This window comes from Carya illinoinensis, chromosome 1, assembly GCF_018687715.1.
Source record: "Carya illinoinensis cultivar Pawnee chromosome 1, C.illinoinensisPawnee_v1, whole genome shotgun sequence".
NCBI lineage: Eukaryota > Viridiplantae > Streptophyta > Magnoliopsida > Fagales > Juglandaceae > Carya > Carya illinoinensis.
In genome coordinates this window covers 55,876,716-56,019,416 of record NC_056752.1, presented here as the reverse complement: position 1 = coordinate 56,019,416, position 142,701 = coordinate 55,876,716, and the positions used below count along the sequence as shown (strand labels likewise).

General features: G+C 34.9%; 14 protein-coding genes, 2 long non-coding RNA genes, 1 other non-coding gene and 4 pseudogenes across 22 annotated transcripts; 16 read left to right on the top strand and 5 right to left on the bottom strand.

Moving 5' to 3' along the window:
- Positions 1-1,532: 1,532 nt before the first annotated feature.
- On the top strand, positions 1,533-2,830 carry LOC122290998. The gene has a single exon (XM_043098656.1). The coding sequence runs from the start codon at positions 1,696-1,698 to the stop codon at positions 2,362-2,364; it is 669 nt and encodes a 222-aa protein (XP_042954590.1). The 5' UTR covers positions 1,533-1,695; the 3' UTR covers positions 2,365-2,830.
- Positions 2,831-4,978: 2,148 nt separating this feature from the next.
- Positions 4,979-5,051, bottom strand: TRNAK-CUU. The gene has a single exon. It is a non-coding gene; the product is annotated as a tRNA-Lys (tRNA).
- Positions 5,052-5,122: 71 nt separating this feature from the next.
- On the top strand, positions 5,123-8,784 carry LOC122290979 (dolichyl-phosphate beta-glucosyltransferase-like). 4 transcript variants are annotated; one of them, XR_006236571.1, is made up of 11 exons: positions 5,140-5,277; positions 5,410-5,458; positions 6,277-6,383; positions 6,466-6,511; positions 7,109-7,243; positions 7,380-7,469; positions 7,537-7,737; positions 7,846-7,929; positions 8,069-8,133; positions 8,290-8,588; positions 8,754-8,784. XR_006236571.1 is itself a non-coding variant. In XM_043098647.1 (10 exons), the coding sequence occupies exons 1-10, from the start codon at positions 5,165-5,167 to the stop codon at positions 8,474-8,476; spliced, it is 1,008 nt and encodes a 335-aa protein (XP_042954581.1). In that variant the 5' UTR covers positions 5,123-5,164; the 3' UTR covers positions 8,477-8,778. The 4 variants fall into 4 exon arrangements, 3 of the variants coding, with proteins under 3 accessions (XP_042954581.1, XP_042954579.1, XP_042954572.1); XM_043098647.1 differs by having other exon boundaries at positions 5,123-5,277; positions 7,606-7,737; positions 8,290-8,778; XM_043098645.1 differs by having other exon boundaries at positions 5,123-5,277; positions 7,543-7,737; positions 8,290-8,778.
- Positions 8,785-9,132: 348 nt separating this feature from the next.
- On the top strand, positions 9,133-11,149 carry LOC122290993 (epsin-2-like). The gene is made up of 4 exons (XM_043098650.1): positions 9,133-9,875; positions 10,020-10,142; positions 10,248-10,409; positions 10,505-11,149. The coding sequence occupies exons 1-4, from the start codon at positions 9,769-9,771 to the stop codon at positions 10,947-10,949; spliced, it is 837 nt and encodes a 278-aa protein (XP_042954584.1). The 5' UTR covers positions 9,133-9,768; the 3' UTR covers positions 10,950-11,149.
- Positions 11,150-11,262: 113 nt separating this feature from the next.
- LOC122290965 (actin-97-like) lies at positions 11,263-14,457 on the bottom strand. Of its 3 annotated transcripts, none has more exons than XM_043098632.1 (5): positions 14,215-14,457; positions 13,186-13,258; positions 12,659-13,052; positions 11,642-12,255; positions 11,263-11,528 (listed from the first exon to the last, which is right to left on the bottom strand). In XM_043098632.1, exons 2-5 carry the CDS (start codon positions 13,243-13,245, stop codon positions 11,463-11,465), a joined length of 1,134 nt encoding a protein of 377 aa, XP_042954566.1. In that variant the 5' UTR covers positions 13,246-13,258; positions 14,215-14,457; the 3' UTR covers positions 11,263-11,462. The 3 variants fall into 3 exon arrangements, with proteins under 3 accessions (XP_042954566.1, XP_042954560.1, XP_042954562.1); XM_043098626.1 differs by having other exon boundaries at positions 13,186-13,274; positions 14,215-14,456; XM_043098628.1 differs by having other exon boundaries at positions 13,186-13,255; positions 14,215-14,455.
- Positions 14,458-16,980: 2,523 nt separating this feature from the next.
- On the bottom strand, positions 16,981-20,527 carry LOC122290958 (very-long-chain enoyl-CoA reductase-like). The gene is made up of 4 exons (XM_043098622.1): positions 20,216-20,527; positions 19,883-19,922; positions 18,020-18,774; positions 16,981-17,307 (listed from the first exon to the last, which is right to left on the bottom strand). Exons 1-4 carry the CDS (start codon positions 20,282-20,284, stop codon positions 17,239-17,241), a joined length of 933 nt encoding a protein of 310 aa, XP_042954556.1. The 5' UTR covers positions 20,285-20,527; the 3' UTR covers positions 16,981-17,238.
- A 10,866-nt stretch (positions 20,528-31,393) lies between these two features.
- LOC122290951 lies at positions 31,394-33,564 on the top strand. The gene is made up of 2 exons (XM_043098614.1): positions 31,394-31,847; positions 32,263-33,564. The coding sequence occupies exon 2, from the start codon at positions 32,273-32,275 to the stop codon at positions 33,044-33,046; it is 774 nt and encodes a 257-aa protein (XP_042954548.1). The 5' UTR covers positions 31,394-31,847; positions 32,263-32,272; the 3' UTR covers positions 33,047-33,564.
- A 308-nt stretch (positions 33,565-33,872) lies between these two features.
- On the bottom strand, positions 33,873-35,324 carry LOC122290943 (KIN17-like protein). Its single transcript, XM_043098608.1, has one exon. It carries the CDS (start codon positions 35,189-35,191, stop codon positions 34,022-34,024), a length of 1,170 nt encoding a protein of 389 aa, XP_042954542.1. The 5' UTR covers positions 35,192-35,324; the 3' UTR covers positions 33,873-34,021.
- A 2,390-nt stretch (positions 35,325-37,714) lies between these two features.
- Positions 37,715-40,862, top strand: LOC122290931 (heat shock cognate 70 kDa protein-like). Its single transcript, XM_043098598.1, has 2 exons — positions 37,715-38,067; positions 38,945-40,862. The coding sequence occupies exons 1-2, from the start codon at positions 37,851-37,853 to the stop codon at positions 40,591-40,593; spliced, it is 1,866 nt and encodes a 621-aa protein (XP_042954532.1). The 5' UTR covers positions 37,715-37,850; the 3' UTR covers positions 40,594-40,862.
- Positions 40,863-57,794: 16,932 nt separating this feature from the next.
- LOC122290937 (heat shock cognate 70 kDa protein-like) lies at positions 57,795-60,775 on the top strand. Its single transcript, XM_043098603.1, has 2 exons — positions 57,795-58,112; positions 58,839-60,775. The coding sequence occupies exons 1-2, from the start codon at positions 57,896-57,898 to the stop codon at positions 60,485-60,487; spliced, it is 1,866 nt and encodes a 621-aa protein (XP_042954537.1). The 5' UTR covers positions 57,795-57,895; the 3' UTR covers positions 60,488-60,775.
- Positions 60,776-70,146: 9,371 nt separating this feature from the next.
- Positions 70,147-78,243, top strand: LOC122290913 (annotated as a pseudogene).
- A 2,484-nt stretch (positions 78,244-80,727) lies between these two features.
- LOC122290909 lies at positions 80,728-83,308 on the top strand (annotated as a pseudogene).
- A 102-nt stretch (positions 83,309-83,410) lies between these two features.
- On the bottom strand, positions 83,411-84,281 carry LOC122290918. The gene is made up of 2 exons (XR_006236569.1): positions 83,973-84,281; positions 83,411-83,694 (listed from the first exon to the last, which is right to left on the bottom strand). It is a non-coding gene; the product is annotated as an uncharacterized LOC122290918 (long non-coding RNA).
- Positions 84,282-95,738: 11,457 nt separating this feature from the next.
- On the top strand, positions 95,739-98,724 carry LOC122290891 (heat shock cognate 70 kDa protein-like). Its single transcript, XM_043098575.1, has 2 exons — positions 95,739-96,036; positions 96,796-98,724. Exons 1-2 carry the CDS (start codon positions 95,820-95,822, stop codon positions 98,439-98,441), a joined length of 1,863 nt encoding a protein of 620 aa, XP_042954509.1. The 5' UTR covers positions 95,739-95,819; the 3' UTR covers positions 98,442-98,724.
- Positions 98,725-100,896: 2,172 nt separating this feature from the next.
- On the top strand, positions 100,897-103,830 carry LOC122290899 (heat shock cognate 70 kDa protein-like). Its single transcript, XM_043098582.1, has 2 exons — positions 100,897-101,275; positions 101,993-103,830. Exons 1-2 carry the CDS (start codon positions 101,059-101,061, stop codon positions 103,630-103,632), a joined length of 1,857 nt encoding a protein of 618 aa, XP_042954516.1. The 5' UTR covers positions 100,897-101,058; the 3' UTR covers positions 103,633-103,830.
- Positions 103,831-104,925: 1,095 nt separating this feature from the next.
- Positions 104,926-109,209, top strand: LOC122301278 (protein FAR1-RELATED SEQUENCE 5-like). The gene is made up of 6 exons (XM_043112508.1): positions 104,926-105,411; positions 106,410-106,469; positions 106,564-106,708; positions 106,790-108,891; positions 108,978-109,112; positions 109,201-109,209. Exons 2-6 carry the CDS (start codon positions 106,419-106,421, stop codon positions 109,207-109,209), a joined length of 2,442 nt encoding a protein of 813 aa, XP_042968442.1. The 5' UTR covers positions 104,926-105,411; positions 106,410-106,418.
- Positions 109,210-109,234: 25 nt separating this feature from the next.
- On the top strand, positions 109,235-109,961 carry LOC122290925. The gene is made up of 2 exons (XR_006236570.1): positions 109,235-109,286; positions 109,856-109,961. It is a non-coding gene; the product is annotated as an uncharacterized LOC122290925 (long non-coding RNA).
- Positions 109,962-110,613: 652 nt separating this feature from the next.
- Positions 110,614-114,734, top strand: LOC122301269 (annotated as a pseudogene).
- An 8,435-nt stretch (positions 114,735-123,169) lies between these two features.
- Positions 123,170-126,205, top strand: LOC122290883 (heat shock cognate 70 kDa protein-like). Its single transcript, XM_043098568.1, has 2 exons — positions 123,170-123,545; positions 124,281-126,205. Exons 1-2 carry the CDS (start codon positions 123,329-123,331, stop codon positions 125,927-125,929), a joined length of 1,866 nt encoding a protein of 621 aa, XP_042954502.1. The 5' UTR covers positions 123,170-123,328; the 3' UTR covers positions 125,930-126,205.
- Positions 126,206-130,592: 4,387 nt separating this feature from the next.
- On the top strand, positions 130,593-132,543 carry LOC122290844 (annotated as a pseudogene).
- Positions 132,544-137,744: 5,201 nt separating this feature from the next.
- Positions 137,745-140,644, top strand: LOC122301260 (heat shock 70 kDa protein 4-like). Its single transcript, XM_043112485.1, has 4 exons — positions 137,745-137,923; positions 138,576-138,695; positions 138,927-139,806; positions 140,570-140,644. Exons 1-4 carry the CDS (start codon positions 137,745-137,747, stop codon positions 140,642-140,644), a joined length of 1,254 nt encoding a protein of 417 aa, XP_042968419.1.
- The last annotated feature ends 2,057 nt before the right edge of the window (positions 140,645-142,701 follow it).

The window sequence follows — 142,701 nt, the reverse complement described above, 5'->3', positions numbered from 1 at the left end:
TAACCGACAAACTTATAAATATAAGATTTAGGTCTGAACAATCTCACAGTTTTTGAAAGCATTATTAATGGTAAAACTTAAAAGAAAAGTAAAGAAAACTCTTGATCATCAAGTGCATATATACGGTCGCTTTCACCTGTAAAAGTCACACTATATATATATAATTGGAATCTGAGAATTCACTTTGCGACTATATATATATTATATGTTGATCTCTTTTTTATTTTATCTCTAATTATTTGTTCAACATGTGCAACGAAATTCTCTCGACCTTTATCGCTTTATTCTAAAAGTAATGATAAATAAAAGCAAAATAAATATTTCAAGGACACAAAACCGGCTAGCCAGAAGTTTTTTGCTCGATAGGCCCATTCAAGTGGCCCCTCTTGCTAGAATGATTGCTTTTGGTTGGTCTTCTCAGGACCTCTGAAACTTCTTGCCCATGGAATGATTAAAGGCAATGGCGCCTTTGGAAGGAAACAACTGTGCTGAGGAGACTTTTGGGTTGTCTATCGAATGAGGTAAGCCAGCCTTATCTCTCCCCTCTGTTACACGAGAAAGAAGTACCAAAGGCAACAACTTCTTGTTGGACGTTCCTCTCTTTGTAGGTTACATTTATTATTTTTTATTTTTTAAACATCTTATTCTAAACACCTTCCACCAAACGGCCTGTAACGAGTACATGAATGAGGTCAATCCCAGCCATTCATTAAGACGGATCAAATTATATAAGCATGATATATGTACAGTCTAAATCCTATATTTTTTTTCTTCTTGGCATGCTTGGTTGCTTGACTTTGTAAGAACATATCTATATATGTTGCTATACGCAAATGGGTTCAATCTAGGTGACTGAAATATTGCACTGGTGTATGCCGTCCAATGCAAGGACTTTAAAAAATGGCCTTAATTATGATTGCGGGAAACAGGATACTTCTTGATTACATCAATTTCCTATATATGGGATACCATAATGTGGTCCCAAATCCTCACTTAGTGTGCATTATGCCATATTGAGAGGGCAATCATCATTTTCGAGTTCAAAATCATCTAACTGCACATGTAATGCTTATTTACTTTGTTCTGTATCAGCTTTGAATAGTTTCTACCATTGGCTTTGGAAATGATCAGTTGGGTGTAACCAAACAAAAGTGACAGTGAACATATTGCAAAATCTCTGCGATGTCCAATGATCAACTCTATGGATGGTTGTGATCAGGCAAAACTTTGTATCAATGGAACACCCGGCACATCCATGGTGACTGCGTGTTTTTGCATTTTTTTGATCAGGTGCAAGACAAGGGTGATACATAAACCGATTGACCGATGGAAGGAGAAGAATTTTTTTTTCGGAAGAAAAAGGGAGTGTACTCAAGAACACCAACTTAGCTACGCCCACTTTTAAAATAGGATGTCGCTAGCTCATAAGAACCATATACATTTTGACAACATGACAAGCTAGATAAACTTAATAAAAAAAGGAATAGAACAAGAAAATCAATATTATGTGAAGTGGTTGTCAATTACGTACCCCTCTATCTCTCTCTCTCTCTCTCTCTCTCTCTCTCTCTCTCTCTCACAAAAGAAGACAGAAAAAGAAAAACCCCTGCATTTGTATTCCATCAAAAGCTTTAGATTGGTTTGTTCCGATACACAAACAAAACCCACCACCAAAACCCCCCCAACAGATAGACCATGGAACAAAAAGAAAAGAAGAACAAGAAGCAAAAGCACCAGCACCCAAATGACCAAACCACAAAGCCAAACTCAGATTTCTCTTTCAAGCCGAGCTCCGACGTAAAGGGTCTCCGGTTCGGCGGCCAGTTCATTGTGAAATCGTTCACGATCCGGCGGGCTAGGCCTCTTGAACTTCTACAGCTCCTTTCTTTTTCACCAACCCACCCCAAACCCAACAACAACAATAAACTCCCTTTTCCTTCAACCACTGCTTTCTTGCCCACAAACTTCACGATCTTGGCACACCATGCCTGGCACACCCTCACACTAGGTCTCGGCACCAAGAAATCCAAAGTACTTCTATTCGTCTTCGAATCGGAGATCATGAAGACGGCTACAGACCGTGTTTGGCCATCGGAGATACCGCTCGGACAAGTGAACAAGAGGCTTATCAGGGGCTTGACCGGGTGCGAGATGGCTAGGTTTAAGTTCAGAAAAGGTTGCATAACGTTTTATGTGTATGCGGTTCGGCAAGTGGGCTGCTTCGGGTTCTCATGCGCCGATGATCTAAGGACGATATTACAGTCTGTGGTTGCGCTTAAGGATTTTCTGGACCACACTGCCATGCTCGCCATGCCCAACCAAAGAAGCATCAGCTATGCGCCTCCTGTGGCCATGGCTCACTAGGCATTTTTTTTTTCAAAATTTTTCTAAATCCATCATCGCCGCCGTCATCATCTTCTTCTTCTTCTCCACGTCTTTATCATCAGCAACATCATCATCTGCGTCATATTATTCTAGCCTTTTTTTTTTTTTCCTAAAATCTGGTGACTTCTTTTGGAATTTTTCTTACTATGATTATGACGGGGAATTGGTTCATTTATTAGAGATCTTGTAATAGCTTGCACTTCTTATTTTTCTCTTTAAGATCAAAGAAACTGCATTTTAATATGAATAAATGCTACTTTGATCTATTCTAGCGAATTAACTAGAGTCTCTTGTATGTTAATATATCTGTTCATTTGCAGTGTGGCACATGTTACTGACCTGTTCTGAGTCTGAAGTGGAGGTAAGTGACAGATCCAGGCGTGGACTCTATTATTATATTCTTTTCTTGAATTACAGTCGTATAAATATATATAGTTATTTTTCTGACCCTTTCCTTAGAGAAAATCAATGATTATTTATTAGCATATTTTCTCTTAATTTCTGCTTGATAATCAAATATTCTATTTTTCAATAGTCTTCCATTTTTCTCTATGAAACAATAACACATAGCTATATATATCAAAACCCAAAAGCAACTTGAGTAACATATACTCAAAAACTTTTCAATATCCGGGATCTTGGTGCACTAGATTCGATCCGTCCAGTTGCCATAGACGTAAGTGTTAATCTATCATATTTGTATCAACAACATAACATCATGATAAACCCCTTGGCAATATTGAATTGCTTGATTAGTGTACTGTTTTATAAGCGTGAGAGATATGTTTACCATCTGATGACGAAGTTGACAGTAAAAACTGAACATTCCAATTGCATATGAATACATGAAAGAAATCTTTGCACTGCTGGTATCTCGCAATTTCAGGTCCATCCAAATCTCCTTCCCCCCGGCAGTAATGCTCTCTTGTAACTTGTGCTGAGATGTATAGCCCGTGAACTCAAACGTCGAAGCTCCACATGCATCCCGGTAATTGGTTTAGAACACGTGCATGCCCTGATGTTATTAATTTAATTGCTCATTATATAAAGCCAAGTTTCTCGAAAAGTTAAAAAAATACTTTCCGGTTAATATGTGAACTCAAATACCCTATGCTCTATAATGGATGATGCATGCCATGATGTGTGATGCATGGATGGATGCGATGATAATGATTATAATGGTCGTCAGAATTGTGAGGGAAAAGGCTGTTTGAAATGATGGAAAAAGCAGAAAATGGAATGAGGTGAAGGGCCAGCTTCTCCACCCCAGGAATTATGGTCTACAAAAGTGAGGGAAAAGTAAAACTGTTCTTTTTATTGTTCCCACCTCTGTCGTGGTCTTAATCATGCCACGAGATGGCCCCATTCCACCCACTTTTTTTTTTTTTCTTTTTTTCTCACAGGAATCTTGCTCATCTCTGCCATTCTGCGGTAGCTTGAATAAATCAGCTTTAAAGGAAGTCATGTACAGTTGCATTTACAGGAATAACATACTATACAACTCGGAATTAATATACATTCATGCATGCACGGCACAAAAAGGTTATATATATAATAAGAAGTTTCCATTGATTGTGGATTTTAATTCAATAGAATGCAGGGTTTTAGAGTTAAAGCCATCGATCATATATTTACTGATCTTTGATTTTTACAACGATTTGCGCGCGCACTTCCTCAACTCATCATGTATAGATCATTAGAAATCATATATATGGAATATGGTAAAGGGTGAGTGTTTATATTATAGGCTTTGAATGTTTTTCCAGACAAGATCAAGTACATTAATGGGTGGTGGTGGTGATGATAGTGAACACAGTATATATAGATCAATTCCTTGAACTTTTGATGGAGAGTTAAAATAAAAAAATGTTGGATCTTACAAAATTAATCAAGCCTTTTCTTGTATAATCTAAACTGTTGTAGTAGATATGTACGTAGGTGGAACTTGTATATATAGAGTTCAAAGGAAAATAATAAGAAATGACAGAATATCAAAATCGGAGAGATCGAGAAGTGAGTTATTGTGGTCATCTGGATAATTCTTTCTTTAGATTTGTCGGTCCTAATTAATTATGATCAGGTCAATTAACATGTAATGTTCTTTATTTCTTTTTTAATCTTTGGCAAGACCCTAGCTCTCATCTTATTATAAATTTATAATGTCATGCAATATATATAACTCCTTACGTAATTTTTTGAGTTATTATATTTATATTAAGGCTGTGTAGAACATCCTGTCCTTTAGATGATAAGATTTTAAAATTTATTTATTTTACTAAATATATTATACATATGTACTAGATTTGAGAATAATTTTTTTTTTTTTAATTTGTTTAGTCCAAAACAACCTGATAACTACTACGACGAAACGTACTGCACGTAGAATGATAATAATAATAACACCTAAAACCTACTGTTTCAAATTAAAGTAACACGTTAATTTTACACAAAGCAATCTCTGCTTTGCATCGCATCATCACAATGAAGACAGATCATACAGGAATTAATTATACGTTATAAACAGCTTTTCAATTACGACAAATCGAGAGACATGTTAACCAAAACTGAAATAATTGAGAATTTAATTCAAAAACGCCCACCGTGGGGCTCGAACCCACGACCACAAGGTTAAGAGCCTTGCGCTCTACCGACTGAGCTAGACGGGCCAATTTATTTGTGATTCAGGTTCAATATTATTTCTAGTGTTTACCCATGGCCTAAACATTACGTGGGAGGAGTACCAATACCTGCCCAATGCGCAGGCCGACTCTGCAAACGAATGGGGTTTCTATGGTCGTTGGTGGCGCTCTTCGTCGCCCCCATTCTGGTCGCTGTTTTTGGCTTACTTTCTGCTACCCTTTTTGAAGCTTATCGGAGAAGAATCAACAATACGTACGTCCCGATCCTCCACCAAAACCTCAGAAGTTTTCTCGCACTTTCGAAATCCATTCCTTTCCTGCTCAACCTTTTCTAAATCATGTTTTATTCATTTTCTTTTCATTTTGTTATATCATTTTTTGTTAGGCATGTAGAATCTCCCGCAGTCTTCGAGGTCCCCAATTCGTCAAAACAGGTAAATCTACATTGCAAGATGCTTACATATTTATGTGCGTGCATATGTTTTGATGTTTCGGCCCTATGTGAAATTCTCTAAATTTCCTTACCAGTTGTTTTGTGGTTTTTAATTCGTTCGTGTCTTGCATAAGTTCCAAAATTTATGGAAACAAAAATGTAGCAAATTTAATTGCGTGGTTTATGTCTACAATTGAATCTAGTCGAGCAAAAAGTTACTAGGGCAAACCTGGAATAGAAAGGTCGCTCGGTTCTATCAGAGTCTCTGACTCTCTATCACTGTTTACACGTGCTTGTTAACTCAAGCAGAGATTGTTCAGTATGTTATATTTCTATATTTTGCTAGTAAAATGGCCTAGATAACGCGCCCTATTTACAGAAGATTACAGTTTCTCATTTGGCCTTAGGTCTTTTTAAATGAGATACCATCACTGATTCACCTCAGAAAAAATAATAGCGATAAATTTCTAGCCAACTCTGCTTATGATAGGATCATGTTTCCGTCCTGACCTTATGAAAGTCTTGGGATCAATGATTTTAAGAACAAAATAGTATTGTGAGAAATGTATAGACTTCATAAGTTCTGCTAAGAATTATAAGATCCTCTGGGTCTTTTTATTTATATAATGTAGTTTTGAAGCATTACTTGGAAAGTTTATTTATAACGTTCTTTTAACTTATAAAAAAAAAAAAAAAAAGAACTTGGCAAGTTGATTCACTTTATGAGATCATTTTGGTAGCAATTTTTTTCTGGATAATTATAACTGACATCTGTAGTGGTTTTTGGTGATTCTGACTTTTCTGGATGGACTGTTTCAGGTTCCTTGCACCCATATTTCCGATCCATCAGAGAAGTATATATCTTTGATAATCCCTGCATACAATGAAGAGCTTAGGCTTCCTGGAGCTCTGGAGGAAACTATGAAGTAATTAATTAATTTCTGTTAATGGCCACTGCTAAGAGAGTTACATATTGTGTTATAGTCATTTTATATTTTTACTTTGTAGTTATCTTCAACAAAGAGCGGCAAAGGATGAGTCATTTTCTTATGAGGTATCGTTTTGATCATTTTGTTTGCTGGATCTTTTGAATTAGTTAGCATGGTCATGAGGGATGATCATATTGTCATTGCTACCTTGAGATGTATCTGGCGTTGTGTTGATTTTTTTTTTTTATTGTCAATGAAACTCAACTTGGTATGTTTTTATTTCTATCTCTTTAACGCAAGTATAACAAATAGTAATGAGGGTTCTACTGTACAAGCAGATGGTAGATTAAGTTCTTTTTGGAGCACAACAATATTTCTACAAAAAATGAGATGTTTGGCTTCATCATTAATGCATTGAAGTTACACTCGTCTTGTTCCTAGCTACTAGGTACTTCCTTCTGTTTGCTTGTGTTCTCGTTTTCATTAGAAGAGAATCCTTGTCCAGATCAGTAGTCCTGCTTCTTAATTTACACAACGTTTTGTTTTTTGTTTTTGTTTTTTTTTTTTTTTTGTAAAATGAGAGTAGAGGAAGAAATATTTCTTGTAGTTTCTCTGGCTGTTCGTTATTATTAGGAATAGAGTTTTGCTATCCTTCTAGAAAAGTATGTCAGATATATATTATCTATCATTCCTTAAATTTCGAATGGATGGGGCTTCAACAGGTGGTGATTATTGATGATGGAAGTGTTGATGGGACAAAAAGAGTAGCTCTTGACTTTGTAAGGAAATACACTATAGACAAAGTGAGGCTTATCCTTCTTGGTAGAAATCATGGCAAGGGAGAAGCAATTAGAAAAGTGAGTCCAACTCCAACCACTCACTTATGAAGTCACTTATGAAGATGTACTGATGTTTTAAGGGTTCCATCTCTTCTCCCTTGTGTGTGATGACAATTGATTGAAGCTCTGTCTCTGTGAAAGCATTGTAAAACAGGGAATGCTTCATTCACGTGGTGAACTGCTTCTAATGCTGGATGCGGATGGAGCAACCAAGGTTAATGACCTTGAAAAACTTGAAAATGAGGTTTGTATCATCCATAATTTTGTGCTGTCACTTTTTTGCAAGTATTCAAGCTATTTAAAAAACTCAGTTCAAGGTCTATGGAGATGTTGACCAAGCTTCTGCAAATTATCTGATGTTATGCGGCTATGCCTACCAGATCCATGCTTTTGCCAGAAAGGAGTGTCACGATGGAGATTTAGCAGCTAGCAATTCAAGTTTTAGGATATCTGATATCCCAATTGCCGCATTTGGTTCTCGTGCTCATCTTGAGGAGAAGGCTCTGGCTACAGTTTAGTGTTGCTAATACTGCTTGCTTCTTTACATGTTCTATGACTCTTCTCTTGCCAAGTTTGTTTTATAAATCACATCTTTGAACCATTTCACTTATGTGTCACAGAGGAAATGGTACCGGAACTTTTTGATGATGGGTTTCCATCTTGTGGTGCTCTTAACTGCTGGTCCTGGAATTCGTGACACACAGGTATATCTGCTTTATTTTATTTTTCCTTTTTGCATTTATCTGTCCTCCAGTTTCATACCAGTATAAAAGTCCAAGACTTCATTTATGCTGTTATTCAACGAAAGCTTTAATCTTTAATCTGACATGAACTGTATCACAGTGTGGTTTTAAGATGTTTACTAGGGCTGCTGCAAGGAAGCTTTTCAAAAACATCCGTTTGAAGAGGTAGTTGCATTCATATGCAATTTTGTTCTTGGAATTTTGCATTGAGATCATGCTCACTATAGCTTACTCATTTATAGAATAGAGGATGTATTAACTTCCATGTTATTTTTCGGATTTTTGTTGCAGGAATTGATTTTTAACATGGATTTGATGCAGGTGGTGTTTTGATGTCGAGTTAGTGTTTCTATGCAAGTGGTTTGGTATCCCAATGATTGAGATATCTGTGAACTGGTCAGAAATTCCTGGGTCCAAGGTGAATCCATTGAGCATACCAAATATGCTTTGGGAGCTTGCACTCATGTCTGTGGGGTATCGGACCCATATGTGGACAACTTCTACTTGAGCCTTCATCTTAGAGTTTCATCTTGAAAAAGTAATGTGGTCTTTCCAGAGGCTCTCGATCTTCCAGTACAATACCTGAGAAAGAAAAGTGTCAGACCTGATTAGGCCGTGGGGTATAGATCTTTTCTTTCAAGAACATTTGCCATGGGAATATTTTATGCAAACCATGATCTTCCCTTACGGTTTCAATTTGTGAAATTATTTGGTGGTTTCTCCCCCTTCTATTCTACCTTCATACATTTTCCTGACAAAATTCGGATTGTGATGTCGTTTTCCAGAAATAAGAGATTGAATTGAGCAGTACATTTACTCCCCGCCGCTAATGACATTGACTGCAATGTAGAGTACATGTTGGTAGGCAGCCCAAGCCTGTGGTCCTAACAGACGAACACCATTCGTTCTCTTTTGTAAATACAATGTCTTTGGAAGTTTGGTTTGGGAACAGTACTTTTAGCATGCAGAGCGGAAGTTATTCTTTTATTGTTGGAAAGTGGCTTGGCTCCGCAATGATATTGCGACTGGTGATTGGATATTTTTCGAAGGTAGTTATGGTCGAGTGACTCGAGTCTAGCAGCGCTATTTGCGGCCAAACAGACTGTAGGGGCTCATTTCTGAAGAATGATATATTCTTAACCCTGGAGCTGGAGAATATTATCCGCTGATCAGTGTTTGTCGGCAATGTACAAAACCAGAAGTCCAGAATGTTTTCCCATAACTCGTTTAACTTTAGATATTACCTCTCACCTAGGTGGTTGGTGCCACAACTACCAAGGTTGCCTTCCCAATCCCCGATGTGACCGTACAAAAGCTCGAGAAAATGTTGTGAACGTATAAAGTCGACCTAATTTAACCTATTCTTTTTAGACACAGATATGGGGTTGCACCATGCCGGTACCTTTATGGTCAGAATTGCAGTAATTCGATCAAAACTTGTGTTTTCGAACTCGGTGCTTTTACAAAGGTTTTTATTCGGAAAGTGGACAAACCAAACTTCACGTAGGAGTTCCCATGTCAATGGTCACTATCTTTTCCATCGTGTGATTACAATTCATGGCCAACAATTGTCATTTGTTGCAGTAAACAATACAATGGACTAATGGAGTGGTTGCACTTCTTACGTAGTTGATAAGGCTTCCAAAAGAACCTGACGTGAGCTTTTTTATCTTCATAATTCCCTTAACTCTGAAGCTTGTTGAATAGCCTATAAGAAACAAAAAACTAAAAAAGGAAAAGGAAAATGAAGAGAAACGGAAGCTTGATGAATTTTCCCACTGTACAAGGAACAACGGCAACATGAATAGTGATTTTTTTCATGAATTCAAGAGGCAAGCTTCCTTATTCCTTACAGAGAAGATAAAAACTGCCCGGTTGGCGCTTTCCTACGTTACACCTGCTGAACTGTAAGTTTCTTTTTGGTCTTTAAGTTGATCGTTTTTCGATAGATTACTCTACCTTTAAGCTGTTCTTCATATATTTATTTGTACGGGACTCTAGACTTGTTTTTGCGTTTTTGATATGGGTCCATGGGGGATGAAAACTAATAGAATGACCGAAGAAGCGACAATTGGAAATGCATGGCCACCGGACACACGTACCATGAGAGTAATATCCATGGCTGCCTTTGAAGTTGATGACTTTTGGAGAATTACGGAGATTCTTCACAAGAGGTCTCTCTAATTTATTATTTGTCACGGTTGATTGACCCTTGTGTTATTGTTTACCTGAACTATGGCGTTGTAAGATATTGTTGTTCTCTTTTGTTGCGAATTCAGGTTCTTGAAATTTGATAGAAAGAATTGGCGACTTTCTTATAATGCTCTAATTCTATTGGAATACCTTCTAACCCATGGACCTCTCAGTGTTGCCAAAGAGTTTCAACGCGATAAAGATGTTATTAAGGAGATGGCAAGTTTTCAATACGTGGACGAGAGAGGGTTGGCATACATAAATAAAATCTCTCTATTCCTTTACTATTTATGATCCAATACTTCGCCTCTTCCTTTCACTTTTCCCTCCTTTTAACATGCAGATTCAACTGGGGCTTGAGTGTAAAAAACTTATCTGAAAAGGTATTGAAGCTTATTGAAAGCGAAACATTGCACAAGGAAGAGAGGGCTAGAGCTTTCAAGCTAACGCATAGGATTGAACGGTTTGGGAGCTTCGGTCACCGGTCCTCTTCAGGAGATGCAACCTTGGAAGACTCGTCTTTTAAAACGTATGGGAGATGTAATTCTAACTATAATGATCATCAACGTCACGAAATTGGGTATCTGACCTCAAGCAAAAGTTTCTCAATCGAGGAAGGGACTAGAAGAGCAAAAGGTACTCTAAAATATATCAACTCGGTGCTGAGAAAGCGAGAAAATGATGCAGAGTCCCGGCCAGGTATTGGAGATGGATATACCATAGAAGATCATCCACTTTGTTGCAACGAAGATCAGACTATAGTACCTCTGCTGTCAGCAGATGAATGAGAGAGAACACGGATGAATGTCAGCCAGACGAAGAGAGAGCCCTCTCTTCTTACTTCTAATCAGCAGCTCTTTTAGGAGTCGTCTTTTTTATTCTTGGCGAGAACATATACACGTTAGAATAACGAAAATGTTGCCAAAATCCTCTTCAAGAAAAAAAGAAAGTCTTTCAATATTTGGGGAAAAAATGAATTTTCCGACATATTCCAGGTTCAAAATTAAAATTTCAAGCATAATTAATCGAAATTTTAAAGACAATTTTGAAAAAGCGTAAAACTTCAACAAGAGCAACCCAGATAGCGGTAATAATATGAAATGCAAGTGTCAAAAGCTTCTCAAAATATATATTAGTGAAATAAATGGACCAATATTTTAAACCAACTCCTCTGGCCTTCTCAAAAAGTCATCACTCCAACATAAGAAATTACGTCAAAGGATAACATAGCAAGAGTGAAAGTTCTTTCTGAGAAATGTAGCAGTAGCTTTGTTTCTTCAAAGGTACTATCCTCAAACATTTTAGAAGCATTTCCTATGCACAATTGATGGCCCGGACTCATCATACTCTGCCTTTGCGATCCACATCTACACTCAAGGGATGAGCAACATCCTCCCATCAGTAGTCAACAATATATATATACATGTATGTATGCATATACAACAACTAACCAGGTTAAAATACATATGTGAACGCATACCTGCTGGAAGGTGCTGAGCGATGCCAAAATGGATCCTCCAATCCAGACACTATACTTCCTCTCAGGCGGAGCCACAACCTTGATTTTCATACTGCTTGGGGCTAGTGCAGAGATTTCCTTGCTCATTCTATCAGCAATGCCAGGGAACATGGTTGAACCACCCGAGAGGACAATGTTGCCATACAGGTCCTTCCGGATATCAACATCACACTTCATGATGGAGTTATATGTGGTCTCGTGGATACCCGCTGCTTCCATCCCAATCATTGATGGTTGGAATAGAACCTCAGGGCATCGGAAACGCTCAGCACCAATAGTGATGACCTGCCCATCTGGCAACTCATAGCTCTTCTCAACTGAAGAGCTGCTCTTGGAAGTCTCTAGCTCCTGTTCATAATCAAGCGCAATATAAGCAAGCTTTTCCTTCATGTCCCTCACAATTTCGCGCTCTGCTGTGGTGGTGAAAGAATACCCACGCTCAGTGAGGATTTTCATCAAATTATCTGTGAGGTCTCGGCCTGCCAGGTCCAGACGAAGGATGGCATGGGGTAGGGCATACCCCTCATATATGGGGACCGTATGGCTGACACCATCACCAGAGTCTAGCACAATACCTGAAAGATAAAAGGCAAAATCCATCAAGAAAGAAGAAGAGAGAGGTGCGGCATAATACTTTCTGACTGCATTGCCATTTTAGAGGTAGAGACAGAGAAACTAATAGTTTTAGAACCAAAGAGCCAGAAGCCTTGGTAACACTACCTGGCCCCTAGCCTGGTGGAGACATGGCGAGACAGCATTGTCAAGATTCAGGTTTCACTAATACCGACTGTTACAATGACCAATGGAACAGTGGCAACCGTTTGCAACATTTTTCTTTTTAGATGCAATAAGGATAGCATAACACATGCAGTTTTGTTTTAAAAGACTCCACGTTAGTCTCAATGAGGTATTCCAATTAGATCCATTACTTTTTTTGATAAGTTAGATCCATTACTAAATGGTGATGAGACTGCATACCAGTTGTACGGCCACTTGCATACAAGGAAAGAACAGCTTGGATAGCTACATACATAGCAGGAGTGTTAAAGGTCTCAAACATTATTTGTGTCATCTTCTCACGATTGGCTTTCGGATTAAGAGGAGCCTCAGTTAGGAGAACTGGATGCTCTTCAGGGGCAACACGAAGCTCATTGTAGAAGGTGTGATGCCAAATCTTTTCCATGTCATCCCAGTTGCTCACAATACCATGCTCAATTGGGTACTTGAGGGTCAAAATGCCACGCTTGGATTGAGCTTCATCACCAACATAGGCATCTTTCTGGCCCATTCCAACCATCACACCAGTGTGACGAGGGCGACCTACAATGCTAGGGAACACAGCTCGTGGAGCATCATCTCCAGCAAATCCAGCCTAAGACATAATATCACAGTCAGTTCTCTAAGACACCGCAACAATTGAGAAGTAGCTCAACTAAGCAGTCAATAACAGGTATGTATAAAAAGAAATATGGCAAAATCCACAACACAGAGTACTCAATTAATACCTTAACCATTCCAGTCCCATTGTCGCACACGAGTGGCTGAATGTCCTCCGCATCTGCCATCTTCTACTACCTGCTGGACAAGCTACAATCTGTCAGGGAACAAAAAAAGCACAATAAGAAACCTATGATGGAATTTCCCTTCTTTACAACATAGAATGTTTTATATAGGTAAAAGAGACACCACTGACACGATGATTGAAGAACAAAAGTCCGCTCAGGTAATTTGATAGGAAAGAAAAGAACGTGGGGTGGGAAATAATTCTGCCAATTTGTCGTCATAGATTGGACATCATAGTATTAAACAAAGCAGGACACTGACAAACTATTGCAATTCTTTGAAGAATTTCCCCAACAGCTATCAAATAATGACGGAAAAATATCAAACTCGCAGATAAAGATATCAAGGCAATGATGATTTCCCCATAGTCATAACCCCACCTCCTCACAATCATCATTTTTTTCCGAAGCAACAAGAAAATGAATGAAGTGCTCTAAATTAAAGCCAAAAAATTATACCAACCACAAAAATATACTACAAGACAATAAAAAGAATTAAGTAGACAAAGATCTACCAAGGATACCACATTTTCCCCTCGTAACCAGGTACAATTTTCATTGTTTTAAGATAACTTCTACGGTTCTTCCCTCGTCACCTTTCTTGAGAGACTGAATTTTGTCGCTCCAAGAAATTCACAATTCCATTTTCCTTTCGTCCTTTTCATTAGTATGGATGTTACTGACTGTTTTTAATGCGATACTTTGGTTTTTGCATTTAACTTTGATTTTAACAGTTTAAGATTCAATGTGTTGGATCTAAACAAAGGCACGTAGGAAGTGATTGACATTGAGTGCATTGTTGTTGAGGAGGAAAATAATCCAATCGTAGGGAAGTTGATTAAATGAATTTAGAGAGAGCGGGATAGAAACGAATTCGAGCAACACAGTAAAATAAAAAAAATCCGAGAAAAGAAAGAGACAGATCAAAGAAATAACAAAAGGGGTCGATGAGAAAGAGATAGTGGAATGGACCTCTCGCGATGTGATAGAGAACAAGGGCGAGCGAGATAGAGAGAGCGACCACAATCAGCCTGTACGTATGAGAGAGAGAGAGAGAGAGACTGGGAGAACCGGTAACTCTTTCTGGGAGGGCAATTGGGAAACAGGCAATATAAGAGGCAAGTGATGAAATTTAGACCGTCAGATTTGTGGTGCGTACAGTCGGGATTTAAACTGGACTGGAGGAGGGAGGAAGGGAGAGAGAGAGCGCGCGCGTCCGTTGGGCTGGGCTGGCTGCATCGCTGGAACTGGAATGGTTATGTATATAAATCTATATTGGTACTGCATTTGTATGGCTGCTGCCTTCTCTTGATTCCGATTTTCTTGATTTTCACTTAATACTCCTATTTTCTCCATTTTTGTAAAGCCTTTTTTTTTTTTTTTATTACCAGATTTTTTTTTGTTATAATTATTATTTGCTTCAATTTCAGTTTTATAGTTGAAGTTAAACGAGAGAATTTATTTATAATTCTTATTTTTTACACATTCAATAAATTGCTGATATAGAAACTTTTCGTACCAACTATGTTAAAAAAAAAATATTAATGTTTTGATTCGTTTAAAATTATAGTAAGTCTCACTATAGCTCTCTCTCTCTTGTAACAACGGGCTCCATATCTAATTTTTGTGGTTTATCAAGATTTCTTTTGTTATCACTTATCTTGTCTATCAAAATTTCTTTTACTTTATTCAAAACTGAAAAACACAAATCTACAGCTTTTTGACAACTCATGAGAGACACGCGCGGCACAAACAAATTCACAGGTCGAAAATCATTCAGAGCAAAGTAATAGTTTTGTAAAAATCGCCGAACGTGGTTCTCACGCGCTGCCCACGTCTATGCGTGATCCTTACGCACCACTCCTTTCGGCAGCTCTTCTAGACACATGTGTCAAATCACTAGACAAAACCACCACTAGACTTTTTAGGTCTTATATTTAGGACTGAAAAGAGACAAGTGTATTGCCTTTACGGACTGTCACTGATTCCAAAGTCTACAGGAGTTGGTTCCAACTGTAATACGTATTTTTTCGCATCTATCTCACTGCTTTCCTTTTTGGTTTCTTTATTATTTATTAAAATAAAAGAGTGTTCGATTCTCAGATGTTTGGATGAAGAGGTTGAGTCCTCTTTTTCTATAAATGATGAGGTTGAGTATCTGTTTAGGTAAAAAGTGTTGTTCTCTTTGACGTTTGTCTGTAGAGAGTGACAGTAATAATGAAGATCATACCAGTCACAAAAGGAAATAGTGTACTGGTGAAACTCTAAATGCATTATTTTAATTTATATGTCATGTTTGATACGATGATATCTTAAAATGTATCTGACCATAGATATAAATTGATCTGATGAATGAATGATGATATTTTTCTTAAAATAATAAAAAAAGAAATCTCACTATAAGTTATGTTTTAATACACCGACTTATGTTTAGCAAAAATTAAATTAATTCATTAAATATAGATGCGTGTCTACCATATCCTGTTATGGAACTCGCATTTCTCATCCAACCAGTTACTTTTAGTTCTAATGGAAATTAAAGTAAAGCTGGTCTAGAACCGATTAGCTATTACGCAGTCATTATCTCTCACAACTCGTTTGCTATTTTTTCTTTTATTTATTTATTTTGGTTTGCCAACATTATGATTTTCTACTATAATCCAATGTAATATTTCCTTCAGAATGAAAGTATGCTCCGTTCTTGCACACATCTGTTTCCTTCCAACCAACCAAGGAGTTGTTCACCACCCTCACCCTGCGTCTAATTGGAGCTAGATATGACATGTCTTGTTTGGATAATGAGTTGATCTAACTCATCTCATATAATAATTATTACAATTTTTTCAAACTTTCAAACAATATATATAATAAATTATTTACTTTTTTTAAATCTTAAAACAAAAATTATATTAAAAAATTATATTCTAACGATATTTTGTTCAACTTTTAACTCTCATTTCATCCCAACTCAACTTATTATCCAAATTTCTATTATTCCCTATTATATAACGTAAAGCGTACAGGGCATTCATAGTGTAAAGAAGAGTATCATCTCCAAGGTGGGGGGTAAGAAGTGTATCGAATTCCATGTTTGTTTTTGTGAGCTTCTTGCTCTGCAAGTGGCTGTAGTTAAAAGCTGGAACCCACCTTGGCTTGCTTAGCATCCATTCTTTCTATATACCTCGGCTCTTTGTTTGTTCCGCAGAGAGGTAGGTTGGTCACTATGTCAGAAAATGGCAGTCACAAGTTTACCAGTGCAGCATAACCTTTTTTAAAAGAATAAATAAATATAAAATTCATAAAAAATTAATTTTTTAATAATAAATTCTATTTTTTTTTTTTTAAATAATGGAGTCGCAACCCATAAATAAGTCTACCATTCTTCCAAAGAAATAGAATTAGCTGTCGAGAATCTACGGATATGCAGGCTGCAGCACGTTTGTACTGTGATGTAAAATTATTAGCAGCCGCTACTCAATGGCCTATTCTAACAGCAAACGCTGAAATAGTTTGGACAAAATTCAACTACTCATCCCAACTCATTCTTTGAGCTATTACTACAAACGTTCGTTCATTTTTTTTATTTTTTATTTTTAGGCAGACTGCAAATGTTCATTCATTACCCAGATCTTGCAAATAGTTCATGTTCGATATCCCAAGGCATTCATTGCCTTCCGCAAAAAGCCATAATTTAATACTTCTTCAGTTCTAGGGGCCAGAAAGAGAAATCCAACGAAATAGGGGAAAAAAAATACTCAGGAGGCCAATCCAATAAAAAGTTAAATCAAATACTATGACATACTGACAGGAGACAGAGAACAAGAAAAAGATAAATTGGGATTATCATCGGGAAGTCAGGTAGTTCAAATTAAAGGGGCATAGATGTCTTGAAGTTCATGTCTGATAAGAATGAAGCTCTTAAAATCTTGAATTCCTGCTGCTGAACATAATATTGGCACCAAAGAGAGCAACAAGAGGCAATATGACTAGTCACTTTTACAGGAATGGGGGTAGTATTACCCATCTCCGTGGATACCTGGGTCTTCCATCTTTGCCATCAAATAGCTGCATATGAAAAGGTTCCAAAGGTAAGAGTAAATTTGATCAAACAGAAAAGATGTGAGCAATTCTTATGAAAATAAGAAACTTTATTACCAGTACATAAAAAAAACATTTTTTTTTTCGAATGATCAAATAATAACTTTTTTTCCTGTGTCAAAAAAGCTTCTTATTTTTGGATAATGTGAAATTATGAAAACAAATGACATTGAAAGAATACAGATCAAGATATTCGAAAGCATAAGGACACTGACGAACAGGTTGAGGTCATTCTCCTCAAACTTGAGAAAACCAAAAATGAACAAATTTTGGTTCTGTACCCCTCAACGTTGCTTCAATCATTGTAGAAGAAACTAGGCTTGCCTCTTCTTCTTTTCTTCCCACCTACTCACTTAATACAACACAATTGCCCCACCCCCAAGAAAAGAACAGCACATAAATAAGCATCTATATGTATAGACATAGGTATCTAAATGTGCATACTACATTACTGTAATTTCATGTGACATTATATATGTGTGATAAACATCCAACTGAAATCAATCTGGTGCCTTTCTCAAATATCTCACCCAAATCCATCTGAAACCCAATCTAGATAGGAGTAAATTTAGGTGGAGATATCATCAGAAAAGGGGCCCCAATAGTCTACGAGGAAGGCAGGCAATTATACACCAAAAAGAAGTAAAAGTTTACTTGTTCAACAAAAAATAAAAGTTACCTTCTTTAAACGGCGGTGTTTTGCAAGGGCCCAATTGGTCATGATAAGAGCAGCAACAATAAGAAAACTATAACCTGCAACTGTCTGCGTTGCAATGTTGAAACCCAACCACTGATAAATCTCTGTTGTGTAATTTGCACATGTCACAATGTTGAACAGAAAACCATGGGGAATCTGATAACCTCCATTCCCAGCAGGGCTGCGAAGATTCCTCAGCAACATATGGCAATAGAAATTCGAGATTTGGCAAAATAGTCCAAATCCAAACCCAATCTTCATTTGGAGGTCACTAACAGGGGTATAAAGTGGGTGGTTCACACAGTAAGCAATATAAGAGCCAAAGGACCAATAATATGCACAGTTACGAAACACATTGGAGAGTGGTGAGGTTGCATGGCTGAACCGATGCACAAAAAATGTTTCCATAATTCGTTTGAAGTAGTGGAAACACCAGTAGTATAAAGCATATGTCTGAACTGGGTGGATGACTCGCTCCCCTTTATAGCCAAAGTACCGGTAGACAGGGAAGTAGTAAAAGATGGGATAAAGGACCAAAGGACCCACATATTCCCAGAAGAAAAGTATAGGATAGGAAACTTGAGGGCCCAAGTCCTTGAATACTACAGTCAAGTGGTCCAAGTTTCCATCACAATAGTCCTTCAGACTTTTCTTGTAGCTAAGAACAACAGGCCGCTCCTTTGATCCTGGAGGGAGGGGGAGGGTTAACCGCTGTCTCGAAGGGTAGAACTTTCTGGCTGTAGATGTAAGAGAGGCAAATTGAGTTAATGATATCACTTGACATGCAAAGGTCTCAACACTCAGACATGCACTCATTCTTCTCTTTTTGGGGGGCAGGGGTCCAAATAAAACGAAGTATAAAAATACAATCTAACCATTGGAAGTAATAACTGAGCACTAATGAACAAACCTAACATGGTGAGCTAGGAAATGCCACGTTCAGACACCAGAAGTCCAGAAACAATAACTAAGCATGAAGTCTAAAGCCGATCTTGCATATAAATATTAGTGATGCAATATCTTATTACTTATCAAAAAAATAATATTAGTGATGCAATGAAATTAAAAGTAGGATTTCTTTTAAAAGTAGCTTATAAAGTACAATTTTCTTGATAAAAAGATTATATACACCAAGGTCGAGAGAGAGGAGGAAATAAATTGCAATATGAAGTATGAAAATTTCTTTTCTGTATGTGAATAAATTCACACCAAATACAAATAGTAGTTGCACTGACAAGCCACAAATAACTGAATTGAATTAAGAAGGGCATGCATAAACTTCCTGAAAACTCTGATCTTTTGGGTAAACAATAATTGAACAATATGCTACACGTGGGAAGAACTATTTTAAGACAAATACAAATAATAGTTTTTATCCTCCAAAGAAAATCCGTATAAACAAGTTGTCACTAGGAAAGGTTGTGCCAATGAGGTGTAAACAATCAAGTTCTAATATTAACTTCGAGCAGAAGGAAGGTTCTCGCTTAACTCTTCAATAAGACGATTTAAAGAAAGGAAGAAAATTAAACGGCCAACATTAAAGCAACTAGAACAGATGCCCTTCACACTTTTCTGAATACAAGATCAATCAAAGGGGATCCATAGCAAACCAGTGGTTCAATTTCACAGCCATTTATGGAACTTATGGTAATTTTTATGAGAAATGAAATCAGTACTAACTACTGAGATTCACTAGAGAAAGTAACCCTGTTGCCTTCCAAAAACAACCGAAGCTAAACTAATTTGCTAAACATTGATTAACTGACCAACAAAGCGAAGTTGGCTGTTCGGGCTAAAAATCTGCATAAAAAACGCAACAATAAGGGAACCATATCCAGCACTTACTTCGTTGATGAATCGCCTCCTGCAAATCTGCTACCGTAGCCTGCAAATTAACACCAAGATATATATATCACAAACTGCATCCCCTGGGTTCCATCGAAAAACGTTAAAACGATGGTGGAAGGAATATAAACACGATAATTAAAAGAAAGTTTTAAAAAAATCGATCTTCCAATTAAATTGGACCCAACACCACATTCTGACCAGATGAATCGAGTGTCTTCGATTTCTTGGGACCCAGAACCGGAAGTATATATCAAATACAGAAGAACATCAGCTCACACTAGTTTAGGAATTACAAAGATAACGAACAAGAGAAAAAGAACAGAATCGTACTGAATCGCTGAGCTCAAGGCCACCCTTGATAACTTCTCTACCACTCCGTGAAACGACAGTGACCTTCATCTTTGAGAGCCAAAGAGAGAAGACCCACTCCACAAATACCGCAAGCGACGAAAATTCTTGGATTTGCCAACGACTGCACTAAAAAATGCAGGAGCAAAGAACCAAGGTAACCTATAGGAAACTCGAATGAGATCCCAGAAATGGGGCTAGGACCTAAAAATATCAGTACAATTTATTGCAGAGTTAAGGTGTGGGTTTGGCAGTTTAGGAGATATATTAATGATGTCTGGTTGGGGTAGGCGAGCTAACTGTGTAGGCCGATGAAGTGACGAGCCTAAAGGCAGCCTAATGTGTGTAGATAATAAATTTTTGGCTGATAGAGTAGTTAACCCTCATTTGTTAGATCATTGGCATGCGATTGATTATTCCAATTTTTAAAATTTAAAGAATATATAATTTTTTAATTTTTAACTAGTTATTTAATATTTAAAATTTACATTAGATTAATTATCACATTCTTTATATTAATAAAATATTATTATTATTTTTTAATTAATTATTATTTTTTAATTACTTTTTTATTTTATTTTTCTAATGTTCAATACCTTCCAATAATCATATTCATATTCATAATCTAACAATTTATAATATAATAATTCTCGAATGTGTATAGATGACAAAATCTCATATGTAAATAAAAATTTTATATGTACAATCCACAATAATCTCATATTTATAATATAATAATCTCAAAATATAACAAAATAACATATGAGAAAATCACATGATCACATGTATATAATAAAATATGTAACCCAACAGATCTACATGCATAATAACAGCCCAACAGCTAGGGGTGAAAACCGATCATTCGGTTTCGGTTTCGAACCGATATCTTTAAAAGAGGAGAAATCTCAACCGAAACCGGCCATTTAAAGGGGAGAAAACCGTCTACATCGGTCTCGGCGTCACTCCGGTCGGTTCGTCGGCGTCTTCGGTGGCGACGGAGCTTATTTTCAGGCGATGATGCCGCACTGCCGACTGGGTGAGAGAGGACGCCGAGAGCCGAGAGGTGCGAGTCGCGACACTGCGATTTGAGAGTGAGAGAGAGAGAGGCCCTCTTACCTGCCATGCTGCGCCATGAGAGAGAGAGAGAGAGAGAGAGAGAGAGAGAGAGAGAGAGAGAGAGAGAGAGAGAGAGAGGGGCGGCGTCTGATGAATAAAGGAGAAGAAAATCGAGGAAGAAGATGGAGTTTAGTTTAAACCCTAAAATGAAACGGCACCGTTTGGCTTTAAGCCGTTTCATTAATTTTTTTTTTTTAACTGCAGATCTTAAACGACGCCGTTTCACTTAAGTGAAACGGCGTCGTTTAAGTAAGATATAAATCAAAATAATAAACCTTATTAAGTCGGCCGGTTCAGCGGTTTGAACCAGGGTCAAACCGCTGCCGAACCGATATTGGTCGGTTTTGAAGAATATCTGTCGTCCGCCGACCGGTTCATCGGCGGTTCCGGCCGGTTCTTGACGCGGCCGGTCGGTTCCCGTCGGAGGCGGCCGGTGGCATCGGTTCCTGTACACCCCTACCAACAGCCCTACAAAATAATTGCATCTCTAACAAAATAACAATCCAACAGCTTTACATAACAGCCCAACATCCCAACAATCACTTAAAAATAGATGACTGCATTTATTCTAAGACATGGAGTGATTATAAGGACAAGCATATAACAAAATTCTAAATATGAGAAAATCACATGATCACAAGTATATAACAAAAAAAAAGCCTTACATATGGCAATAGTTACTATCCAAAATAACAGCCCAACAAACAAATGCCAATATCTGTACAATCCAACAATCCAAAATAACAAAAAGCCACAAAATAGCATAGGCAATAGTTGCTACCCAGCCACATATATTTCAACTACATGTGGCTGCACAGCTACTAAAACCAATTGTAAACAGTTTAATTATAATATAGTTCATCAAAACAAGTTGAGACAAAGATGTCTACACATATTCAAAATCAAAAGATGGAGGTGGAGGTAGAGATGTAGATGAAAATCACTTCCGTGATTACTCAAAAATCTCTTTTTAAATATTCAAGAAATACTCTTGATGCATTCTATTCATGCCAACAAGATCTAATTTAATTATCTCCATATTGATCTTCCTTTTCTCCATATCATTATTCCTCTTTTTCTCCACTAGTAATTTAGTCCTCTCAAAATTACTCCTATTGATTTCTTGTCTTCTCTCAGAAATGTATATGGTTCTGTCATTTCTCATGCCATTCAAGGCCTCAGAAAATTCAGCATCGTAAGTTTCTCAAGCCTTCATATTTCTCACCCTTTCTTTCTCAACTTTCTTGCCTGGAGGTCTCTCATAAATGATCTCTATGTTGTCATCTAAAGTGTTGTCTCCTAGTAGAGTCAAGTCTGCAATAGCAGGGCATTTTCCATGTGGTTTCCTTCTCATTGACAATATGGAAACATGCTGCTGTTGTAACAACTCGCTAGAAATTTAATTGTGAAATTTTTATTAGCTTTAGGAACCTCATGAAGACCCCATAAATTTTCACGAATCCATTAATCGTATAGATTTTAGTCTAAATACATAGTTAGTGTTATTATTTACTATGGTATCCGAAGTGTGTTTTTGATTATTGGAGATAGTTAGAAGTGTCAAAATGTATTATGGTTTGTGCTATTAGACTCGGAGGGTTATTTAAGGTCTTATTGCGCAATAACACTTTTTCATATTTTCGGACGAAACGTCTGTTCAAAACTGTAGATATTATTGGATAAAAATATTTTAAACTAATTTCGTGGATATTATTGGGTAAGAGAGTCCTACACTTAACTCTCACTTCGGGTAAGAGAGTCTCACACTTAACTCTCATTTCGGGTAAGAGAGTCATACACTTAACTCTCATTCCAGCCTCATCTATTCCATATCTCATCCATAAGTATCTCCAGCCGCCCCTCCCCACGAAATTATCTTCAATTACACTTTCCATTAAAAGAATATCAAACACCCTCTCTCGAACAGCTTTTAAGAGTTCTTTTGCACGCCTATTTCGAAGCTTTTGTAAGTGTTTTATCATAAAGTCTCCTCAATATAAGTTGTTCATTTTTTAGTTTAGTTTACGTGGATATCTTATTTGTCCTATTTGAAGATCAGTTGGTCAGTCAAATATTATGTAAACTATATAAATGTCATTCTGGAAGATAAACTGGAGAATATGTTATAGTTTGGAGTTTTTGACCAAGCTAATGGATAGATATGAGTCCGAAATTTTTATGGAGTATTGTTAACATGTATATATGATTATTGGTTGAAGATTTTTGCATGATTAAAGGTTTTGATGAAAGATTTTTTTAGATTTAGAAACTTAGAAACTGGAAGAGGAAAAACAGTTTCTGTTTTGAGAATGTTTAATTCTTTGGTGGTCTAAACCTATTCCAATGACTTTGATAATTTTATTGGAGGATCCTAAGCATTTTATATATATGTTATATTATTATTTTGAAGATATTTGATGTTAGTTTCAAATATATGAAATTTTATGTAAAGAGATATTCAGATAAGTCAGAGTGTGGATGTTCTTGGCTAAATTTATGTTTTGGTTAATTTTTAACCATGTGATCTTGAATTAGAAACTTATATATGTTTTAGAATATCTTTTTAAACCATGTGATAGTTTGGTTTGAAGATCACATATTTATAAGTCATAGATCAAAAGGTTGATCAAAACAAGTTAGAAACAAAAATTAATAGAAATAGCATATGAGAATTTCGGCCCTATGGAGTTTTAATAGTTATGATTAGTTTTAAATTTTTCTAAATTGATATTTGAATTGAGGATAAAATTTACATGAGGCATGTAAATTTTGGTGACTTTTGGAGTTAGTATGCAAAATCCTTAAGTTATGGGTAAAGCGGTCATTTTCCTACATGCAGAGAGTAAAATGAAAATTTTACTTTTTAAATTAGTATTTTCCATATTTCAATTTATTAGTGATTTAGTACTAACTTTTAGAATCACTAATTACAGTTCATTGTAATCGCGCTTAAAGTTTTATAAGAAACGCAGAAATCGAGGTAAGTTAGTTTTTAACTTACTAGCAGTCTACTGTGTATGTGTGCTAAGTAAAGGAACTACAGTGTATGTATGTGTGTTATCATATATGTCATGTCATGCCAAGTTATCACGTAATTGTCTATTATACAGAATTTATTCTGTCATCAATTTTTATCTGTTACATAATATATTCTGTCATATATTATTGTACCTTACAAGTACGTCATGCTAAGTACGTCATCTATTACATGTATGTCAAGTCATATAATATTCACTGTTGCAAGTATGTCATGTTAAATATATTGTCTATTATATGTTATGCCATGATACGAAATATTTCTATCTCAAGTTGGTCATGTATTTTAAGTTATGTTCAAGTCACGTTATGTTACGTCAGGGCTTTAGTCCTTTCGTATTCTAGTCACGTTTCATCTTGAGTACATTCAGTTTCGTGGGGTTCACAACATCTGTGGCACACGAAGTATGGGGTCACAACAATTGTGACTCATACACTACGTGAGACATAGCAATTGTGACGTATAGAATACATGGGGCCACAACAACTGTGGAGTATATATTTAACTGCATTGTGATGTGTAGAATACATAGGGCCACAACAACTGTGGAGTATGTATTTACACATAGAATACATGGAGCCACAACAACTGTGGAGTATGTATTTAACTGCATTGTAATGTGTAGAATACATGGGGTCACAACAACTGTGGAGTATGTATTTTTCATGTTAAGTCAAGTTTGTGTAGAATACATGGGGCCACAACAACTATGAAGTATGTATTTACACGTAGAATGCATGGGGCCACAACAACTGTGGAGTATGTATTTTTCATGTTAAGTTAAGTTTCAAAACAAGTTCATGATAAATCAAGTTTCATATCACGTTCATGTTAAGTCAAGTTTCAGAACAAGTTCATAATAAGTTAAAGTTTTATATCACGTTTATGTTAATTCAAGTTTCAGAGTAAATTCATGCTAAATCAAGTTTCAGATCAAGTTCATGTCAAGTCAAGTTCAGTTTATGTTTCAATTTAAGTTATGTCAATTATGCTATGTTGTACGCTAAGTTATGCTTTAATTACTTATGAATTTGATTATGCATTTATGTTTTTACTGTCATCCATGCATCATTAGCTTGTGTGGAAGTTTTTTGTTAACTTACTGAGATTTGTAATCAAATCTCACTTTGGTAGTCCCAACTACCATTCCCCCCAAATGGTAAATCTTGTTACAGGACCTGAAAGAGAATCAAGAGTTGATCAACTAAATACAGTTGACTAAGCGACGGTGCGACGTCAATGTTAATATAGTAGTTAACGTAAATTACTACTTGTACGATGAAGTTGCATCACTAGTACTTTTTGGATCATAACCATTTTGGACTAGTGTTGTGATCTTAGTTGTTCAATGGGTCTTTATGTATGAAGTATGTTTTAAACATTTGAAATATTTTCAATTTGGTGCATAGTATTGCTAAAGAAAAAAATTATCCGTTGCGAATATTGTATAATGTTAGATGCATGTTAGGAATATTGCATCTTATATGTCACGAACTGGAGCAGGTAAACTTGTGTTGCATGTCTCGACGCTTCAAATGTCCGTCCGATCCCAAACGGAATTTGGGGGCATCACAGCTGCCATTTTGGTTAGTGTCTCAATAAATTCATAACCAAATGTAGTTAGAAACTCATACCTTGTCCTACTCAGTTGTACTTCTTGGATGACATGATTCTACTTGGGCCACAGTAGCACAAAACTTATTTGTGCATTTTTGGATCACCGACCATCAATTGGTCAATGACCCCCATAACAATTTGTCATGTTAGGTTTTTTATACTCATTATAATAATCACTAATTATCTTCCACATTTGTGAATATTTTTTATCTGTCCCCTGGATAGCATCCATGCTAATATTAAGCCAAGCTGACACGAGGAGATTGTCATCCTCTACGGTGAAAGACACACTTCGTTGTGTTTTCTTACTAGGTGGCCTTTTTTCACATGCCAATTGTGTTACTTGGAGTCCAACATTATCATGACTGCTAGTCATTAGGGTACTAGAGATTCCTTAGAGAGTCCAACATTTTCACCACTTTGCAATAGAGTGATAAAAAAGAGATCTTCATCAAATGTGGTGTCCATCATTAATTCAAATATAATTGTACAAAATTATGACTAGACTCATAACTCCAATAACAATTCAGTACATAAAGTCTTATACAAAGCCAGAGTCGAAAATAACATTCAATAGCCAGGTAGGTTATATACTCAATACATAGAAAATAACATAATATGAATATGCTCAGTGCATCCCAAACCCTTCATTGTACATGTCAAATCCTTACAACCAGTAACAATAACACCACATAGCATTTCGAAACCTAGCCAAAAAGTGAAAACCAAGTAGTTATAATTTGACATATATATACAGATGTACAAGCACTAAAATATATGTATACATGCACTAAATTGTGAGAATATTCACATATGAACTAATAATAAGAAAGATATCATTTTCATATTTAAATAGTTCATTCTAATATCTATTCTACCATAACATTTGCAATCAAACTTTAAAGAAACTATGCATAGTTAATTGATGCGTGGGTGATGCTTAGAAGGTTAATTGAAATCAATAGTTAATTTCAGCTCAATACATAGTTGTATGATCTGTAATAGACAACTATGTAATGTCATTTTAGTTCAACTCTGTGTTAATAAAAGTTCAACATTAATTAACCCAAAAATTTCATTTTGGTTTAAAGTTCAACATTAATTAAACTGAAAAAACATTTTGGTTTAAAGTTCACATTAAAACCCAAATGTAAACCCAAAATGTGAAAATACATTTAAAAGTCCTGTAGCAAGTCTAAACATTAATTAAAAACCATGCATGAATTTGGTTTTTAAAGTTCAACATTTAAAACCTAAAATGTGAAAAAACATTTTGAGTAAATATAACATACAACAGTCGTGTATATTATATGCTCAGTACATACCATATTAATTCCAATATGCCCAGTACATAAACTCATAATTCTAATATGCTCAGTACATCCCAAACCCTTCCGTGTACATGTTAAATATTGTGTATTCAATCAGTAACAAAAATACAACAAAAGAAGATTATCATGTAATCCCCCATCATCTTCCTCATAAAGCTCATTTTTGTCTTTAAAAAATTCTGAATTTGGAACTTAAAGTTTTACATTTACAATACAGGACAATGAAGAATCAAATGCCAAATAAAAAAAAAAAAAAAAAAAAATACACAAGTTGTTCCCAAATTAGGATTAGGATCAAAACAAGTTGTTCCCAAATCAAGACCCTTCCGTGAGAAAACAAAACAGGATCAAGAATCAAATCCGAACACAGGTTGTTCCCAAATCAAGATTAGGATCAGGATCAAGACCCTTCCCAATACACACGTTGTTCCCAAATCACAGGATCGCAGAGAATATGTGCAAAATATCACCAAACAAATTCAAACATATGGGTATACGGAATGGGTATGCTTAGTCCTTAAAACCAGAGTAAAATGTCACCAAACAAATCCAAACAACATCAATAAAATCAAACCCAAACAACATAATCAAGAGTATAATCAAGACTAGGGTTTTGGATTTTATCGTGTTGTTGAAACTCGGTGCTGGAGTGAAGTCGTGGCGGTGCCGTGCTGGAGAGAAGGAAGTGAAAGATGAAGAAGAAGAGCTACACGAGAGAAAGAGGGAAGAAGAAGAGAAATAACAAAAAAATAAATCAAAGAAGAAAGAAGGAATAGATGGGGGAGAGGGAAGAAGAAGAGAAAGAAGAAAAAAAAATGGAAGAATAAGAGAATGGATGATACGCAGGAGAGAAGAGAAAAGAAGAAATGCGGGAGAGAGGGAGCCAAAATTAATAAACAATACATTTAGACTTGCTACAGGACCTTTCATCTTTGAAAAATAAGATGAAATTACTGTAACTCATAATTTATATGAAATGAGTTTGAATAATCCGATGTAGGGCTTCTATGGATAAAATCAATCAAATATAAAGATGAAAAGTAGTTTGAACAAAGCGATGTCAATGCTCTTAGGTATCAAATCATCTTATTTAATTTAATTTAATTAATTTAATTATTTTAATTTTTATATAAAATATAATAAATAATTTCATTTTAAAAAATTTTAAAATAATATTAAAAAAATCAAATTATAACATTATTTTATTCAAATTTTAACTCCTACCTTTTTTGTATAAACAAATGAGACCTAAAAAATATTATAATACACATATAATTCTCTCTTTAATCACAACCTAGATTCAGAATCTAGATAAAGACCCGTGACATTTTAATTGTCTGTACTATAATTTATAGTTTGTTTGTTTGTTTGTCAAAATTCTAATGTTCATCTCTTATCTCTTATCATGAATGTAGTATTTATAAAAAAAAAAATATTAAATATATTTAAGAAAAATTTATAAAAACAATTATTTTTCCATATGTCTATTACTGATAAGTTAAAAATAATAAAATTCAAAATTCAAAAAAAACAAATAACAAAATAAATCCTGTAAAAAAAAATATAAGTATATGCAACACTCCTCTTATAATCTTCATTAATTTCGTCGCCTTCCCAACCCGATCTTTGTTCTCCTGTCCTCTCTCTCTCTTCCACCCACCTCTCGGTTAGCAAGCTGGAACTCCATTTCTACCCCCATCCATTTGTTTCTCCAAACTCTCTCTCTCAAGCACCAGTCATTAGAGTTTTGTTGTGATTTTTGAGCTTCTTTTTCATTTGAAAAATTCTATGTGCAATCATTTAAGCGGTGTTGAAATCTTACTTGTTTTAAACTAAAGCAAGTCACACGAGAATTTACAAAATCATAATTGACCTACTCTCGCATGTTATCTGCTGTTCTTAGCTGAAAAAATAGAAAACGAGAAATTAAAATAATGAAACGACTAAATATGACGAAGACGATGAGGGTATGAATAGAAACTGGAGTGACGATAAAAACCATTTGGCTGCAATGGCAAGAACCAGTTGGCATCGAAAGAAAGATAAATAGCATTGGTCAAATGAGTTTTATCAGGTGTATTTGCGTCTACAACAAGGATATTAAAAAGCAAACATGGTTTCGTTTCATTGGAGGGTGTAAAAGGGCAAAATACACCTAACCGGTTTGAAGCTTTTTTCTATAAAAAAAATAAATAGCTCATATTTTCATGTATGTTGTGCCGGCGAATTGAAATGTGTCAACTTTCAATGATCTATTCTACATCCAACACAAAATCCAACAAATTATATTGTTTCTACGTATGCTTTGATTCACAAGATTGTCATGGATAACCTAATTTTAAGTATATTCAACACTTTGTTTCGGACATATTATCAACAATCGGTTGGTGAGAAATGAAGCTATGAATTTGACTCCCTAACATTTTTCAGGAAGGGTTTTTTTTTTTTTTTTTTTTTAATTATTATTATTATTCATTTATTGCGTCGTGACTCACGCCAAGTGCAGTGCCAACGACACTGGTAGTGGTTACCAATATCCGGTCAAGTTAGCTCTCGTATGTGGCCGTCATTCGTTACAGTTTGACATGTTTTGAACATTTAATTCTTGATTTCGGCATTTGAAAGCCACATGCAACGAGTAACTAGTAACTAGAAAGTGATCCATAATGATGAAAAACCACCTAATATTTATGAAAGAGGAGAGAGGCACAATGCATGGCTATTAGACCGCTCCGAATAGTTTCTTCATCCTAATTTTTAAAATATATTATTAAAATTTATTTTTTCTATTTTCTATTTTAATTTTTACAATATACATACATCAATTAAATCTATCTTTCCTTCGTATTATTTAAATATTATAATTTTTAATATTTTTTATTCATTTCAAATATTTTCTCTAACTATTAATGATATTCTCAAATATTTTGATATTTACAATATCTCTCAATATACAATATCATATAATTATGTTCTATTTTAAATTAATCCAAATATATAAACTAAACCAAAATATAAATTAATTAAAAAAATTATATAATAGAAAAAAAGAGATTAATCTAGCTTTAGATTTTGTCTTTGGTGCCCAACAAAGAAGAAAACGTGGGAACGGAAGGTCTAAAATTAAAATAAATAACTTTTGAAGAAATAGAAAAAATCAACAGCATGAGAGATAAAGTAATTTAAAATATTTACAATGACGAATAGCTCCTTCCACATCTAGCGGTTCTATAGCATAATGTAAAATAAAGAATGGAATACAAAATTTATTGGATGACACTTTTAAGAGAATTTCTTTATATTTTAAAGAAAAATGTATTATAAACCATTCATTGAAAGTGCTTTATAAAGTGATTATGTAACCACAATACCGCCCGTTACATTTTGTTGTTGCATCTCTTTGTATCCTCAGGAGAATTATAGCGAGAATCAAGATCCTCTCCATCTATTTATTCAAAATAAATATAAAACAACGCTCGACACAAATTGTATGACCATAGAGAGCACTCTCTTTTAGATCGAAACTGTCTTGTATCTATGGCATTAAAAGAGGAGAAAGAATGGCATCATAAAAACCATGTGACGTGTCAAAGGCAAATGAAGCTTTCCTATCTATGCTACAGAGGATTTCACTTGATCGAGTAAATTATATGGCAATGATTGTCATATCTTCAGAAACTAATGATTATATAAGCAGAGCAGTTTCAATGATATAATGGCCATCTCATTCCTACCTACTTACCTATATGTGATCTTCTCATCCAAATTATATCATATCCTATCATTAGAAACCAATCATTTATATAAGCAGACTCGACACTATAATGTCAAGATCATCATCTCATCAGTATCCTGGCTACCTAAATAATTGCTCCCCCTTGTAGCAGAAGCAAGGCTCCCATAGATATGGGGTCCCCTAAGAACTCTGTGTCCCGTATCAGAAGCTTCCTGTTCTGTGATAAACATCACAAATTGTAAAACCAGGCGACACGTTAACATAGGTCTTTTGAGATATCAACTGTCTTGTTCACACTGAAAGTACTCAGAAGGTGTTAACTGCTGGCTTTCATGCGTGACACCCAAGCTTGGGTGTTGTGCGCCTAAGGCACATCCTTAAATACAGCACAAGTATGCAAGTTCTGATTGTATGTGTTTTCTCATCCAAGAGGGATACTGAACGGCCCAGGTAAGTGTAGGGAAGTTGCAATGCAGAAGATACCGGCCCCAGTCTAGACAGTTGACCTCAGGTAAACGCCGAGTAGCCGCCATTTTAACTCCCAGACATCTGGCAATCCGAGTGGGACGCAATGCCAAGAAGCTTCGATGCTTTGGCTAATCTACATTGATCGAAGGAAAAAAAAAAAAGGCTCAATATTCTGTCTATAAAAGGGATTAAACGCACTCTTCTCCAGTCACATTGCCTTTTCTGCCACTACCATAAATTATAATTCTGCCTCCTGCATCAAGCAAACTGTCTTGACATCAACTTTTTCATCTAAGACTACAAAATCAGGTAAACATCTCTCTCCACGTTTGTAACATTGGATTTCCCCTTTTTGTGTATCTTCTATATTTTTCATCTTTTTTTGCCGTAGTAAAATTGCATTTGCATATCATTTGTCAAAGCTGCATACAATTACTGTCATGAATATATCCAAGGAATGTTATTGCTATATAAGTTTATAATGCTATAATCCTGTTCTAATATATTTCTCTTTACTTATCAAAAAAATAAAGTTTATAATGCTTCCAGAGCCATCACATGCCTGCGTGCAAATGCTTAAAATAGTTCCAGATTCAACTAACATAGCTCTAGGAGCAATAGAACCACTCTTGTTCTCTTATGGTACAGCTGTGCGAGTTAGAAGCTCAATATGAAAATGATACGCTCAATTGATCAAACATCAATTTCTTTTTCTTACATTTAGGTAGCGACTTATGATGCCGGGACAAATTGTCAGGAAGACAATTACAAAGGAAACTCACGATAGCCACCCGAACCATGAGCTTGAGCTGAAGAATTATCGAAAGCCATACAGGTGTGATGGATGCCTGGAGCATGGTTATGGACCAAGATATAGATGTGACCTGTGTGACTTTGATCTCCATGAAGAGTGCATGTTCACTACCCACACAACTTCCCATGAGTTCTTTAAAGGATCCACCTTCAAATTCTTCAATCGACCTCCGGGAAGATGCTGTGAGTGTAACCGTGATGACGACAAAAGGTATTGTGATGCATGCGGACAGGCTATAAATGGCTTTGTTTATCACTGTGAAGAAAAAGGTTGGGATTTGCACCCTTGTTGTCGTCACCTCAAGGATAAAATTGATATTGATGGTGTGGAATTCCGGCTTTGCAATAAGGTGTCCCAGAAGTGCCTATGGTGCAAGAAGAGGAAGCTTCCAAATTGTGTCAAGGGCATCCCTGGTTGGTCTCATTTGGCCAAGAGTGACAATTGCCATTTTCATGTGTATTGCGTAACGGAAATGGTGCTTGAGAGTTGGAAAAATGGGCCTAAAGATAGTAAGTGTTTGGCGTTGGAGAATCTGAAGCTGGAGCTACCACTTCAAGCTAATTTGTTTAGAAGACGGGGAAGAGGTAGCAAGTATTTGCGGATGGTGAAGTTCCTTGGGACCATTCTGGCTATCCTTTTAGGTGATCCAACCATAACTTTGGCTTGCCTCTTTGTGGAACTGGTGTCCAAATGATCCTCAAGATACATTATTTGGTGCTCACGATATTAGAAAGCATTTGTTTGTTGCGTTTGGGTAGTTTGATATTAGAAAGTTATCCTTCATTTTTTTTTCAGTTCATTTCAACACAGTGCAGCATCCTATAGTTAATTCTTGTGTAGTTGATATTCTTTTTCTATACCTTGTATCTTCTTTGTGAGTATTTTTTTGTTCTTCCTATCCTATTTCATTACTGATTCTTCTTGCTAGTTTTGCTTCATCCGTATACCATCACCAATTTCATAGCAATTTGAACTGTTTTTTTTTTTTTTTTGATAGGTAATTTGAACTGTTGCTCTCAATGGCCACTAAAAATTAGTTTGTTGTGTTCTCCTATGGGCTGGGGAAGTCTACAGTGTGTTTTTTATGAGATGTTTTGTCCTTCCCTGCTATTGTTGAGTCAATCTAGTGGTCCTTGGCTGGATGTGTAAACCCTTGGGTAAAACCCAACCTTTTAGTTGTATTTCTTCTTAACCTAACCCATGTTTTCACAAGTATATGGTGTTATTCATTTTTTCCCTGCTGCTTTATTACTATTAAGACCGCTAGGCATATTTGTTTTATGATTTAAAGATAAAGTTCCCTAAGTGGGTTATCTATTTTTCAATGTCGTTAAGTTTATCAACCAGATTGCGTTAAATTATAATATAGATGGCTGCAGGTTTAGCGAAATTACTCGAGTTTATTTCCCTTTAGACTTTCATATTACATTCTAATCAAGTTGTGTGAAACCCAAAACAGCCTTCACCGTTCTTTCCCTCGCAAGCAGGATCTAAATCATCGATCAAATGGCAAACATGGATAATGACAGAGGAAGCATCATGCATTCAACAGAATGATATTTTCAGAGGCTTTCAAAGCAGAATGAAACATTTCAAGGAACAACAGAAAATATCATATATAATGCCATGATAATCTCCATTAACTACAACTTAAATTTTCTATCAAACCTCACTGGGAAACTTTACAGATATCCTCGTATTCAACAGCTTTAAGCACCCTACCAACGTAGGCACCCTTCTCTATCTGCACCTTGGCGCAAAACTTCTCCGTATCCACACCCAACAACTTGGCAATCGCTCCCCTATACGCTCCATTCACTATCCTTACGAGGCCCCCAATTTGCGGAATCACGGTCTCGAGCTCAGCCTGGTCGACCCTTAGCACATGTTTGCTCTCAAGCATTTCAATCTCTCCAACATACTTATCGATCACTTTCCTCACAACCCCCTTTTGCTTATAGTAACCCTTCTCAGCCAACGCTTTGCTCATGACCTTCACAACGATTCCCTCGGTCAGCCAATAGTCCTTTCGGTTAACCCTCTCCTTCTTCATCTCTTCCTCGCGCATCAATTCCTCCAAAACCGATTTATTCTTCGCCCCTGGATTTCCCTTGTCGTTCTTCTCGTTTTCATCTTCATCAAACACCGATTTCGAACTCTCGCCGCTCTCTTTCGTTTTCAGTTTTGAAGACGAGCCGAGCGCGAAGCCAATTTTAGCATCAGCCTCAGATTTCAATTCCTTCACGGGCTGAGGCTCGGGCTTCTGAGAGTCGGTTACGAGCGGCATGAACTGCTCGGCGGCCTTCTCGATCTGCTTCTGAATCTCCCTCTCTTGCTTCTCTTCCTCGACCAAATCTGCCTTCATTCGCTTATTCTTCATTCTCTCCTTGAAGAGCGTTTCGGAATCTCGGTCAATATAAGTGATGAACCAACCTTTCGGGGTCTCTTCGACCTTACACTTGCCGGTGCGGCCGAGGTACTTGACGAAATCGGTGAGGGTGGCCCATTCGGTGGAGTTCATGTGGACGTGGTGGCGGTCGTTGATGTACTCGTTGTAAACGACAGTGGCTGCGATGCGGCTGAAGCGGTGGCTGCGCTTCATATGGTCGAGGAAGGAGCGCTCGAACTCCTCCGAGTAGCCCTCGACGATACGGTTGGGATTCTGACCGAAGATCTGCATCTGGCGCTGGTGGCTCTCGCTCATGCAGTGGCACTTGAACCCGTTCTCGTCGCGGCACTGCTTCTGGCACATCTGGCAGTACCATCGGAGCTTCTGGAGGCCCTTCGCTTTGATCCGGTTCGCGATTGCCTTCGGCGTCAGAAACTCGTTCTTCCCCATTATTCAGTTTCTCTACACAAAATTAATTATTGATAGAAAATGCGACGAGATTTCCAGATTTCTTTCCAAAGGAGAAGCCTGAACCCTAATCCTCCCGATTGATTTCTAGAATGATAGAATCTGCTTTTCGGATAAAAATAAATAAAAAACGGAAATTGATTCAAACTTCTACGCTAGGCCTATAACCAAATGGGCCATGCCATTGGGCCCAATGGTGGTCCGAATATATGCTTGGGCCTTTACGTATGATTCCATCAGTCATCACTGGCCTATAGAACATCTGTTCTCACACCACCTCTCTTGAGTTTAATATATTTCACATTGTTCAATTTTAATATATTATTGGGTCATGTGTAATTGCCACGTCACATTTAGAATTTTATTATAACCTACTTTATGCATATATTTCTCTTATTTCCAGCATATTATTTTCTTATGTAGCATGAACATGTTACCTTGATGACTATATTAAAAAAAATTTCCCTCCTTTTATATTTTAACAAAAAAAAGAAGAAGATATTTATGAGAATTAAAATCTACGACCTCGCTCTCTTTTTATACATTTAAACTTTATTCTAATATTCTTCGTTTTAAAAATACTTACATGAACAAACTTCATATCTGTTTTTGTAATAATCAAATTTGGGTATTAGAGCACTGGCCCATGTTTGTTTCTTTGGCCCGTATTTGGTCTGTTTCAACACTCATGGATGCTCCGTTTCATAATTTTTTAAATTTGGTCTGTTTCTTGCATAGCATCGCGTTGAATGACCCATTGTTAGAGAGCTACTCTGAAGTTATCACGAAACCAGGTGTGAAATATTTTAATGGAAGAGTGATATATGAGAAGTGGGTGGATTTCCTGAGCTTTATACTCCAGCAGGAATTTGGCTTGAAGTTGCATTATGGTCTATTGTTTTCCAAGTAAATGTAAGGAAATTGCAGAAAATCTCCAAGCATTCATGGCAGGTTGCAGTTGAAATTATTGTAGTGATGTTTGAAGTCTCACAATTCTTTTCCTATTACTTCTGCAAAGCATATACTTGATCATATTTTCTGCCTCGACCTCCCCGGTCCGTTGGATATAGCAGGCAGTGTTTAGCGGACAATCCAACAATTGTGACTGTTATTTGTGTTGGATTTGTGTGTAAGTATATTTGTGTTGGATACCATAATCAGTTTTGGTAGTGTGGGATTGTACATATGAGATTTTCATTTATATTTTTTAATTATTTTTTTATTTTATTTTCATATCTTCAATAACTTCAAACAATTATATTCATTTTCATTTTCACAATCTAACAATATATAAAATAATAATATTTTATTATTATAGAGAGTGCGATAGCTAATTTAATATAAATTTTAAATTTTGAATGATTAGTTATAAAAAAAATATAGATTAGTCAGATTTTAAAGATTGGAATTACCAATCCAATATCAATAATATTACACGAAGGAATAGCAATAAAACCAATTGTTTCTCACAAATTGGAATTACAAAACTTGTGCAGCACGATTTGATAGTCTTTATCAATGATTGTGCGATAAAAGAAAATTGTAGCAAAGTTAATAGTATTATTACTTTTAGCATTTTCCAAAATTTAATAATATTAAAGTCACAATCTTCATTCTTTTGAGGTCATGTCTTTTTTTTTTTTTTAATATTAGAGAATATGGGAAGGGGAATCAAACTCAGGACCTCTCTTATAGAGACTGGGTCTCATGCCATCTGACTCACATGCTCTTGACCATATCTTTTTGTTTTTTGTTTTGATTAAATGCGCGCATATTTTTATTTTTTTTAAGGACATGTCATTATTTAAAAAAAGAAAAAGGTTATTTGTAAATTCTTTTTTAACACACTCAACATATAATTGAAGTAGAAGGTTGAATTTTTTTAAAAAAAATATTAGTGTTTTGACATTTTTAATATTATAGAATATCACATAATAAATAACTAGTAGAAATGAAACGTCCAAGTGACATTTGTCTAGTGGAGGCAAAATATACATGCTAATTTTATATATATAGATATACGTATATATAGTAAGGGTAACGTGCGTACGTATGTTCAAATGATAGAAATAAAATAAATAAATATAAATTTTACATACAAGTCAGCATTTTATTTAAGTATATAATTACAACAATAAGAAATTTATATAAATTTAAAAGTGAAGAAATAAATATAAATTTTACATACAAGCCAGTATCTTATTTAAAGATGCAATCATATCAGTGAGAAATTAAACAAAAATAAATTTAAAATATTTATGATGTAGCTTAAAAAAAATAGAAAATTAGAAATTATAAAAGATGATGACTATTAAATTACTTATGTAAAAAGTAAAAACAGGCGAGAAACTTTTAATAATCCCTATAAATTGAATAAAAGTGAAGTAATTAAAAATTTAAACAAACCCTCGACCAATGTGATCTTTCCCCCCCCCTAAAAAAAAAGAAAAAAAAAAGAAAAAGAAGATTCCCTTTCGCTTTTTCTTTTCCATTGACCTGTGCGCAAACATCAGAGAAAAAGCAACTTTTACAAATGCCGTCTACTTCGTGGGCAAGGAAACAAATTATATAAAAGGACCATCGTCTCCGAGAGACATATAGACTTGCTTCAATACTGTGATCACTCTGGAAATCGACAACAATGGCCGAAGAATGGAAGGAGGGCCCAGCAATAGGGATCGATCTCGGGACGACATACTCTTGTGTGGGAGTGTGGCAACATGATCGAGTAGAGATAATAGTTAATGATCAGGGAAGTAGAACAACACCGTCTTATGTTGCATTCACCGAAAAAGAGCGCTTGGTCGGTGATGCCGCCAAGAACCAAGTCGCCAGGAACCCAACTAACTCTGTCTTTGGTAATTTTTCAGAATCATTTTTTTCATTCTTCTTTTTTATTTTTTTTTTTTGGTTACATTAGGTTTGCTTGGCCAATTTTGAGAATTTTAAATTTTAAGATTAAATATTAAAATATTATATTTTAATATTATTATTATTTTAGAATTTAAAAAAATTAAAAAATATTAAATTATTTATTATATTTTATATAAAAATTTAAAAAAATTATAATAATAAAATAAAAATTTTATATTTAAAATAAAAAATCTTGATGATCAGTACTTAATTCTCCATAGTCTATTTTTAAGATGCAACAACAGTACTGATAATAAAAAGTAAGAGAGCACGCAAATCTATATCGAGGCCATGGTTAAGACTTGGCTTCAGGTGGTACGGTATATTTTAAAATTATTTTTATTATTAAAGTGCATCTACCATATTATACGAATATTGTGAGTTTTTCTCATAATTCTTGGTATGGTTATAGTTTTTTTATTATCTAAATGTGTTGCGTCTCTCTGATCACTTGAAGAACTAGTCTTTATTTTAATCATCTTCAAATTTAGCGTTTTAAACTTAGATTATCAGCATTACTTATTTTCAAAATTTTAATGTGAAAATCCATCAATTTTGTGAACAACTTAATATTTGTCAATTGTGTTTTCATTTTTTTTTCCTTCGTGTATTTATTAGATGTTTATTGGATTTGGACCTACAACTATTAAAAAATGCTTCTTTTCAAAACTTAATTCCCTCTCGCTAATGCAGTGATAACTAATTTACCAGTACAGACAAAAAGGTAAAAAAAAAAAAAAAAAAGAGGAAACCATGCCAATAAAAAATTTAGAAGAGTTTGATATTTATATTTGCTGCATCTTACCCTCTAGTGTTTTGCAGATGCAAAGCGGTTGATTGGAAGGAGATTCAGTGATCCGTTGGTTCAGAATGATATCAATCTTTGGCCATTCAAGGTCATTGAAGGTTCTAAAGACAAGCCTATGATCGTGGTAAGTTATAAGGGTGAAGATAAACAATTTTCTGCGGAGGAAATCTCATCGATGGTCCTTAAAAAGATGCGAGAGATTGCTGAGGCCTATCTGGGCAAGACGGTGAAAAATGCAGTTGTTACCGTCCCGGCTTACTTCAATGACGCTCAGCGTAAGGCCACAATGGATGCCGGAGGCATTGCGGGCCTCAATGTTATTCGGATCCTCAATGAACCAACCGCCGCTGCAATTGCTTACGGTCTTGACAAGGTGGGTAGAATTGGCAAGAGAAATGTATTGATCTTTGATCTGGGTGGTGGTACTGCAGATATCTCACTTCTTACCGTTGAGGAGAGTAGTTTTGAAGTGAAGGCGGTTGCTGGAGACACACACCTTGGAGGTGAGGACTTCGACAACCGAATGGTTAACCACTTTGTTCAGACATTTAAAAGGTGGCACAAGAAGGACATAAGCGGAAACGCCAGAGCTCTAAGAAGGTTGAGAACTGCTTGTGAGAGAGCAAAGAGGATTCTCTCTTCTGCAATTGAGACTACCGTTGAAATTGATTCTTTGCATGATGGTATTGATTTCAGCTCAAATATTACCCGTGCAAAATTTGCAGAACTCAACATGGATTTATTCAGGAATTCGATAGAGCTTGTGGAGAAGTGTTTGACTGATGCTGAGATGGACAAGAAAAGTGTGCATGATGTCGTTCTTACCGGTGGCTCTACTAGAATTCCCAAGGTTCAGCAGCTATTGCAGGACTTCTTTGATGGGAAGGAGCTTAATAGGAGCATTAACCCGGATGAAGCTGTGGCATATGGAGCCTCTGTTCAAGCTGCGAACTTGACTGGTATGGGTAATGAAAAAGTACAAAACGTTGTGCTCTTGGATGTGACCCCCCTTTCCTTGGGGATACATGTTGATGAAGAACGTCTTATGTCTGTTGTGATTCCAAGGAATACCACCATTCCCATCAAGATGGAAAAAGGCTATACAACCTGCCACGACGACCAAACTTCTGCTTTGATTTCGGTTTACGAGGGTGAGAGAGCGAAAGCCGAGGATAATCACTGGTTGGGAGAATTTGAACTTCAGGGTATCCCTGCAGCACCTAAGGGAGTTGCTAAGCTCAAAGTATGTTTTGATATCGATGCCAACAGTACCTTGAACGTTTCTGCTGTGGAACAGAGCACCGGCGTGAGTTGCAGCATCACTATCACCAATCACAAGGCAAGACTTTGCAAGGAAGAGATTAATAGGATGGTCATGGATGCAGAGAAATACAGGGTTGAAGATGATGAGCGTAGAGGGAGGGCTTTGGCAAAGGCAGCTTTGGAGAACTATGTCTACAGCATAAGGAACACTATTAATGATAAGGAGATTTGTGCCACGCTCGCCGCTGCTGGTATGGAGAAGATTGAAGCTGCTATAGACGAGGTGATTCGGTGGTTAGATGACATCCAATTTTCAGAGGCAGCTGAGTTTGAAGACAAGCTTACGGAGCTTGAGTTAATCTGCAATCCGATAATTGCAAAACGTTGCGATAACAAATAAGTTATTGGGTAGCTCCCCTCAACAAAAGAGACGACTGTAATGGATACGAAGTCTGCCGTAGCTAGAGTTCTAGCGAAGTTGTCATGGCTCAAAAGTTTTCTGCTTTTTATCTTGTAGGAGCATTTCGCTCTGGTTTGTTTTAATTTTTCTGTTTTAGTTGAGATTGAATGAATTTCTGATAAAGAAACGTAGGTCCTACACTTTTGACGTTGTTTATATTATATTTTTGGACGGAATGGAACTAAGGAACTAAGGTCCTTCACTTCTAATATTGCGTACTAGCAAAAACTATGGATAACTACTGGTTGAGAGAATATACGCTGTGTGGCATTCTTGCAGCACCCAAGCAGGCCGGCTCAATGGTATGGCATTGCCTGAGGCCCCAACCCATGTAAGACCCCACCTCAAAAAAAAAAAAAAATGTGACACTAATTAAGATTATTACATAGAAATCTTATTTTTCTTACTTAAAAAAAGAAATCATAATTACAAAATTATAATAATATATTTTCAAAAAAGTTAAAGAATCCTAAACACGAGAAAAGAAATAATAATGGCGGCCCCTACCCACCGAACTACCAGTTGGTCACCGGTTGGATAATTTAAAATTGAATTGTTGGTAATTTTGAAGGATATTTGAAAGTTGTGGGAAAAGAAAACAAAGAGTGAAGAGAGTATGAGAAAAGTGAAGTATGGTTAAAACAGAACTTCTATGTATAGTCTCCTCATGTAAGCGATGGAGAGTCACTGACGCCATGTCGGTTAAAAAAAAAAAAAAAAAAGAAGATAAAACACCCGAAAGAAGAAGAAATAAGTCAAAACACTTAAACCGAGCGTCTAGACAAGGCCAAAAAGCAAAAAAGAACGAAATGAATGATAAAGACCTTGCAGAGTTATATTGATAGAATAAGTTGCAGTTTTGAATCATTTGAAATTAGCATTATCCATACATTATTTGATAATCCAGACTTCAAACAAGTCCATTCTGAATAAATATATTTTTGATTGCAATCTTAAACTTGATTCAAACGTGATTCCATGAAATATTAGCACCACATATTACTCTACTTCAACTTCTCCATTATAAATGGTTACTAAGTTTGCAATAGTAGCAATTGATTTACCCAACCATTACTTTTTGCAACATTAGCCTCAACAAGGGTTTCCTCAATAATAACATATGTATTTTCTGAATTTCCAATCTTACAAAACCTCACATTCAAATGGACCTAGACCGGATATTTTTGGCGACACATTGTAGATTTGGCCCGTGATGACCATGGGCAAAGGCTTCTGGGGGGTCAGATCCATCGTACTACTTGAGCTCATTCTTGGAGATCTCTCCAAGTTGCAACGAAAGCGGTGGAGGCTGTGATGGCTGCTCATACTCCCTACTCCCGACTCCCTAGGCCTCGGATGATGGTCGGAACACCCAAACAGACCCGATATCATGCACATAGTATTCAGTGAAGAAGAGCAATAATTGTAAAGAAGTAAACGGAGAGAGCCTCTTGTAGACTGGGATTGTCTCCTTCAGTGTCTCCTATAGTTCCATAGCCTTTATGGTTTTCAAGGAGTGAGAGGGAACTAACAAATGAAGTGAGGGGGAAGGAAAAATGAAATGGTAAAAAACATCTGACGTGGATATGCGTTTGCACGCCGACTGCATCAAGCATTTGCAATAAGCATTTTTCTTGTTAAAAATCCCAGAAATTGAAGAGACCACTTTGAGTGTTATCCATATGAGTAATGCTATGTACAGTCGTGGAGTATGTAAATGCCGTGCAATCACTTTGAAAAAGAGTGAGATCCACGATTAAAAAGTTAGTTTTTTTTCATATGGGTCCCATATTAAATTACTTTTTTCAAACAGACTGTGCGGCACTTATACAACCACGATTGCAAATATTATTTCTCTATCCATATTTCATTCTTTCGTTCGTTATTTTGATGATTGAACTTCTAGTTTGGACCCTCTACTCACTTCAACTTATCTCAATTCGTCTCATTTAATCATTACAATTTTTTTTAAATTTCTACACAAAATATAATAAACAATTCAATTTTTTCAAATATCAAAATAATAATAATATTAAAAAATAATATTATAAAAATATTTTATTTAATTTTTAGCTTAACTTAACTCAAATCAGCTCAAATAATCTTTCGAGAAAAGGACTCCATATTTCTTTCCAGACGTGAAGCTTGAATTCCACCTTAATCCTCCTAATTGATTTCTTTTTATTTTGAGTAATGCTATATATAGTCACTTTTATATATTTTCTGTGTATTCTACTGATGTGATTAGTTATATTAATTTTTTTTAATATACAACTAATCACGTTAATAAAATGTACAAAAAAATATGTAAAAGTGATTACACATAAAACTTTTGTTTTATTTTTATAAATTCTTCCGATTGATTTCTTAAATCTGCTTTCAGGATAAAAACAAGAGTTATACGCTAGGCCTATAACCAAATGGGCCACGCCATTGGGCCCTATGATAGTTCGAATATATTTTTGAGAGTAATGCTACCAATGTTTTGAATATCGTACCGGATGGCGTACCAGTCAAGGTACTGGAACGAAATATTTCGGTACCGGTACCGTTTCGGAATAGTCGATATATAAATAAATTATATATATAAATATATATATAAATTATATTTCAAAATAATAATCTATATATGAATAAATTATACATGAATACATATGTATATATAAATTATAAATAGTCTAATATGAATTGGGGTAAAAAAATAAGATTATAACTTAAAAAAATGAAAAAAAAAAAACATGAAGGCCGAAATACCGAAATACCGACCGGTACAGGCCGAAATACAAGCCGGTACGGCCGGTATTTCACCTGGTATGAAACAGGTACCTTACCTGTACCGGCCTGGTGACCGGTACGGAATATATCGACCGTACCGGCCGGTACGGTACGGTACCAAAAACTGTAAATACTACACAATATCCTACACCACACACTTTATACATTAAAATATTATTTTTTATTTTTTTTCATTTTATTCTTATTAAACTAATTAAATTATTTTATTTATCATCCACACACTACATATTTATTATAGAAAAAATGAAAAAAATAAATAAAATAAATATAGTGTGTGAAGTGTGAGGATGACAAGAAGAATTTTCCTATTTTTGAGCCTTTACGTATGATTACTACTGGACCATAGATTCATAGAATATGTTTTCTCACACGGTCACACCACCTCTCTTGAGTTTTTTTTTTTTTTAAATACACCTCTCTTGAGTTTAATATATTTACATTGTCCAATTTTAAAATATTCTTCTGTAATGTGTAATTTCCATGTCACGTTTAGAATCTTATTATAATTTACTTTATAATACATATATTTATCTTATTTTCAGCATATTGTTTTCTTATTGCCGTGATGATTGTATAAAAATTTCTCAATCTTTTTATATTTGTTATTATCAAAAAACAGATATTTATGAGAGAGTTAATATCTATGATATCACTCTCATCATACATTTAAAGTTTATCCTAATCTTTTTCGTTTTAAAAATAATTCTATGAACAAACTTCATATCTTTGTTTTTTGGAATCATCAAATTTGGGTGTTAGTTGCACAAATGGAAAGAATAAAACCAATAGTTTCTCCCAAATTGGAATTACAAAACTTGTGCAGCACGGTTTGATAATCTTTATGAATGATTGTACCATAAAAGAAACTTGTAGTAAATTTAATAGTATTAGTACTTTTAGTATTTTTCAAAATTTAATAATATTAAAGTCACAATCTTTACGTTTTTGAGGTCACGTCGGTTTCTTTTTTGTTTTGATTAAATGTGCTTATGTTCATTCTTTTTTAGGTCATGGGATTCCCTTAAAGAAGAAAATAAATTATTTGTACGTCTCATCTTTAACACGCTCAATGGCGGTAATGTTGATTTTCTAAAAAATAAATATTGATTTTTCAATTTTTTATTAAAATTATAGTAACATAATAAATAATTCTTAAGAAATAATTATTTATGTACAGAAAAAATGAATAGAAATTCTAAAAGATGATGTCCATTAAATTATGTATATAAAAGAAAACAGGCGAGAACCCTTTAATAATCCTTGTAAATTGAATAAAAATGAAGTAATTTGGCGAAAACAAATTTAAATAAGGACAATTTTAGGGTGACTATCAAATGTGTACATGAAATATACATACCAGTATAAATAATTTTTTTTTAATATTTTTAATTATTAAAAAATAAAAAATGATCAATAATCACTTCTTTAATTATTAACAAATAAAAAATATAAAATAGACACATTTAATGGGCTTATTTAATCGTAATTCTATCATTTTCTCTTAAACAAACCCTCAACCAATATAATCATATCCACCAAAAAAATAAAATCTTCTATGAACAGTCATGAGATGCAACCGCAAGGCAATCTCCTAATATATTATGCCACGATAGCAGTTGATTTATTTAAAAAAAAAAAACACAGACTCCATAAAATCGAAAAAAGAACAACCAAACCAACGAGTTTGGTCTTTATAAAATCGAAAAAAGACAACCAAACCAACAAATTTGAGTTCCCAAGCACTAGGTTGCACAGTTTTTTGAGATAGCACACAACAAGTTTCCTCGTCAATAACAGGAAGGATCAACTCCAATTAGTTGATATCCTTAAGAAGAAGATCTAGGCTGAAATCAGAATACAAAGGACTTTTTTTGAAGAAAACTTTACAAATCTGGGCAAGCCACGTTGATAAATTTACAGAGGAAGACATAGTACAAATCTAGATAGTCTTCAAATCTTCTGCTAAGGAAGAACTAGAAATAGATTTTAGCTATTTTTCTTTCTCAAAATCTCACATTTCTGTTGGTTTGATGATCCGTTGATTCTCTTTTAAAGTAGTCGAAAATCACTCCAGGCTTGAGATTGGTTTAGTGTCTTAGATCTGCTGCTTGGTTAGATTAGATTTGAAGCCGAATCTTTGAGCAAATCATAATCTGAAGCAAAACCAATTTCTTGAAAATAAAGTCTGAGATTTCTTGATGGTCCATAAATCTATAAATAGTACTGAGAGATTAAATGGCTCTCACCTACAACGTTAGAGTACCTTTAGCTATCGGGAGACACTTATGAGGCAAAATTGTTAGGATGATCCTTTTCTCATAATCAAATCAATTTCTTCATCAAACTGACGGAGAAATGTACGTGTTTATTTATCATTATTTTATTATTATGAATCATAGAAAATCTAAGATCTGATTATTAATATTTATGTTAAGGAAAAATTTAGTTGCAAATACAATTACGCACTAATATATGTATTAATTTAATGTGATTGATCAAAAAGTAGATTTTATTGAAAACAGTGCTAATTTAAATTTTGAATATGAATGAATTAGTATTAATATGCAGATTAATATGTAATATTACTTGTACATAATAAAACTCTATGTTTTAACAGTTGACTGATGAAGATGAGCCTCGACGCCCTAGCCTGACGCATTTGGGGCCGCTAGGATTTGATCCGGTTGGCGATCTCATTTGACACTAGAAATTCATTCTTCCATACTATTCTGAAATCAACCAGCAGCAAGAATATTAATTATTTTCGGTAATTTTTTCTTTTTCTTTTTTTTTTTTTTTGCTAAGGAAGGCAAGGTTTCAATAGGTACTGAAGGATATGTCTCTAATGCCGGACCTGAATTGCACCCTAATCCTGAACTATTACATAAATCATTATTCAAAGGGGTTTTTTTTAACATTAGAAAGATCTGGCTTGCGTCCTGTGCAAAGATATCAGGATATTTCTTGTTACAAAGATCAATGGCCAATATTACATGTTGATCTGGCTTTCTCTCAATAAAAAAGAAATTGTTTATTTATTCATTAAACACCCCAGTAATAACAAAAAATCATCTATTTATTCATTAAACACAATAACAAGTATTAAAGATATTTATATTTATTTGTTTTTAAATGTATAATAAATAATATATTACATACCATCTAGTAGATAACATAACAAATGCATGGTCTCTTTAAATTTATTTTTAATAAAACTTTGACAAAATTTATATTAATAATGCTAAATACAGTATTAGAATATCTAAATCTCCCGTACTCATTTTAAAAAATGTGAATTTTACTATTATAAAAATAGTTTTTTAACATAAATCCTAAATTTATCTATTTTATAAAAAAAACTATTTAAAATTTACACGTCTTATAACAGACTGCAAATATAATTTTTGAAGTTATATATATATATATATAAAGTGGATGAAATATTTTGACTAAGAAGAGAATATAGTTATCATAAGTGGTTGCGTGAAAGAATTTGATTGAAATAAGTGCAATGATACACCACAATGAGAAAAAACTGAAAAGATCAAAAGAGGAAAAAATTAAAAGGTCTGACTTAATAAGCAATATTGGCCATTAAATTTTGAGTAACGTTGTATATAATCGTAGAGTGTGTAAATACTATATAATCATTTTGAAAAAGAGTGGGGTCTACGATTAAAAAAGTTAATTTTTTTTTTCATATGGGTCTCGTATTAATTTATTTTTTTAAAAAGATTGCGTGGTACTTACACAATTACGACTACAAATATCATTTTTTTTAAATTTTATACCAGGAGATATCCTATTACTTTTACACAGAAGCAGGCCAGATCCTTTTTGGTAGAAGTAAAAAGAAAAAGAAAAATAAGAATAATACTAGATCCCCCGGTGGGAGTTACCGCTCCCAGGTTTTTATTTTTTATTTCTTAGTAATTAAGAAAAATTTATTTAATATTATTGTGAATTTTTTTATATTTTTTTTAAATATATAAAACTATTAAAAAAATGATGTGAAAATAAAAAACAAAAAAACAAGTTTTTTTTTTGGCCTAGCGGGAGCCCAACGGTGGCCGTAGCAGTGTTCGAAAAATAAAGAGTGGGAGAAGCTAGGCCTAGAATCGAAGGGTCTAGTGGTTTTGCCTAAGATCAGCGTATTTAAAATATAATAGTTGTCCCCAAATTTTTCTTTATAAATAATACCCCTACGAAAAATTTAAACTCTTCCATTATAAATTTCGTCCATTCTAATCAATAAAAAAATATGTGACAATCAATAAGATTATCACATAGAAATCTTAACTTTCAAAGTTAAAAAAAGAAATTATAATATGTTATAAAACTAAAGAAGAATAGCAAGTGATTGATTATAATGTACTTCACTCTTGTAAAATTGAATATCATTTACTATTCTTCTATTCTTACCTTCAATGCCACTCTACACTTGCAACTCACACTAGAAGACTACATTTAGGCTGTGTTTAGTTAGTTAACCCAACTCAACTCATCTCATCTAGTCATTATAATTTTTCTAACTTCCAACATAAAATATAATAAACAATTTAACTTTTTTAAATTTTAATTCAACTTTTTTAAATTTTAAAATAATAATAATTTTAAAAAATAATATTTTAAATTTTTATCTCAACTCAATTTACTATTCAAACTGCACTAATCTTGTTTCCTTCTCCAGCAAACCTCACCTGTAAAACCTCTCCCATTTGTAGGAGAGGTTGATTACTTCAGCAGGTTGTAAGAATAATGGGTGCACACCAGGACAAAATTCTTTTCGGTGCATTAGGTAGCCATGTGAATGTGCATTGCCCATTCATTGAAAAGCTATCCCATGCTTTTCAGTTTGGTCATCAACATAATATTTACGAATATTTACAAGATAATAGTATATTTTAAAAAAATAAGTTAAAAACACTAAATAGGAGGAAAGAAATAACAATGGCGGTCTCTACCCGCCGGACTTCCAGATGGTCACTTGTTCGATAATTAAAAATTGAATTGAATTGAAGTTAAGAGTATAGCACGAAGTTTGGTAATTTTGAAAGTTGTGGGAAAAGACTCATAAGCTATTTTAAGAAGAAAGAGTTGAGAGTACGAGAAAAGTGAATTATTGTCAAAAACCCCATAACTTGAAGAGACCGTTTTGAGTGTTACCCCTATTTCATTCTTTCGTTCTTTATTTCGATGATTGAACTTCCACATACAACTAATCTTTCGAGGAAATGACTTTATGTCTGAATTAATTAGTGGCTTTGTACAATTAATTAATGGAATACTTACAATGAAGTGCCGCACTTACTCAAATGGACTTTCAAAGTTGATAAAATTGATCTACTGACTATCCGTCTCTAAGCAGTATAGGTGCTTTTGGACTGAATAAGAGTGTCATATGTTCTTTTCAAGTTGGTTGTTTGTGGTTTTTTGTTTTGGTTCTTAAAGCTTGTTCGAGGCTGGCAGTTTTTTAGTTGGATTGTTTTACACTTTTTGGGCTACGCGTAGCGCTCTTTCTTGTAAACCCCTAAGTGCATGTTGTTATCACAGTTTTCCTTTGTCGTAAGTGAATTTTTTTTAATAAATTTAAGACAGAACTGCTATGTGTGGCTACCGACTATTCTTTAAAAAAAAAAAATTTTTCGATATTAAATAAAAAGTTATAATTCCATAATTTAACACCGGAATTGTAAAACTACACATTTCTCTAAAATAAATACAAAAAATTTATCGAGTGAATTTGAAGTCAGAGAACTTTTGGCCTGTTCTTATTGTTGAAAATGCTATTTTTTTTTAATAAAAAAATCCCTTCACGGACGGTACGCTAGGTTAAGAAACACATAGCAACTCAGCCAATTACAAGTGCTGCTACATCTATATAATTACATAAAAATAATTTTATAAATTAATATATTTTTATCTAATTTATTTTATAATAAAAATAATTTTACAATTTAAATAATTATAAAAAATTACGTTAATTTATTAAATTATTAAAATAGTTAAAAATAATAAGAATTTTTAAAAAATATATTCTAATAATATTTTATTTAATTTTTAACTTTTATCTCAACAATAATTTAAAATCTTTTAAAATTTCTATTCGTTTTCCGCTACACAAATAATTATTTCTTAACACTTTATTTATTATGTGATCTACTATAATTTTAAAAAAGCAAATATATTAATATTTTTAAAAAATTTTATTTAATATCAAAAGATTAATTGTACAAAGCCACTAATTAATTCAGGCAAAAAAGTCATTTCTTCGAAAAATTAGTTATAATTCCCTAATTTAATGGTGGAACTGTAAAACTACACATTTCTTTAAAATAAATACAAAAATTTTATTAAGTGAATTTGAAGTCAGAGTACTTTTGGCCTGTTCTTATTGTTAAAAATGCTTTTTTTTTTTTTTTAAATAAAAAAATCCCTTCACGAACGGTACGCAAGGTTGAGGAAAACATAGCCAACTCAGTCAATTATAAGTGCTGCTACATCTATATAATTACATAAAAATAGTTTTATAAATTGATATATTTTTATCTAATCTATTAAATCTATTTTATAATTAAAATAATTTTACAATCTAAATTAAGTATGTGCAAAATACCCGTTAGGCTGCTCAACCCGGTTGGGTCGAACCCGTAAAAATCGGATATTGGGTACATATCGGTTTCAACAACCCTCCAATCCGACTAATATCGGACGACTTTTGAACCTAACTGAAGGCTAATTTCGAGAGGAGCGTATGTGAGTGTGCGACTGGTTTTGCTTAAACTCTTCACAATCCTTCATTTGGTTTTCTCCTCTTTGGCATTTTAATCGATTCTTTGCTTAAGCCCTCACTACCCTCCAAACTTCATATCCAGCTTCAGCTGGGTCCTTCAAGCTCGAGCTAGTTGAATCTGTCATCAAGCCCATGCTTGATCTTCTACGTCAAACCAACTCGTACTATGGGCGAATTGCTAACGACCTGCCCACACCATCAAAAGTGGTGCAACTTATGAAATCACAGGGCCTCACCCAGGTCAAGCTTTACGACACCGACTCGGAAGTGCTCACCGCGCTTGCTAACTTCGGTATAAGCGTCACCGTTGCACTCCTCAACAAGCTCATCTCTTCTACCGTAGCAGACTAGTCCTACGTCGATAAATGGGTCCAAGCAAACATCTCTTAGTACTATCCCACAAAAATCGAAGCCATTGCCTTGGGAAACGAGGAATTTGTTGACCCAAATAACACGACCAAGTTCCTTGTACCCGCCATGAAAAACATCCATGCCTCTCTTGCCAAGTGCAACCTTGATTCTGCTATCAAAGTCTCATCCCCTATAGCTCTCACCGCCATCCAAACTTCATATCTAGCTTCGGCTGGGTCATTCAAGCCTAAGCTAGTTGAATCTCTCATCAAGCACTTCCTTGATCTTCTACGTCAAACCAGCTCGTACTACATAGTAATAACTTGCTTGGGTTTTCTCAGATCTCAGTTGTGAGAAAGGACGCAAGTAGATAGGATTAAGATAAGAGATTGGGTTGAGGATGTGGCTGTGGCTGTGGAGAAGGAAGCAAGTAGGTAGGATTAAGATAAGAGATTGGGTTTTGGAGCTCTGCAAACAAGCATATCGAAAGCAGAGTAAAGAACGGGTTCGACCCGATCCGTAATTTTTAAATCGGATCGATCCGCATTTGTGAGTCTTTCTGTGCGGGTCAGGTCGAGTTGGACCAAAATTTGGACGGTTCAGGTTGCTGTGCAAGCCTAATCTGAATAATCATAAAAAATTACATTAGTTTATAAAATTATTTTTATATAATCATTTTATAAAAGTATACATCTATATATATCTTTGGTGCATGCATCCTAAAATCCGTGAGGACGTATATACAGTTGAATTTCAGCAAGAGCCATCATTAGGCAGAGTAGCACCGATTTAATTTCACCCTTAGCACATTTTGAAATTTTTATTTTTTAGTTTCTTTTTTATTTACATTTTTTAATATATTTACTATATTAATATATTAAAAATTATTAAATAATTATTAAATAATTTTTTTTTTTTTTGAATTAGCGTTTAGCTGGAGTGATAATAGTGGGACGGCATAGTAGAGTTTCTCTTAATAGGTAGGACGAGGGAATTGCATAGAGTTTTATATTAAAAACTGCAATTCATGTGCTCCCTCGTTTGGATTGGGAAGTAATTTCATCTCATTTTATTTCATTATTATATTTTTTAAAAATTCATACACAAAATATAATAAATAATTCAATTTTTTCAAATCTCAATCCAACTTTTTAAAATCTCATAATAATAATAATAATAATGTTTTATTCTATTTTTATCTTTTATTTAAAATTATCTCATTTCATCTCATATTTGAATTCAAATTATAGAGAGCAGGACAAAAGACCGCAATTCACGCCGCTTTTAATTTGTAGGGAGCGACATGATGGGCAAAAGAGTCAATAATAATTTAGTTATGTTATTTATAATTATTTTTATATTTTTTTATATATTGGTTAAAATAATTATTTTATATTAAAAAAATAACATAATCAATTATATTAATAAAATATATAAAAAATATATAAAAATAACTTTATATAACATTTTTAATTATCTTTAAAATTGATATATAACAGTTTTAGTCATTTTAGTATTTTCCACAATTTAATAATATTAAAGTCACAGTCTTCGTTCTTTTGAGGTCATGTCTTTTTCTCTTCTGTTTCGATTAAATGCGTGCATATGTTCATTCCTTTCAAGGACATGTCATTATTTTAAAGAGTTTAATTGCGTATAACTTGATTTTTTAAATAAAAAATTTGGATTCAAATCTCCCCCTAGCAATAGAACATAGAAGGCTAAATTTTCAAAAAATATTAATATTTTTGCTTTTTTAAAATTATAGTAGATCACGTAATAAATAAAGTGTTAAGAAATAATTATTTTTGTAGCAGAAAACGAATAGAAATTTTAAAAAATTTTAAATTATTATTGAAATAAAAGTTAAAAATTAAATAAAATATTATTAGAATATATTTTTAAAAAATTATTATTATTTTTAAAAATTAAATTATTTATTTTATTTTATGTTAGAATTTAATAAAGTTGTAATGAATTAAATAAGATAAAATAATATAAAATAAAATGAAATATGTTGTGAAAATAAATGATTGTTTATCCCATTTGGTTACATAATTAATAAGATGTTTTATTAAAAATTAAATAAAATATTATTATAATATAATTTTTTAATTTAAATAAATTAAATTATTTATTATATTTTATATAAAAATTTAAAAAATTATATTAATTATATGACTCGAAATAATTTGATTTTCCCCGTAAATAAAATAAAAGTGAAGTAATTTGAGGAAAAAAATTAATTTAAACAAACCCACGACCAATATAATCATACCTAAAAACAAAAAAAAGTACTAAGATTCTCTTTTCACTTTTTCTACGCGGTTTGAAAAGGTTATATAAAATCAGCAACACCACACAGATTTTTATAAAATGTGAGAATATTTTTTTATAATATATATAGATATTTTTTATGAAATATATGGTATGCAGTAAATTTATTTGCTATTCTCAATATTTTTCAAATAAAACTACTCCCTTGACCTGTGCGCAAATGTTAGAGAAAAAGCAACTTTTACAAATGCCGTCTACTTCGTGAGCAAGGAAACAAATTATATAAAATGACCAATCGTCTCCAAGAGACATATAGACTTGCTTCAATACCGTGATCATTCTGGAGGTCGACAATGGCCGAAGAATGGAAGGAGGGCCCAGCAACAGGGATTGATCTCGGGACGACATATTCGTGTGTGGGGAGTGTGGCAACACGATCGAGTAGAGATAATAGTTAATGATCAGGGAAATAGAACGATGCCATCTTATGTTGCATTCACCGAAAAAGAGCGCTTGGTCGGTGCTGCCAAGAACCAAGTCGGCAGTACCATCGGAGCTTCTGGAGGCCCTTCGCTTTGATCCGGTTCGCGATTGCCTTCGGCGTCAGAAACTCGTTCTTCCCCGTAATTCAGTTTCTCTACACAAAATTAATTATTGATACAAAATGCGACGAGATTTCCAGATTTCTTTTCGAAGGAGAAGCCTGAATTCTACCCTAATCCTCCCGATTGATTTCTAGAATCTGCTTTTGGGATAAAAATAAATAAAAACGGAAATTGATTCAAACTTATACTCTAGGCCTATAACCAAATGGGCCATGACATTGGGCCCAATGGTGGTCCGAATACATATTTGGGCCTTTACGTAAGATTCCATCAGCCATCACTGACCTATAGAATATCTGTTCTCACACCACATCTCTTGAGTTTAATATATTTCACATTGTCCAATTTTAATATATTATTGGGTAATGTGTAATTGCCACGTCACATTTAGAATTTTATTATAACCTACTTCATGCATATATTTATCTTATCTTATTTCCAGCATATTATTTTCTTATGTAGCATGAACACGTTACCGTGATGACTATATTAAAAAAAAATTCCCTCCTTTTATATTTTTACAAAAAAAAAGGGGGGATATTTACTATAATTAAAATCTAAGACCTCGCTCTCTTTTTATACATTTAAACTTTATTCTAATATTTTTCGTTTTAAAAATACTTACATGAACAAACTTCATATCTGTTTTTGTAATAATCAAATTTGGGTATTAAAGCACTGCCCCATGTTCGTTTCCTTGGGCCCGTATTTGGTCTGTTTCAACACTCATGGATGCTCTGTTTCATAATTTTGTATTTTTATTGCAGTTTCATAATTTTTTTAATTTGGTCTGTTTCTTGCATAGCATCGTGTTGAATGACCCATTGTTAGAGAGCTACTCTGAAGTTATCACAAAACCAGGTGTGGAATATTTTAATGGAAGAGTGATATATGAGAAGTGGGTGGATTTCCCGAGCTTTATACTCCAACAGGAATTTGGCCTGAAATTGCGTTATGGCTATTGTTTTCCAAGTGAATGTAAGGAAATTACAGAACACCTCCAAGCATTTGCGGCAGGTTGCAGTTGAAATTATTGTAGTGATGTTTGAAGTCTCACAATTCTTTTCTATTACTTCTGCAAAGCATATACTTGATCATATTTTCTGCTTCGACCTCTCTGGATTGTGCAGTGTACAGTTTCTAAATTTTGGAGTCTTAATTATTTTGGGCTGTTATATTTTGGTGAAATTTCTATTTGTTTTTTGTTTTTTGTTTTTTTTTTTTTGTTTTTGTGTTCAACTATATAATTTAGTGCTTGTAATCATGTGATTTTCTCACATGCGATGTAGCCAATATTTTGAATACCGTTTCGGTTAAGACATGGAACGAAATATTTCGATACTGGTACGTTTCGGAATAGTCTATATATAATGAATTAATATTATATATAAATTATATTTCAAAATAATATCAAAGCAAGGCTTAAAAAGTTAAAACACATTTATAAAACTCAATAATACTTTTAAGTTAAGAAAATAGTTTTCAGATGAAAGAATTAGAGTGAAAAAATCAAAATTTTTACATTAATTATAAAAATTCACAAATTTTGGTTGGTACCAATACGGTCTGTACACCGAAATCTAGCCAGTTTTTGACTCGATACGAAATAAATGTATTTTCTATACCGGTCATTGTTCTGATATGAAAAATACCTGTCAATATAATATGAAATTCAAAACATTGAAGCAATGTTATTTGCGTTGGATTTGTGTATTCCCATGTGGCAGTGTTATTTATGAGTGTTATTTGTGTTGGATATTGTAGGCAGTGTGGGATTTTACATATAATATTTTTATTTATATTATCATATATGAGATTTTACTATTTATATAAATTGTTATTTTATAAATTGTTAGATTGTAAAAATAAAAATAAATATAATTGTTAGAGATTATTGGAGATATGAAAATAAAATTAAAAAGTAATTAAAAAATATAAATTAATTAAAGAAATATAAATAATAATAAAATATTAATGTTTTATTATTATAGAGAAAGAGATAACTGATGGAATATAAAATTTAAATTTTGAGTGATTAGTTATAAGTGAAAAAATTATATATTAGTCAGATTTTAAGGATGGGACCAATCCAATACCTTACACGAAGGAAAAGCAATAAAACCAACAGAAACGTTTCAGACTAGCCCATTTGAAGATGCGAAAAAAATAGCCTTCCACTTATATAAAGACACGTAAGAAAATTGAGGAAATGACAACTACAAAAACTATACTGGACTAAAACCCATCTAAACAAAAACCTTCTTCACTTCAAACAAACCCCTTCTACCCCTGCAACCTGCGAAACCAACCTCCCTTCCCCTGAGTCGAAACCCCTTCCCCTGGCAACCACAGTATTTGTAATTTGTTGAAATGAATAAAAATAATCACTTACAGAAATTAAGAAAATAATTTTAAGGGACAGAGTGCAGGAAAGTAAGAAATCTCAAGAATTTGAGACTTGAGTATCCATTTTCTCCTTGATATTTACATTTTGGAATTGTTGAGGGCTTAAAATAACCACTTACAGAAAATATATTGCAAGGAAAAGTAATTGAGAGCCTTTGTTGCAGGTTCGTGAGAGAGAAATACAACTTTCAGGGGGGCAAAAGTAAGGGGTTGCAATATTCCGAGCAATACTGAAGAATCCATCCATCCTTTTACTGGACGAAGCAATGAGTGCATTGGATGCTGAGTCAGAGAAAAGTGTACAAGAGGCACTAAATCGTGTCATGGTTGGACGAACGACTATAGTGGTGGCCTTCGGCTTTTACTATTAGAAATGTAAATGTGATTACAGTCGAACAAGAAGGAGAGGTAATAGAAACTGGGAATCATGAAGAGGTAGTTGTCGTGTTCTCTACCGTCGGGGATGAATGGGGTGACAATGGGTTTGGGTTAGAATAGGAAGAAAGTGAGAGACAAAGCAGTTCTGGTGTAGGCAAATGCATGGTAATGGTGATAAGATGCTTACGTGGTGGGCTTCTATTGGAAGGCTGGTCTTCTTCTACAATTAGATGGGCTGGTCTCCAAGTTTTCTCTAAAACCAATAGTTTCTCGCAAATTGGAATTACAAAACTTGTGCAGCACGATTTGATAATCTTTATGAATGATTGTACTATAAAAGAAACTTGTAGTAAATTTAATAGTATTAGTACTTTTAGTATTTTTCAAAATTTAATAATACTAAAGTCACAATCTTCATTCTTTTGACTTTTGAGGTCACGTTTTTTTTTTTTTTTTTTTCTGTTTTGATTAATGTCTGAATTGGTTAACTAAATTTAAAAATTATATTTTATCTTATCATTATAATTTTTTTAAATTTTTATATAAAATATAATAAATAATTTAATTTTTTTCAAATTTTAATATAAAATTAATATTAAAAAAATTATATTATAATAATATTTTATTAATTATTATTCAAAACATCTCATCTCATCTCATTTCATATAATTTCATCTGTATAATCAAATAGAGCTTAAATGCTCGCATATGTATATTTATTTTAAGGACATGTCATTATTTCAAAGAAGAAAAATGTTATTTGCTATTTTTTTTAACACACTCAACATATAATTGAAGTAGAAGGTTGATTTTTTTTTTTAAATATTAGTGTTTTGACTTTTTTAAAATTATTGTATATCACATGATAAATAATATGTTAAGAAATAATTATTTGTGATCAGAAAAAATGAATAGAAAATTAGAAATTATAAAAGATGATGACTGTTAAATTACGTATATAAAAAGAAAACACGCGAGAACCTTTAATCCCTATAAATTGAATACAAGTGAAGTAATTTGACGAAAACAATTAATTTAAACAAACCCTCGACCAATGTAATCTTACCCAAGAATAAAAAAACAATAATAACAGCCTTTCAACCCTTTATCACCGGATCACAACTTAGATATTAAATAAATTTAAAAATTAATTAAATAATTATGTAAATTGTTTTTTATAATTTTGTAGAATAAAATACTACTTAACTCTCTTAATGTTATTTTTTAAAATTATCATTAGAATATTTTATTTATTTTAATTTAAATTTTTTACTTAATAGTTAAAAAAATATTTTTAGTAAAGTTATATGTATTTTTTAATAGTTAAAAATGTTAAAAAAATATTTAAATAAAATGGTAAAAAACAAATAATTTTATTAATAAAATAATTTTATTACCTTAATTGTAAACCGGTTGGGTGGGTATCATTGTCCATAACAAAAACAGTACGAATATTCCCTTTTCACTTTTTCTTTTCGACTCTCTATTTACCTGTGCGCAAATGTCAGAGAAAAAGCAACTTTTACAAATGCTGTCTACTTCTTGGGGGAGGAAACAAATTATATAAAAAGACCATCGTCTCCGAGAGACATATAGACTTGCTTCAATACATTGGTCATTCTGGAAATCGACAACAATGGCCGAAGAATGGAAGGAGGAACCAGCAATAGGGATCGATCTCGGGACGACGTACTCGTGTGTGGGAGTGTGGCAACATGATCGAGTAGAGATAATAGTTAATGATCAGGGAAATAGAACGACGCCGTCTTACGTTGCATTCACCGAAAAAGAGCGCTTGGTCGGTGATGCCGCCAAGAACCAAGTCGCCAGGAACCCTACTAACTCCGTCTTTGGTAATTTCTCAGAATCATTTTTCTCATTCTTTCTTTGCTACTTTTTTTTTCTTTTTGTCGATAATTTTTTTTTTTTTTGGTACGACAATTCTCCATAGCCATGGTCTATTTTTAAGATGCAACAACAGCAATGATAATAAAAGTAAGAGAACATGCAAATCTATACCGAGGCCATGGTTAAGACGTGGCTTGAGGTAGTATAGTATATTGTCAAATTATTTTTATTGTTAAAATAAATTATTATACGAATACGTCAAATTATAAATTTTCTTTAAGGTCGTGACACTTCTCTTAATTCTAACCAAGGATAGTTCTAGTTTTTTTGCTATCTAAACGTGTTGTGTCTCTCTCACTTGAAGAACTAGTCTTTATTCAAGGTATGCCCATATTTTAATCATCTTCAAATTTAGCGTTTTAAACTTGGATTATCAGCATTACTTATTTTCAAAATTTTAATGTGAAAATCCATCAATTTTGTGAACAACTTTATATGTGTCAATTATTTTTTCATCTTTTTCCTTCGTTTATTTATTAGATGTTTATTGGATTTGGAATTGGACCTACGACTATTAAAAAATGCTTCTTTTCAAAACTTAATTCCCTCTCGCTAATGCAGTGATAACTAATTTACCAGTTCAGACAAAGAAAAAGGAAACCATGCCAATCAAAAATTTAGAAGAGTTTGATATTTATATTTGCTGCATCTTACGCTTTAGCATTTTGCAGATGCAAAGCGGTTGATTGGAAGGAGATTCAGTGATCCGTTGGTTCAGAATGATATCAATCTTTGGCCTTTCAAAGTCATTGAAGGTTCTAAAGACAAGCCTATGATCGTGGTAAGTTATAAGGGTGAAGATAAACAATTTTCTGCAGAGGAAATCTCATCGATGGTCCTAAAAAAGATGCGTGAGATAGCCGAGGCCTATTTGGGCAAGACGGTGAAAAATGCAGTTGTTACCGTCCCGGCTTACTTCAGTGACGCTCAGCGTAAGGCCACAATGGATGCTGGTGGCATTGCAGGCCTCAATGTCATGCGGATCCTTAATGAACCAACCGCCGCTGCAATTGCTTACGGCCTTGACAAGGCGGGTAGAATTGGCAAGAGAAATGTATTGATCTTTGATCTGGGTGGTGGTACTGCAGATATCTCACTTCTTACCATTGGGGAGAGTAGTTTTGAAGTGAAGGCGGTTGCTGGAGACACACACCTTGGAGGTGAGGACTTCGACAACAGAATGGTTAACCACTTTGTTAAAATATTTAAAAGGTGGCACAAGAAGGACATAAGCGGAAATCCCAGAGCTCTAAGAAGGTTGAGAACTGCTTGTGAGAGAGCAAAGAGGATTCTTTCTTCTGCAATTGAGACTACCATTGAAGTTGATTCTTTGTATGATGGTATTGATTTCAGCTCAAATATTACTCGTGCGAAATTTGCGGAACTCAACATGGATTTATTCAGGAGTTCGATAGAGCTTGTGGAGAAGTGTTTGACTGATGCTAAGATGGAAAAGATAAGTGTGCATGATGTCGTTCTTACTGGTGGTTCTACCAGAATTCCCAAGGTTCAGGAGCTGTTGCAGGACTTCTTTGATGGGAAGGAGCTTAATAGGAGCATTAACCCGGATGAAGCTGTAGCATATGGAGCCGCTGTTCAAGCTGCGAACTTGAATGGTATGGGTAATGAAAAAGTACAAAACGTTGTGCTCTTGGATGTGACCCCCCTTTCCTTGGGGGTATCTGTTGGGAAAGAGCGTATGATGTCTGTTGTGATTCCAAGGAATACCACCATTCCTATCAAGATGGAAGAAGACTATACCACCGACAACGACAACCAAACTGCTGCTTGGATTCCGGTTTACGAGGGTGAGAGAGCAAACGCCGAGGATAATCACTGGTTGGGAGAATTTACACTTGAGGGTATCCCTGCAGCACCCAAGGGTGTTGCTAGGCTCAAAGTATGTTTTGATATCGATGCCAACAGTATCTTGAACGTTTCTGCTGTGGAACAGAGCACCGGCGTGAGTTGCAGCATCACTATCACCAATCACAAGGCAAGACTTTGCAATGAAGAGATTAATAGGATGGTCGTGGATGCAGAGAAATACAAGGTTGAAGATGATGAGCGTAGAGGGAGGGCTTTGGCAAAGGCAGCTTTGGAGAACTATGTCTACAGCATAAGGAACACTATTAATGATAAGAAGATTTGTGCCACGCTCGCCGCTGCTGGTGTGGAGAAGATTGAAGCTGCTATAGACGAGGTGATTCGGTGGTTAGATGACATCCAATTTTCAGAGGCAGCTGAGTTTGAGAACAAGCTTACGGAGCTTGAGTTAATCTGCAATCCGATAATTGCAAAACGTTGTGATAACAAATAAGTTATTGGGTAGCTCCCCTCAACCAAAGAGACGACTGTAATGGATAGTAGATACCAAGTTGCCGTAGCTAGAGTTCCAGCGAAGTTGCCATGGATCAAAGTTTTCTACTTTCATCTTGTACGAGCATTTCGTTCTGGTGTGTTTTAATTTTTCTGTTTTAGTTGAGATTGAATGAATTTCTGAAAAAGAAACGTTATGTAGGTCCTACACTTTTAATGTTGTTTATATTATGTTTTTGGACGGAATGGAACTAAGGAATGTCAAAACTTGTGCTACACGGTTTGATAATCTTTATCAATGATTTTACTATAAGAAATTTTAGCAAAGTAAATAGTATTAGTAGTATAGTACATTAAGGGCGTTTTGGATTTAAAGTGTGTTTCATTACATCTTTTTAAAATTCTCACACGAAATATAATAAATAATTTAACATTTTTAAATTTTAAAATAATAATAATATTAAAATATATATTTTAATAATATTTTATTCAACTTTTAATTTTTATCTAAAACTATCTCATTTCATATTATTATCCAAACCAGGTCTTAGTATTTTCCAAAATTTAATAATATTAAAATTACAATCTTTACTTTTTTGAGGTCACGTCGGTTTCTTTTTTGTTTTGATTATAAATGTGCATATGTTCATTCTTTTTTAGGTTGTGGCATTCTCTTTAAGAAGAAAAACAATTATTTGTAGTCCCATCTTTAACAAGTTCAACGTATAATTAACGTGGAATGTTGATTTTCTAAAAAATAAATATTGATTTTTTTATATTTTTTAAAATTATAGTAAGTCTCATAATAAATAATGTGTTAAGAAATAATTACTTACTAAGGAACGCCCGGGTGCATTAGCCCCGGGGTGCATCTGATATAATAATTTAAATAAAAAAAAAAAGTAAAAAAGTTAGTAGCTTATTTATCTGAAAAAAGAAAATATAAGATTAAAAAAATGTCAAAAATTAAGATAAAAAAAGAAACCTAAATTTTAGCAAAGTATGAGTACTGATCTGCATCCATATTAGATTATTTATTTACTATATATATAATAATAAAATATTATTAATTTAATAATTTTTTAAATTTGTACTTTTATTACATTTTAAAGTTTTACTAATTAAAATATTAATAATAATTATATTCTAATCAAATTAAAAATTAATATTATATATTGAGTGCTTTAAATATTTTATTAGTTAAATTTATTTAAAGTTAAATTTTACAATGAGAATTGTGACGCCCCCAAATTCCGTTTGGGATCGGACAGACATTTGAAGCGTCGAGACATGCAACACAAGGTTACCTGCCCCCGTTCATGACATATAAGATGCAATAATCCTAACATGCATATAACATTATGCAATATTCGCAGTGGATAATTTTTTTCTTTAGCAATACTATGCACCAAACTGAAAATATCCCAATACTTAAAACATACTTCATACATAAAGATCCATTGAATAACTAAGATCACAGCACTATTCCAAAATAGTTATGATCCAAAAGTACTGGAGATGCAACTCCATCGTACAAGTAGTAATTTAACTACTATATTAACATTAACGACGCACCGTCGTTCAGTCGACTATGTCTAGTTGGTCAGCTCCTGGTCCTTCTTCAGGTCCTGTAACAAGATCTACCATTCGGGAGGAATGGTAGTTGGGACTACCACAGTGAGATTTGATTACAAATCTCAGCAAGTTAACAAAAAACTTCCACACAGACTAATGATGCATGGATGACAGTAAAAGCATAAATGCATAATCAAATTCATAAGTAATTAAAGAATAACTTAGCGCACAACATAGCATAATTGACATAACTTAAATTGAAACATGAACTGAACTTGACTTAGCATAAACTTGCTCTGAAACTTGAATTAACATGAAAAATACATACTCCACAGTTGTTGTGGCCCCATGTATTCTACGTGTAAATACATACTCCACAGTTGTTGTGGCCCCATGTATTCTACACAAACTTGACTTAACATTAAAAATACATACTCCACAGTTGTTGTGGCCCCATGTATTCTACACAAACTTGACTTAACATGAAAAATACATACTCCACAGTTGTTGTGGCCCCATGTATTTTACGCATCACAATTGTAGTTAAATACATACTCCACAGTTGTTGTGGCCCCATGTATTCTACACAAACTTGACTTAACATTAAAAATACATACTCCACAGTTGTTGTGGCCCCATGTATTCTACACAAACTTGACTTAACATGAAAAATACATACTCCACAGTTGTTGTGGCCCTATGTATTTTACGCATCACAATTGTAGTTAAATACATACTCCACAGTTGTTGTGGCCCCATGTATTCTACACATCATAATGTACTCAAGATGAAATGTGACTGGAATACGAAAGGACTGAAGTCCTGACGTAACATAACGTAACTTGAACATAACTTAGAATACATAACCAACTTGAGATAGAAACATTTCGTAACATGGCATAACATATAATAGACAACATATTTAACATGACATACTTGCAACAGTGAATATTACATGACTTGACTTACATGTAATGGATGACATACTTAGCATGACGTACTTGTAATGTACAGTAATATATAACAGAATATATTATGTAACAGATAAAAATTGATGACATAATAAATTCTGTATAATAGACAATTACATGATAACTTGACATGGCATGACATATATGATAACATACATACATACACTGTAGTTCTTTTACTTAGCACACATACACAGTAGACTGCTAGTAAGTTAAAAGCTAACTTACCTCGATCTCCGCGTTTCTTATAAAACTTCAAGTGCGATCACGAGGAACTGTAATTAGTAATTCTAAAAGTTAGAACTAAATCACTAATAATTTGAAATATGGAAAATACTAACTTAAAGAGTAAAATTTTCATTTTACTCTCTACATGTGGAAAAATGACCGTTTTACCCATAACTTAAGGATTTTGCATACTAACTCTAAAAGTTTCTAAAATTTACATTCCTCATGTAAATTTTATCCTAAACTTAAATATCAACTCAGAAAAATTTAAAACAAAACACAACTATGAAGAACACACTATGGTTGAAACATCCATAGGCCATTTCCCTTTATTTTTGTTGCAATTCCTTCCAACTTCAACACTCATGCTTAAACCAAAATTTTGCAACAAACATCTTCCAATCCTAAGTTCAAAACCATACTTAAAACATCCATTTAGAAAAAGCTAATAACCAACACCAAACTTTTTTGTAAAAAGATCCAAGCACTTGAATCACAAGTTTTGACCTTAAATCAAAACATCTCCAAGAATTTCAAAACTCAAATCTTACTTCTAACATATTCATAATATCATCCTAACATCAACCATGCTTTAAATCATCAAACTAAAGTCACCAAAATCACAAAATAAAATTTGGAGTCTTTGGTTTTACACTTAGTCCAAAAACAGAAACTTTTTCCTCAACTAGTTTTGATAAATCTCTTGATCTATGACTTATAAATATATGATCTTCAAACCAAACCATTACATGGTTTAAAAAGATGTCCTAAAACATATACAAGTTTCTAATTCAAGATCACATGGTTAGAAATTAATCAAAACATAAATTTAGCCAAGAATATCCACACTTTGGCTTATCTGAATATCTTTTTGCATAAAATTTCATATCTTTGAAACTAACATCAAATATCTTCAAAATAATAATATAACATGTATATAAGATGTTTAGAATCCTCCAATAAAATTATCAAAGTCATTAGAATAGGTTTAGACCACCAAAGAGTTAAACTTTCTCAAAACAGAAACTGTTTTTCCTCTTCCAGTTTCTAAGTTTCTAAATCTAAGAAAATCTTTCATCAAAACCTTTAATCATGCAAAAATCCTCAACCAATAGTCATATATACATGTTAACAATACTCCATAAAAATTTCGGACCAATATCTATCCATTAGCTTGGTCAAAAACTCCAAACTATAACATACTCTCCAGATTCACGCCCAGAATGACCTTTTTATGGTTAAAAATACTTTTGACCAACCAAATGACCATGGAATGATACGAAAAATACATCTACGGAAACTAGACTCAAAGAGGAACAACTTATATGAAGGAGACTTTATGATAAAACACTTACAAAAGCTTCGAAATGGGTGTGCAAAAGAACTCCTAAAAGCTGTCCGAGAGAGAATGTTTGATATTCTTTTAAAGAAACGTGTAAATGAAGATAAGTTCATGGGTGATGGCTGGAGATGCTTATGGAAGAGATAAGGGAGATGATAAGGCTGGAGTTGAGAGTTGAGTGTGGTTTTTTCCTACCCAAAATATCTATAAAATATTATCTCAAAATATTCTATCCAATAATATCTATAAAAATCAGCTCAATATATTTTCCAAATGTGGAGTAGACTTGGAAGAGTAAGGTGGCTAAAATCTTTCTATGTGTATTTTAAATCTCTATTCTTAAGATATTTTCCAAATGTGTATTTTGCTTAGGTGTCATGATCTCACACCTTGATTTCCTTCACAATTCCATCTAATGGTTTCTCTTTGTGCCAAGTATCTAATACTATTCATTATGTGTGGTTAAGATCTTGCCAAGTGTCCAAATAAAATATCGCTAACCTAATTTGGACATTTCACACTATGATTTTGAAAACACTGCGCTCAGTACATTTACCGAGGTTACTATTCACTCCAAAAATAAACGTAATAAACTTAGTACTGAAAAATTCTAAATATTCAATTAAGCCTAGTGGTGTAGACTATAATGTATTCTGACACTTCTAACTATCTCAAATAATTAAAATCGCATTTCTGGCACCATAGTGAGTGATAACACTAACTATGTTGACAGGCTAAAACTTATGCGATTAGTCGATTCGTGTAAACTTACGGAATTTTCACGAGGTTCTTAAGGTCAAAAGAAATTCCATAATTGAATTTCTACCGGGCTGTTACAAGAATACTCTAAAGCGTTTATGTTTTAAGGTCATTTTAATTGTTTTATTTAAAAAAAATTGAAGCAAAAAGAATAAAAAAGGCGTATACTGTTAGAATAAAAAGATATGAAAAGAGACATCAATTTATGTGCATTGCAGGGCTATTAAGGACCTTTTGATAAAATATGATCTTTCATTAAATTTTACAAATAAACTACACATCAAATGGTTAAGAGTTTTAAGAACATTTTGGTAAACTATGATCCTTTATTAAATTCTACAAGGAAATCATTCGTCAAATAGTCAAGGGTCTTAAAAGTCTTTTGGTAAAACAAGACTTAACAGTAAAACAAGAAAAGTTAACGAACAAATAATAAAAATTACTATTTACAATTATATAGTCACTTATTATAATAGAATAGATGTACAACTAAAATGAATAAAAATTCTAAAAGATGATGTCCATTAAATTACGCATATAAAAAGGAAACAGACGAGAAACCTTTCATACACCCCGTAAATTGAATAAAAATGAAGTAATATGAGGAAAACAATTAATTTAAATAAGGAAAATATTAGGGTGATTATCAAATGTGTACATTAAATATACACATTAGTATAAAATATTTTTTAAAATGATTTTTTAAACATCCTTAACTACTAAAAGAAATTTTAAAAAATATAAATTCATTAATAATCACTTTCTTAATTATTAAAATATATATATATATAAGTGAATACCTTTAATAAGCTTATTTAATATAATAATAATAGTATCATTTTCTCTTAAACAAACCCTCCACGAATATAATCATACAAAAAAGAAAGTATTTAGAGCATCCTCATTGAAATATCTAAACATTAAAAACCATATTCAAATAGTTAATACGACATAAAAAACCATAGATTAGCCAAATTCCAGCTACAGTAACTTTTAGTTACAATAAATCTAAATCTAAAACCAAATTTGATAAATACTGTGTGACGCCCCCAAATTCTGTTTAGGATCGGACGGACATTTAAAGCGTCGAGACATGTAACACAAGGTTACCTGCCCTCGTTCATGACATATAAGATGCAATGTTCCTAACATACATCTAACATTATGCAATATTCGTAGCGGATAATTTTTTTTCTTTAGTAATACTATGCACCAAATTGAAAATATCCAAATGCTTAAAACATACTTCATATATAAAGACCCATTGAACAGATCACAACACTAGTCCAAAATGGTTATGATCCAAAAAGTACTAGAGATGTAACTCCATTGTACAAGTAGTAATTTACGTTAACTACTATATTAACATTGACGTCGCACCGTCGTTTAGTCAACTGTGTCTAGTTGATCAGCTCCTGATTCTCCTTTAGGTCCTGTAACAAGATCTACCATTCGGGGGGAATGGTAGTTGGGACTACCACAGTGAGATTTGATTACAAATCTCAGTAAGTTAACAAAAAAACTTCCACACAAGCTAATGATGCATGGATGACAGTAAAAGCATAAATGTATAATTGACATAACTTAAATTGAAACATGAATTGAACTTGACTTGACATGAACTTGATCTGAAACTTGACTTAACATGAAAAATACATACTCCACAGTTGTCGTGGTCTCATGTATTCTACGTGTAAATACATACTCAACAGTTGTTGTGGTCTCATGTATTCTACACAAACTTGACTTAACATGAAAAATACATACTCCACAGTTATTGTGGCCCCATGTATTCTACACAAACTTGACTTAACATGAAAAATACATACTCCACAGTTGTTGTGGCCCCATGTATTCTACGTGTAAATACATACTCCACAGTTGTTGTGGTCCCATGTATTCTACGTGTAAATACATACTCCACAGTTGTTATGCCCCATGTATTCTACGGGAACTTATTCTTTAACTGCTTAAATACATACTCCACAGTTGTTGTGGCCCCATGTATTCTACGTGTCACAATTGCTGTATCTCACGTAATGTATGCGTCACAATTGCTGTGACCCCATACATAAGAAATCAAGATGAAACGTGACTGGAATACAAAATGACTAAAGCCCTGACGTAACATAACGTGAATTGAACATAACTTGAAATACATGACCAACTTGAGATAGAAACATTTCGTAATATGACATAACATATAATAGACAACATATTTAACATAACATACTTGCAAAAGTAAATATTACATGACTTGACATACATATAATAGATGGTATACTTAGCATGACGTACTTGTAAGGTACAGTAATACATGACAGAATATATTATGTAACAGATAAAAATTGATGACAGAATAAATTCTATATAATAGACAATTACGTGATATCTTGGCATGGCATGACATATATGATAACACACATACATACACTGTAGTTCCTTTACTTAGCACACATACACAGTAGACTGCTAGTAAGTTAAAAGCTAACTTATCTCGATCTCTGCGTTTCTTATAAAACTTCAAGTGCGATCACGAGCAACTGTAATCAGTGATTCTAAAAGTTAGAACTAAATCACTAATAATTTGAAATATGGAAAATACTAACTTAAAGAGTAAAATTTTCATTTTACTCTCTACATGTGGGAAAATGACTGTTTTACCCATAACTTAAAGATTTTGCATACTAACTCCAAAAGTTTCCAAAATTTACATTCCTCATGTAAATTTTATCCTAAACTTAAATATCAACTCAGAAAAATTTAAAACAAAACACAACTATGAAAAACACACTATGGTCGAAACATCCATAGGCCATTTCCCTTGATTTTTGTTGCAATTCCTCTAAAATTTCATATATTTGAAACTAACATCAAATATCTTCAAAATAATAATATAACATGTATATAAGATGCTTAGGATCATCCAATAAAATTATTAAAGTCATTAGAATTGGTTTAGACCACCAAAGAGTTAAACTTTCTCAAAACAGAAACTGTTTTTCTTCTTCCAATTTCTAAGTTTCTAAATCTAAGAAAATCTTTCATCAAAACCTTTAATCATGCAAAAATCCTCAACCAATAGTCACATATACATGTTAACAATATTCCATAAAAATTTCGGACCAATATCTATCCATTAGCTTGGTCAAAAACTCCAAACTATAACATATTCTCCAGTTTATCTCCCAGAATGACCTTTCTATAGTTTATATAATATTTGACTGACCAAATGATCTTCAAATGGGGCAAATAAGATATTCATGTAAACTAGACTAAAAAAAGAACAACTTATATGGAGGAGATTTTATGATAAAACACTTACAAAAGCTTCGAAATGGGCGTGCAAAAGAACTCTTAAAAGCTGTCCAAGCGAAAGTATTTGATATTCTTTTAAAAGAACGTGTAAATGAAGATAAGTTTGTAGGTGATGGTTGGAGCTACTTATGGACGAGATAAGGAAGATGATAAGGTTGGAGTTGAGAGTTGAGTATAGTTTTCTCCTACCAAAAATATTTATAAAAGATTATCTCATAATATTTTATCCAATAATATCTACAAAAAATCAACTTAAGATATTTTTATATAATAATATCTATAAAAATCAATTCAAAATATTTTTACCCAATAACATTCACGAAAATTACCTCAAGATATTTCTTTTTATTTTTATTTTTATCCAATAATATCCACAAAATCAGCTTGAGCTATTTTTCAAAAGTGGAGAGTATACTTGGAAGAGTAAGGTGGCTAAAATCTTTCCATGTGTCCTATTAAAACTTTCTAACTATCTCCAATAATCAAAAACATACTTCTGATACCATAGTGAGTAATAACATCAACTATACAATTAATAGATTAGTGAAAACTTATCAGGTTTTCACGAAATTCCTAAAGCCAATAGAAATTTCACCGTTAAATTTATAGCGGGCTGTTACATACTGTACACATATTAAATGTTTTATTATTATTTTTTTTATAACTCACTTTCTTCTTTTTATCTATTTTCATAATATTCACGTGAGTTTCTTTAAATTAAATAGTAAAATATGATAAAATAAAATAAATTAATAATTAAAAAAATTAAATATTTTTTAAATTATTAATTATTAATTATTATATAATAAATAAATAGATAATTTAATGTAGAGATTTGATGTAAATAGTCAAAGTCAAATTTATCTTATACTATTTTATTATTATATAATAAAAAAATAACCATTTCAATATAAAAATTTATATAAATAAAATAGGTAAAATTTAAATTTATCTTATATTTAACAAAATGATTCTTTAAACGAGCATAATCTATTAACAATGTTCCATTCTCTTTTTTGAGTCTTTACTCGTTTCCCCTTCTCTTTTTGACTCTCCATTCACCGAATCACCGCGCAAGTGGAACAGAAAAAGCAACTTCTAAGTTCTATAGATGCCGTCTACTTCGTGGGCAAGGAAAGAAATTATATAAAGGAAAACACGAAGTTGACCGCTGGTACCTCCCGTTGGGGTTATTGTTGGGTATTTTTTTTTCTTTTTTATTTTTTTTAATGATTAAGAAAAAATTATTTAATATTATTATAAATTATTTATATTTTTGAAAAATATTTAAAAGTATTAAAAAATGATTTGAAAAAAAAAAAAACAAAACAAAGAAAAAAATTTTGCTTAACGATGACTCCCATAAGAGTCACCAGCGGTGTCTCAAGCACCGTCCTTATATAAAAGGAGCAGTCTGCAGGAGACATATAAAAAGACTTGCTTCAAGACTGTGATCATTCTGGAAGTCGACAATGGCCGTAGAATGGAAGGACGGCCCAGCAATAGGGATCGATCTCGGGACAACATACTCGTGTGTGGGAGTGTGGCAACATGATCGAGCAGAGATAATAGTTAATGATCAGGGAAATAGAACGACGCCATCTTATGTTGCATTCACCAAAAAAAAGCGCTTGGTCGGTGATGCAGCCAAGAACCAAGTCGCCAGGAACCTTACTAACTCAGTCTTTGGTAATTTCTCAGTATCATTTTTTTCTCATTCTTTCTTTCCTTTTTGTTTTTTGGTTGTGAAAATTTTTGGTACATAATTCTCCATAGCCATAGCCTATTTTTAAGCTGTAAAGAGCCGTGCTACATCCCGAGACTCGTCCCGACAAAGAGCAAAACGTTGTTTTATTATTAATTTTCATTCATATTTTTCATATTCTTAAAAAAATTAACAACATCGCTAAAAATATTTTCTTAATTATTAAATAAAAACAAATATTATCTGGACCCAAATTCAGTAGGACTAGTATTTTTGATATTTTAATCATCATCGAATTTAGTATTTTAAAAAAAATATTTGGATAGTAAGTTGAGATGATATAAGATGAAAATTGAATAAGATATTGTTAGAATATTTTTTTAATATTATTTTTATTTTGAAATCTGAAAAAATTAAATTATTTATTATATTTTGTATAAAAGTTTGTAAAATTTTTAATAATTAGATTAGTTGAAATGAGACTAATTAGGATGAGTTTTGAATCCCAACCTCCATTTAGACTATCAGCACTAATTACTTAAAATTTTAATGCGCAAATCCATCAATTTTTTGAACAACAACTTAATATGTGTCAATTGATTTTTCATTTTCATTTTCATTTTCCTTCGTGTATTTATGAGATGTTGATTGGATTTGGACCTACAACCTGTTAAAAAAATGTTTCTCTTCAAACCTTAATCCCCTCGAATGCAGTGATAACCAATTTACCAGTTCAGATAGAAAAAAGGAAACCATGCCAATAAAAAATTTCGACGAGTTTGATATTTATATTTACTGCTTCTTACACTAAAGTGTTTTGCAGATGCAAAGCGGTTGATTGGAAGGAGATAAACAATTCACTGCTGAGGAAATCTCATCGATGGTCCTAAAAAAAATGCGTGAGATTGCCGAGGCCTATCTGGGCAAGACGGTGAAAAATGCAGTTGTTACCGTCCCCGCCTACTTCAATGACGCTCAGCGTAAGGCAACAATGGATGCCAGTGACATTGCAGGCCTCAATGTCATGCGGATCCTCAATGAACCAACTGCCGCTGCAATTGCTTACGGCCTTGACAAGGTGGGTAGAATTGGCAAGAGAGATGCATTGATCTTTGATTTGGGCGGTGGTACTGCAGATGTCTCACTTCTTACCATTGAGGAGAGTAGTTTTGAAGTTAAGGCTGTTGCTGGAGACACACACCTTGGAGGTGAGGACTTCGAAACAGAATGGTTAACCACTTTGTTGAAATATTTAAAAGGTGGCACAAGAAGGACATAAGCGGAAATGCCAGAGCTCTAAGAAGGTTGAGAACAGCTTGTGAGAGAGCAAAGAGGATTCTTTCTTCTGCAATTGAGACTACCATTGAAGTTGATTCTTTGTATGAGGGTATTGATTTCAGCTCAAATATTACCCGTGCCAAATTTGCTGAACTCAACATGGATTTATTCAGAAATTCTATAAAGCTTGTGGAGAATTGTTTTGACTGATGCTAAGATGGACAAGGAAAGTGTGAATGATGTCGTTCTTATTGGTGGTTCTACCAGAATTCTCAAGGTTCAGCAGCTGTTGCGGGACTTCTTTGATGGGAAGGAGCTTAACAGGAGCATTAATCCAGATGAAGCTGTGGCATATGGAGCCGCTGTTCAAGCTGCTAGCTTGACTGGTATGGGTAATGAAAAAGTACAAAACGTTGTGCTCTTAGATGTCACCCCCTTGTCCCTTGGGGTGAGCATCCGAGGTGGTGACTGTCAATACTATACAGTCCGACTGTCAATACTATACAGTCCATCAAGTTGTAGTAGTTTAGATTATATATATTTATAGGTAGGCTAGTCAAACTGCTAAGTAGAGGGAGGCTACATACGACGCCGCGGTCTAAACATCAGCCATAATTTTAGGGACTCTTCCCGCTCAAATTAGACTGTACAACCATGTAAAGAGGTTCTATATAAGGAGGATAAATCCTCAGAAAGAGGGATCGAATCCATTTAATATGGTATCAGAGCTCTCTTAAATTTTTCTAATCAATTTCTTGTGTTTCGGTCAATCTCTAGTATACTGGTTTTGTTGTGTTTCGGTCAATTTCTTGTGTTTCTAGTCTCTTACTGGCTTTGTTGTTCTCGGCACAGTGGTTTATTCTGCAGGTTCTCAGCACCATCATTTCGGAACAGTACTCTGCAGGTGCTCTGCAGGTTCTCGTCCTTTCATCTGGTGCTCTTCTCGGCAATTTCTGAAGCAGTTGTTCTTCATGTGTTGTGCAGTAGTTCTTCGGTTCTTCCAGCACGTGGGTTAGAGTCGGCTGGGATTAATTTCTCAGGCAGTGTGTCGGTCTGTAGAGAGGAGGAGAGTATTGACGTGGGAGAGAAAGTAAAGTGTGAGTTAGTTGGGATTTATTTTAGAGGTGTCGTGCGTGAGTTTTCCACCAAGGGAGGATATATATATATTTTTTTTTCTGAGCAAACGTACGTGTAGGGACATGAGGGGAGAGTTGGACATGCAGGTGCTTTATTAGGTGAGAAAAAAAAAAAAAAAAAAAGGAAACGGAGGAGGGGTGTACGTAAGGAACGTTTGAGTGGAGAGAAAATGTGTCGGTCATCTTTCTGGTGATTTGATTGAAGAGGACGTTGGGATTTCTTTTTTTTTTAGGGTAGAAATTAGATTTTTCCCAAGTATTAATATTTTTATTTTCTGCAATTTAACGACAGCGTGGGTTCTATTTTTTTTTTCTATGGATTCTGCACCTGTGTGTACCAAATTTATAGGCAACAATTATTCTACGTGGGCATTTCAGTTTGAACTTTTTCTTAAGGGAAAAGATCTTTGGGGTCATATTGATGGCACTGATTGTGCACCAAATCCTGATAAATCCAAGGATTGGGCTATGCTTGATGCTCGAATTATGTCTTGGCTTCTTGGCTCAGTTGAGCCACATGTTGTCACCCACTTACGGCCTCATCGCACCGCTCAATTCATGTGGACTTACTTAAAGAAAGTATATCATCAAGATAATGCTGCTCGTCGTTTTCAGTTAGAGCATACGATTGCCATGTTTTCACATGACAATCGTTCCATCCAAGATTATTATTCGGCGTTCCTGACTCTTTGGAACGAATATTCTGATTTGGTTACTGCAGATGTTCCTGTTGCCTCTCTTTCCACTATTCAAAGTCTTCACGAGACTCGTCGTCGTGATCAGTTTCTTATGAAACTCCGCCCCGAGTATGAATCTGTTCGCTCTTCTCTGCTGAATCGCTCTCCTGTTCCTTCTCTTGATGTTTGTTTTGGTGAGTTACTTCGTGAAGAACAAAGGCTTAGTACTCAAGCCTCTTTGGAACAATCTCATGGTAGTTCAGGGTTCCCTCCGATGGCTTATGCTGCTCAATGACGAGGACCGCCTGTACATTCTAGCTCCTTACAGTGTTTCTGCTGCAAGGAATATGGGCATATTGCTGCTAATTGCCCTAAGAAATACTGTTCTTATTGTAAGAAGAAGGGTCACATTATCAAAGAATGTCGTATACGCCCCCAAAATCGTCAGGTTCAAGCATTTCAGACTTCTATAGCACATGGCTCTTCCTTCGGCGCTTCCTCTAATCTTGCACCTCCTGCAACAAATTATTGCACACCAGAAATGGTGCAACAGATGCTAATTTCGGCATTATCTACAATGGGATTTCAAGGTAAAAATATAACTAAACTCTGGTATGTAGACTCGAGTGCTTCTAATCACATGACGAATACTCCTATCGCTCTGTGTCATGTTCGGCCCTATACTGGTCAATCTGCCATTCAGACTGCCAATGGTAGCTCTTTGCCAATAGCTGCTGTCGGAGATGCCTCTTCTCAATTTACTAATGTGTTTCTTGCTCCTCAACTTTCCACAAATCTTATTTCTGTTGGTCAATTAGTTGATAACAATTGTGCTGTTCATTTTTCTGGTGATGGTTGTGTTGTGTAGGACCAGGTAACGGGGGAGCCGATCGCGAAGGGACCTAAAGTGGGGCGTTTGTTTCCACTATGTTTACCTGTTCCAGTACTTTCTTCAGTTTCTTCTATTAAGTCTTTTACTTGTCATAATGTTCCTGATCTAAGTATGATGTGGCATCGTCGTTTAGGTCATCCCAATGCTCAGATCTTATCTCATGTATTGCACTCAGTTTTTCTTGATAATGAAGAACGTTCTTCTTTATCTCTTCAATGTGATTCTTGTAAACTTGGTAAAAGTAAAATTCTTCCATTTCCTTTGCATGCTAGTAGAGCTTCTCACTGCTTTGATCTTATCCATAGTGATGTTTGGGGACCTTCCCCGGTTAGTTCACATGAAAAATTTAAATATTATGTGACTTTCATTGATGATTATAGCAGATTCACTTGAGTTTATTTTCTTCGCTCTAAATCTGAAGTTTTTCGTACTTTCACTAAGTTTTTTGCGTATATTGACAATCAATTCTCTACAACTATTAAGACATTACGCACAGATTCTGGTGGTGAATATTTGTCTATTGAGTTTCAGGCATTCTTGGCTTCTAAAGGTATTATTCATCAACGTTCATGTCCTGCTACTCCTCAACAGAATGGAGTAGCCGAACGCAAAAATCGTCATCTTCTTAATGTGGTACGTACTCTTTTATTAGAATCCTCTGTTCCATCCATGTTCTGGGTCAAGGCTCTGAAAACTGCTACTCACTTGATTAATCGTTTACCTACCCAAGTCTTACACATGGAGTCTCCCTATTTCCGCTTGTTTGCTAAACAACCTAGTTATGATAATTTTCGTATCTTTGGTTGTGTATGTTTTGTCCATTTACCTCCTCATGAGAGACATAAATTATCTGCTCAATCAGTTAGATGTGCGTTCTTGGGATATAATGTGTGCCAAAAAGGATTTGTTTGTTATGATGCTACTTCACATTGTACACGCATTTCTAGGAATGTTATTTTCTTTGAAAATCAACATTTCTTTCCTGTGTCCTCTATACCCTCTTCTTCTACTGTGGTCCTTCCTCCTTTTGACCAACAGTTCTCAGATCTTCATCCAGTCAACTCTCGTTTTAAACCAAGTATTGTGTATACGAGACGCTCCCGCCCACAGTCTCTTCCGATGGCTCAACCGATATCTGATCCTACCATGCTCCAGGACCAGTCAGTTGCAGCACCTTCAGAGCACTTGGTACGTCGCTCTTCTCGAGTGTCAGTACCTCCGGATAGGTATGGGTGGTTTGCTTCTGCTCTTACTGCTACATTATCCAATTTTGATATTCCCACATGCTACTCACATGCTGTCAAGCATGATTGTTGGCGACAAGCTATGCAGGAAGAAATTGCCGCTTTAGAGGCCAATCACACCTGGGACATTGAGCCATGTCCTCCCACCATTGTTCCTCTAGGTTGCAAGTGGGTTTATTCAGTCAAAGTCCAATCTAATGGAAGTTTGGATCGTTACAAAGCTCGGCTTGTTGCACTTGGGAATAATCAAGAATATGGTGTCAATTATGAAGAGACCTTTGCTCCCGTGGCTAAGATGACTACTGTTCGTACGATTCTAACTCTTGATGCTTCTAGTGATTGGCCACTACATCAGATGGATGTTAAGAATGCTTTCCTTCATGGGGATCTTAAAGAGAGTATTTATATGAAGCCACCCCCGGGATTGTTCACTTCTCCGACTTCACATGTGTGTAAGCTTCGTCGCTCTCTTTATGGTCTTAAACAAGCTCCGAGAGCCTGGTTTGATAAATTCCGCACAACTTTATTACAATTTTCATTCAAGCAGAACAAGTATGATACTTCATTATTTCTTCGAAAATCAGACATGGGTATTGTTGTTCTTTTAGTTTATGTTGATGATATTGTGATCACTGGTTCCAATTCTGTTTTACTTGACCAGCTCAAGACTCATCTCTTAGAGTCCTTTCATATGAAAGATCTTGGTTCTCTCACAGATTTTCTTGGTCTTGAGGTGCATCGTAGTCCCTCTGGTATTTCACTCAATCAACATAAGTATGCTAGTGACTTGGTGGCTACAGCTGGCCTACAGGAGGCTACTTCTGTTGATACACCTATGGAATTAAATGTCAAGCTTCGCAAAGAGGAGGGTGACTTACTTGTTGGTCCCAGTTTATATCGAAAGTTGGTGGGTGACCTTGTTTATATCACCATTACTAGACCAGACATTTCTTTTGCTGTACAGCAAGTCAGTCAATTTCTTTAGACTCCTCGTCATCTTCATTTGGCTGTTGTTCGTAGGATCATACGCTATGTTCAGGGCACTTCTGCCCGTGGTTTATTCTTCCCGGCTGGCAACTCTACTCGTCTTGCTGCTTATAGCGATGCTGATTGGGCTGGTTGTGCGGATACACGTCACTCCATCACTGGTTGGTGTGTGTGCTTAGGTAAGGCATTGATCTCTTGGAAGAGTAAGAAGCAAGACAGAGTTTCTAAGTCATCTACGGAATCGGAATACCGGGCGATGTCTTTAGCTTGTTCTGAAATTATTTGGCTTCGAGGTATGCTTGCTGAACTAGATTTTTCAGAGACCAATCCCACACCTCTACATGCCGATAATACAAGTGCTATTCAGATCACAGCCAATCCTGTCTATCATGAGCGCACGAAGCATATTGAAGTCGATTGTCACTCTATCCGTGAAGCATTTGAAGCTCGTGTTATTACTCTTCCACATATTTATACTGAACTACAAATTGCTGATATCTTCACCAAGGCTCTCACTCGTCATCGACATTGCTTCCTAAGTAGCAAATTGATGTTTGTTAATCTACGGGCATCAATTTGAGGGGGGCTGTCAATACTATACAGTCTGGCTGTCAATACTATACAGTCCATCAAGTTGTAGTAGTTTAGATTATATATATTTATAGGTAGGCTAGTCAAAGCTACTAAGTAGAGGGAGGCTACATACGGCGCCGCGGTCTAAACATCAGCCGTAATTTTAGAGACTCTTCCCGCTCAAATTAGACTGTACAGCCATGTAAAGAGGTTCTATATAAGGAGGATAAATCCTCATAAAGAGGGATCGAATCCATTTAACAGTGACATGTCTGTTGTGATTCCAAGGAATACTTCCATTCCAACCAAGATGGAAAGGAAATACAGTACCAGGGAGGACAACCAAACTGAGATTCTATTCCCTGTTTACGTGGGTGAGCGAGCAAGAACTGTGGATAACTACTGGTTGGGAGAATTTACATAAAGTGGCGTTCCTGCGGCACCCAGGGGTGTTGCAAGTGTTGATGTCTGCTTTGACATCGATGCCAATGGCATCTTGAATGTTTTTGCCTAGGAGAGAACCACTGGTGCAAATCAGAAGATCACAATTACCAATGAAAAGGTGAGACTGCCCAAGGAAGAGATTAATAGGATGGTCAAGGATGCACAGATGTACCAGGTTGAAGATGATAAGTATAGAGAGAAGGCTGAGGCTAAGGCAGCTTTGGAGAACTACGCCTACGATATGAGGAATACTGTCAATGACAAGGAGAATGGTGCAAAGCTTGACTCCGCAGGTAAGAAGAAGATTGAAGGTGCTGTTCACCAGGTGATTCAGTGGTTAGATGGGAACCAGCTTGCGGAGGCAGATGAGTTTGAGGAAAAGCTGATAGGGCTTCAGTTAATCTGCCTTCCCATCATTGCCAAAAACGCAAAAGAACAATAAGCAATTGATCAGCTCCTTAATGAAAACAAAGGGATGACTGTTATCGTGACCCTGCATTCGGACTTTGTTTTAGCAACCTTTTAATGGTAGTATATTTGGTGCTAGTGCGTTTGAATTTGCTTTTGTTCGGTACAGTTCGGAACATTTTCAAATTTATGCATGATCTGTAACTTGATAGTTTAGTCATTATCGGTGTTGATTTGTGTATGTCAAGGTTTGATAGCGATTTTGAGGAACAACTGGAAGTTTACTCGGAGTTTTACCACTGTTGTGGGGACAGGCTGTGGACTGATGAGGATGAGCCTCAACGCCCTAGCTCGGCGCTTTTGGGGCTGCTAGGATTTGATCCTGTCAGCGATCTCATTTGACACTAGAAATTCGTTCTTCCACACTATTCTGGAATCAACCAGCAAGAATATTAATTAGTTTCGGCAATTTTTTCTCCTCTTTTTTTTTTTTTTTTTCCAAAGGAGGGCAAGGTTTCAATAGGTACTGAAGGATATTTCTCTGATGCTGAACCCGAATTGCACCCTATTTCTTAAAGAGTAATGTTACATACAGTCATTTTTGCGCACTTCCTGCACACTCCACTGATATGATTGGCTGGATTAATTTTTTTTTAATACACAACCAATCATATCACTGGAGTACACAAAGGAGTCCGCGAAAATGACTGCACATAGAATTTTCCTTTCTTAAATCATTATTCATAGGGATTTTTCTGGAAGCAAAAGGAAAAATAAAAATACAGTGGGTGAAGCTAGGCCTAGAATCCAAGGGTCACGTGGTTCGGCCTTAGATCCGCGTATTAAAATATAACAGTCGTCCTCAATTTTTTCTTTATAAATAATACCCCTAAGAAAAATTTTGAATCAAACTCTTCCATTATAAATTGAGCAATGCTACGTAAGATATAGGTTTAAGTGATTTAATTTTTAAAATTTTTGAATAAAAATATTTTTCTTAAAGTAATATTTTTTTCATTTAATAAAAGTATTTACATGCAGTCGTAGAATTTCTCTTCAAAAAGAGCATTTTTAACAATAAGAATATGCCTAAAGTACTCTGACTTCAAATTCACTGAGTCGGCTGTGTTGCATAGCACTCTATTATTATTTAATATTTTTTCAATATTTTTTACTTATTATTTAATATTTTATTATTATTTTATTACTATTATTCACAGATCAGATATCATCTCACTACCAAAACATAGTCTTAAATAAATTTTTTGTATTTATTTTAGTGAAATGTGGAGTTTTATAGTTCCACCACTAAATCAGGGAATTAAAACTTTTTATTTAATATCGGAAGAGTAATTGTACCATTGTTTTGAATATCATACTGGATGCCGTACCGGTTAAGGCACTGGAATGAAATATTTTAGTATCGGTACCATTTCGGGATAGTTAATATATAAATAAATTATATGTATAAATATATATATTATATTCTAAAATAATAGTTTATATATGAATAATTTATACATAAATACATATATATATATATAAATTATAAATAGTCTAGTATAAATTGGGTGTCAAAAAATAAACTTGTAGTTTGAAAAAATAAAAAAAAAATAAAATAAAATGAAGGCCGAAATATCGGCCGGTACATGCCGAAATATCGGTACTGGCCGGTATTCAGACCGGTACGAAACAGGTACAATACCTGTACCGGACCGGTGATAAGTACAGAATATTCCAGCCATATCGGCCGGTATTGTACGGTATTTAAAACTATGAACTGTACATATCCATTAATTAATTCAGACAATAAAATCCTTTTTTCGAAAGATTAGTTGCATATGGAAATTCAATCATCTAAATAAAGTACGAAAGAATGAAACAAGAGTAACACTCAAAATGGTCTCTTCAATTTCTGGGGTTGAAATAACCTTCAAAATTTTCAAACTTCGTGCAATACTCTTAAATTCAATTCAATTCAATTTTTAATTATCGAACAGGTGACCATCTTGTAGTCCGGCGGGTATGGAGCACCATTGTTATTTCTTTCCTTTTAGTGTTTTTTACTTTTTTCTTTTTTTAAGTAAGAAAAATAAGATTTCTATGTGACAAGATTATCACATTTTTTTATTTATGAAAAATGATAATTACAATGGTGAGTATGTAAACTCCGTGCAATAATTTTAAAATAAATAAATATTTGACTCATAAAAAAATATTAAATTTTTAATAATAAATCTCATTATTTTTTAAAACGACAACATATCGTTTACATTATATTTTTAAGCAACAACATATTATTTACATATTTCATGATTGTATATGATATTACTCTTTAAAAAAAAAAAAAAAAAAATCCCTTCACGGACCTTACGCAAGGTTAAGGAACACAGAGCCAAGTACATTAGCTTGTAAATTTGTAATCGGAGACCGGAGCCTGGAGGGGCTTTAATTGATGAGGCACTTAGAATTCGGAAAAATTAACGTCGTATTCTAAAATTTGTAAAAGTAGACGTGTATATATGTTTTCGGTGCATGCATATTAAAATCCTTGAGCACGTATATATCAAGTTGAATTTCATGGGCAAGCAAACAGGCTGTTCATTAACGTAAGGACCGCCATCAAACCTTTCAACTCTGGTGATTCAGAGTTCTCTTTCAGTTCTCTTTCATCTGTTACGTTTCGATATCGTCTCGGACAAAGATGGCCGACAAATGCGAGGAGGGCCCAGCAATAGGGATCGATCTCGGGACAACGTACTCGTGCGTGGGAGTATGGCAAACTGATCGAGTAGAGATAATCGTTAATGGTCAGGGAAACAGGACGACACCGTCTTATGTCGCCTTTACTGACAATGAGCGCTTGGTCGGTGATGCTGCCAAGAACCAGATTGCCAGGAACCCCATCAACTCCATCTTTGGTAATCTCCAAATATATTTGTTGTTTCTTCAAAATTCTCGTTTGACTGAGATATTGGTAGGTAAACATTTGAATTTGTTAAAGGGTTTCATTTTTCTAAAATTGGATTAACTTAAAAGGTTTTCTTAAAGCATAAAAAGAAAAAAAAAATGAAGAGTATTTTTTTATAAGTGAAAAAAAGAAAAAAAATGAAGGGTGGGAAGGGAATTGATTACAATTTGAGAGTTTTTTTTACTTTACGACTCAATTAAAAGCTGAAAACGATTTCAGAAAATTACTTGAAGCCCCCTATAAAATTAAAACGCATTTTTTTTTTTGTTAATCTCGTCCCGTTATTGGATAAATGAGATATTAAATGTAGTATACATTAAATTGGAAATGAACAAATAATATTGATAAGAGTAACGATACATAAAATAGTACAATTTAAAGAAAAAGCTTTGATACGGTTGTAAACTAATCAATATATAGGTTTCCTGTTTCACCTGCTTTAATATCGTCAAATTGATTATTTAATCTTCTCTTATAATCTTATAGATGCAAAGCGATTGATTGGTAGGCGATTCAGTGATCCCTGGGTTCAGAGAGATATCAACCTTTGGCCGTTCAAGGTCATTGGTGGTCTTGGTGACAAGCCTAAGATCGTGGTCACATATAAGGGTGAAAAGAAGCAATTTGTTGCCGAGGAAATCTCTTCTATGGTCCTCTCAAAATTGGGTGAGTTTGCCGAGGCATATTTGGGCACGGCAGTGAAGAGTGCAGTTGTTACTGTCCCCGCCAACTTCAACAACACGCAACGCAAGGCTACGAAGGATGCTGGCAGAATTGCAGGCCTGAATGTCTTGCAGATACTCAATGAACCAACAGCCGCAGCCATTGCTTACGGTCTTGAGAGGGTGGGTCAAATTCGAGAGAGAAATGTGTTGATCTTTGATTTGGGTGGTGGTACGCAGATGTCTCGCTACTTAACACTAAGGATGATATTTTCGAGGTGAATGCTGTTGCTGGAGGCACACACCTTGGAGGCGAGGACTTCGACAACAGAATGGTAAAGCACTTTGTGGATGTATTTAAAAGGCAGCACAAGAAGGACATTAGTGGAAACGCCAAAGCTTTGAGGAGGCTGAGAACTGCTTGTGAGAGAGCAAAGAGGATTCTTTCCTTCGAAATTGAGACGACCATTGATGTTGATTGTTTGTATGAAGGTATTGATTTCTGCGCAACCATCACTCGTGCCAAATTTGAGGAGCTCAATATGGATTTGTTCAGGAGTTCTATTCATCTTGTGGAAAAGTGTTTGACCGATGCTAAGTTTGACAAGAGGTGTATCCAAGATGTCGTTCTTACAGGTGGTTCTTCTAGAATTCCCAAAATCCAGCAGCTGTTGCAGGCCTTCTTTGATGGTAAAGAGCTTAGTAAGAGCATTAACCCGGATGAAGCTGTGGCATATGGAGCAGCTGTTCAAGCTGCAAAGTTGTCTGGATTGGGTAATGAGAGAGTTCGAGACATTGTACCCTTAGATGTAACACCTTTGTCCCTTGGGGTGGGGAGGTTAGAGAAAGTGACATGTCTGTTGTGATTCCAAGGAACACTGCCATTCCAACCAAGATGAAGGAATTTTACACCACTGCCGCAGACAACCAAACTGTGGTTTCGATCTCGGTTTATGAGGGTGAGAGGGCAAGAACTTTGGATAACAATTGGTTGGGAAAATTTGAGCTTCAGGGCATTCCTGCCGCACCAAGGGGCGTTGCTAAGCTCAAAGTATGCTTTGATATCGATGCTAATGGTATCTTGAATGTTTCTGCTAAAGAGAAGACAACTGGCACCAGTTGCAAGATCACCATCACCAATCACAAGGCGAGACTGTCTAGTGAAGAGATTAATAGAATGGTCAGGGAAGCAGAGATATTCAAGGCTGAAGATGATGAACATAGAGAGAGGGCAAAGGCTAAGGCAGCTTTGGAGAACTTTGCCTACAGCATGAGGAACACTGTTAATGATAAAGAGATATGTCCTAAGCTTGCCCCCGCTCATAAGAAGAAAATTGATGCTGCTGTTGTCCGGGTGATTAAGTGGTTAGATGGCATCCAGCTTGCAGAGGTAGTTGAGTTTGAGGAAAAGCTTTTAGGGCTCAAGTTAATCTGCAATCCGCTTATATGGGCACTAAATATCTAGGCACTAATAAGAAATTGTGCAGCCCCACCTCAACAAAGGATTACAGTTGTCGATGCTTATATCTGCCACAACAGCAGCTTACAAGCTACGATCGCAAGGAATTAAAGCTCAAACCATGTTACCGGTGCAACTATTTTGAATCTATTCGCCCAAACCTTTAATTAGAGTATTTTTTTGTCTTTTGATTTTTCTTTTTTTTTTTGTGGTTGTTGGAACGTCTGAATATTAGTCTGCAATTTCTTGTTTTTTCATTGTTGGTATTGATTTCGGAGGGTAAAATGTTTGATAGTGACTAAAAAGAACAACTTTGATGAAATGGATTACAATTATCAAGCTTAAGAATTAAAACCCATTACAACTCTTATTAAGACAAGAAAAGAAAAGATTACCTATAATCAAATGGCGACAGCAGCTTTTTCCGAGCTTCTTGTGACAAGTAAAGAACAAATTTCGTTCCTTCCAAGACTGTATTGAAATCAATACGGGTCCAACATAATGCCGAAAAGACCAAAGTCATTCCTTTTCAGGTTGTTTCAGCTTAACCCCATTAACACTCTCCACCGGAGGCAATGTCTGCATGCAATGGTGTATGAGAAATGCATTTCAAAGACTAATTACCTAACAAAATCGTAGAGTACAAGAAATTTTATCAGAAAGGGAATAGCCGTAGAAACGAGATTGTTTCCCCGGCATTGTATCAAACAGGTCATAGTCCCTTGAATTCCCGCATAAGTGAGGCTACTCTAAAACGAATTATTTTCGAATATAGAAAATACTACGATATTGACATTGTGTCAAAGATTTAATCAAGCCGATCCTAGAGAGAGAGAGAGAGAGAGAGGGAGAGTTACGAGATCAGGCTTATATGTGTTATGGACAACGGATGCGCCTGCGAGGAGCGAGACCACGATAACAGCACACGACCACGCCAGCGACGGAGTACCCGTGGGTTGTCTGCCCCCTCCAAACTTCTGTTTCATTTTCTAAACACCACACGCGGAGGTGTGGTCTCTTTTGTTGCACTCGTGGCCTAGGGAAGATGGTGTCTTCAAAGTTCAAAGTAGAGCATTAGTAGTAACTAGCTACATTTTAATCAAAATTTTATTAGAAAATTATTATTTTTTTTAGTTCAGGTAGCCTATTTTCGATGAAATTAAATAACAAACTTTCTAAATCCATCTTTATTACATTTAAATATTTATTTTCATTCTTTCTTTACAATTTTTATTGTTATAATAGTTGGGAAGTTTATTTAGGCTAGTTATTTAAAACACGGACGCACATAAAAAAAACATAATAACTAGTTATAAACGTACACAGCTTTACTTTGAATTGGGTTGAATGGAATTAAATGTATATATACTGCACACAATAAGAGTTAACAACATAATATAATACTTAGTGGACATACAGTAACTAAATGTAATATGATAATTTTTCCATTGATTTGTTTTCCTCTAATAACAACAGAATATATAGTTCACTATAAAAATTATTTTAGGGAATTGGCTAAAATATATCCAAGCAATGGCTTTGCCAAGCCCATGAATGCTCTAAGAACACTGATATTGGACTAGCCGAATGCTAGTAGTGACGTCTCAAATATAGCTAAGTTCTATTTAAATGAACTGCATTGTACTACCTAAAGTCCTTTAAGTGAAACTCTGAGTTACAATAAACGGAAATGGAAGTTTAAACTTTGTTAGTCACTGTTCACATATCAAAACCATGTTTAATTTCTAAACTTTTGATTGTTTGCATTCTAATGTTAATACTAACTATATGTTTATTAATAATTTAATAATCAAATTATTAAATTATTATATGCTTAGTGTAGTGGAAAAATATTAAAAAAAAAAATTGCTACAAATCAACTACTATTTATATTACACATCTCACACTTATACTTTTTATAAGATGTGAAAATATTTTTTATCTAATATATAGATATTTTTTATAAAATGTGAAGTATGGATGGTAAATGATGAGAAGAATCATTCTAAAAAAAATAATCTGTCGTGGAACTAAAGAAATAAACCAGAATTCACGCTGCTTTTAATTTGTGGGGAGCAGGACAAGAAGGGCGAAGGATGCCGTCTTGAGTTTCACTTTTCAGAAATGCTTTGTGTCCTGAACCCGAATTCCTTTTTTTTTTTTTGCCTTTTTTAAGTTGAATTTTTTTATTTTTAAACAAATATATAGGAATATAAAAAAATTCAAAAAAATTCTACTTTTTGTTACATTTTTCGGTGGATTCTTGGACTACATCTCCCAGTATGATATGGTTAGCCTAAATATTTACTTTATATTAAAAAAATATACAATCAATTATAGAATATATAAAAAAAAATATGTAAAAACAAAAAGTAAAAATTTTGATATTTTTAAAATTGATATATAACAGTTTTAGAACTTTTAGTATTTTCCAAAATCTAATAATATTAAAGTTGCAATTTTCATTCTTTTGAAGTTACATAGCAGACTAAATTTTTTTAAAAAAATATTAATATTCTCGATTTTTTAAAATTATAGTTGATGACTTGATAAATAAAGTGTCAAGAAATCATTATTTTTGTACAGAAAAATGAATAGAAATTCTAAAAGATGATGTTGTTAAATTGCGCAAATAAAGTGGAAACATGCCAGAAGTTAGAACCTTTTAGGTGTTTCGATGGTGAGGAGATGTGAGATAAATTGAGATAAAAGTTAAAAATTAAATAAAATATTATTTTTAAATATTATTACTGTTTTAAAATTTAAAAAAAATGAATTATTTATTATATTTTATATAAAATTTTTAAAAAAATTATAATAATAAAATAAAATAAAATATTTTTACTATTTAAACGGCCTTAATCTCATATAAATTGAAAAGTGAAGTAATTTGACGAAAAACAATTAATTTAAACAAACCCTCGTCCAATATAATCTTACCCTGAAAACAAAAAGTACTAAATTTCTCCTCACTTTTTCTTTTCCATTCTCCATTTACTTGTGCACAAATATTAGAGAAAAAGAAAAAGAGCATCGTCTCCGAGACACATACATAGACTTGCTTTAATACTATGATCATTTGGAAGTCGACAATGGCAGAAGAATGGAAGGAGGGCCTAGCAATAGGGATCGATCTCGGGACAACATACTCGTGTGTGGGAGTGTGGCAACACGTTCAAGTAGAGATAATAGTTAACGATAACGACGCCATCTTATGTTGCATTCACCGAAAAAGAGCGCTTGGTCGATGCCGCCAAGAAACAAGTCGCCGGGAACCCTACTAACTCATTCTTTGGTAATTTCTTAGTATCATTTTTTTCTCATTCTTTATTATTATTATTTTTTCCTTCTTTGTTGAGAAATTTTTTTTACGTTAATTCTCCATGAGCCGCGGGAATGCTAGCTCGAGCCCAAAAAGGTCTCTTTTGGTAGCTTGGGGCGGGTCCCAAACCCATACAAGTTGGGCGGGCTCCAGACCCGTTTGAGTCGGGAGTAATCATCAACATTGAGATGAGACGTTGCAGAAGAACGCGAGAAACCATTGTGACGCCCCCAAATTCCGTTTGGGATCGAACGGACATTTGAAGCGTCGAGACATGCAACACAAGGTTATCTGCCCCCGTTCATGACATATAAGATGCAATATTCCTAACATGCATCTAACATTATGCAATATTCGCAGCAGATAATTTTTTTTCTTTAGCAATACTATGCACCAAATTAAAATATCCCAAATACTTAAAACATACTTCATACATAAAGACTCATTGAACAACTAAGATCACAACACTAGTCCAGAATGCTTATGATCCAAAAAGTACTGGAGATGCAACTCCATCGTACAAGTAGTAATTTAACTACTATATTAACATTAACGACGCACCGTCGTTCAGTCGACTGTGTCTAGTTGGTCAGCTCCTGATCCTCCTTCAGGTCCTGTAACAAGATCTACCATTCGGGGGGAATGGTAGTTGGGACTACCACAGTGAGATTTGATTACAAATCTCAGCAAGTTAACAAAAAACTTCCACACAGACTAATGATGCATGGATGACAGTAAAAGCATAAATCCATAATCAAATTCATAAGTAATTAAAGCATAACTTAGCGTACAACATAGCATAATTGACATAACTTAAATTGAAACATGAACTGATCTTGACTTGACATGAACTTGATCTGAAACTTAACTTAACATGAAAAATACATACTCCACAGTTGTTGTGGCCCCATGTATTCTACGTGTAAATACATACTCCACAGTTGTTGTGGCCCCATGTATTCTACACAAACTTGACTTAACATGAAAAATACATACTCCACAGTTGTTGTGGCCCCATGTATTCTACGTGTAAATACATACTCCACAGTTGTTGTGGCCTCATGTGTTCTACACATCACAATGCAGTTAAATACATACTCCACAGTTGTTGTGGCCCCATGTATTCTACACAAACTGAATGTACTCAAGATGAAACGTGACTAGAATACGAAAGGACTGGATCCCTGACGTAACATAACGTGATTTGAACATAACTTGATATACATGACCAATTTGAGATAGAAACATTTCGTAACATGGCATAACATATAATAGACAACATATTTAACATGACATACTTGTAACTATCTGGTGTAGAGTATAATATATTCTGACACTTTTAACTATCTCAAATAATTAAAAACGCATTTCTGGCACCATAGTGAGTGATAACACTAACTATGTTGACAGACTAAAATTTATGTGATTAGTCGATTCGTGTAAACTTACAGAGTTTTCACGAGGTTCCTAAAGTCAATAGAAATTCCTTAATTGAATTTCTAGCGGGCTGTTCCAATCTCCCCTCCTAAAAAAAAGATTTCGTCATCGAAATCGAATTAAATAAGAAATAGCAATTTAATGAGGAGGTGTTGCTTACCAACCTACTGTCTATCACGTATATATTTGCCTTTGAGATTATGTCATTCCTTAACTCTCTTACTTTAATCAACAATTAGATTATACTTCTTTGCACAAGCTTGGCCAAGTTGTAACGACATACTCTCCAAACCTAAAACTTTAAGTAATTAATTTTTCGAAACTCTTCTTTAGAAAAACATAGGTGATATACTTTAAATATTTTTGTAAATACCATAGTTAGTAGAGAATTCATCAAAATTAAGCCGTTAACCTCTCTCTCTCTCTCTCTCTCTCTCTCTCTCTCTCTCTCTCTCTCTCTCTCTCTCTCTCTCTCTCTCTTAACAAAATCGGTGGCACTCTGTTTTAGACCAGACAACTCTGATCCGCATGATTTTTATAGGTCTTCTGTAGTTGTCAGGCGCCGCATAGCTATGACACTACTTTGTTCTTTTGTAGTTGTCAGTCACCGCAGCTATGATACTACATTGCTCTTATCTCTTGTACAGAAATGTTTCACGAGAGATGATTCGTCATAATTTTCTCTATAAAAGAATTATTCAGTTCATCTTCTTTCGCATCTCATCTTCTTCACTTTTCTGAAATTAGTCTGCATTCTTACTCTGTAATCTCTTTCTGCTTTCTCATTTTGCAATGGCTCAGCAATCTTCTCATTACCAATACATGAGGTATTCTGCACCTCGTTCACCAGTTGTTTCTGCTTCTTCCGTAGGTGCTATTATGCAATCTAATAATGATCTGACTAATAAGTTAGAAAGTGAACTTATCTACGAGCTTGTGAGTCTCGGTACTCGATACTCATCAGCCATTGTCGCATATTCTCAGCGACTGCAATCTAGGACTGGTGGGGTTGACAAACTCCACGAGAGTATTTCTATCCTTCAGAGGCTTCTTATGGAATCCAACATGAAGATAGAAGCAGTAAAGCGAGAGAACAGAGATTTAAAATCTTTGCTTAATTCTTCTTTTCGAGTGGCTACTCCTTTAGATAGGAAAGACATGCAGACTTTTGAAGAGCAAAAGCGTTTAAGGATTGAGGCAAAGAGCCTCAAATTTCTGTAATTTTGCTTTAAGATAATAAAATAAAACTTCACAAATATTCATATTTGTGTTTCTATTTTCTGGTAGATGTTTTATGTGCTCCATTTTATTTCTTTCAGGGATTTTCATATATATGATATGATCCAATGACTCATATAAATATGCATTTAATCATGCATATCCAAACTCTCGGTAATCTTCAAGTTAATAAAAACCTCAAGGAGTTCTACTGGTCTAGGACTAACTTACTTCTTTATAGTCGCAACAATCAGTCCTCTTCCTTGGTAGTACTTCGATAACTGACCAGTTAATAACTTAAACTTGAGACTTTCTCTCTTATGATTGTCATAACTCTTCTATCCATCATGAGTTATCACTTATTCTAACTCTAAATTATTTGTTCCTAATGTTCACATAAATCCTCAAGACTAAGATTTTACTCCCCATATAATAGTCTCCAAAAAGAAGATCAATCTATGTATCCATAAAGATAGTGCTTTGCCAGAGATCATTTACTGGCGGCGTGGTAAAACTATTATCATAAATGAATCCTACTATGGCTAAAACTTCTCCTAATCAAATTACTCTTCCAAACACAATTTCCATCGTATTCTCAGAATCAAAACAATTCTCCAAATATGTAGAATACCATTCATCAACCCTAAATATCCTTTCTCATATTATTAAAAGGTATTCTATATCTACATTGGTATGAACAATAATACTTCTAATGAAAATTGTTACTCTTACCACTAGGGTAACAATTCAGCTTCCAAATTGAATTCTCAAGTACTACCACAATTAATAGAAACAATGACTCGTTTGAATCAAACAATGTACAATTTACCAACCCCAATGACTTGACTTACTCCAAAATAACAATAATGCAATACTACCATCAGTTGCAATCGGATCAACCTTAACTATATTTAACCACACATAGGTCCTAGTAAAATACTAGTGACGATACCAGCTCCTGCAGTTCCTGGAGCACCAGCATCTACATCTCTCTGAGTGACAGCATATACTCTAATGGGTATGTGCACTTGCCGTAGTTGTGGATGTCTAAACACATTGGTCAGCAAACTTACCACCTCAGCTGATCCTTCATCCATTGGGGAATTTTGATCCTCTTGATTGTTATCTCCCTTAGGATTTCGAGGTATTCTACCACGAGTCATGTGTCCCTTCTTGCAACACACGAGTATATGTATTAAAACCACATACTATTTTTCATACCTTAAGAAATTCAAGCCTACTGACGACTAAAATTTCAAGCCTAATGTTTGGTGCATTTTCTAAGGACATGTGGATTTACTGCCCAGAGACGTATTGCTCTGATACCACCCTGTGACACCCCCAAATTCCGTTTGGGATTGAACGGACATTTGAAGCGTCGAGACATGCAACACAAGGTTACCTGCCCCCGTTCATGACATATAAGATGCAATATTCCTAACATGCATCTAACATTATGCAATATTCGCAGCGGATAATTTTTTTTCTTTAGCAATACTATGCACCAAATTAAAATATCCCAAATACTTAAAACATACTTCATACATAAAGACCCATTGAACAACTAAGATCACAACACTAGTCCAGAATGCTTATGATCCAAAAAGTACTGGAGATGCAACTCCATCGTACAAGTAGTAATTTAATTACTATATTAACATTAACGACGCACCGTCGTTCAGTCGATTGTGTCTAGTTGGTCAGCTCCTGATCCTCCTTCAGGTCCTGTAACAAGATCTACCATTCGGGGGGAATGGTAGTTGGGACTACCACAGTGAGATTTGATTACAAATCTCAGCAAGTTAACAAAAAACTTCCACACAGACTAATGATGCATGGATGACAGTAAAAGCATAAATCCATAATCAAATTCATAAGTAATTAAAGCATAACTTAGCGTACAACATAGCATAATTGACATAACTTAAATTGAAATATGAACTGATCTTGACTTGACATGAACTTGATCTGAAACTTGACTTAACATGAAAAATACATACTCCACAGTTGTTGTGGCCCCATGTATTCTATGTGTAAATACATACTCCACAGTTGTTGTGGCCCCATGTATTCTACACAAACTTGACTTAACATGAAAAATACATACTCCACAGTTGTTGTGGCCCCATGTATTCTACGTGTAAATACATACTCCACAGTTGTTGTGGCCCCATGTATTCTACACATCACAATGCAGTTAAATACATACTCCACAGTTGTTGTGGCCCCATGTATTCTACATAAACTGAATGTACTCAAGATGAAACGTGACTAGAATACGAAAGGACTGGAGCCCTGACGTAACATAACGTGATTTGAACATAACTTGATATACATGACCAATTTGAGATAGAAACATTTCGTAACATGGCATAACATATAATAGACAACATATTTAACATGACATACTTGTAATGTACAGTAATACATGACAGAATATATTATGTAACAGATAAAAATTGATGACAGAATAAATTCTGTATAATAGATTATTACGTGATAACTTGGCATGGCATGACATATATGATAACATACATACATACACTGTAGTTCCTTTACTTAGCACACATACACAGTAGACTGCTAGTAAGTTAAAAGCTAACTTACCTCGATCTCCGCATTTCTTATAAAACTTCAAGTGCGATCACGAGGAACTGTAATTAGTGGTTCTAAAAGTTAGAACTAAATCACTAATAATTTGAAATATGGAAAAAATACTAACTTAAAGAGTAAAATTTTCATTTTACTCTCTACATGTGGGAAAATGACCGTTTTACCCATAACTTAAGGATTTTGCATACTAACTCCAAAAGTTTCTAAAATTTACATTCCTCGTGTAAATTTTGTCATAAACTTAAATATCAACTCAGAAAAATTTAAAACAAAACACAACTATGGAAAACATACTATGGCCAAAAAATCTATAGGCCATTTCCCTTAATTTTTGTTGTAATTCCTTCCAACTTCAAAACTCATGCTTAAATCAACATTTTGCAACAAACATCTTCCAATCCTAAGTTCAAAACCATACTTAAAACATCTATTTAGAAAAACCTAATAATCAACACCAAACTTTTTTGTAAAAAGATCCAAGCACTTGAATCACAAGTTTTGACCTTAAATCAAAACATCTCCAAGAATTTCAAAAATCAAATCTTACTTCTAACATATTCATAATATCATCCTAACATCAACAATGCTTTAAATCATCAAACTAAAGTCACCAAAATCACAAAATAACATTTGGAGTTTTTTGGTTTTACACTTAGTCCAAAAACAGAAACTTTTTCCTCAACTAGTTTTGATAAATCTCTTGATCTATGACTTATAAATATATGATCTTCAAACCAAACCGTCACATGGTTTAAAAATATGTCCTAAAACATATATAAGCTTCTAATTTAAGATCACATGGTTAGAAATTAACCAAAATATAAATTTAGCCAAGAATATCCACACTTTGACTTATCTGAATATCTCTTTGTATAAAATTTCATATCTTTGAAACTAACATCAAATATCTTCAAAATAATAATATAACATGTACATAAGATGCTTAGGATCCTCCAATAAAATTATCAAAGTCATTAGAATAGGTTTAGACCACCAAAGAGTTAAACTTTCTCAAAACAGAAACTGTTTTTCCTATTCCAATTTCTAAGTTTCTAAATCTAAGAAAATCTTTCATCAAAGCCTTTAATCATGCAAAAATCCTCAACCAATAGTCATATATACATGTTAACAATACTCCATAAAAATTTTGGACCAATATCTATCCATTAGCTTGGTCAAAAACTCCAAACCATAACATATTCTCCAGTTTATCTCCCAGAATAACCTTTCTATAGTTTACACAATATTTGACTGACCAAATGATCTTCAAATGGGGCAAATAAGATATCCATGTAAACTAGACTAAAAAAGGAACAACTTATATGAATGAGACTTTATGATAAAACACTTACAACAGCTTCGAAATGGGCGTGCAAAAGATCTCCTAAAATCTGTCCGAGAGAGAGTGTTTGATAATCTTTTATTAGAAGGTGTAATTGAAGATAAGTTCATGGGTGCTGGCTGGACACATTTATGGACGAGATAAGGAAGGTAATAAGGCTAGAGTTGAGAGTTGAGTGTGGTTTTCTCCTACCCAAAATATCTATAAAAGATTATCTCATAATATTCTATCCAATAATATCTATAAAAATCAGCTTAATATATTTTCCAAATGTGGAGTAGACTTGGAAGAGTAAGGTGGCTAAAATCTTTCCATGTGTATTTTAAATCTCTATTTTTAAGATATTTTCCAAATGTGTATTTTGCTTAAGTGTTATGATCTCACACCTTGATTTCCTTCACAATTCCATCTAATGGTTTCTCTTTGTGCCAAGTATCTAATACTATTCATTATGTGTGGTTAAGATCTTGCCAAGTGTCCAAATAAAATATCGCTAACCTAATTTGGACATTTCACATTGTGATTTTGAAAACACTGCGCTTAGTACATTTACCAAGGTTACTATTCACTCCAAAAATAAACGTAATAAACTTAGTACTGAAAAATCCTAAATATTCAATTAAGCCTAGTGGTGTAGACTATAATGTATTCTGACACTTTTAACTATCTCAAATAATTAAAAACGCATTTCTGGCACCATAGTGAGTGATAACACTAACTATGTTGACAGGCTAAAATTTATGTGATTAGTCGATTCGTGTAAACTTACGGAGTTTTCACGAGGTTCCTAAAGTCAATAGAAATTCCTTAATTGAATTTCTAGCGGGCTGTTACAACCATGATCAGGAAAAATGGAAGATATGGCATCAGACAATTATGCTAGAGACCCACGCCATATTAATGACTGACACTAAGAAAACTACGCTGCATTAAATACATCATAGCGGTCAAAACTCCGAGGGAAGGCATCCCTCTACCTCAGAACATAAGGCATGACCCACCTGACCTGAATGACTAAGTATAAACATTGATTAGAACTGTGAGGTAATGGGGGATGAACTCAAGTATGTTGTCAATTACACTCTATTGTTATCTTCTTTAGAGCAACTCGATCTCTATTATATACTAACTTTGGCATTGGAGATTCTCCAGTCCATCACAAGGCCTCCCCTTTCTTGCTTTAGGATCTGACTCGAGTGAATATCCGGACCGGCGGCTGAGTGACCTGTTCTAAGGGCGTACGAAACACGACGTTAACAATTATTTTTTTAAGATTTGAAAAAGTTATTATTTATTTTATTTTGATTAGATGTGATGTGTTGTGAAAATTGAAAACAAACAAGTGCTTGCTAGGTTTGGATTGTAGGAAAATGCTACTATATTGCCTGAATTCGTCCCCTCATTTTGATAGTTTATGTATTTATATTTTTAAAATTTGTTCACTTAATGATTAATGAATTGATTTTTAGTGTATTGATATATATTTTTTTATTTTTAAAAATATTTAAATATGTTTAAAAAATGTAAAAAAGAAGAGAACAGAGAAGTTTGTGCTAGGCGGCATGCTTAACAGTCATTGCTGGGTGGTAGCCGGGCATGACTCTTGGGTTGTAAGATTGTTGTATTTTATCTCAATTCATCACATCTCATCATTATAACTTTTTAAAATTCATACACAAAATACAATAAGGGAAATGCTCCCATGCTGCCTGAGCGGTACCCCCCAAGTGTACTATTCAGGTAATTTTTATTTTTATTTATTTTTTTAACTTAGTGATTAAGAAAGTAATTGTAAGTGTATTGATTTTTTTTTTTTTACTTTATGATTAAGAAAGTGATTAAAAATGTAAAAAAATAATTGAAAAAAAAATAACATTAGGTGTGACCGGTAAGGATAGGGTGGTAGAGTAGCCCCCATCTATATAATAAATAATTTAATTTTTTTTAAATTTTAAAATAATAATAATATTATAATAATATTTTAATTAATTTTTATCTAAAATTATTTCATCTCATTTTATTATCTAAATTCTAAACTGCACTTAATCTTTCCTAATCCCTAGAAATCGAATAAAAGTAAAATATTTTGACGAAAAAATTAATTTAAACAAGAAAAATGATATACCCACCACTGCCACTGGGAGTTACAGCCGACATTATTATTTTTTTATTTTCTCAATTTTGTGATTAAGAAAATATTTTTTAATAATATTATAAATTTTAAAATGAATATTTAAAATATTAAAAAAAAACACTATATAAAACTAACGGTAACCTGATAGCTGTGAACGTATCACCTTCCTTTGAAGAAATCCTCAACCAATATAATCATACCCTTTAAAAAAAAAATAAATAAATAAATAAGATTCTCATTTCACTTTTTCGTTTCGCTTCTCTAGATCATACTACAGTTACCGCTCCCACCTCCTGGAGTTATCATTAGTGTAAAATTTATTTATTTATTTATCATAATTTTTTTAGATATATTTTTTTAATACTATTAAATTTATAATATCATTTAAAAATATTTTATTAATCATTAAATAAAAAAATTAAAAAATATAATTTTTTTTTTGCAGCGGTGGGAACTGGGAGCGGGATGCATAGCATTTTCCCGCTCCTCTATTCATCTGTGCGCAAATATCGAGGAAAAGCAACTTTGACAAATACCCTCCACTTCGTGAGCAAGGAAACAAATTATATAAAAAGACAATCGTCTCCAAGAGACATTCTCTTGCTTCAATACCGTGATCATTCTGGAATTCGACAACAATGGCCGAGGAATGGAAGGAGGGCCCAGCAATAGGGATCGATCTCGGGACAACATACTCGTGTGTGGGAGTGTGGCAACATGATCGAGTAGAGATCATAGTTAATGATCAGGGAAATAGAACGACGCCGTCTTATGTTGCATTCACCGAAAAAGAGCGCTTGGTCGGTGATGCCGCCAAGAACCAAGTCGCCAGGAACCCTGCTAACTCCGTCTTTGGTAATTTATCAGAATCATTTTTCTCATTCTTTCCTTTTTTTTTTTTTTTTTGTGGGGGGGGTTGAGAATTTTTTGTTTGTACGTTAATTCTCCATACCCATACTCTATTTTTAAGATGCAACAACAGTAATGATAATAAAAAGTAAGAGAGTATGCAGATCTATATCGAGGCGATGGACTTGGCTTGAGGTGGTACCGAATATGTTAAAATTATTTTTATTATTAGAGTAGATCTAACTTATTACACGAATTTTGTGATTTTTTTTTTTTTGGCTGTATCACTTCTCTTAATTCTAACCAAGGATGGTTCTAGTTTTTTTACCATCTAAACGTGTTGCGTCTCTCTGATCACTTGAAGTACTAGTCTTTATTCAAAAAAAAGAAGTACTAGTCTTTATTCAAGGTATCCACATATTTTAATCATCTTCAAATTTAGCGTTTTAAACTTAGATTATCAGCATTACTTATTTTCAAAATTTTAATGTGAAAATCCATCAATTTTGTGAACAACTTAATATGTGTCAATTGTTTTTTCATTTTTTTTCCTTGGGTGTATATATTAGATGTATATTAGATTTCGAACTACAACTATGAAAAATGCTTCTTTTCAAAACTTAATTCCCTCTGGCTAATGCAGTGATAACTAATTTACCAGTTCAGACATTAAAAAAAAAAAGGGAAACCATGCCAATCAAAAATTTAGAAGAGTTTGATTATGATATTTATATTTGCTGCATCTTACGCTTTAGTGTTTTGCAGATGCAAAGAGGTTGATTGGAAGGAGATTCAGTGATCCGTTGGTTCAGAATGATATCAATCTTTGGCCATTCAAGGTCATTGAAGGTTCTAAAGACAAGCCTATGATCGTGGTAAGTTATAAGGGTGAAGATAAACAATTTTCTGCGGAGGAGATCTCATCGATGGTCCTAAAAAAGATGCGTGAGATTGCCGAGGCCTATTTGGGCAAGACGGTGAAAAATGCAGTTGTTACCGTCCCGGCTTACTTCAATGATGCTCAGCGTAAGGCCACAGTGGATGCCGGTGGCATTGCGGGCCTCAATGTCATGCGGATCCTGAATGAACCAACCGCCGCTGCAATTGCTTACGGCCTTGACAAGGTGGGTAGAATTGGCAAGAGAAATGTATTGATCTTTGATCTGGGTGGTGGTACTGCAGATACCTCACTTCTTACCGTTGAGGAGAGTAGTTTTGAAGTGAAGGCGGTTGCTGGAGACACACACCTTGGAGGTGAGGACTTCGACAACAGAATGGTTAACCACTTTGTTCAAATATTTAAAAGGTGGCACAAGAAGGACATAGGCGGAAACGCCAGAGCTGTAAGAAGGTTGAGAACTGCTTGTGAGAGAGCAAAGAGGATTCTCTCCTCTGCAATTGAGACTACCATTGAAGTTGATTCTTTGTATGATGGTATTGATTTCAGCTCAAATATTACCCGTGCAAAATTTGCAGAACTCAACATGGATTTATTCAGGAATTCAATAGAGCTTGTGGATAAGTGTTTGACTGATGCTGAGATGGACAAGATAAGTGTGCATGATGTCGTTCTTACTGGTGGTTCTACCAGAATTCCCAAGGTTCAGCAACTGTTGCAGGACTTCTTTGATGGGAAGGAGCTTAATAGGAGCATTAACCCGGATGAAGCTGTGGCTTATGGAGCCGCTGTTCAAGCTGCGAACTTGGCTGGTATGGGTAATGAAAAAGTACAAAACCTTGTGCTCTTGGATGTCACCCCTTTGTCCCTTGGGGTGGCGGTACAACAGGGTGTCACGTCCGTTGTGATTCCGAGGAATACTGCCATTCCCATCAAGATGGAACAAAAGTATACCACCTGCCACGACAACCAAACTTCTGTTTTGATTTCGGTTTACGAGGGTGAGAGAGCAAGAGTCGAGGATAATCACTGGTTGGGGGAATTTACACTTGAGGGTATCCCTGCAGCACCCAGGGGTGTTGCTAAGCTCAAAGAATGTTTTGACATTGATGCCAACGGTATCTTGAAAGTTTCTGCTGTGGAACAGAGCACCGGCGTGAGTTGCAGCATCACTATCACCAATCACAAGGCAAGACTTTGCAAGGAAGAGATTAATAGGATGGTCCTGGATGCAGAGAAATACAAGGTTGAAGATGATGAGCGTAGAGGGAGGGCTTTGGCAAAGGCAGCTTTGGAGAACTATGTCTACAGCATAAGGAACACTATTAATGATAAGAAGATTTGTGCCACGCTCGCTGCTGCTGGTATAGAGAAGATTGAAACTGCTATAGACGAGTTGATTCGGTGGTTAGATGACATCCAATTTTCAGAGGCAGCTGAGTTTGAGAACAAGCTTACGGAGCTTGAGTTAATCTGCAATCCGATAATTGCAAAACGTTGTGATAACAAATAAGTTATTGGGTAGCTTCCCCCAACTAAAGAGACGACTGTAATGGATACCAAGTCTGCCGTAGCTAGAGTTCCAGCGAAGTGGCCATGGCTCAAAGTTTTCTGCTTTTATCTTGTACGAGCATTTCATTCTGGTGTGTTTTAATTTTTCTGTTTTAGTTGAGATTGAATGTATTTCTGAAAAAGAAACGTTATGTTGGTCCTACACTTTTGATGATGTTTATGTTTTTGTTATATTGTATTTTTGGACGGAATGGAACTAAGGAACTAAGGTCCTTCACTTTTAATATTGCGTACTAGCAAAATCTGTGGATAACTACTGGTTGGGAGAATTTACGCTTTGTGGCATTCTTGCATCACCTAAACAGGCCGGCTCAATGGTAAGGCATTGCCTAAGCCCTACCCTATGTAAGACCCTCCAAACAAAAGAATGTGATAATTAATAAGATTATTACATAGAAATCTTATTTTTCTTACTTAAAAAAAGAAATTATAATTATAAAAATTATAAAAATATATTTTTACAAATATTCAAAACACTAAACAGGAGGAAAGAAATAACAATGGCGGTCCTTACCCACCGGACTACTGGATGGTCACTTATTCGATAATTAAAAATTGAATTGTTTGGTAATTTTGAAGGATATTTGAAAGTTGTGGGAAAAGAGAACAAAGAGTTAGAGAGTATGAGAAAAGTGAGGTATTGTTAAAAATCCCAGAAATTGAAGAGACCATTTTGAGGGTTATCTCTATTTCATTCTTTCGTTTGTTATTTTGATGATTGAATTTCGGATCTTTAATTCATCTCATTTAATTATTATAATTTTTTTAAAGTTTTAACACAAAATATAATAAATAATTTAATTTTTTCAAATCTTAAAATAATAATATTATTAAAAAATAATATTTTAATAATATTTTATTTAATTTTTAATTTTCATATCAATATTCAAACTCAGCCTAATCTTTAGAGAAAAGGACTCGAGATTTCTTACAAAAGGCGAAGCCTGAATTCTACCCTAATCCTCCCGATTGATTTCTTTTTTCTTTTTCTTTTTTAATACATACTTCCGATTGATTTCTTAAATCTGCTTTCAGGATAAAAACAAGAGTTATACGCTAGGCCTATAACCAAATGGGCCATGCCATTGGGCCCAATGATGGTCCGAATATATTTTTGGGCCTTTACGTATGATTACTACCGGACCATGGATTCATAGAACATGTTTTCTCATACGGTCACACCACCCCTCTTGAGTTTTTATTTTTATTTTTTAAATACACATCTCTTGAGTTTAATATATTTACATTGGCCAATTTCAATATATTCTCCTGTAATGTGTAATTGTCATGTCACCTTTAAAATCTTATTATAATCTACTTTATAATACATATATTTTTCTTATTTTCAGCATATTGTTTTCTTATATAGCGCATAAATGTTGTCGTGATGATTGTATAAAAGATTTTTTTATCTTTTTATATTTTTATTAAAAAATAGATATTTATGAGAGTTAATATCTACAATCTCACTCTCATCATAAATTTAAAGTTTATTGTAATTTTTTTTGTTTTAAAAATAATTCTATGAACAAACTTCATGTCTTTGTTTTTCGAAATCATCAAATTTGGGTGTTAGTTGCACAAATGGACAGAATAAAACGAATAGTTTCTCAGAAATTAGAATGACAAAACTTGTGCTGCACGGTTTGATAATCTTTATCAATGATTATACTATAAGAAATTTTAGCAAAGTTAATAGTATTAGAACATTTAGTATTTTTCAAAATTTAATAATATTAAAGTCACAATCTTTACTCTTTTCAGGTCACGTTGGTTTCTTTTTTGTTTTGATTAAATGCGCTTATGTTCATTTTTTTTTAGGTCAATTATTTGTAAGTCTCATCTTTAACACGCTCAATGACGTGGCATGTTGATTTTCTTAAAAATAAATATTGATTTTTCTAAATTGTTTTAAAATTATAGTTACATAATAAATAATTGTTAAGAAATAATTATTTATGTACGGAAAAAATGAATAAAGATTCTAAAAGATGATGTCCATTAAATTATGCATATAAAAAGAAAATAGGCGAGAAACCTTTAATAATCCCTGTAAATTGAATAAAAATAAAGTAATTTGACCAAAACAAATTTAAATAAGGACAATTTTAGGATGATTATCAAATGTCTACATCAAATATACACACTAGTATAAATAAATTTTTTATTTTATTTTTAAAATAAATTTAATTATTAAAAACTAAAAAAAAAATTATTAATAATAACTTTCTTAATTATTAAAAAATAAAAAATATAAATAGACACCTTTAATGGGCTTATTTAATAGTAATTCTATCGTTTTCTCTTAAACAAACCCACGACCAATATAATCATATCCACCAAAACAAAAAGGGGTACTAAAATGCTCTTTTGAGTCTTTTCACTTTTTCTTTTTGATTCGCCGAATCACCGCGCAAATATCAGAGAAAAAGCAACTTCTAAGTTCTACAGGTGCCGTCTACTTCGTGGGCAAGGCAAGAAATTATATAAAAAGAGCAGTCTGCGAGAGACATATAAAAAGACTTGCTTCAAGACCGTGATCATTCTGGAAGTCGACAATGGCGGTAGAATGGAAGGAGGGCCCAGCAATAGGGATCGATCTCGGGACGACATACTCGTGTGTGGGAGTGTGGCAACATGATCGAGTAGAGATTATAGTTAATGATCAGGGAAATAGAACGACGCCGTCTTATGTTGCATTCACCGAGAAAGAGCGGTTGGTCGGTGATTCCGCCAAGAACCAAGTCGCCAGGAACCCTACTAACTCAGTCTTTGGTAATTTCTCCGTATCATTTTTTTCTCATTCTTTATTTCCTTTTTTTTTTTTTTTCGGTTTTGGTTGAGAAATTTTTTTGGTACATTAATTCTCCATAGCCATAGCCTATTTTTAAGATGTAAATACTATCAAGACGCATGTTGTCCCTCTCTCACTTAAAGTACTAGTCTGTATTCATGGTATGCGCATATTTTAATCATCATCGAATTTAGTGCTTTGAAGGGGAAAGGAAGTTTGGACAGGAAGTTGAGACGAGACAAGAAAAAAATTGAATAAAATATTACTAAAATATTATTTTTATTTTTAAATATGAAAAAATTGAATTATTTATTATATTTTATATGAAGGTTTTATAAATGTTGTAATAATTAAATGGGATGAAACGACATGAGTTGTGATAAGTTTTGAATCCAAATCTCCCCTTAGCCTATCAGCATTAAGTAAAATTTTAATGCGCAAATCCATCAATTTTGTGAACAACTACTTCATATGTGTCAATTGATTTTTCATTTTTTTCCTTCGTGTATTTACGAGATGTTTATTGGATTTGGACCTACAAACCGTTAAAAATATGTTTCTTTTCAAACCTTAATTCCCTCTAATACAGTGATAAGCAATTTACCAGCTGAGATAAAAAAAATAAAGCCATGCCAATTAAAAATTTAGAAGAGTTTGATATTTATATTTGCTGCTTCTTACACTAAAGTGTTTTGCAGATGCAAAGCGGTTGATTGGAAGGAGATTCAGTGATCCGTTGGTTCAGAATGATATCAATCTTTGGCCATTCAAGGTCATTGAAGGTTCTAAAGACAGGCCTATGATTGCGGTAAGTTATAAGGGTGAAGATAAACAATTCGCTGCTGAGGAAATCTCATCAATGGTCCTAAAAAAAATGCGTGAGATTGCTGAGGCTTTTTTGGGCAAGACGGTGAAAAATGCAGTTGTTACAGTCCCCGCCTACTTCAATGATGCTCAGCGTAAGGCCACAATGGATGCAGGTGACGTTGCAGGCCTCAATGTCATGCGGATCCTCAATGAACCAACTGCCGCTGCAATTGCTTACAGCCTTGACAAGGTGGGAAGAGTTGGCAAGAGAAATGTATTGATCTTTGATTTAGGTGGTGGTACTGCAGATGTCTCACTTCTTACCATTGAGGAGAGCAGTTTTGAAGTGAAGGCTGTTGCTGGAGACACACACCTTGGAGGTGAGGACTTCGACAACAGAATGGTTAACCACTTTGTTCAAATATTTCAAAGGTGGCACAAGAAGGACATAAGCGGAAATGCCAGAGCTCTAAGAAGGTTGAGAACTGCCTGTGAGAGAGCAAAGAGGATTCTTTCTTCTGCAATTGAGACTACCATTGAAGTTGATTCTTTGTATGATGGTATTGATTTCAGCTCAAATATCACCCGTGCCAAATTTGCTGAACTCAACATGGATTTATTTAGGAATTCTATAGAGCTTGTGGAGAATTGTTTGACTGATGCTAAGATGGACAGGGAAAGTGTGAATGATGTCGTTCTTACTGGTGGTTCTACCAGAATTCCCAAGGTTCAGCAGCTGTTGCAGGACTTCTTTGATGGGAAGGAGCTTAACAAGAGCATTAACCCAGATGAAGCTGTGGCATATGGAGCCGCTGTTCAAGCTGCTAGCTTGACTGGTATGGGTAATGAAAAAGTACAAAACATTGTGCTCTTAGATGTCACTCCTTTGTCCCTTGGGGTGGAGACCCGACATGGTGACATGTCCGTTGTGATTCCGAGGAATACTGCCATTCCAACCAAGATGGAAAGGAATTTCACTACCTTGGAGGACAACCAAACTGAGTTGGATTTCCCTGTTTACGAGGGTGAGCGAGCAAGAATTGTGGATAACTACTGGTTGGGAGAATTTACACTTTATGGTGTTCCTGCAGCACCCAGGGGTGTTGCTAGTGTCGTTGTCTGCTTTGACATTGATGCCAATGGCGTCTTGAATGTTTCTGCCCGGGAGAGAACCACTGGTGCGAGTCAGAAGATCACAATCACCAATGAAAAGGCGAGACTGCCCAAGGAAGAGATTAATAGGATGGTCAAGGAGGCAGAGATGTACCAGGTTGAAGATGATAAGTATAGAGAGAAGGCTGAGGCTAAGGCAGCTTTGGAGAACTATGCCTACGACATGAGGAATACTGTCAATGAAAAGGAGAATGCTGCAAAGCTTGCCCCCGCAGGTAAGAAGAAGATTGAAGGTGCTGTTCGCCAGGTGATTCAGTGGTTAAATGGGAACCAGCTTGCAGAGGCAGATGAATTTGAGGAAAAGCTGATAGGGCTTCAGTTAATCTGCAATCCCATCATTGCGAAAAATGCTAAATAGCACTGCAATTGATCAGCTCTATGCTGAAAAAGAGGGACGACTGTTATCGTGACTGTGAATTCCGACTTTGTTTTTGCAACCTTTTAATGGTAGACTTGGTAGTATTTTTGGTGGTGGTACGTTTGAATTTGCGTTGTTCGGTACAGTTTTGAACATTTTCAAATTTATGCATGATCTGTAACTTGATAGTTTAGTCAATATTGGTGTTGATTTGTGTTGAGGTTTGATAGCGATTTAGAGGAACAACTGGAAGATCAACTGGAAGTTTAGTTGGAGTTTTACCACGGTAGTTTGGACTGGCTGTGGACTGATGAGGATGTGAGCCTCGATGCCCTAGCCCGTCGCATTTGGGGCCGCTAGGATTTGATCAGGTTAGCGATCTCATTCGACACTAGAAATTCGTTCTTCCACACTATTAAATAGTTTCAGTAATTTGTTGTCCTTTTTATCCATTGGAGGGCAAGGTTTCAATAGATACTGATGGATATTTTTCTAATGCGGGGCCTGAATTCACTATTTCTTAAATCATTATTCAAAGGGATTTTTCTAGAAGCAAAAAGAAAAATAAAAATAAAGAATGGGAGAAGCTAGGCCTAGAATCCAAGGGTCACGTGGTTTGGCCTAAGATCGGCGTATTAAAATATAATAGTCGTCCTCAATTTTTCTTTATAAATAATACGCCTATGAAAAATTCTGAATCAAACTCTTCCATTCTTATCAATGAAAAATGGTAATGCTATAAATAGTTCTGTAATATGTAAATATCTTATAATTATATTGAAATGGTGAGATTTAGTATTAAAAAATTATTATTATTATTTTTTTATATGGATCAAGTATTTATTTACTTTTTATTTAAAATGATTGTATGATGTTTGTTCATTTTTCATAAAAAAAAAAAAAATATATATATATATATATGGGACATAGAAATCTTATTTTTCTTGCTTAAACAAAGAAATTATAATAATATATTTTTAAATAAATTAAAAACACTAAACAAGAGGAAAGAAATAACAATGGCGGTCCCTACCCACCAGACAACCAGATGGTCACCTGTTCGATGATTAAAAATTGAATTGAATTGAATTTAAAGAGTATCTTCGGTAATTTTGTAGGATATTTGAAAGTTACGAACTTACGGGAAAAGATTCATACACCATTTTGAGGAGTCAGAATATGAGAAAAGTGAAGTATTGTCAAAGAGTAAAGCTACAGAGAAGCCACTGTAGCAGTGCACACACTGCACTCACGACGTGGCTTCTCCTAGTTTTAGTTTTAGTTTTTTTTTTTTTTTTTTTTTTTTTTTTTTTTTTTTTTTTTTCATTTTGACCAAAACGGTGCGTTTTGACCCAATTTGAAATACGGTTTCCTGCCTTCATCCCCATTCGAAATGAACCCGCGAAGCACCTCTCGTTCGACAGCAACCCCCCGCGTACTGGTCTGTCTACCCAGGCCTCCCGGCGACGGCGTCTCTGTCGTCAGCCACTTCCTCTTGCTTCGGCCCGCCATCTACCCCTCGCCGCCGCTCCCCACGAGGCCGTTGAACGGAGCGAAGGAGGGCTGAATGCCCTGAAACTCCCTTCTGCCTGGGGACGAACCCGAATCTGCCTTCCTCTTCCCAGCGCCACCTGGCGACGGCGATGCACTGATCAACGCCACCTACAAATGTCCCCTGAACCGGCGCATCCACTCCCCTTGAAACGACTGTGAACCGAGGAAACCATAACTCATTCCAAGTTGCTCTGTTTCGGGTAAATGCACTGAGAAGTTATACAGGTGAATATTTTCAGTTTTATACGTGTTGTAATATTATATTCTTCATGTGTACATCAAGATTCGATTTTTATGTTTTTCGAAATTGGTATGATAGCTTAGGGCACGGAGAAAAACCTCAGCTTTCTGTTAGTTTTGAATGGGTTGGAAAAATGAGATAAAAATGTCAGCTTTTACTTGTATTCTGTGAGGTTTGAATGGTTGTGGATTGTGAGATAAAAATATTAGCTTTCTCGATGGGTACTCTAAGTTTGGAATATGGAGGAATGAAATGCTTGTTAGGTTTATGTAACAAGACTTGTACGTACATACATTTAGCTGTGATGTGGTTCAACCTATTGCGTAAGAAAGGGCAATGTGTTTGAAGATTACTGAGTTTAGTTAAGATTACAGAAACCACATAAGTGAGCAAGTTTTCCATTATTTTTACAGAGTAGGTAATTGGAGACACACTGGAAACATGCGTGAGCAAGTTTTCAAATTTATTTACAGAATGTCTATAGCCAAAATGATAGAATGATATAATGACGTTTTTAGAGTTTGAATAAAGTTTTATAATTTTATTTTTTATTAACTTTAATGAGTAACATACTCCAAAAAAATAGGCTAACAAATTGTTTTATTTTCTACACTCTCTTAAATGGTTGATAAATCATAAGAACAAATTGTTATTATGATTTAGTGAATATAATTGGAGATGAATTATTAGTGAATATAATTGTTTTCATGAAATATGATGTTTATGGCAATCAGTTTGGGTAGGTGAGTTGAATATGATTTTCTTCATAGCTCCTCTGTAGCATCGTAGTCATTCTCACACGGTTCTTTTATTATTTATTATTCTTATTCCCATTCCCACTCTTCAAAGATTAGAGAAAAAACCAGTATACTATTTCCATAACATAGTAATTTCTTCTCATTACCGCCGTTCAATCATAACCTATGATTTAATTTGCTGAAAGCAATTAACAGCATAATTGCTGCTTGCTGCTGACTTGTAGATTTAAATCATGGCCAACCCATTTGATGAAGACTTTAACCCATTTGAAAATCCATTTGAGGTATATTGATTTGGGTTCCAGTTTAAAAGGCTCTATTTTGTTTAGTTTATTGAGAAACTAACATGGGTTGCCTAACAATGTCCTATTTGAGCAGATGCCACCTTATATGCCATACACTCCACCGAGTAATCCGGAAGACCTGACACCTACAGCGCCCCCTGAGTCAACTGCTGCTGAATTTGAAAAAAATGTTGGGTGTTCATCACGAATTATTGATGAGGATGTTCATGACGCCGATGGTATTTATAGTTTCCATTATATTGATTATAGTACTTGAGCTTTCTTTTTATGCTAATCCATTCATATTTGAATAAATGTAGAAATGGTATTCGACATAAATGAAGATTTAGAGGGTACCACTGATGTCCAGGAAGATGAGGTACCAGTTGATGCACCCAGATCCGGTATGGAATTTGCAAGTGTGAAAGACCTGACAGCCTACTATAAGCATTATGCGAAACAACAGGGTTTTGGTGTACGGATACAGAGGACTAGGAGAGATGATGATGGGAGGCCAGTTTATGTGACAGTTGGTTGTGCCCGTGGCGGAAAGTACCAACCTAAGAACAGTGATATGTCGAAGCCACGGCCAACAACTAGGACGGATTGTAAGGCCAGAGTAAATGCGACATTGAGTAAGACTGACAAGTGGGTTTTCACCACTGTAGAAAATATACACAACCATGTAACTGTAAGCCCCAAGAAGACTAGGCTATTGCGATCTCACAAGGTTCTAGATGAATACAGCCAAAGGGTCCTTGACTTGAATGATCGAGCGGGTATACGGATGAATAAGAACTTTTTTTCTCTTGTTGTTGATGCGGGAGGTTATGACAATCTTCAGTTTCAGGAGAAAGATTGTCGGAATTATATTGATAAAGCCAGACATTTACGGTTGGGTAAAGGAGGTGGAGATGCATTTAATCAGTATTTCAAAAGAATGAGAGACAAGAATGATGGGTTCGTTTCTGTCATGGACGTGGATGATGAGGGGAGGTTACGGAATGTCTTTTGGGCTGATGCTCGTAGTCGAGCGGCCTATGAGTATTTTGGCGATGTAGTAACCTTCGATACTACGTACCTAACAAATAGGTACGGGATGCCTTTCGCTCCATTCGTTGGTGTTAACCATCATGGGCAGTCCATATTACTAGGGGCAGGATTGCTTTCGAGTGAGGACACAACCACTTTTGTGTGGTTATTTCAAATGTGGTTGGATTGCATGAATGGTCGGGCCCCCTGTTCCATCATAACCGACCAAGATCGGGCCATGAAGAGTGCTATTGCCATTGTTTTCCCCAACACTCGTCATAGATTTTATTTATGGCATATCTTGCGCAAACTTCCAGAGAAGTTTGGGTCTCACGCCATGTTCAATGCGGGGTTGAAGACTGACATTCAGACAACATTATATGATTCACAGACCATCCCCGAATTTGAGGAGAGTTGGGGTGAACTACTTGAGAAGTATGATCTGGTCGGCAATAAATGGCTCGAAGCCTTATATGAGGAAAGATCTTTTTGGGTTCCAGTTTACTTGAAAGGTGAATTTTGGGCTGGTATGAGCACGACCCAAAGGTCAGAAAGCATGAATGCATTTTTCGATGGCTATGTGCATTCCGGAACGACATTGAAGGAATTTGTTGATCAGTTTGATAATGCACTTAGAAAGAAGGTCGAGGTCGAGACACTTGCTGATTTCAAATCTATCAACCAGACTATTCCCTGCGTATCTCACTTCAACATAGAGAAGCAATTCCAATCCGTATATACAAATGCAAAATTCAAAGAGCTCCAAAGGGAGTTGCTAGGCTTAATGGCTTGTAATTGTTCGTTGGTAAGCACAGAAGGGTCAATTTTAAAATACGATGTGTTGGATGAAATTAGTATTGACGAGCTCATTAAAACAGTCAATTACTCAGTATACTTTAATGAAAAGGAGGTGGAGGTGCGATGCACGTGTGGACTATTTGAAACTAGGGGGATTCTATGTCGGCATGCACTTAGAGTTTGTCAGTTGAAGAAGATTAAAGAGCTGCCAAGTGTATATGTCTTGGATCGCTGGAGAAAGGACGTAAAGAGGAGATACACCTTACTCAGAAGTAGCTACGATGACCATGGTGACAGAGAGGATAGTCGGAATTATGAGCTTGTTGTTAAGAGATGTTTGAAATTAGCAACCAAAATAGCCTCAAATAATGAAAAAGTCCATGCATTCCTAAGTGTTGTTGATGACTTTGAGAAAAAATGTGAAGACTCAACAGTAGACTCGACACTCATTCATACGAAGGAGAAAGCAGATGTGGTATTGGATAAGGGGAAAAAGATATTAAGCCCAAATGTGGTACGAGGAAAAGGGAGACCCCAAAGTAAGAGGAGGGTTCCACCCGTGGAAAAGATGGTCACAAAGAAAAGCAAACGGGTAATTTTTAAACCTTGTTTTAACCTGCAATATAATACTTTTTCATCATGAGTTTAACATATGTCATATATTGTTTGGCAACATAGACATGCAGGAAAATCTTGGCAGATGAATCAGGATTGGATGACAACCCGGGATCTCAACACCCCCAATTTTCTGATGGGGTATATGTTGGGACACAAAACAGCATTATTACACAATCCACGCCACCAGGAAATGAGGTTAACCATGACTTCATTTTGTAAATATATGTGATATGTTCAGAAATATCAATGAATAAGTTTTAATATACTGTTTTTTGAATAACAGAATTTGTGAAGCCATGGTCATCATGATGGGTTCATTTTTTAAACCATTTGGAGAGGGTATTTTTGCCTTGTGAGGTAGCTTTTTTGGTAAGCTCTCTCTATGTTCAAATGTATATTTAATGGTTTGGAATACTCTTAAAGTGAGCACCTGGGAAAATCTGTTGTTATAAGTTGAGTGTTGGAGTGGGGAGGTTTATGGTCCGTGTATACTTGCCTAAGATGTTGTAATGGTTTGTTTTTGTCATATTTGAATACCCGAGTATGTACATTTGTATTTGTCAAACTTAATAGGTTGATTTTTTTTGGCAAGAATTTCATTGTTTATTTGTCTACCTAGCTAAAGACAAGTTGAACTCAACTATATTGTCACCTGATTGACAGTTTGGACATTTTTCTATTTGGGATGAAGGTGCAAACATTTTTAATTACCAATATTAAGGTCAGAAAATATTGGTTCATTTTCTCTAGGAAGGGGTCCTTTGCATTTTCAATTTTGTGGTTTGCATGTTTAGACTAGTAAATTGTTAAGAGATGAGAAATCCCAAGTTTACATACAATACGCCCATGGTTTCTAGTTTCCTTGGTTTTTTATATTAGTTCTATCTCTAGATGAAATATTTATATTTCATACACGTCCTCATGCCCCATTTGTGCAGTGAAGGAAGTCTTAAAGCTTTGCCCAGCCAGACTGTTGGTAACACTGTCCAAGCTTTCAAGTTTTGACTCGGTTGAAAACTTTCTGCAAAAGGTGGCTATTGTTAGGGGTACGCTGAAAAAGGGTGGCATTGTGGATGTGGAAGCTGCTGCAAGAATTGATGTATTGATGTATTGATGTATATGAGTTGGACGTAAAATTCGGGCCCCAAGTTGACATTTACAGTTAGTATGATCTGGTCAGAATTTTTTGTCACATTTTGGGATAGGGCTGGTTGGATTTATGACAAATAGGGAAACTAATGTACATACTCGGGTGATGCTATTACAATTTCATCTAATGAAATCTTGGATGTTAATTATTTCCATTGATGGCCTGTGCACCCTGAAGCCTTTCGGGTAAAACTAGTTTGACAATACAATGTCTTAGCATTTTGATTTCAGGTAAGAAAAAAGGCCCTAACACTCTGAAACCAGCATAGAGAGAAGCACTGGAAATATATAACCTGCGTATTTACATTGTTTTACTTCAGTCAACTACAAGAAATGACTAGCTAGCTAGTACATAATCTGTCAACTACTTAAATAGCTGCCACTGTTAATAATTACACAGAAGGGTCAACAAGAAATTACAATGACTATATCCCCAACATGGGGTTAACAAGCTGTCACAAAAAAAAAAAAAACTACACCCAGACAGCTCTAAAATTAACTTACAAGCTACATGGTATTTATCCAAACCAAGCAAAGACAACTACAAATGTCAAAACCCAGTACATCATTAGTAACTTTTGTTTCTGTTTTTTCAGATTCTTCACAGCGTCTCGGACTTTTTCTTCCATTTTCCTAACGTCATAGTCGCGCTGTAATACGTCCTCCCAGCAACAAGAAGCCTTATTCTCTCTGACACGAAAATTCTCCTCTAGTAGAGTTAGTATATCCAACCAAACGAAAAATTCACACCGAGCATCTCCCTGCACACAGTGGCAAACTCCTAATTAACATGATTAAAATACCGCCTTTCGGGTAAAAAACTAACAAAAAATTAATATTTTTGGGGTATTACCGTATTATAATTTGGGCATGCAAAAAACCTCCTTCCGGGATTTTTTTTTGTGTGGGATGTTTTTAGTGGTGTTTTTAAACCACACCAACAAGTTGGTGACTCCATCACAAAATCATTAACTACAGATGATGATTCGGATGGTGCCATGTGTGATTCTGAAAAACCAAATACAAATTCAAAGACATAAAATAAAAAACCTATTAACATGCTGGAGTTAATAACCACCCAACTTAGTGACCAAAATCTGCCTTTCCATATGACTCAACAAAGCCAATAAACTGTACAAATTCCACAAGAAACCATAGGACTATGGCTTACGTGGTAATAGGTTTGGTCTTTAGTTTTAAGGTTCAAACTTCTCTAGACCATGGTCATTACCAGCTCAAGGCAAGAGTATATAAGTAAAAATGTAATTGGAGATGTAAATAGACTTTTTCTTTTAGCACTCACATGAAAACTTGTAAAAATCCAAGGCCAACAACCGGGACCAAAATCTGCCCTTCCATATGACATAAGTAAGCCAATAAACTGTTGAAATCCCACAAGTCCATATTATTTCTCACTTTGCCTTTTTTAAAAGCCCCATTGTGGTATATAAGCAGGATGTGTATATAATAACCATATATTAAATGGAAATAATAAGCAGTCAGTGGTATACAAATGCTCTTCGACCAAACAAGATGCCCCAACGATGTGTATACATTTCATATGAAGAGTATTACAAATGAGCATGACGCCTACATAAGGTGTATCATATGAACTCAAAGACAAAATCATTTGAACAACCCCTAAAATAGCCTAAAATTCATAAAACCAAAGAGTAAAAATCAGCACACAAATAAGTAAATGGCAACCAGACATTACATAACAAGATTCAATAATTTTTACCTAGCTCCCTTTGTTTTGTACCATTTTTTAAGATTACCACTTAGCACTGTAAAGCAAATAAATTAGGAAAAAGTAACCTGGACCAGCGTTGGACCGGATCAAGTGGGGTTTCCTCCCTATGTACACAAATATATACTGTTATTACAATGGATTTTAACTCATCATGCAGATCAACAAGGAAGCTATCTATACAAAATCAATAATAAATATATTTACTTACCCATTTCGGTCAACAATGTTTTCTCAACCCAAATCGAAATAGAGAGTGTGTGATGGAGAAAAACAGTAGCAGTGCACGGAGGGAAAACGTTGAAGAGAAGCCACCAGGAACAAAGCTTCAATCGGAGTGACCGGACTCTAGGGTTTTTGCAAGACAGAGAGAGAAATAGATGCCGATTAGAAGACCACAATGGTAACCTATGCAGAGGAAGACGACCATGAACCGAGGAGAGAGAGAGAGAGTGTGTGAGAGAGAGAGATGAAACCGTGAGGGCTGAGGGTCCTCGGCACCCTCAGTCCTTTCTACGCTCGGGAGGAGTGGGGGGGGGGGGGGGGGGAATGAAATGAGGGAAGGGGGGAAATGAGTGCAGAATGGGAATTAGGGATTTGAAATGAGGGATCCGGTTCTGTCGCGTTAGTGAACCCGATCCGGTCTACACGTCATGTGTGCATTGTGTGCACCAAACAGTGGCTGCTGAGTGGATTTATTCATTGTCAAAAACCCCAGAAATTGAAGAGGCCATTTTGAGTGTTACGCCTATTTCATTCTTTCGTTCTTTATTTCAATGATTGGACTTCCATATACAACTAATCTTTCGAGAAAAGGACTTTACCGTCTGAATTAATTAATGGCTGTGTACAATTAACCTTCCGATATTAAATAAAAAGTTCTAATTCCTTGATTTAGTGGCGGAAGTGTAAAACTCCACATTTCTCTAAAATAAATATAAAAAATTTATTTAAGACTACGTTTAGATAGTGAGATGATTTCTAATATGTAAATAGCAATAAAATAATAATAATAAAATATTAAATAATAATAAAAAATAAAAATAAAATAATAATAAAATATTAAATAATAAAATATTGCTGCGCCTCACAGCCCAAGTTAGTGAATTTGGAAGTCATACTTTAGGCCTGCTCTTATTGTTAAAAATGCTCTTTTTAAAAAAGAAAAATCCCTTTACGGACCGTGCGCAAGGTTAAGGAACACGAGCCAAGTACATTAGCTTGTAAATTTGTAATCGGAGACTGGAGCCTGGAGGGGCTTTAATTGATGAGGCGCTTAGTATTCGGAAAAATTAACGTCGTATTCTAAAATTTGTAAAAGTAGACGTGTATATATATTTTCGGTGCATGCATCTTAAAATCCGTAAGCGCGTACATAGAGTTGAATTTCATGGGCAAGCAAACGGGCTGTTCATGAACGTAAGGACTGCCATCAAATCTGTGAAGGATGCTGGTAGACTTGCAGGTCTGAATGTCTTGCAGATACTCAATGAACCAACAGCTGCAGCCATTGCTTACGGTCGTGAGAGGGTGGGTCAAATTCGAGAGAGAAATGTGTTGATCTTTGATTTGGGTGGTGGTACTGCAGATGTCTCGCTACTCAACATTAAGGATGATATTTTCGAGGTTAATGCTGTTGCTGGAGACACACCTTGGAGGCGAGGACTTCGACAACAGAATGGTAAAGCACTTTGTGAAGGACATTAGTGGAAACGCCAAAGCTTTGAGGAGGCTGAGAACTGCTTGTGAGAGAGCAAAGAGGATTCTTTCCTTTGAAATTGAGACGACCATTGATGTTGTATAAAGGTATTGATTTCTGCGCAACCACCACTCGTGCCAGATTTGAGGAGCTCAATATGGATTTGTTCAGGAGTTCTATTTGTCTTGTGGAAAAGTGTTTGGCCGATGCTGAGTTTGACAAGAAGTGTATCCACGGTGTCGTTCTTACAGGTGGTTCTTCTAGAATTCCCAAGGTCCAGCAGCTCTTGCAGGCCTTCTTTGATGGTAAAGAGCTTGGTAAGAGCATTAACCTGGATGAAGCTATGGCATGTGGAGTGGCTGTTCAAGCTGCAAAGTTGTCTGGATTGGGTAGTGAGAGAGTTTGAGACAATGTGCTCTTAGATGTTACACCTTTGTCCCTGGGGTTGGAGGTTAGAGTAAGTGACATGTCTGTTGTGATTCCAAGGAACACTGCCATTCCAACCAAGATGAAGGAATTTTACACCACTACCGCAGACAACCAAACTGTGGTTTCTATCTCGGTTTATGAGGGCGAGAGGGCAAGAACTTTGAATAACAATTGGTTGGGAAAATTTGCCTCACCGAGGGGTGTTGCTAAGCTCAAAGTTTGCTTTGATATCGATGTTAATGGTATCGTGAATGTTTCTGCTACAGAGAAGACAACGGGCACCAGTTGCAAGATCACCATCACCAATCACAAGGCGAGACTGTCCATTGAAGAGATTAATAGAATGGTCAGGGAAACAGAGATATTCAAGGCTGAAGATGACGAACATAGAGGGAGGGCAAAGGCTAAGGCAGCTTTGGAGAACTTTGCCTGCAGCATGAGGAACACTGTTAATGATAAAGAGATATGTCCTAAGCTTGCCCCCGCTGATAAGAAGAAAACTGAAGCTGCTGTTGTCCAGGTCATTAAGTGGTTAGATGGCATCCAGCTTGCAGAGGTAGTTGAGTTTGAGGAAAAGCTTTTAGGGCTCAAGTTAATCTGCAATCCGCTTATGGGCAGTAAATATCTAGGCACTAACAAGAAATTGTGCAGCCCCACCTCAACAAAGGATTACAGTTGTCGATGCTTACGTCTGCCACAACAGCAGCTTACAAGCTACAACCGCAAGGAACTAAAGCTCAAACCATGTAACCGGTGCTACTATTTTGAACCTATTCGTCCAAACCTTTAATTAGAGTATTTTCTTGTCTTTTGATTTTTCTTCGTTTTGTGGTTGTTGGAAGTTGGAATGTTTGAATATTAGTCTGCAATTTCTTGTTTTTTCATTGTTGGTATTGATTTCAGAGGGTAAAATGTTTGATAGTGACTAAAAAGAACAACTTTGATGAAATGGCTGGATTACAATTATCAAGCTTAAGAATTAAAACCCATTACAACTCTTATTAAGACAAGAAAAGAAAAGAATACCTATAATCAAATAGCGACAGCAGCTTTTTCCGAGCTTCTTGTGACAAGTGAAGACCAAATTTCATTCCTTCTTAGACTGTATTGAAATCAATACGGGTCCAACATAATGCCGAAAAGACCAAAGTCATTCCTTTCAGGTTGTTTCAGCTTAGCCTCATCAACACTCTCCACCGGAGGCAATGTCTGCACTCAATGGTGTATGAGAAATGCACTTCAAAGACAAATTACCTAACAAAATCGTAGAGTATAAGAAATTTTATCAGAAAGGGCATAGCCGTAGAAACGAGATTGTTTCCACGGCATTGTACCAAACAGGTCATGGTCCCTTGAATTCCCGCATAATTGAGGCTACTCTAAAACGAATTATTTTCAAATATAGAAAATACTACGATATTGACATTGTGTCAAAGATTTTAATCAAGCAGATCCTGGAGAGAGAGAGAGAGAGAGAGAGAGAGAGAGAGAGAGAGATCAGGCTTATATGTATTATGGACAACGGATGCGCCTGCGAGGAAACGGCACATGACCACTCCAGTGACGGAGTACCCGTGGGTTGTCTGCCCCCTCCAAACTTCTGGTTTATTTTCTGAACACCGCACGCGGAGGTGTGGTCTCTTTTGCTCACCCAGGTGTGATCTCTTTTGTTGCGCGTCGTGGTGATGGATATTCAAGACATGCTATTTGTAATGCCATTAGAAGAGCTAGGCATGTCGAGATTAAGAAGGTTGCATTGGGTAGCATGCATGGCTTGAGTGGTGAGGTGTTGGGTATCTAAGACAAGTGCAACTAGATGACTTTTATGTGTGGCCAATTCCTTAATTTTAGGAATTGGATGACAAGAAAGTTGTATGAAAAGATGACAAGATCCTAAAAAATAAAGGTGGAGGCGCCAATCATGGTGGTGGCTGGCCATGATCCTTATATTTACAGATCTATTTAATTTTAATATATTTTGTTATTTTCTATTTTAATTCCTAATTTATTTTCTAGTTAATTTATTTGATTTTAGACATTTGATGTTGTTTATCTAAAGTTAGGATTCCTAAGACTAAGAAGTAGATCAAGAGTGAGATCTAGATGATCTAGATCTAGAGAAGAGATGGGAAGGCATGTGGCGCCAACCCTAGGGGGAATTCCTATTTATAGTTTGTTTTGTATTATTATTTTATCAATTATGTTATATTATTTTCAATGAATGAGAATTTTCTCTTCAATTCTTTTGAGAGTTAAGCGTTAGTCCGAGTTAGTTTTAATTTTCACCAGCAAACCAACTTGGATATTTGTGTTGCCTTTAATTTTCTCTTCAATTCTTTTGAGAGTTAAGTGTTAGTCCGAGTTAGTTTTAATTTTCACCAGCAAACCAACTTGGATATTTGTGTTGCCTTAAGATAACCCTAGATCTAGTCAACCAACAAGCAAAAAACTCTGGATCTAATCACTCAATACGCCAATTACAAGTGAATGAAAGTGAAGCTTCCATCACGTAGCCGAGGGAAGATAATGTCTGCAAAGTTCAAAGTGGAGAATCGGTAGAACTAGCTACATTTTAATTAAAATTTGATTAGAAAATTAATTAATTTTTTTTTTTTTTTTTAGCTAGCATATTTTTGATAAAATTAAATAATAAACTCTCTAAATCTATCTATGTTTCATTTAAATATTTATTTTCATTCTTTCTTTACAATTTTTATTCTTATGATAGTTGGAAAGTTTATTTAAACTAGTCATTTAAAACACGAATGCACATAAAAAACATAATAATTTTTAACAAATATATTTTTAATTCAACATAACTACTTATAAACGTACACAGCTTTTATTTGAATTGGGTTGAATGGAATGAAATGCATATATACTGCACACAATAAGAGTTAACAACATAACATATAATACTAGGCGGACATACGGTAACTAAATGTAATATGATAATTTTTCCATTGATTTGTTCTCCTCTAATAACAACCGGACATATAGTACCAAGAGAGCTCCAGTTGTGCCAAGGAGAGCTTAGAAAGACACGAAAGAAATAAAAATAAGCAAGAAAATTGAATGGCTAGCATATTTGGCTCAACAAATTTGCCCTCCTATAGTTTTTTTTTTTTTTATACATTTGGGAGAGAGGATTTTCGAACTCCTAACTTCCATTTTGGAGATTGTAGGTTATGTTAATCAAGCCACATGTCTTTATTGTTGATTTAAATACTTATTTTTACTGTTTATTTAAATAGTTCGATGTAAAAAATTTTCTAGGGAATTGGCTAAAATATATCCAAGCCCATGAATGCTCTAAGAACACTGATATTGGACTAGCTAAATGCTAGTAATGAAGTTTCAAATATAACTAAGTTCTATTTAAATGAACTGCATTATACTACTTGAAGTCCTTTAGGTGAAATTTTGAGTTACAGGGAAATGGAAGTTTAAACTTTGTTAGTCACCGTTCACAGATCAAAATCATGTTTAATTTCTAAACTTTTGATTGTTTGCATTCTAATGTTAATACTAACTATATGTTAATTAATAATTTAATAATTTAATTATTAAATTATTATATGCTTAGTGTAGTGGCAAAATATTAAAAAAAAAATGTTTTGCTACAAATCAACTACTATTTACATCACACATCTCACACTTGTAACTTTTTATAAGATGTGGAAATATTTTTTATGTAGTGTATAGATATTTTTTTATAAGGTGTGAAGTATGGACGGTGAATAACAACGGATGACAAGAATCATTCTAAAAATATATATATAATGTGTCGTGGAACTAAAGAAATAAATCAGAATATTTTATCTAAAAATCCCTTCAAACTCTCCCCTTCTTTCTCTCCGCAATTCACGCTGCTTTTAATTTGTGGGGAGCGGGACAAGAACTAAGAAGGGCGAAGGACGCCGTCTTGGCTCTTGAGTTTCTCTTTTCAGAAATGCTTTTTGTGTCCTTCACCCGAAATATATATATTTTTTTAAACTTACTTTATAATTATTTTTTAATTATATTATGATTTTTTTATTTTTAACAAAATATTTAGGAATATAAAAAAAAATCAAATTTTTTTTACTTTTTGACCTTTTTCGGTGGATTCTGGTACTACATCTCCCTCGTATAGTATGAAATAGTTAGCCTATATATTTACTTTATATTAAAAAATATATACAATCAATTATAGAATATATAAAAAAATATGTAAAAACAAAAAGTAAAAATTTTGATATTTTTAAAATTGATATATAACAGTTTTAGAACTTTTAGTATTTTCCAAAATTTAATAATATTAAAGTTACAATTTTCATTCTTTTGAAGTCATGTGTATTTTTTAATTTTATGAAAGTGAACCATACCAATGCGTGCATGTCATTATTTTAAAGAAGAAAAAGGCTACTGGTAAATCTCTCTCTTACTACGCTCAATACACAATTAATATAGAAGGATGCGAAGAATCTGATTGACTTATTGCGTTTTGCGTGATCCTCTAAATGAAAATTTTGAATCTGAATCACCACCCCTAATAAAAAAAAACATAACAGGCTAATTTTTTTTTTTTAAAATATTAATATTTTCGATTTTTTAAAATTATAGTTGATGACATGATAAATAAAGTGTTAAGAAATAATTATTTTTGTACAGAAAAATGAATAGAAATTCTAAAAGATGATGTTGTTAAACCACGCAAATAAAGTGAAAACATGTGAGAACCTTTTAGGTGTTTCGATGGTGAGTAGAAGTGAGATGAATTGATATAAAAATTAAAAGTTAAATAAAATATTATTTTTTAATATTATTATTGTTTTGATATTTGAAAAACTTGAATTATTTATTATATTTTATATAAAAATTTAAAAAAATTATAATGATAAAATAAGATGAAATATTTTCACTATTTAAACAGCCTTAATCCCATATAAATTGAAAAGTGAAGTAATTTGACAAAAAATAATTAATTTAAATAAACCCTCGACCAATATAATCTTACCCTAAAAAAAAAAAAATGTACTAAGTTTCTCCCCACTTTTTCTTTTCCATTCTCCATTCACCTGTGCGCAAATATGAGAGAGGAAGAAAAAGAGCATCATCTCCGAGAGACATATATAGACTTGCTTCAATACCATGATCATTTGGAAGTCGACAATGGCAGAAGAATGGAAGGAGGGCCTAGCAATAGGGATCGATCTCAGGACAACATACTCGTGTGTGGGAGTGTGGCAACATGATCGAGTAGAGATAATAGTTAATGATCAGGGAAATACAACGACTATCTCTACTTAATGATCAGGGAAATACAACGACGCCATCTTATGTTGCATTCACTGAAAAAGAGCGCTTGGTCGGTGATGCCGCCAAGAACCAAGTCACCGGGAACCCTACTAACTCACTCTTTGGTAATTTCTTAGTATCATTTTTTTCTCATTCTTTCTTTCTTTTCCTTTTTTTCTTTGTTGATAATTTTTTTTGTACGTTAATTCTCGATAGCCATAGTCTATTTTTAAGATGCAACAACAGTAAGGATAATAAAAAGTAGGAGACCATGCAAATCTATATCAAGGTCATGGTTAAAATGTCGACTTTACGTGGTATGGTATATTGTAAAATTAATTTTATTATTAAAATAGGTATATCATATTATACGAATATGTCAATTTTGTGAGTTATGACTGTAGCACTTCTCTTAATTCTAAACGTGTTGTGTCTCTTTCTTAATCTTTATTCAAGGTATGCACATGATATTTTAATCATTTTTAAATTTAATGTTTTAAACTTAGATGATCAGGATTCAGCATTACTTATTTTCAAAATTTCAATGTGAAAATCCATCAATTTTGTGAACAACTTGTTGTGTTTGGTCATAAGGAATTTTCATCTTAAACATAAAATTCTTATCTCATCATTACAACTTTCTCAAATCCTCATATAAAATATAATAAACAATTTAACTTTTTCTTAACTTTTTCAAATCCCAATACAATAATAATATTAAAATATAATATTTTAATATTTAATCTTAAAACTCAAAATTCTCATCTGAGAATTCTCAGTGGCCAAGCAGAACCTTAATGTGTGTCAGTTGTTTTTTCATTTTTTTCCTCCCCTAACCAGCCCCAATGGCTTTTCTGTTTCTATGCTTTTTTGTTAGTTTTTTTTTCTTGGTTTTTCCTTTAGTTTTCTCTTCGTAGCGCCGATCCTTGCTAATCTGCTACTTGTTGGCATTCTTTGCCCTACACGCGCTGCCTCTTCAGCTTCTCCAGTCGCCGATCTTCATGGTCGCAAAAGAAAATTGTGATTCTGTTCGTCTCGTTTGTTGCATGCCCAGCCTCTGCCATGCGCATTTTCCACGTGCAGCCACTTCTTGGAGCAGATTTTAAGGCCACGTGCTGTCCCATCGGCTTCAGAGGCCTTTGATCCTTTGGATTAGCATGTTCGTTCATCTCTTCAGGTGGCACTTGGCTTGCACGCGCTGCTACCACCTGTGTTGGCCCCTCGCTAGCGACTCTGCTCAAGTTCCAGCTGCTACCCTATGTTACCGTTTTCTCTAACTTGTGATCTTGCAAGAGGGATTGTGGACTTCTCCAAAAATCATTTCAAGATAACAAGTGACAATGCATCCGCCATCTTCATCACTTCTAGTGAAGGATATACCGCCACCAGCAGTGGTTCCATTGTTCGTTTTTATGAGAACACCTTATTTCCATCTTTTTATAAGATGGCATCCTCTTGTAGGACATGGGTAGGGACCAATAAATTAATCCCAAATGAAACTTTTTTTTTTCCACTATTATGTATTGTTATTTATTGTTTTGGGACGTTTGTTGGGAAACCTCACCCCCTCCTCATGTATCATCTTTTTAATATAATGAAGTTAAGCTTGTTTAAAAAAAATATATAATATAGAAGGATGCAAAGAGTCTAACGGTTTGATTGCGTATAACTGATTGTTGAATGAAAATTTGGATTCCAATTCCCACCCCCTAATAAGAAAACATAGAAGGCTAATATATATTTTTTAAAATATGAATATTTTTGCTTTTTTAATATTATTGTAGATCAATCATCACATAATAAATAATGTGTAAAGAAATAATTATTTTTGAAGAGAAAAATGAATAGAAATTCTAAAAGATGATGGCTGTTAAATTATTGTTAAGATAAAAGTTAAGAATCGAATAAAATATTGTTAGAATATATTTTTTAAATATTATTATTATTATGGGGTATTTTCGTCAGGGCCTATAGCCCATAATACTGCCTTAGGCCCATTATTTTGTCAGACCCAATGAACTGCAGGAATGCCAGCTCGAGCCTAGAAAAGCCCCTTTTGGTAGCCAGGGGTGAGTCCCATACCCATGTGAGTTGGGCAGGCTCCAGATCTGTGTGAGTCGGGAGTAATCATCAAAATTGAGATGAGACGTTACAGAAGAACGCGAGAAACCGTAATCAGGGAAAATGGAAGAGATAGCATCAGGCAACTCTGTTAGAGACCCACGCCATATTAATGATTGACACTAAGAAAACTACGTCGCATTAAATACAGCATGACGGTGGAAACTCCAGGGGGAAGCATCCCTCTACCTTAGAACATAGGGCATAACCCATCTGACCTAAAGGACCAAGTATAAATGTCGTTTAGAACAGTGAGGTAATGGGGGATGAATTCAAGTATGTTGTCAATTATATTCTTTTGTTATCTTCTTTAGAGCGACTTGATCTCTATTATATACTAACTTTGGCATCGAAGATTCTCTAGGCCATCACAAGGCCTCCCATTTCTTGCTTTAGGATCCAACTCGAATAAAGACCCGGATTGGCTGAGCGACCCGACCCAAGGGCGTACGAAACGTGACATTAACAATTATTTTTTTAATATTTAAAAAAGTTAAATTGTTTATTTTGTTTTGATTAGATGCAATGTGTTGTGAAAATTGAAAACAAACGAGTGCTTTCTAGGTTTGGATTGTAGGAAAATGCTACTATACTACTTGAATTTGCCCCCTCATTTTGGCTGTTCACGTATTTATAATTTTTAAATTTTTTTTCACTTAACGATTAATGAATCTATTTTTAATGTATTGGTATATTTTTTTTTTATTTTTAAAAATATTAAAATATGTTTAAAAAATGTAAAAAAGAAGAGAACAAAAAAATAAAAATAGAAGTTTGTACTAAGCGGCACGCTCAGCAGTCATTGCTGGGCAGTAGTCGAGCATGACTCTTGGATTGTAAGATTGTTTTATTTTATCTCAATTAATCTCATCTCATTATTACAATTTTTTAAAATTCATACACAAAACACAATAAGGGAAATGCTTCTATGCCGCCTAAGCGATACCCCCCAAGTGTATTGCTTAGGTAATTTTTTTTTTTTTTTTTTAACTTAATGATTAAGAAAGTAATTTTAAGTGTATTGGTTTTTTTTTTTTTTTTTTTACTTTATGATTAAGAAAGTGATTAAAAAATGTGAAAAAAATATTTGGAAAAAAAAATAACACTGGGTATGATCGATAAAGATGGGGTGGCAGAGTATCCCCATCTGTACAATAAACAATTTAATTTTTTCAAACCTTAAAATAATAATAATATTTTATTTAACTTTCATCTAAAATTATCTCATTTCATCTCATTATCCAAATTCTAAATTGCACTTAATCTTCCCTATAAATGGAATAAAAGTGAAATATTTTGACGAAAAAATTAATTTAAACAAGAAAAATGAAATACCCACCACTCCCCTTGGGAGTTACAGCCGACATTATTTTTTTTAATTTTTTCAATTTTGTGATTAAGAAAATATTTTTTAATAATATTATAAAATTTAAAAAGAATATTTAAAATATAAAAAAAAAAAAACACTATATAAAATAACGGTAACCTGATAGCTGTGAACGTATCACCTTCCTTTAAAGATATCCTCAACCAATCTAATCATACCCACAAAAAAATAAAAAAATAAAAAAATTAAGATTCTGTTTTCACTTTTTCGTTTTGCTTCTGTAGATCATGCCACGGTTATCGCTCTCGGAGTCACCGTTAGTGTAAAATTTATTTATTTTTTATCATATTTTTTTAGATGTATTTTTTTAATACTATTAAATATTTATTTTTTTTTAAAAAATTTATAACATCATTTAAAAATATTTTTTTAAATATTAAGTAAAAATATTTTTTTTTAGCAGCGGTGGGAGCTGGGAGCGGGATGCATAGCACTTTCCCGCTTCTCTATTCATCCGTGCGCAAATATCGAAGAAAAGCAACTTTGACAAATGCCCTCCACTCCGTGAGCAAGGAAACAAATTATATAAAAAGACCATCGTCTCCGAGAGACATATACTAGCTTCAATACTGTGATCATTCTGGAAATCGACAACAATGGCCGAGGAATGGAAGGAGGGCCCAGCAATAGGGATCGATCTCGGGACAACATACTCGTGTGTGGGAGTGTGGCAACATGATCGAGTAGAGATCGTAGTTAATGATCAGGGGAATAGAACGACGCCGTCTTATGTTGCATTCACCGAAAAAGAGCGCTTGGTCGGTGATGCCGCCAAGAACCAAGTGGCCAGGAACCCTGCTAACTCCGTGTTTGGTAATTTATCAGAATCATTTTTCTCGTTCTTTCCTTTTTTATTTTTATTTTTATTTATATTTTTGGGTTGAGAATTTTTTGTTTGTACGTTAATTCTCCATAGCCATAGTCTATTTTTAAGAGGCAACAACAGTAATGATAATAAAAAGTAAGAGAGTATGCAGATCTATATCGAGGCGATGGACTTGGCTTGAGGTGGTACCGTATATGTTAAAATTATTTTTATTATTAGAGTAGATCTAACTTATTACACGAATTTTGTGAGTTTGTTTTTGGCTGTATCACTTCTCTTAATTCTAACCAAGGATGGTTCTAGTTTTTTTACCATCTAAACGTGTTATGTCTCTCTGATCACTTGAAGTACTAGTCTTTATTCAAGGGATCCACATATTTTAATAATCTTCAAATTTAGCGTTTTAAACTTAGATTATCAGCATTACTTATTTTCAAAATTTTAATGTGAAAATCCATCAATTTTGTGAACAACTTAATATGCGTCAATTGTTTTTTCATTTTTTTCCTTGGGTGTATTTATTAGATGTTATTGGATTTGGACCTATAACTATTGAAAAATGCTTCTTTTCAAAACTTAATTCCCTCTGGCTAATGCAGTGATAACTAATTTACCAGTTCAGACATAAAAAGAAAAAAAGAAAAAGGGAAACCATGTCAATCAAAAATTTAGAAGAGTTTGATATTTATATTTGCTGCATCTTACGCTTTAGTGTTTTGCAGATGCAAAGCGGTTGATTGGAAGGAGATTCAGTGATCCGTTGGTTCAGAATGATATCAATCTTTGGCCATTCAAGGTCATTGAGGGTTCTAAAGACAAGCCTATGATTGTGGTAGGTTATAAGGGTGAAGATAAACAATTTTCTGCGGAGGAGATCTCATCGATGGTCCTAAAAAAGATGCGTGAGATTGCTGAGGCCTATCTGGGCAAGACGGTGAAAAATGCAGTTGTTACTGTCCCGGCTTACTTCAATGATGCTCAGCGTAAGGCCACAGTGGATGCCGGTGGCATTGCGGGCCTCAATGTCATGCGGATACTCAATGAACCAACTGCTGCTGCAATTGCTTACGGCCTTGACAAGGTGGGTAGAATTGGCAAGAGAAATGTATTGATCTTTGATCTGGGTGGTGGTACTGCAGATATCTCACTTCTTACCGTTGAGGAGAGTAGTTTTGAAGTGAAGGCAGTTGCTGGAGACACACACCTTGGAGGTGAGGACTTCGACAACAGAATGGTTAACCACTTTGTTCAAATATTTAAAAGGTGGCACAAGAAGGACATAGGCGGAAATGCCAGAGCTCTAAGAAGGTTGAGAACTGCTTGTGAGAGAGCAAAGAGGATTCTCTCCTCTGCAATTGAGACTACCATTGAAGTTGATTCTTTGTATGATGGTATTGATTTCAGCTCAAATATTACCCGTGCCAAATTTGCTGAACTCAACATGGATTTATTCAGGAATTCGATAGAGCTTGTGGAGAAGTGTTTGACTGATGCTAAGATGGACAAGAAAAGTGTGCATGATGTCGTTCTTACTGGTGGTTCTACCAGAATTCCCAAGGTTCAGCAGCTGTTGCAGGACTTCTTTGATGGGAAGGAGCTTAATAGGAGCATTAACCCAGATGAAGCTGTGGCATATGGAGCCGCTGTTCAAGCTGCGAATTTGACTGGTATGGGCAATGAAAATGTACAAAATGTTGTGCTCTTGGATGTGACCCCCCTTTCCTTGGGGGTACTTAATGGCAAAACTGATCTGATGGATGTTGTGATTCCAAGGAATACCACAATTCCCGTTAAGAGGAAAAAGGACAGGACCACCATCCACGACAACCAAACTTCTGTTAGGTTTCCGGTTTACGAGGGTGAGAGAGCAAGAGCAGAGGATAATCACTGGTTGGGAGAATTTACACTTCAGGGTGTCCCTGCAGCACCCGAGGGTGTTGCTGATCTGAAAGTATGTTTTGATATTGATGCCAACGGTATCTTGAAAGTTTCTGCTGTGGAACAGAGCACTGGCGTCAGTTGCAGCATCACTATCACCAATCACAAGGCAAGACTTTGCAAGGAAGAGATTAATAGGATGGTCGTGGATGCAGAGAAATACGAGGTTGAAGATGATGAGCGTAGAGGGAGGGCTTTGGCAAAGGCAGCTTTGGAGAACTATGTCTACGGCATAAGGAACACCATTAAGGATAAGAAGATTTGTGCCACACTCGCTGCTGCTGGTATGGAGAAGATTGAAGCTGCTATAGACGAGGTAATTCGGTGGTTAGATGACATCCAATTTTCAGAGGCAGCTGAGTTTGAGAACAAGCTTACGGAGCTTGAGTTAATCTGCAATCCGATAATTGCAAAACGTTGTGATAACAAATAAGTTATTGGGTAGCTCCCCTCAACTAAAGAGACGACTGTAATGGATACCAAGTCTGCCGTAGCTAGAGTTCCAGCGAAGTTGCCATGGCTCAAAGTTTTCTGCTTTTATCTTTTACGAGCATCTCGTTCTGTTGTGTTTTAATTTTTCTGTTTAAGTTGAGATTGAATGAATTTCTGAAAATGAAACGTTATGTAGGTCCTACACTTTTGATGTTGTTTATATTATATTTTTGGACGGAATGGAGCTAAGGAACTAAGGTCCTTCACTTTTAATTTATATTAGCAACAACTGTGGATAACTACGTACTGGTTGGGAGAATTTACGCTTCGTGGCATTCTTGCAGCACCCAAGCAGGCCGGCTCAATGGTGAGGCCATTTAGGCCCTTGCCTAATGCCCCACTCTGTGTAAGATCCTCAAAAATAAAAAAAAGATGTGTTCTTTTTTAATTTTTTTTTTTTAAATTAAAGCTATCATATTAAATAAAATTTTAAATAAATTTTATATTTTTCAACGTGCGTAAGGATCCATAATATTACATTTAATACAATAAATTATTTACATTTTTAAATAACGTTTTTAAGATTTTGTTAAATTGATGCATAAAATTTATATTGAAGTTTCATTTTAAGTTCCTGTATTAAATATAAATTTTAAAAAAATTATTTAATGATTTTAAATAAAATCTCATTTTATTAAAAATTTTAAAAACATTTCATATAACAAGTTATATTTTATTATATTATAAGCACGAACAACTCACTTAAATTTTGTCTTGAACTTCAATTTATACTGAACCGCCCATACCCAAGGTATTCCTGATAATCGATGCCAATGGCATCTTGAATGTTTCTGCCTGGGAGAAAACCACCGGCGCGAGTCACAATTGACTCACAAGATCACTATCAGCAATGAGAAGGCGAGACTGCCTAAGGAAGAGATTAATAGGATGGTCAAGGATGCAGAGATATACGAGGTTGAAGATGATAAATATAGAGATCGAGAAGGCTGAGGCTATGGCAGATTTGGAGAACTACGCCTACGACATGAGGAATACTGTCAATGACAAGGAGAAGGGTGCAAAGCTTGCCCCCGCAGGTAATGAGCCGTCAATGTGTGTGTAGGTTTGATTTGCGAAAAGAAAAAAAAATAAATAAATAAAGAGTGGGAGAAGCTAGGCCTAGAATCCAAGGGTCACGTAGTTTGGCCCAAGATCAGCGTATTAAAATATAATAAAAGAAATCCTTTTATACATGTATGTATGGTAAAATTTGGTCGTCCCCTATTTTTTCTTTATAAATAATATCCCTATGAAGAAATTTGAATCAAACTCTTCCATTATAAATTTCGTCCATTCTAATCAATAAAAATATATATGTAAATCAATAAGATAATCACATAGAAAACATTATTTTTCTTACTTAAATTATAATTAAAAAAATTATAATAATAGATATTTTTAAAAAGTAAAAAACGTTTGTTTAACAAAATCTAAACTATCTTATCTCATCTCAATTTATCATTACAATTTTTTCAAATCTTTGTACAAAATATAATAAACAATTCAACTTTTTTCAAATCACAAAATAAAATTAATATTTAAAAATTATATTATAACAATATTTTATTCATTACTATTCAAAACATCTTATCTCTTCTCATTTGAACTGTGTAACCAAACGGGAAGTTGAAATAACAATGGCGGTCCCTACCCTTGGACTCGAGTATCGCATGAAATTTGATAATTTTAAAAGATGTTTGAAAGTTGTGAAAAAAGACTCGTACACCATTTTGAGAATGAAGAGTCATAAAAGTATGAAAAACATTCTAGTCACAAAAAAATTATATAAAAATAATTTTAAAAAGCAACGTGATTTGATATAATTCGTTAAATTATAAAGTTATTTTTATTATAAAATAAATCTAATAGATTAGATAAAATTATATCAATTTATAATATTTTTTTTATATAATTTTTTTGTAAATGTAACGTTACTCTAAAAGTATTAGAAAAGAGAAGTATTGTTAAAAAACTCCAGAAATTGAGGAGACGTTATCTCTATTTCTTTCGTTCTATTTTTCGATAGTTGAACTTCCCAAATACAACTAATCTTTCGAGGAAAGGCCTTTATTGCCTGAATTAATTGATGGCTGGGTACAACTAATCTTACGAGATTAAGTAAAAAGTTTAGGGGCGGAATTGTAAAACTACACATATTTCTCTAAAATAAATATAAAAAGTAATACAATATATCATACCACTATCTCACTTATATCTTATTATATATAATGTGACGAGTTATTCTACACAACCATCTACTGTTCACGCAACCCCCTCACTCCAGCCAACATGACATTTTAAGGCAATTTATATATTTATTGAATTGAGAACCACTCGCTAATCCCTATCTTGTCGTCTTCCTTGCACACAATTTTCAGACTTGTGTTTTCTTTAAAAAACAAACACTCTACCATCCACCTTCCTCTCCGTCACATATTTTTCTCTCCGATCTCTCAACCCAAAATCGAAAGGGAAATTCGAAAGACCCATAAAGAGATTTTTTTTTTTTTTTTTTTTTTTTTTTTTTTTTAATGGGTGTTCGAACCCTGATTTTTCTCGATGGCGTACTTGTTTTTTTTCTCGTGTTGATTCAGGTGCTTCTATTCAAAACCGGGTTGATTCATGTTGTGAAGAAATGGTGGAGATGGATCGAAGATTGCTTTCATGTTCACCAGTTCCTCAAAGTCCCCGAATTCAATGAAGGTATGCAAGAGAATCAGCCTTATCTAAGAGTTTCCCTCTACCTTAACTCCTTGCCTAGTCTCGAAGACTCCGATTTCACCAACCTTGTCACCGGCAAGAAGCCTAATGACATCTTTCTCTGCCTTGACCCCAACCAGACCGTCGAGGACAACTTTCTTGGCGCTGTATTGACATGGACCAACGCTGACAAGATGCTACCCAACGACTGCAGAAGCTTCGTCCTGAAGGTCCGAAAGGCGGACAAGCGCAGAATCCTTCGGCCGTATCTCCAGCACATCCACTCGGTGGCTGATGAAATTGAGCTGAGAAAACAGCGAGACCTGAAGCTGTACATGAATATCAAGCGCGGCGAGGACGACGACGATCATCACCATCATCATCATCATAGCGGGGGTGGTGACGGAAGGGAGGATCAGAGGGAGGAGGACGTACGTGAGAGGGCAATTTTCGTTTATGGGTCTGAGGGTTTTGGTCACTCCGGCGTCGTGAGAGTCCTGAGAGGGAAGAGGGAGGATCGTAAGAGGGAAGAGTGAGGTCTGAGAGTTTGAGAGAATTTCGTCCCACCCGATGCAAAAGTCGATTAAGCCGTGATGTTGTCTCCGGATCGGGTTCGCCACGTCAGGAGTGCAGCGTGCGTTTTAAAAATCGGGAGATGGATAGATTAATTCTAATGTGACGTATTTATTATTATTTAATGATAAAGAAGCATATAATAAATAATTATTTAATAGTAATAAATATGCTACATCTTATTTAGTGACATGTAAATAAAATAATAATATGATGTATAAATTTTTTTTTTAAAAAAGAAAAATATCTTCACGGACCGTACGTAAGGTTAAGGGCCACATGGGGCCAAGTAAAATAGCTTGTAGTCGTCGGATGCTGGAGGGACCTCAATTGATGAGGTATTCGTAAAAATTAACGTCATATTCTAAAAGTTGTAAAAGCACATCTTACAATCCGTGGGCACGTATACTGCCAACGGGATGTTCGTTAACGCAAGCTCTTCAAACTTTTCATTCCGGTGATTCAGAGTTCTCTCTCGCCTGCTTATGTTTCGACGTTTCGTTATGGTCTCGGACCAAGATGGCAGACAAATGGGAGGGCCCAGCAATGAGTAATATTATATATAGTAAAAATACTCTGTGTATTTCACTAATATGATTGACTACATCAAATTTTATTTTATATATAATAAATCACATCAGTAAAATACACAAAAAAATATATAAAAGTGACTATATATAAAATTTTTAAATAATTAATGATCAGGAAAACAGGACGACACCGTCTTATGTTGCCTTTACTGGCAATGAGCGCTTGGTCCGTGATGCCGCCAAGACCCAGATCGCAGAGAGCCCCACCGCCACCAACTCCATCTTTGTTTCTTTAAAATTGTCGTTTGACTAAGATATTGGTAAGTAAACATTTCAATTAGTTAAGGGTTTCTTTTTTCTAAAATTGGATTAACATATGAGGTTTTCTTAATGCATTAAAAGATGCTTATAAAAATGCATAAAAAGAAAAAAAAATGAAAAGTTGGAAGGGAAATGATTATAAATTTAGATATAGTTTTTCAGGTTAAAACTCAATTAAAAGCTAAAAAAGGTTTCAGAAAATTACTTGAAGCCACCTCTAAAATTAGAACGCGTTTTTTTTTTTTAATCTCATCCCTTTATTGAATAAATAAGATATTAAATGTAGGATACATTAAACTGGAAATGACCAACTTACTAGATAGTATTGGTAAGAGTAATGCTACATAAAGTGTCAGGTGTACGATAGTAGGAAAAAAGCTTTGATTCAGTTGGAAACTAATAACTATATGGGTTCCTAGTTTCACCTGCTTTAATATTATCAAATTGGTTTTTCAATTTTTTCCTCTTATAATTTTACAGATGCAAAGCGATTGATTGGTAGGCGATTCAGTGATCCCTTGGTTCAAAGAGATATCAACCTTCGGCCGTTCAAGGTCATTGGTGGTCCAGGTGACAAGCCTAAGATCGTGGTCACTTTTAAGGGTGAAAAGAAGCAATTTGTTGCTGAGGAAATCTCTTTGATGGTCATCTCAAAGATGCGTGAGATTGCCGAGACATATTTGGGCACGACAGTGAAGAATGCCGCTGTTACTGTCCCCGCCAACTTCAACGATGCGCAATGTAAGGCTACAAAGGATGCTGGCAGAATTGCAGGCCTGAATGCTTTGCGGATACTCAATGAACCAACAGCTGTAGCCATTGCTTACTATCTTGAGAGAGGGTCAAATTCGAGAGAGAAATGTGTTGATCTTTGATTTGGGTGGTGGTACTGCAGATGTCTCGCTACTTACCATTAAGGAGAATATTTTCAAGGTGAATGCTGTTGCTGGAGACACACACCTTGGCGGCGAGGATTTCAACAACAGAATGGTAAAGCACTTAGTGGATATATTCAAAAGGCAGCACAAGAAGGACATTAGTGGAAACGCTAAAGCTTTGAGGAGGCTGAGAACTGCTTGTGAGGGAGCAAAGAGGATTCTTTCTTTTGAAATTGAGACGATCATTGATGTTGACTGTTTGTATTCAGGTATTTATTTCTGCGCAACCATTACTCGTGCCAGATTTGAGGAGCTCAATATGGATTTCTACATGAGTTCTATTCGTCTTGTGGAGAAGTGTTTGACCGATGCTGAATTTGACAAGAGGTGTATCCACAATGTCGTTCTTACAGGTGGTTTTACTAGAATTCCCAAGGTCCAGCAGTGTTGCAGGCCTTCTTTGATGGTAAGGAGCTTAGTAAGAAAGTTAACCCGGATGAAGCTGTGGCTTATGGAGCAGCTGTTCAAGCTGCAAAGTTGTCTGGATTGGTTAAGGACAGAGTTCGAGACCTTGTGCTCTTAAATGTCACACCTTTGTCCCTTGGGGTGGAGATTAATTTTAGTGACATGTCTGTTGTGATTCCGAGGAACATTGCCATTCCAACCAAGATGAAGAAGTTTTACACCACCGCAGACAACCAAACTAAAGTTTTGATCTCGGTTTTATGAGGTTGAGAGTGCAAGAACTATGCATAACAATTGGTTGGAAGAATTTGAGCTTCAGGGTATTCCTGCCGCACCAAGGGGTGTTGCTGAGCTCAAAGTTTGTTTTGATATCGATGCTACTGTATCTTGAATGTTTCTGCTAAAGAAAAGACAACTGGTACCAGTTGCAAGATCACCATCACCAATCACAAGGCGAGACTGTCCAGTTAAGAGATTAATAGAATGGTCAGGGAAGCAGAGGTATTCAAGGCTGAAGATGAAGAACACAGAGAGAGGGCTAAGGCTAGGGCAGCTTTGGAGAACTATGCCTACTGCATGAGGAACATTGTTAATGATATGTCCTAAGCTTGCCCCCGCTGATAAGAAGAAAATTGAAGCTGCTGTTGGCCAGGTGATTAAGGGGTTAGATGGCATCCAGCTTGCTTGCAGAGGCAGTGGAGTTTGATGAAAAGCTTTTGAGGCTGAAGTTTAACTGCAATCCGATTATATGGGCCCTAATATCTAGGCACTAATAAGAAATTGTGCAGCCCCTCTCAACACGAAGATTACAGTTGTTGATAATGTCTGCCACAGCAGCTTACAAGCTATGACCGCAAGGAACTGAATCTCAAACCACGTTACCGGTGGTGCTATTTTTTTATAGCTATTTTGAATCTATTCGTCCAAACTTTTAATTAGAGAATTTTCTTTTGTCCTTCGAATTTTCTTCCTTCTGTGGTTGTTGGAAGTTGGAACATTTGAATATATAATCTGCAATTTTTTACATTGTTGGTATTGATTTCAGAGCCTTGAATGTTTGATTTTTAAAAGGAACACCTTTGATAGAATGGCTGGATTACATTTATCAAGCTTTAGAATTCAAACCCATTACAACTATTATCAAGACAAGAAAAGAATACCTGGAATCAAATGGCGACATCATCTTTTTTCCGAGCCTTTTTGACAAGTAAAGACCAAATCTCATTTCTTCTCAGACTGTATTGAAATCAATACAGGTCCAACATAATGCTGAAAAGACCAAATTCATTCCTTCTCAGCTTGTTTCAGCTTAGCCCCATTAACACTCTCCACCGGAGGCAATGTCTGCACGCAGTGGTTTATGAGAAATACACGTCAAACACTAATTACTCACAAAATCGGAGAGTACATGAAATTTTATAAGAAAGGGCATAGTCGTCGAAAAAGATAAAGTAAAAGGTCAAATCGGACACATTGTTTACACGGCATTGTATCAACCAGGTCATCGTCCCTTGCATTCCAGCATAATTTAGACCGCTCCTAAACGAATACTTTCCGAAGATAGAAATACTAAGATATTAACATTGAGTCAAAGATTTAATCGAGCAGATCGTGTGTGGAGAGAGAGAGAGAGAGAGAGAGAGAGAGAGAGAGAGAGGGAGAGTTACGAGATCAGGCTTATATGTGTTATGGACGACGGATGCGCCTGCGAGGAGCGAGACCACGATAACAGCACACGACCATGCCAGCGACGGAGTCCCCGTGGGTTGTCTGCCCCCTCCAAACTTCTGTTTCATTTTCTAAACACCACACGCGGACACAACAGAGGTTTTTCTTTCTCTTCTTTTGGTTGTCGTTGTCGGGCTTGCTCACTTCGTGTGGTCTTATTTGTTGTACGTCGAGGCCGAGGGAAGATAATCTTTTCAAAGTCATGTTTAGTTGTGAAACGATATGAGCCTATCTTAAAATAATTATTGATGAAATTAATTATTTTTCTAATTTTTTAATAAAAAGTTAAATATATATCATTCTATTTTATACATTCAAAAATATATATCAAGAGAATCGCTTTGGAGCGGTTGGTAAGCTCTTCTCCCATAAACCTCTAGTTAAATTTTAACATATCACTTATTTTACATTAAGTCAACAGAATGTATCACATTAGATTTCATCTATATGCCCCACGAAAAATTCTATTCATAAGTCTCATATATCATACACCACTTTTTTTATTATTTTTTTAAAATTTTTTTTCTTACTAAATACGTGGTATATAAATGATGAGTAGAAGAATTCAATTATTTTAAAAAGAATAAAACTAAAAAAAGTTTGAAATAATTTATAAAAAAAAAATATGTAGTGTGGTGTATGGTGCTTATGAATAGCAAAGCTCTATAACCCAGACCCCTCGCACTCAAAACACTCTGAGTCCTTTTGTCTTCTCATGCCGCCATCGCCAAGCATCTCCTCTTTTCCTTCCGTCGTCGTCCATCATCTTTGCCGCCCACCATCTCTGGTGTCACCATCTCTATTTCCCTTCAAATCATGAGTGCTTGGATATGCAATGTGGCATCCACCGGTTTCGAGTGCAATAGACATAGGTGGAAGGTGGAGAATCAATAGGTCGGCACCAAATCCCAACCAGAATAATTTAAACTTTAAAGCACGCAAAAATAGAAAAACAAACCACTAATGGCCGAATTAGGAGATTAAATTATGAAGACAAATTGAATTAATTACCTGGTATCCAAAGGCAAAGCATATCCCCAGAACTTTTTTCTTCATGGAGTCCAGTTTCCTCAACAGCTCACGAACACCCCAAAGTACTCTTTGTAGATCTTCTTCACGTAGTTTGAGTTCTCTGCGCACAGAAGAACGGCGAATCTCTTCCCACCCATTTCCATTCTCTCTCCCCTCTCAACTCTCAACTCTCAACTCTCTCCTTCTCTAAGTGCGGGCACATGATAGATAAAATTGATGAGCCTATGTGGAGATTACTCATTGGAGGGCTGTTGTTTGGAGTAAAACGGATAGACCGGTTATAAGATTAACTTGTATCTCAATTTAATTCATATATTCAAACATATATCGCAACCTACTTTATACATTCAAATACATTTTAATGGGATCCGTAAAACATTACTATTCATAAATCAATTTAAATCCTCTAAAATCATCTCAATACTCAAACATAACCTTAGGGCGCAAAATTCTAGACCGGGGACAGATTTGGAAATCTAAAATTCTCATCTTAAACTCAAAATTCTTATCTCATCATTATACCTTTCCCCAATCCCCATACAAAATATAATAAATAATTAAATTTTTTCAAATCCCAATACAATTTTTTCAAATCCCAATATAATAATATTACTAAAACTAATATTTTAAACTCTCATCTCAAACTCAAAATTCTCATCTCTAATATTACCGTTCAAAGTATCTCGTATTTTTATAAATCTTGGTTTGTAAATAGTAGTTAAATGATTTAAGTTAAATATATTTTATTGAATTTTTATAAATGAGAGAGTAAAAGTTGAGAAAAAACATTTTAAATCTTAAATATTGTTTGAAGTTTGAAAATACTGTATTGATTTTTATGTTTAGTGTTTGTAAAAATTATAATGATTAAATGAAAAAAATTAAAAACTTGGAATTAAAATAGTATTTTGTATTGGAAAATCATAGTCAGCTGCACAACTTGTACTGTTGGGTTTGACTGCTCGGTTTTTTCTTTTTTACTTAATGGTTAAGAAAGTAATTATTAGTAAAGTTGTGTATTATTTTCTTAATGATTAAAAATGCTAAATAAATTTTTAAAAGAAAATTAAAAAAAGTTCCAAATACACTAGGTATGGCTGGGCGTGGCCCATAGCATTGTCCTTTTGGATTTGAAAGACATTTGAAAAGAAAATTGTGAGAAGTTTTGAGGACTAATTATCTCATATCATTTACTAAACGTATCAAAGTACAAGAGCTAAGACGAAAATGCACACATTCCATAGAGTCAGTATGGTTGTAGCTGACCCATTTTTAATTAAGGGCCTATGTAATTGTGTAATCAAATGTGATACAAATTTATGGACTAACCTAGGTACTTTGGTATTGAAATGTATTACAAATTAGCTTGTTTGGTGTTAACGACGTGTTTAGCACACCGGTCACCGAACTCTATCACTTGCAACGCTATGAAATTGGGGGCTCGAGGTTGATGAAACACCTCCAATGCCCTAAGTCAGTTTTCCACTCTTAGAGAGAGTTTCAGTATATGAGAGAAATAGGGTATAATTCTGATCTAGTATTTGGCTTTTATATTACCTCGTGAGGTTGTCTTTTGTATCTCGCGTCAAAGGTGCCTATTTTTCGCATTAGACTCAACACTGTCGCCTTTGATGCAGCATGACCTTTCTGGGTCATATGCTTATGGCAGGTTGGTGAGTACGGCTACGTTTCGCGCATTCTATCAGGGATAGAGGGTTGTATCGCACACACTTTCAAGGTCAAAGTTCCTCACCGTAATCCTTGTGTGCATTTGATCAATTCTTAAAGAGTGGCATGGTCCTAGCACTCCGTGTATGTGCATGGGGGTGTTAGAAACGTCGAAGGCCCATAATTCCACACCCACTTCCTTCCAGCATGGACCTTAGGCCTCTTTCCCCTCTTGACTTGTGAGCCGACTAAACTTTTATCACTGGGCCTCCTGAGATAAGTCAGCCCAGTCCCTATTGGATGTAATTGTAGACATCCCTCCACAGTCAACTTCCAACCTAAAATTGAAAAATAGAAAGAGAGACCCATTACTTGAAAGTGATAATGTCGGGGACACCATCACGGAAGTTCGGAATATTCGAATATTACCATTGCAACTTCGTTAAAGGCGAAGCAAAAGACAAGGGGGATAATTTAAAAAAAAAAAAAAAAAAAGACAAAGGGGAAAAACAAAAAAGAGTCGGCTTGGATACATGTGAATAAATTGAGAAATTCTATTTACAGTATCTAAATAGAGATTATATGTATAGGAATTTTATTAAATGAGAAAAAATATCATTTTAGAAATAATATTTTAGTAATTTTAAAAAAAATAAAAATAAAATTATCTATATTTATATTACAGTCTCTAAATGAAAACTATATGTGACATTGCTGGAACAAATTTAAGAGACGGTCTTAATTTTTGACAATCAAGTGAAGCATTAGCTACTAGGACGATTTTTTCTATAAAAAAAAAAAAAAAAACAACAACAACAACAAATTAATATTGGTCTTGTCTCTTCAATCAATTTTACGTATAACCGTAAAGTATATAAATGTCGTATAATCACTTTAAAAAAAAATGAAGTCTATTGTTAAAAAATTAATTTTTTTCTTATAGATTTTATGTTTTATTCATTTTTTATAAAATGATTATGCGGCAGTTACACAATTTACGATTGTAAATATATTTCTCATTTTGAATTAGTTTTTTTCATCTTAATTTCCTAAATTGTTGGCAGTGATGATGACCCCACGAAGAAATGGCAGTGGTGGAGTTCAGGTTTGCAAAGCCGCCCTGAAAAGTAAATTATTAACTTCTACGTTGCAGCCTGAATCAAACCGATTTTATATTGAGAGTCTACACTTAGGTACTGTGAACTAACTCTATGAATAAATCCACTAAGAGGACCTAACTTGATTTCGATTATATTTTCTTACAGTTTTTTAATTATTACGTTAATGAAGATGATTATGAATAAATTCACTAAGGCCTCGTTTATTTTTGCGACTGAAAATTAAAATTTTAAAAGTTTTATAAAAATAAATATATATTTTGATCTATTAATTTTTATCTATCATTAACTTGATTTCGATTATATTTTCTTAGAATTATTTTATTATTAAGTCGGCGAGTAGAAATTACTGTATTATACAGTATTCCTTAAAAGATAAAGATTCAATTTATAACATTTATTTTTTTAATAAAATTATGTCTATACATCGATTTAAAAATATAATATTTTATCTTTTTTATGATCACACACCATGCCTTACATGCCACGTCATAACGGGAAGAACGAGGGAATAAAAAATCAGTTGGTGTATTGCCATAGAAATTTTGCCATAGAAATTCAATTGAATGATCCATTGCAACTTACATATGATATTGTAGGGGCAAAAAAGAAAGTACATGCTGTACGTACGCGTACATGATATTTAAGGCCGGCTTCAACAGTAGTAGTTATTGTAGATTTCCAAGTGTTTCCGTGTCTTGCTTCTTCAAACTTCAATTTTGTAATCATTCGTCAGAAAGCCAATGGCCTGCGAAGGAGAGGGCACAGCAATGGGGATCGACCTGGGTACGACTCACTCATGGGCGGGAGTGTGGCAACATGACCGAGTAGAGATAATAGTGAATGATCAGGGTATCAGGACGACGCCGTCCTGTGTCACCTTCACTGACAAAGAACGACTAGTTGGTGATGCCGCAAGAACGTGGCCATTAGTAACCCCACCAACTCTGTCTACGGTGATCTCTCAATTACATTATCTGTTTTCTTCTATTTTCCAATCTTTTAGCGCTCGAAACATGTCGGGCTGGTTTCTTGATTATTAACAGGGGTGTATAAAAACAAAAACCAGTAAATCGGATTAGACTAAACTAAACTGGTAGAATCGGTCCGGTCTTGAATTTGTTTTGGTCCGATACCAATTTTATTTTTCTTAAAACCGATCAAAATCGGTTCGGTTTTTATTTTTTTTTCTAAAACCGGAGTTTATATATATTTTAATTTTTTTATTATATATAATATATAACTATATATAAAATAGTTTTATATTATATGATAAATTATTAATTAATATAATATTAAAATGTAAAATATTATATCATTTTGTTTATTATATTAATAGTTATACTAATATACTATTAATATTATAATTATATTATATTATATCATTATAGTCTATAATACAATTATAATATATATTATAATATACTATAATATATTATCACTATAGTATTATATATTATAATATACTATATTATATAATATAGAACATTAAAACTGAAAAATCGGACCAGAAACTGGAGTACTGATTTAGGAGAGTAACGGTGTGTAATCGGTTTTAAAAAATGCAAAATCAGTGCATATCGATACGGTCCTAAATTTTATCCAAAACCGGACCCAATCAGACCTGTTACTTCAACTATTACCCGTGCCAAGTTTGCGGAACTCAATTTGGATTTATTCATGAATTCTATTGAGCTAGTGGAGAAAGAGAAATGATTTGTGCAGTCGGTAAATGCAGTCGGCGTGCAGTCGTTTTAAAAAAAATGAATTAATATGGGATCTATATGAAAAAAAAAATTATTTTTATAACTTTTTTTTATTCATTCTGTACAACCATGAAAAAAAAATATTTTTATAATTTTTATTTATTTATTCCGTACAGCCGACTGCATGCTGACTGCATTTTCTGACTGCGTCTAGCAAAGCCCGTTGAGAAATGTTTTGAGTGATGCTAAGATGGACAAGAGAAGTGTTCATGAAATAGTTCTTACGGGTGGTTCTTCAAGAATTCCCAAAGTGCAGGAGCTGTTGCATGATAACTTCTTCGATGGAAAGGAGCTTAATAAAAGCATCAACCCGGATGAAGCTGTGGCTTATGGAGCTGCAGTTCAAGCTGCAAAGTTGTCTGGTATGGGTAGTGAGAATGTTCGAGACATTGTGCTTTTAGATGTTACCCCTTTGTCACTTGGTGTGATGGTCAGAGGAAGCGACATGTCTGTTGTGATTCCGAGGAATACCGCTATTCGAACCAGTATGGAAGACACCTACACCACCAACTCTGACAATCAAACATCTGCATTGTTCTCAGTTTACGAGGGTGAAAGAGCGAGAGTAGAGGATAACTATTGGTTGGGAGAGTTTGAGCTTTTCAACATTCCTGCAGCACCAAGGGGTGTTTGTAACCTCAGAGTATGCTTTGACATCGACGAGAATGGTATCTTGAATGTTTCTGCTAAGGAGGAGACTACTGGGGTGAGTTGTAAGATAACTATTACCAATGACCAAGCGAGACTGTCCAGCGAAGAGATCAATAGGATGGTGAAGGACGCAGTGATATACATGGTTGAAGATGATGAGCACAGACAGAGAGCTAAGGCTAAGGCAGCTTTAGAAAACTATGCCTACAAAATGAGGCATACTGTCAATGATAAAGAAATTAGTACCAAGCTTGCCCCTGCAGGTAAGAAGAAGATTGAAGTAGCAATTGACCAGGTGATTCAGTGGTTAGACGCAATCGAGCTCGCAGATGCATGTGACTTTGACGCAAAGCTTAAAGGGCTTGAATTAATATGCAAAGAAGAAAAGGTACTTACAATTTAATTAGTGATTTTATGCGAAAATATAATTAATTAGAATAATAAATATAAATGTTAGGTGACCCATCATACACCCAATATTGGAAATAATATGCAATGAAGAAATAAGAGTACATGAGTTGGGAACCATCATCATGTTTTGATCTTGACCTGATCAAACCCATAAACATATAATAATTTTTTTAGGACGATCTAAAGTAGAATTACGGTAAGGTGCAGTACTAATTCATAGCTAGAAGCCTAGAAGACTCAAAGACCTAACTAAGGTAGTAGTACATTGGATGTAAGCTGAGGAGCTTGAGATTTTTGGTGAAAATGGACGATGGAGAATTTATGGTGGTGCGTCATCATGTGGTCAAACATTGTTAAAAAATCTGAAATGGGTGATGCGTAAGTCAATGGAGTCAGGCACCAAAATCTTCCTACTTGGCGAGTGGCCGGGTGTATGGTGGTGGAAGCTGTCTCCCATCTATATTCTGTGTTTTGATTTCTTGAAAAAAGAGTACGTGGATCGATGTATTTTTCTAATTCCCTTTTGGACCAGTCATATCTTTTTGGGTCAATCTTAATTTAAGGCTGGTATCTAAAACCTCTTTCATGAAAACTATGTTATTTATAATTGATTACCTAACATTAATTTTTCGGTATCGACCCTTTTTCCTAGCTGTCGATGAAAAAAAGACGTGCGCAGATTATTAGTCGAGGAAATTTCCCCAACCTTTTATTCTCGCATATAACTGTCTTTAATGCAGGTAACCATTAAGCAGGGAAGTTCCCCCGAAGATCGAGCTCTGGACAAGACAACAATAGGAAGATTGACTCCGTAGCCACCCGTGGCATGTGCTAGCTTGTTGAGTACTGTGGAGTCTGATCCACATCGCTCGAGCGGAGACATTGGCCACTCGAGCGAAGTCAAGCAGAGTTGAACGCTCGATGTCAGCTCGAGCGGGAGGGTTTCGCTCGAGCGGAGGCATTGGCCGCTCGAGCGAAGTCAGGCAGAGTCGAACGCTCGATGTCAGCTCGACAGTGAGCTCGAGCGGGATGTGGAAAGGAAGTTCGCTCGACGCGCGCTCGACATGCCGCTCGAGCAAACATACGATTTTAGGGTTTTCCGCCTCTTAAACTATATATATGATGTTTTACTTCATGTGGCCGGTTACTCTAGACACGAAAACACTGTGGATGAACAGTGTTGAGATCCATCTTGTAGTGTGATATTCCTCAATAATAAGATTCTCTGCAGCTCCCGTGGACGTAGGCAATTTACCGAACCACGTACATCTTGTGTCGAGTGTGATTGCGTGTGTGATTATTTTTCTCGTTCGTTATTATCGTTCAATTCATTGTCATCGTTTTACACAACAATTGGTATCAGAGCCAGGTTTGGGTCTAAGGAAAAACGATGGCTGGAGATGAATTGAAGGTATCGGGGATCGAGAAGTTTGATGGCACGGATTTTGGATACTGGAGGATGCAAATAGAGGACTACCTCTATGGGAAGAAACTTCATCTTCCACTATTGGGGCAGCAACCGGAAAAGATGGATGATGCAAATTGGAACCTGTTGGATCGACAGGTTCTGGGGGTTATTCGATTAACCCTGTCGAGATCCGTTGCACACAACGTCATCAAGGAGAAGACGACTGCGGATCTCATGGCGGCTTTGTCAGGTATGTATGAAAAACCGTCAGCGAATAACAAGGTACATCTGATGAAAAAGTTATTCAATTTGAAAATGGCAGATGGTTCATCTGTTGCACAACATCTGAATGATTTTAATACTATCACAAATCAATTGTCGTCTGTTGAAATTGAATTTGATGATGAGATACGTGCACTGATACTGTTGGCTTCAGTGCCAAATAGTTGGGAAGCCATGAGAATGGCTGTTAGTAATTCTGCTGGTAAAACTAAACTGAAATATGATGATATTCGTGATTTGATTTTGGCTGAGGAGGTGCGCAGGAAAGATTCAGGCGAGACCTCGGGTTTGAGTTTAGCCCTAAATGTTGACTCTCGAGGGAGATCACATGACAGGAACTCAAACTGAGGAAGATCAAAATCAAAGTACAGGGGCAAGAGCAAGTCGAGGCCTGGTCAGCAGGCAACTTGCTGGAATTGTGGCAAAGTTGGCCACATAAAGAAAAACTGTAAAAACTCCAAGAAGACGGAGAATGATAGTGCTAATGTGGTAACTGAAGAAGTACAGGATGCACTATTGCTTGCAGTTCATAGTCCAGTTGATGACTGGATACTGGATTCAGGGGCTTCCTTCCATACATCTTCACACTAGGAGTTAATGCGGAACTATGTTCCAGGTGATTTTGGGAAGGTATATTTGGCTGATGGTGAGGCTTTGAACGTAGTGGGGATGAGAGACATTGACATTGCACTCCCTGGCAAGAATAAATGGACCTTGCAAAAGGTCAGGCACATTCCTGAGTTGAAGAAGAACCTCATTTCTGTTGGGCAGCTTGATGAGTGTGGTCATTTAGTGGTGTTCTCAGATAGCATCTGGAAGGTCACAAAAGGGGCATTGGTACTAGCTCGGGGTAAGAAAACTGGTACACTATATATGACTACTGGTTTAATTGACACTATTGCTACTACCGTTACAGAAAGCACAGCAGATTTGTGGCATTGCAGGCTTGGCCATATGAGTCAGAAGGGCATGACGGAACTTCTGCCTAGAGGCAAGCTACCAGAACTGAAGACAGTTGATCTCAGTATGTGCGAGAGTTGTGTTATGGGAAAACAAAAGAATGTCAGCTTCTTGAAAAGTGGCAGGACGCCAAAGACATGAAGACTTGATTTTGTGCACACAGATGTGTGGGGTCCTTCCCCAGTTGCATCTCTTGGAGGTTCTCGCTACTATGTTACGTTC

Excerpts from the sequence above, each read along its gene's own strand:
- LOC122290979 (XM_043098638.1), top strand. The coding sequence starts at position 5,165 with ATGGGGTTTCTATGGTCGTTGGTGGCGCTCTTCGTCGCCCCCATTCTG. Across the intron at positions 6,384-6,465 it reads GCTCTGGAGGAAACTATGAA|TTATCTTCAACAAAGAGCGG; the intron begins GTAATTAATTAA and ends TTTACTTTGTAG. Across the intron at positions 7,244-7,379 it reads AGGGAGAAGCAATTAGAAAA|GGAATGCTTCATTCACGTGG; the intron begins GTGAGTCCAACT and ends ATTGTAAAACAG.
- LOC122290883 (XM_043098568.1), top strand. The coding sequence starts at position 123,329 with ATGGCCGAGGAATGGAAGGAGGGCCCAGCAATAGGGATCGATCTCGGG. Across the intron at positions 123,546-124,280 it reads CCCTGCTAACTCCGTGTTTG|ATGCAAAGCGGTTGATTGGA; the intron begins GTAATTTATCAG and ends AGTGTTTTGCAG.
- LOC122290951 (XM_043098614.1), top strand. The coding sequence starts at position 32,273 with ATGATGCCGGGACAAATTGTCAGGAAGACAATTACAAAGGAAACTCAC.
- LOC122290931 (XM_043098598.1), top strand. The coding sequence starts at position 37,851 with ATGGCCGAAGAATGGAAGGAGGGCCCAGCAATAGGGATCGATCTCGGG. Across the intron at positions 38,068-38,944 it reads CCCAACTAACTCTGTCTTTG|ATGCAAAGCGGTTGATTGGA; the intron begins GTAATTTTTCAG and ends AGTGTTTTGCAG.
- LOC122290965 (XM_043098632.1), bottom strand. The coding sequence starts at position 13,245 with ATGGCAGATGCGGAGGACATTCAGCCACTCGTGTGCGACAATGGGACT. Across the intron at positions 13,053-13,185 it reads ATGGGACTGGAATGGTTAAG|GCTGGATTTGCTGGAGATGA; the intron begins GTATTAATTGAG and ends ATTATGTCTTAG. Across the intron at positions 11,529-11,641 it reads CGCTCAGCACCTTCCAGCAG|ATGTGGATCGCAAAGGCAGA; the intron begins GTATGCGTTCAC and ends CCTTGAGTGTAG.
- LOC122290998 (XM_043098656.1), top strand. The coding sequence starts at position 1,696 with ATGGAACAAAAAGAAAAGAAGAACAAGAAGCAAAAGCACCAGCACCCA.
- LOC122290937 (XM_043098603.1), top strand. The coding sequence starts at position 57,896 with ATGGCCGAAGAATGGAAGGAGGAACCAGCAATAGGGATCGATCTCGGG. Across the intron at positions 58,113-58,838 it reads CCCTACTAACTCCGTCTTTG|ATGCAAAGCGGTTGATTGGA; the intron begins GTAATTTCTCAG and ends AGCATTTTGCAG.
- LOC122290958 (XM_043098622.1), bottom strand. The coding sequence starts at position 20,284 with ATGAAGGTCACTGTCGTTTCACGGAGTGGTAGAGAAGTTATCAAGGGT. Across the intron at positions 19,923-20,215 it reads GCCTTGAGCTCAGCGATTCA|GCTACGGTAGCAGATTTGCA; the intron begins GTACGATTCTGT and ends GTTAATTTGCAG. Across the intron at positions 17,308-18,019 it reads AACACCGCCGTTTAAAGAAG|CTATTTGATGGCAAAGATGG; the intron begins GTAACTTTTATT and ends TTTCATATGCAG.
- LOC122290943 (XM_043098608.1), bottom strand. The coding sequence starts at position 35,191 with ATGGGGAAGAACGAGTTTCTGACGCCGAAGGCAATCGCGAACCGGATC.
- LOC122301278 (XM_043112508.1), top strand. The coding sequence starts at position 106,419 with ATGGCCAACCCATTTGATGAAGACTTTAACCCATTTGAAAATCCATTT. Across the intron at positions 106,709-106,789 it reads GGATGTTCATGACGCCGATG|AAATGGTATTCGACATAAAT; the intron begins GTATTTATAGTT and ends GAATAAATGTAG. Across the intron at positions 108,892-108,977 it reads TCACAAAGAAAAGCAAACGG|ACATGCAGGAAAATCTTGGC; the intron begins GTAATTTTTAAA and ends TTGGCAACATAG.
- LOC122290899 (XM_043098582.1), top strand. The coding sequence starts at position 101,059 with ATGGCGGTAGAATGGAAGGAGGGCCCAGCAATAGGGATCGATCTCGGG. Across the intron at positions 101,276-101,992 it reads CCCTACTAACTCAGTCTTTG|ATGCAAAGCGGTTGATTGGA; the intron begins GTAATTTCTCCG and ends AGTGTTTTGCAG.
- LOC122301260 (XM_043112485.1), top strand. The coding sequence starts at position 137,745 with ATGGCCTGCGAAGGAGAGGGCACAGCAATGGGGATCGACCTGGGTACG. Across the intron at positions 138,696-138,926 it reads TTATTCATGAATTCTATTGA|CCCGTTGAGAAATGTTTTGA; the intron begins GCTAGTGGAGAA and ends CGTCTAGCAAAG. Across the intron at positions 139,807-140,569 it reads TAATATGCAAAGAAGAAAAG|GTAACCATTAAGCAGGGAAG; the intron begins GTACTTACAATT and ends TCTTTAATGCAG.
- LOC122290993 (XM_043098650.1), top strand. The coding sequence starts at position 9,769 with ATGAATAGTGATTTTTTTCATGAATTCAAGAGGCAAGCTTCCTTATTC. Across the intron at positions 9,876-10,019 it reads TACGTTACACCTGCTGAACT|AATGACCGAAGAAGCGACAA; the intron begins GTAAGTTTCTTT and ends GAAAACTAATAG. Across the intron at positions 10,143-10,247 it reads ACGGAGATTCTTCACAAGAG|GTTCTTGAAATTTGATAGAA; the intron begins GTCTCTCTAATT and ends TTGCGAATTCAG.
- LOC122290891 (XM_043098575.1), top strand. The coding sequence starts at position 95,820 with ATGGCCGAGGAATGGAAGGAGGGCCCAGCAATAGGGATCGATCTCGGG. Across the intron at positions 96,037-96,795 it reads CCCTGCTAACTCCGTCTTTG|ATGCAAAGAGGTTGATTGGA; the intron begins GTAATTTATCAG and ends AGTGTTTTGCAG.